The 134,959-nt window shown below is 40.4% G+C and overlaps 1 protein-coding gene across 1 annotated transcript; it reads left to right on the forward strand.

The window, feature by feature from the left end:
* Positions 1 to 9,533: 9,533 nt before the first annotated feature.
* spsb4.L (splA/ryanodine receptor domain and SOCS box containing 4 L homeolog) lies at positions 9,534 to 100,363 on the forward strand (the record flags this gene model as incomplete). The annotated part of the gene is given in 3 exon segments (NM_001095770.1): positions 9,534 to 9,913; positions 44,906 to 45,765; positions 99,736 to 100,363. Coding segments are annotated over 2 exon segments (822 nt in total). The 3' UTR covers positions 99,864 to 100,363.
* Positions 100,364 to 134,959: the final 34,596 nt, after the last annotated feature.

The following is a 134,959-nucleotide window of genomic DNA, read 5'->3' on the forward strand; positions in this document are numbered from 1 at the left end:
TTGTCCCCTTTCTCATAGAGGGCAAATTTGTAGTGCAGATGTTTTTTATGGGCGGTCTTCCACTGAATTTGAGTGTACAGCCTCTGGGCCACAACATATTGGTCTTTTGAATGTTCAGTAGGGGTTCGAGTGTATCTCGCCTCCGCCTCCCGCAACTCCCGCTCCGCTTCAGTCAAAGCATAAGCCAATTTCTTCCTCGTAAAAGCTATAGCTGAAATATACTCACCTCTAATAAAGGCTTTCATTGCATCCCAAACCAAAGGCAAGGAGGTTGTATTAATATTGTCACGAAAATAGTTAGTGAGCGAGTTTTGTATTGTTTTTTGGATATCTGGATGGGTTATCCAGTGCGGGCTAAGTCTCCACACCCTATTTCTAGGACCCGGAGACAGAGCCCATGTAATCAGCAGCGGAGCATGATCAGAGATTCCCCTAGGAAGGAATTCCGCCTTGATAATTTTGGGAGATAAGTCAGGAGAGGCGAAAGCGAGATCAATCCTCGACATTGCACCCCTAGAGTAACAAGAGAACATTTTCGTGGTGGGATTGCACTCCCTCCACACATCAATAAGCCCTGAGGTCAATGCCCATCCTCTCAGACCACCAGGATCGGCCCTACCTAAAGTAGACAGAGATAAGCGATCCTGCTCCCCATTCATGACTGCATTAAAATCCCCAAGGATCAAAGTTGGACCAAGAGGCAGGTCCGCAATATGTTGAAGTAACTCATATAACAGCACATCTTGGAATGGAGGAGGGACATATATACTAACCAGAATATATGGTGTACCAGCTAAGGAGGCTCGAATAAGGGTAAACCTTCCCTCCGGGTCGTTCTTTAAGTGAAGGAGTTGAAAGGGGAGTGACCGATTTATCAATATGGCGGTACCTCTAGAATAGTTTGAGTAGGCAGTGTGGTAGGACTGTGCAAGCCAGGGTTTCCTGAGGATGTTGGAATTAGTAGTTTGAGATAAGTGAGTCTCCTGGAGACATACTATATGGGGGTTACGTTTACGTAAGAAGCTGAATACCAAGGACCTCTTCAGTGGAGAACTTAGCCCCCTAACATTCCCCAATTTGTTTTTAACTTATAAGGGGGCCCCTGCCACCAATGTTTGTTTATTTTTTAGTTTTTTTTACATTTTTTTTTGTTGGGGCCCCAAGTTTTTTTTAACAGGGGGCCCCTGCCACCAATGTTTTTAAAAAAAAAAAATTTAAATTTTTTTTTTTTTGGGGCCCCAATTTTTTTTATAAGGGGGCCCTGACCATCAATAGCTTTTTACAACTTGTGTGGGGGGGGGTTACTTTTTTAGCGCTGATGTCTGTGTGGTCTTTTAACTGCGATGTGGGCGGGATATGGGGCGGAGCTTGGTCGTCAGTGTGGGCGGGGCCCAGGGGGCCCCAAAAATTTTGTTGTACGGGGCCCCGTGATTTCTAATGGCGGCCCTGGATGTAAAGGTGAGCCAACTGGGCAACTAAGAGGATAAATGCCACTTTCAAAACATTCCAGAGTCTCCCACTAAAATGTTACATGGTAGCACACTGGAATGAATAATAAAGAGAAGATATAAGTAGTCACATTCTGAGACCCAAAGTAGAGTCCTGCAGTGGGTCAGGTACCCGCGGGTTACCCTGTGGGTTGCAGGTAGAAGTTCCAGGTGCGGGTATAGACATGGGTCGGCGGCTCTTCTTGTTTACGGGTCAGGCAGCGGGTCTTCTCAATAGCTTTTTTTACTTTTTTTTCTGATTATGCCTATTTCCGATGATGTCACTTCTGGTTTACAATGACAGCACTTCCTGATTCTTGGTGGTCAGCGGGTCGCGGGTCCGGGTTGCGGATAAGGTACTTGCGGGTCGGTTAGCAGGTCCAAGTGGGTAAGAATGCGGGTTGCAGATTGTGGGTACGAGCCGAGTACGGGTTCCAAAAAATGGACCCACGCAGGACTCTAACCCAAAGTGCAAGAGCACTAAGGCTAGGGCCAGACAGGGCTGATTTTAGTCCCCAACCATTAGGACTTGGACACACATGCGGATCTTCACCGCGGTTTTTAAAATAGCTGACCGCCGCGTAAATACGCTAGCATATGTTACCATTGCCTAAGCTTAAACTGCTAAGCGTATCTATGTGGCTGTTGCAAACTGCGGCGAAGATCAACATGTTTGTCCAAGTAGTTAGCCGAAGCATGTCTATAGCCAGCTTAAGGGGAACCAAATACCTTGCTTTTGAGGTATGGCAGCTCTGTGTACATTGCAATGGATTAAGAAATTCATCTGAATACATGTAAAAGCAAGTAAAGGTCCCCATAGACGCAAAGATTCTTGCCGAATGGCCGATTTTAGCGAAGTCCGACCAATCCTTCGAAATTATCGTGCGGTTAGTGGGATTCAAATGATCGTACATCTTACGATTTTTCAGCCGACATCTGTTAGAAAATTGATCAGCCAGGTTAAAAAATCTTTATCAGTCCCAGTACAATCTATCTATGTTTGCAGGGACAAGCAGGCAGCTCCCCTTTGTTTTCCTGGCAATATTGCCTGAAATGGTCTTTTTAGTTGATGAACAATTCGTACGATCGTACAATCATTTCGAGATAATCGTGGTCTCACGATGACAATCGGATCTTTTTAAAATCTTCACATCTATGGCCAGCTTAAGGGGATTTAAAGGGTACATGCCTCACCCTTTATTGTATAGACCCCCAAAACATCTTTTATTTCAGTGCAGCTGATAACTATATACTGTAGACTTGTAGGAAATCTGCCAGCTACCTAAATATTAGAAGATAACAGGATCCCTTTTTTTCTCGGATAACATGGTTATCTTATCTCACCATAATGAGACACTATTATCGCTCTCTTTTGTCAGCTAAACTGTGGGAAGGGTGTAGTACCTCCCTGCCCAAAGCTATTTTATCTAACAAATCTGCTTTTCAGTCCCAAAGCTCATTTAACCAATGGGGCTGACACTCATCCATGTGACTAGCCCTGTGGTGGCTGTTTGACTCATTTTGCGCAACTATCTCTATAATATTCTAGACGCCCATTTAATAGCAGTGGCAGATTTTTACTAGTCATTATAAAACAGCTGAATCAATAAATGCACATGCTCATCTTGCTTTATAGAAACTAGTTTTTGCATTTAGAGCATGGCCACAATATGTTCTGTTTTTTTAAATTGCAATGTATTTTTTTTAATTGCTTTCAATTATATATTTTTTTTTGTTCATGGGGAAGCAAGATGAGATGAAAAAACTCATTACTTCAAAAGGCGGAATCTCAATGGAAAATAGTAGGAGTCACTGAAGGTAAGGCATTGAAGAGCTTTGCTATTGTACGGAGATTAGAGCAGCTGCATTTCAGTTGTCTGTCTGAGCGCTGGTGATCTTCAGGGGGGGCAAGGGGAGGATGTGAGGACAGAACAAAGCTCACAAGGACATTAACCCCTGCCATGACAGAATGCTAGTGAATTGGAAGTGATTCTGGGTGAATAGTAGCAATTTAAAGCTGAGGCAATTAGTGTTGATCAATACTCTGCATGAGCCACAGCTCTAAAGGGGACATTCACATCAATTAAATTCTTTAATATTGTTACAATGTATTTCTTTTGGGATTTAAATTATTAACTGGTTGGTAAGGTGGCAGCTTATCTGCCTGTATATGGGGTGTTCCGACAGGCCTTGATATCAATAAGATATCAATCGGGCTGTTTTGATTTTCCCCTCCGATCAAGGACTGCATTAGCTAGTTGATGCGGTCTTTGTCCGAATGATCAGGGCCGGATTTACATAGTGGGCACCCCTAGGCCCACTACCGGTCGTCACCCCTGTCCCCTCTAGGGGGACAGGAGCAATGGGGATTGGCACACGGGAAATGTATTAAATTATTGTATCTCCAGTGCATCCCCAGTGTTTTTGAACAAATGTGGGTGTGGTTGGGCAGCATGCGGCCCCCCTAAAATCCTGCCGCCCTAGGCCGGGCCTAGGTGGCCTTTCCACAAATCCGGGCCTGCGAACGATCAGATTAGCCCAATATCGCCCTGCCTTTGGTGGGCATATCGGGGAAAGACCTTGATAAACGAGTGGATCTGAAGTGCATGGCCACCTTTAGGCTCCATTCAACCTAGAAACCATACAGCGGTCTGGTGGACAATTTGCAAGATAAAGAAGAGAGAGACTGGATTGCAAGAGAAATAAATCACAAAAAGTAATCACAGTAAAACTACACTTAAGGGCAGAGACGCAAGGTCAGATTCGGGGAGATTAGTTGCCCGGTGGCAAATCTCTTCTTCGGGGCGACTAATATCCCCAAATGCAAACTGGAGAGCAGCTGAATAAAAAGTGAAATACTCAAAAAACACAAATAATAAATAATAATAATAAAACCAATTGCAATTTGTCATAGAATATCACTCTCTACACCATACTCAAATTTAAATGAAAAGGTGAATGAAAGGAAATTAATGAATCCTGCTTTCTGGGTGAAAATTTGCAGCTCAAAAAATCCATTCAACGCCTGCATTTACCCACTGCAGAAGTGGTGTAACCAGATGTTAGGGGGCCCCAGAGCAAATTTGATTTAGGGCCCCATAACATTGCTACATTTACCAAATCTACCAAGATATATTGAAACTGTTAATTAATTAGGGCCTTACCTTGATCTCTACACGCCTGCTTCCTCTGTAGTTACGCCCCTGCCCTGAAGCATCTAATGTTAATATAATAACACCTAGCTTATTACCTTGACACATATTAATTTTGACTTGGGTTTAAGACAAAGCAAGTGATGCTATGGGCACAAGGGAATCCTGTTTTTACCAATGGTTAAATAAAGAGGTCCCTTTTGAACTAACTGAATCATGTGCAAGTGGAGGGCATATAAAAGAACAACCTAAGGGTCTGGCCAAATTTGTACCTTTCCCTTCTCTTCTTGTTTTCTGGGGGGATTTCTTTATCCTTTAATATATACATCATGAGAGGATAAACTAATTGACACAAAAATGCAATAATGTGATAATAGCAAAATAAAAGCATTTTTCTGTTGATAAGGACTTTGACGCGTTAAAACCCACATTAAAGGATGAAGAAAGTTATGCATGAAAGCTTCTGCTACTGCACCCTCGCCTAATGAATATTCAGCCACCAGAGTGATACTGAGATGTCTGCTGTAGAGATAAGCTCCTGGCTCTGCATCTGCACATTGGGAAAACAAAGAAGTGCAGTTTCTACTTGTATTTTCGGCTGAATTATTTTTCCTTAGTAAAAATGTGTATCCATACAGGTGCACACACCACTATTACCTGCACATGTCTCCATGCCACGGACATTGGCTTGGCCTAAAATAAAGAGAGGCTGCAGATCTATGGATAAAATTCTGGGGTATTTGTGTCTTCCCACACAATCCTCTTGGGTACATTCATCCCAAACCTTCTTCACGTTCAGGCTACACCCGACAATACAATGGTTGGGCACCAGACAGGGTTATTCTGAGAAGGACCAGAGCCTAGTGAAAAATCACAAATGTCTGGGCCCTGGAATACAGTCCTACACCGAGTCGCAGCTCCGGTCTGAGAATTAAAATAGGCCCTGGCATTTCAGGTACACAGAGGCCCAATCAGTCCACACAGAGGCCCAAACAGCCCCCACCAGCCCAGTAAATACTGACTTTCTATGGGATCTTATAGCAGCCCCTCTGGCATTTGCCAGAACCCACAGATTGCTAGTCTGGGCCTGCCGGGTCGAGTACCCTCGGAATACCCGCAAAGTTTTTGGGTGTCAGGTAAAGGTCCCTGATACCCTGGCTGTGCGGGCAGTCCTCGGGTACTCGACCCAGTGGGGTACCCGTCGAAAGTGCAGGCTTGATCCCTCCCATATGGTTCAAGCAGTTTTATTCACTTTTTGTGCAGTTTCTTCAAAGAGGTGACATCACTTCCAGTCCAAAGTGACATCACTTCTGGTTCTGCATGTCCCCCGGGTCAGAGGGTAAGTTGGGCTATTGCAGGTCGGGCTGGGTAGCAGATTAGTGGGGGATAATTGCAGATTTCAGGTCAGAGGTCGTTCGTATGGGTCGGGTATGGGTCTAAGAAAATGGACCGCGCACATCTCTACCCTGGAAGGATGCTGTGGAGGTTATGTAATAAAAGGCACTAAGTTTGCCCAGGAGCAGTAATCCATAGCAACCAATCAGCAAGTAGAATTTACAAGTTACCTGTTTAAAAGAAAACATTATATTGGTTGCTATGGATTACTGCCCCTGGGCAAACTTAGTGCCTTTTATTACATATGGGGAATGAGTTTTAGTTCAACAACTAAAAGGCTGCAGTGTGGGCAACTATGTATTAACTTGCTGCTACTGCCTTGTCACTCTTCTAGACCTGTTATTGCAGCCATACTCCCAAAAATGATAATCCTCAATACTATTACTATTTACCGACCTTCAAGCGCAACGTGCAGTCAAAGCCATTACTATTCCGACTTATGGAGAGGCAATTGCAAGTGTTTTACCGTTACACTTGCAAAGCTGGAAATCGCACAAGAAGCAGAACACTTAAAATCCCCCATCTGCCCTTCCTCGTGAGGCAACTTCTGGCGACTTCGGAAAATCGATTTTTCATCCTAGCCAGCGGGAAGGCAATATGGGGAGATTGTCGCCCCGAAGAAGGGGAGATTTGTCACCGGGGCAACTAATCTCCCCCGAATCTGCCCATGTGCCCTTACCTTTAGGAAGCAAGAGAAAACCCTGTGACTTTCAATAGCATTGTTGATTAAATTCTTTGTATTTCTCTGAAATACAGATTTCAAGCAAATAAAAGTCAATGAGACAGCGAGTGCTGCTGCACCATCTGTTTGAAGACAAAAGGGGTTGCTGAAAGTGTATCCCCGGATATGTTGCACTAGTAATTATAAAAGCTCTTATTCAAAGGTGTCAATGCATATATTCAGAAAATGATTGCCGTGTGCAGACAATAAGCCCGTCTCTTACACTTTACTGTCTAAATGAGCAGAAATAAATGGAAGATCAATATTGTTTTTGAATGGGATATACTTTGCCGTTGCAAAATACAGCTGCATGTTTGCCATCAAGAGTCTTTTATTTACAGTTTATTAATGACATTCACTTTCAATAGCATGTGCTTGTCACGTGATTACGGCTCGGAAGTGCGTCAGTCAGCGGGTTCTGCCAGGGTTCAGGCTGCTTGCCATTCAGGTCTGTGGAGAAGTAAATAGCTGTAAGCTAGCTGATCTGGCTGGCAATGATCCTGTGTGATGGTTTTGCCCCTTGACTGAAAACTATTCATTTTATATGGCTTGTAAAGGTACAGAATCCATTATCCAGAAACTCATTATCCAGATAGCTCCGAATTACTGGATGACCATCTGCCATAGACATTTTAAGCAAATAATTTTGTGGGATATTTTAGGGCATTTGATTTAGTCACACGTAATTAGTGCAATCTATAGCCATAAGGTGGCCATACACGTGCAGATTAAAGCTGCCGATATTGGACCTTTAGCAAGCTTATCTGCCCGTGTGTGGGGGCTCCCGACGGGTCCTCCCGATCGATAGGTCAAAAATCAGCCAGATATTGATACGATGCAGGACCGCATCGGCTAGTTGATGTGGCCCTGCGTACCGTCGCGCCCATTAGTAGTATTGTAATACTCATGGCTGTACGTTCGGATTCACCCGATATCGCCCAACCGTTAATGGGCATATCGTGTTAAGATCTGCTCATTTGGCAACCTTGCCAAACGAGCGGATCTTATAGTGCAGGGGTCCCCAACCTTTTTAACCTGTGAGCCACATTCAAATGTAAAAACAAGTTGGAGAGCAACATAATCATGCAAAAAGTTCCTGGGGGTGCGAAATATGGGCTGTAATTGACTGATGGTAGCCCCTATGTGGACTGGCAGACTACAGGAGGAGCTGTGTTGGCAGTACAGCTGGTTTTTATGCAACTAAAACTTCCTTCCAAGCCTGGAATTCAAAAATAAGCTCCTGCTTTGAGGCCCCTGGGAGCAACATCCAAGGGGTTGGAGAGCAACATGTTGCTCACAAGCCACTGGTTGGGGATCACTGTTATAGTGTATGGCAACCTTAAGACATTCGGGGTGCCACTGGCAGAGTAGAAGTCTCTTTTTACAGTATTCTAGTCATTCCTTTCCCTGGGAAACTTATTATAATTCCATGACACAGAACGTAGTGAATTCTGGACCTGCCCAAGGTATCATGAAAATGTGATAGTGGCTGTAGGTAAGGCTCCAGTTCCTCATAAAGGCCTTCAATTGCTGCCCTACAGCTCCTCACTACATCTTCCTCTATGAATCCATCTGATGTTGTTTAGTAACGCCTACTCCTGGGAGAAGTTAAATTTCATAGTGATTATCGCACTATTTTATGCTTTTATCGCTTAAAAGATGTTAGTGAATACTGCGTTAGGATTAATTCTATTCTATAAGTATCGCAATGCGATTAGAATGGTGCTGTCCAGTAATGTAGAATTAACGCTTGTGATATGTCTATTAACGCATGCAAAAATACTTTGATGAATCCTTCCTTAAATAACGTTCCTTAAATAACGCACAAAACTGTACGTTAAGGAATATCGACCTTTAGTGAATCGGCCCCTAAAGCTCCCCATAGACGCGACGATTCTTCTTGCCGAACGACCGATTTTAGGGAAGCGCAACCAATCCTTCGAAATTATCATGCGGTTAGTGGGATTCGAACGATCGTATATTTTACGATTTTTTGGCCGACATCTGTCAGGAAATTGATCGGCCAGGTCAAAAAATCTTTGTCGGTCCCAGTGCAATCTATCTATGTTTGCAGGGCCAAGCAGTCAGCTCCCCTTTGTTTTCCTGGCAAATTGGTCTTTTTAGTTGATGGTAAATTCGTACGATCGTTCTGAGAAGATTGTGGTCTCACAATCAGGATCTGATCTTTTAAAAATCTCAACATCTATGGCCAGCTCTAGACTGCCATTGAGTCAAGTGACATCACTAAGCACCTAATATGACTGATGACATCACTAAGCACTTAATATGACTGATGACATCACTAAGAGCAATCTTTGAGTTACTGGTTATTTCTGGGATTAGCATAGCATTAAAACTCCAATGATTGGGATTATTTCATTATACAGTGTGACAGCAGCTCCTCACACAATCATTGAGTACAAAAGGACAGGCCTATTGAGCCCGCAAACAAGTTCCAGTTTGCCATTGACATCGCCGCAGCTGGGCAGGAATTTGACTTCCAAAAGGAAAATTAGTAAGAAAGAGATTCAGGCCCCAGAGGCTCGTCGCATGACAATGGCAGATCAGCAGCCCCAGTGCCACCAGCAGCGCAAGGATCTCGCTCTCAGTTTCGGCAGCAGCAGCTGGTGGGCTCGTTCCATTGTGTGCGCCGGGAGAGGAGGCAGAGAGGGGCGTGTCCGCGTGTTCAGGATTCCCCGGCCATTGGACTAGTTGGTTGTGACTGATGAGGTCAGCAGGGATCAGCTTGCAGGATGGGGCACTGGCTCGGAAGCAGCAGCACAAGGCTCTTCCCATCTGGGCTGTGTCTCCCGCACGGTGGAGCTGAGGGGCGCAATCTCTGAACACAAAGCGGGAAGGAGAAGGGATGAAGGGACGGGGATTCGTTGCTGAATGGCTGATCGCTTTCCTTTACATTCGGAGCTCATAGAAGGAGGAGGTTGTTGTAGCGGTGCTCGGGCGAGCAGTGTGTGTGTTGTACTCACTACTGGAGTAACTTATAGAGAGCTGGTGCTAATGAAAGACCCTCGCGTCCCTTCTGCCCCCTCGCTACATCTGGGACGTATATTGGCCCTTGTTCCCTTTGCTTTGGATTAGACCGGACATTGTGGCTCTATAATATCATCCCGGCAGCAGCTGCATGGATCTCTCGCTCTGAGGTACGTACCGACCCCCTATGAAACAATGGGATGCGCCGGCGGCTCCTCTCGCTCAGATGAAACCGCTCAGTTCTCAAGCTGCGGTACAGACGGACTCCATGAACTTATTATTGCTCGGGGGGAGCTAGGCTGCCCTTCAACCATGTAGGGGGGGGGGGGGGGCACTTGTTTGCAGCTATATCTACTTTTCTTGAACAATGATAAATACTAAAGTGTAGTGTGTATAGATATATATATATATATATATATATATATATATATATATATATATAAAGAATCCCACTGTATTATAGTAATCAGTCACAGGGGGATAATACATTGCACACATTGATGTTTGTGTAAAGACTAGGACTCTAAGCTCACACTCCTTCATTCATATTTATATCATGGATTTGCAACAACCTTCAGAAATACACAAGTTTTGTATTCAGCCGCCTGGATGTGATGAAGTCAAACTAGAGGAGGTGCAGGGGTGCAGTCTAATGATTGCTTTCATGCTGGGTGCATAATAACATATGTCTCTGTCATAAAGGGGGAGAACCAGCTGTGTATCTAAATCCATGTGACCGTCAATACGTTTATTGCACTACAACTCACATCTTCCGTAAACAGTGTACTAGTGTAACAACAACAGCAGGAGGGAAGGATGTTGAACAGCCACGTTCTAAACACACATTTTTTTTTTATGTACTGTAAGAGCTTATAAAGAATTGGCCTATTGATTGTAGGGAATAGACCACTGTAGAGAGCCATCTACTGGACCTATATGGCATAACATGGGATGTTCTCAATATATGAAAGCCCTTAGGTTGATCCTGACGGGGGCACCCGTAGACACCCCCTTCCCAAATCATTGCTCAGCATGCTAGTCTAATCTAAACACCCAGATCCTTTGTGTATGTGAGTGCAAGCAGTGCGGTGAGCCTTTGTCTTTAGCTTAACATCTCAGGATGAGATTGTCAGCAGATTCACCCAATTTATTTACCATCTCGGCCTCTTGTTGTGCTTTCTATTTGTGTGTTTCATTCATGCATACTTCCCATTCTCATATTATATATACATATATATAGAATCCGTGAAGAGCCTGCACAACTTGTAATCTGCTGTATTAATTATTTGCCTGGGTGCTATCAGCAAAAAAGCCCTTTTTTTGGACTAATAAGACCTGAGAGTGCTCGCTTTGGTTCTGGATATAAATATATATATATATATATATATATATATATATATATATATATATATATATATATATATATATATATATCTATATCTGTGTTAATTGGCTTGCCCCGCATTACTGCAACAGGGTGGATAGTGAAGATAACATTTCTTTGGGAGAATGTTTATGATCTCTGCAGTGGTTCTTCCCAGATAATTGCTGCACATAACACGTCTGAGTCTCCACGAAGGTGGAAACTGTCTGCAAAGTTGCTTGATGTGGTTTGTTTACTGTTGCAATTTCAGTTGGATACTTGTATATGGTGCAAATTCCCTGTACATAATGCAGATAGACTGGGGCAGCAGTGACCATTCCGGAACGTGGCTCTTTTTTGTTTATCCTTCAGATTTCCAGAGTGTCGTAAATTTGCCTGGAGCAAATAAGCAACTAAGCCTGAGGCATGAGGCGCCCAGCACATTGCTGAGCCAGCTGTTTGGCCCTTGAAGGTAATACAACACTATAGTCCCGCCAGCATGCATCATTTATGTATCTTTATGTACCCAGGGGAAAAGTGATGCCATTAGGTTGGATAAATACAAGTTTTTGTAACAGCAATATTGTGTGTGTATGTATTATGTGTGTGTGTGTTTGTGGCACATGCTTATCCAGCTGGGTACCAAAAACTGCAGAAAAGGGATTTGAAGGGTAAGAAAGTATAAAAGCTTTCATCAGAGAGTGAGTGGAAGTGCAAGATCTGGAAACAGTATTGATCATCAACAAGGTGTTACCGAAATACAGGTATGTTATCCAAAATGTTAGGGAACTGGAGTTTTCCGGATAATGGATCTTTCTGTAATTTGGATCTTCATACCTTAAGTCTACTAGAAAATCATGTAAACATTAAAAAAGCCCATTAGGCTGGTTTTGCTTCCAATAAGGATTAATTATATCTTAGTTGGGATCAAGTACAAGGTACTGTTTTATTATAACAGAGAAAAAGGAAACTGTTTTTAAAAATGTTGAAATATTTGGATAAAATGGAATCTATGGGAGACGGCCTTTCTGTAATTCGGAGCATTCTTGATAACGGGTTTCCGGATAACGGATCCCATACCTGTAGTTGGATCATCGGAGACATGTTTGGAAAGTTGCATCTGCTTATACTGTAGACGACACTGCTTATTACAGGTATGGGACCCTTTATCCAGAAGGTGCGGGACCTGGGGTTTTGCCGGATAAGGGATCTTTCCATAATTTGATCTCCATACCTTAAAGGAGACATTTACTCAATTAGATATAGAAGAATAGTGCTTAAAAAAGTAGTGTTTCCGGCTGATTTGTTGAATATTTCTGCATAAACACTAATAATCCCTCCCTTCTGTTCCACTTCCTGCTCCCTAAAATCCCAGGCTGTGCAGGGATGCTGGCAGCACTCGGCTTACTGCACTATAGCCTAGGAACCAATCAGCAGCAAGCAGGACCTGATAGGGAACTGAAGCATGTATTGGTGTCCTGTCTCCCTCCTACATTGCTTCTGGCAGGGACCATTAGGATACGCCCACACCTCATATGAAACAGGGACCTGAGCTCATCTATAGGAAGCTCTAATAAAGGGGCTATTTTTAAACATAATATTACTTTTTAACACCATGTAAAAGCAACACCATATATTACTCATAATTGCCTACAATGTTAGGGTTTTTTCATTTATCCTATTTCAGGTGTCCTTTGAATCTTCTAAGAAAATTGTTTGAATATTAAATAAACCCAATAGGATGGTTTTGCCACCAATAAGGATTAATAATATCTTAGTTGTGATCAGTTACAAAGGTACAACTTTATTATTATTGTTATAGAGGAAAAGAAAATCATTTTTAAAAATCAGAATTCTTGCAACTCCAGAATCCTTTGCGAAAGATTTGGCAGAATACCGAACTGAATCTGAATCCTAATTTGCATATGGGGGGGAAAGGGGAAAACATTTTTTACTTCCTTGACAAAAACTCACGCGATTTCCCTCCCCTTATTTGCATATGCAAATCCTGGATTCGGTGCATCCCTACTATTCTTCAAGTTTGGGGTCCAGAACAAATTCTCCATCATGCAGAGGTCGGTGGAGCTTTTAAACAGTCTGAGGGCCAAATAAATCTCATGGAGGGCCCCATCTGGACTGCGGGCCTCTAGTTGGACAGCAATAAACACTAATCACTGAACACATTTAAGGCTTAGGTCATGCATGTGAGTTCTACTGGTACTGCCAGGTACCCACACTGACTGCCAGCAACTGGCAAGGGCCCAGCTGGTTTGGATTAAGGAAATAAAGAGATGAGAGGAGATTAGACTGACTGCACAAAGAGTGGTCCTACAGCCAGTGAATTGTGCTGCTATTTGTGTATATGAAGGATACGCATACAGATGGTGTATATAAATATTAATATGGAGTTGCCTGATCTACGCACACATACATTCATCAACATGACGGATAAACATAACACATTTATGGGGGTATCGACTGGCTTCTCCGCCAACACGCAATATTTATTGTGACAATACATTTTCCTGACAGTCGTAAATCTGGGCGGAATCGTTTTGGCAGAAATGTGTCATTTATGGTTGCAATTTCATCTGGAAATGTAGCGTGCATAATTCTCCATCGCTGCGGGTGTGGGATGCTTTGCTGGGTGAATGAAACGGAAGGGATTTTAATTATTGTATTAGAAAATTATTATTTGATTACTGTAATTAGTGACCGTGTTCGCTCTGCTCACCTGTTCTACAGAACCAATGCAGAAGGCGGGATGCCCAGAAGTTTAAGATATCACTGTGTTTTTGTTGGCAAATTCTGCCCGTATCTAAACTGTCAGTTCTTTTCTACTTGGCAACAGGGTCAGTGGATTTCAGCCAGGCAGGACCCATTGTGATATAATACATGGATTCCAATGGAAGAGCTAGAAGATTTTTATTCCATGACAGTGCTTTTAGATTGTAAGCTTTGTTGCGTAGTACCCCTTTGCCTCCACTATCAATCAGTATTAGTAGGAAATTGTGTTGATGTAGCCACCCGTTCTATTGTGCAGCGCTGCAGAGTTTGTTGGCACTTTATAAATATGCTTTAATGATAGTAGTAAATTGTCATGTAGACAGTGTTTCACATGACTCTACGTGAAAAAGGGTTCTTAGTGGGGATCCGTATTGGGTCCACTCTTATTCAATTTGGTCTTTAATGACTTGGAAGAGGGTATTGAAAGTAGTATATCTGAAAAACTATAAAGGCCATTCAGGATTCTGCATCCTTGCAGGGGGATCTTGACAGTCAAGGAGGTAAGTGGCAGATAAATGAATGTTGATAAATGCTACAACACTAACTATTTGAGAACAAAAGGGGATGCTGTAAGTGTATGCTAGGATATGCTGCACAGGTAATTATGAGAGCACTTCTTCATAGGTGGCAATGCAAATAGTCTGAAAATAATGGATTGTGCAGACAATACGCTTGCCTCTTATCATTTACTGTCTAATTGCACAAATGAAATGGGAGATTAAGAATATACTTTGCCTTTAGAAAATACAGCTGAATGTTTATCTAGAGTCTCTTATTTGTGATTTGTTAATCACATTCAGTATCAGCAGTCTTTAGAAAAATCTATGATTTGCTTTCAATTATGGGGAGGTAGAGGTATGAGATCCGTTATCCGGAAACCCGTTATTAACAAAGCTCAGAATTATGGAAAGGCGGTCTCCCGTAGACTCCCTTTTATCCAATTTTTTTTTAAAATTATGTAGTTTTTCTCTGTAATAATAAAACATTATCTTGTACTTGATCCAAACAAAGGTATAATTATCCTTATTGGAAGCAAAACCAGCCTATTGGGTTTATTTAAAGGGGTGGTTCAACTTTAAGTTAACTTTTGGTATTTTATGGAATGGCTAATTCTAAGCAACTTTTCAATTGGCCTTCATTTTTTCTTTTTATTATAGTTTTTGAATTATTTGCCTTCTTCTTCTGACTCTTTCCAGCTTTCAAATGTGTGTCACTGACCCCATCTAAAAAACAAATGCTTTGTAAGGCTACAAATGTAATATTATTGCTACTTTTTATTACTCATCTTTCTATTCAGGCCTCTCCTATTCATATTCCAGTATCTTTTTCACATCCTTGTATGGTTGCTAGGGTAATTTGCACCCTAGCAACCAGATGGCTGAAATTGCAAACTAGAGAGCTGCTGAATAAAAAGCTAAATAACTCAAAAACCACAAATAATAAAAATTGAAAACCAATTCCAAATTGTCTCAGAATATCACTCTCTACATCATACTAACAGTTAATTTAAAGGTGAACAACCATTTTAATGTTCAGATGCATTTCTACTAGATTTAATAAAAGATCCAAATTACAGAAAGGTCCGTTATCTGTAAAACTCCAGGATCCGAGAATTCTAGATAACAGGTAACAACCAGTACTTTGTTTTTAGTCACCTGAAATTTGTCAATATATTATCTCTACTAGCCAGTGCAAATAATAAAAGATTCATTAGAAAGCAAGTGGTCTATCCCTGCACAGTGTAGTTATGTCTTCCTGTTTTTATGAAAGCAATTTGTATTTTCTTTGCCCAGGAGAGTTCTGCTTTCTATAAAAGGACCAGTGTTCCAGCAACATATTGCTAACGGCTAGTACTTCCAGGGAAAAACAAACCGTGACTTTGCAATGCGCTCTAGACTCTTACTGGCACTCTGGGTGCTTGTGCCTTAAAGGAACAGTAACACCAAAAAAATGGAAGTATTGTAAAGGAATGACAATTTAGTGTACTGCTGCCCTCCACTAGTAAAATTGGTGTGTATGCTATAGAAACACAACTACAGCTTATATTAACAAGCTGCTGTGTAGCTATGGGGCAGCCATTCAAGCACAAGATACTCAGTAGATAGAAGATAAACTCTGTAGTATGCAATATGATTCTTCTGAACTTATCTGTTATCTACTGTGTGTCCTGTGCCTTTTCTCCTTTTTCAGCTGCCCCCATGGCTACACAGCAGCTTGTACAGGTATGGGATCTGTTATCCAGAAAGCTCAGAATTACGGAAAGGCCATCTCCCATAGACTCCATTTTATCCAAATAATCCAAATTTTTAAAAAATAATTTCCTTTTTCTTGGTAATAATAAAACCGTAGCTTATACTTGATCTTGAACTAAGCTATAATTAATCCTTATTGGAAGCAACCCCAGCCTATTGTTGTTCACCTTCCAAACACTTTTTTCCAAAAAAAAAAAAAAAAAAAGGTTCCGAGCATTCTGGATAACAGGTCCCATACCTGTATTATAAACTATAGTAGAGTTTTTGAAGCGAACACACTTGGTGTACCAGTGCAGGGCAACACTACATTATATTTTCATTACTTTAGAACCTTTATTTAAAACCTCCCTAGAAGAGCAACAGTGCATTCTACACAGTTTTATACAGTGCTGAACTATTACAGTACTAGAACTATTTAGTCTAGTTGTTGCAGGGAACAGCTGTCCTAGCCATGTTTATTGGCTAAAAACAAAATAATTTTTTTAGGGAAATGCTGTTTTCATATGAGACTTGGGCTTTCTGATTGGGTTGGAGTGCATCAGCTGATTATTAGGGTCCATGGGAATGATCAAAGTCCATGCTGCAACTGAATTTTTCCATCTGCCAATGTCAGTGTGAGTTGCAGCATAATGAAACTTGGGTCCAGCCTGAGCTGACTCAACCATTCACATTCTGATCCATTAGCTCTTTAGTATGTAAGCCCTTGAGGGTGGAAAGGATAAAATACATGGGGCATTAACATGTTTGATGTGCTGTAAGCCTAAGGGCAATTTTACTGGGGTTGGCATTAGCTGGAAGCTCAGTAGGTCTCTCCTGATTCCTGTATGGTGACTTGTCATTTATGTAACTGGCAGGGGCATTTCTGCCATAAGGCAAGGTGAGAACTCAGGCGGCAGCTCCCCAGAAGTTACCAGGGGTGGCAAAAAGCAGATTTACCAAGGGTCGAATTTCGAATTCAAAAAAATTTGAATTCAAAAAGACCAACCGAAATTAAATTCAAGGTTTTTTTTGGCCCAATAGGTCAGTTTTTGACTGAATAGGTCCCTATTTGATCTAATTTGAATTGTATGAATCGAAGTAATAATCATACGATTCAAAGTTTTTCCCAAAAAAATACTTAGATTTGACTCCAAATAGGTTCTAGGAGGTCCCGATAGGCTAAAACAGCAATTCGGCAGGTTTTAGATGGCGAATAGTCGGTCAAAGAGACCGTACATTTTTTTCAAATTCAAATCAAATTTGGACTATTCCCTAGCCGAAGTACACAAAAATTAGCTCGAAATTAGATTTTTTCAAATTTTCACTTTGACCTTTGATAAATCTGCCCATAAGAGCCAATTTTTTTGGTATTAAACCGGAAATTCAGCTTTTCTAACACTGAGAATGCAATTTTGCTCTCTGTGCTAGAGATGCAGCCCCCACCGACCCTCGTCGGCGATCTGAAGGTAAGAGCGACGGGGGAGGCGGCATTAATACCTGAAATGGGCCTAGTAAATGGGAAGATACCAATGACAAACAGCACCACACAATCAGTGTAGAATTTGCATTAAAAAAGATTATATTTGGGATAATAGTTATGGATTTTATTGTGTGAACTATCCCTTCATAACATGCACTGGATTATGGTGTTGGCAGTTTCAGCCAAAGAAACAGATTAAATGAAGTTCAGTGGCTGAAACATCTCTCTTTGATATTGCTTTGACATAAATGGAATGCCAATTTCTCATGCCAGCTCTAGCTGAGTGAGAATGATACATAGTAATGGTTCTGGTTCTAGGAGAAGCCAATAAAGGAACCTTGACGTGTGCTCATTGAGGCAAAAAACAGCTCAGCCTTTCTGGAAGGCAAAACTGATTCTCCCGAGTCCCGACGGAGTCCTTTTTCCTGGGCCTTCAGATCTGAGTTATTGGAAAGCGGGATTAGCAAATTGGAAATGGTGTGAATTTCACAGAGCATGGCTGCATGGGGAGATAGTGTTAGTGTACATTTGTGGGTGTTATTGCAGAGAGGGAAGGTTAATTTGCTTCTCTGTACAGTGAATGTCTGCAGTCTGAGTGAAGGAAGGGAAGTATTGTTAGCAAAGGAGGCTCTTCTTACCATTCACATTTAGTTGTAAAGTGCTATGAAAGAGGAAACCCTTGCAACCCTTACACACATAAATAACATGACTTTGAAGAATGTTTTCAAACAATCTTATTATAACCTGCCCCAGAGGGGTTTTCTCAGACAGTTTACGTTACACCCGAAAAAGAATATCTGGCCCCTCACCTTTATGTATTACTGAATATCTGATCTCCATCCTTATTTCCTGCTGTGACTTTAATGTAACAAAACTGATGTAATACTTTGTGTGGTGTCACCTTTCTGTCCATTTCTTGACATGTATCCCTTATGGCCAAACATGGGAATCCTCAGGTTATATTCTTGATTTATTATTTTATTAGGTGGGCAACTCCCAGAGTCCTACCGACAGCTGTAAACGGTAGGTTATTTCATAAGACTCTGGAAAGCTTTGGGTTGGCACATTTGAGATGAGGCTTTTAAGATACTGCTGGTTCTTTAATAATTCATCAGAATCGGTCATGTCATGGCTACTTGTGTTCAAGCAGAATACATGTTAATAAGTTCATTAAATTGTTTGTATAGGGACGTGATTGCTGCACATCCTCACATCACATATGGCTGGGGGTATACTGGCATTCTATAAAATAATATCTGCAGGATCTCGGTTCAGCTAAGTTGAATCAATCCAAGGTATGCACATGACCATTCCCTGTTTTATTTGATCATTTATATCGAAACTCTTTTTCTATTCGAGTTCATTATCTGCCATACCCAGACATGTGTAAGCAGCACCCTTTTTAAAGGAATGGTTCACCTTAAGTTACATTTAAAGGGGACCCGTCACCCAAAGAAAATTATTCAAAATCCCATTTTATCACAATAGTCAAGCAAAATGAACCTTAATTACACTATATAAATTATTTGAATCTTGTTTCCTACAGACTGGGAATTCATAATTATAGCAAACAGGCAGGAGCCATTTTGTGGACACTGTTATTAAGACAAGTCTTGCATCATCTTAGAATCTTGTTTGTGCACCAGAATGGGGGACCCTATGTCCATGCCCTGGCTACACAATTAAATGGTTAAAAGAACGGGGAAATATTGGGAGAGCAGTGACATCTAGGAAGTGCTGAATGGAAAGTGAAAGTAATTGTCTGCCCCGCCTCTATGCCCATGGCATAGAGGAGTGCCAAACAATATTTGATTGACAGCTGAGATTTTTAAATGATCTCACAACAGCTATGAATGCTTTAATAAAAAATAGAAATTGGATTTCATGTTTAATTTGAAAAGGACTTTTATTATACAGATTTTTGTGTCTGGGTGACAGGTCCACTATGTTATATAATTGCTAATTCTAAATAACCGTTAAATTGTCCTTCATTTTTTTCTTAGTTTTTTTTTATAATTATTTGACTTTTTTCCAGCTTTCACTGACCCTATCTAAAAAAAATAAATGCTCTGTAAGGCTACAGATTTATTGTTATTGCTACATTTTATTACTCATATTTATATTCAGGCCCTCTCTTAAAGGAACAGTTACACCAAAAAAATTAAAGTAATGAACATATAATGTACTGTTGCCCTACACTGGTACAACTGGTGTTTTTGCTTCAGAAAGTATACTATAGTTTATATAAACAAGTTGCTGTGTAGCCATGGGGCAGCCATTCAAAGCTGAAAAAGGAGAAAAGGCAGAGCACATAAGATAAGCTCTGTGGTATACAATGGGATTCTTCAGAACTTATCTGTTATCTACTGTGTATCCTGTTCTTGAATGGCTGCTCCCATGGCTACACAGCAGCTTGTTTATATAAAGTAAAGTAGTGTTTCTGTAGCAAAAACACCAGTTGTACCAGTGCAGGGCAACAGTACTGTACATTATATTGACACTCCTTTAAACACTTTAATTTTTTGGTGTTACTGTTCCTTCATATTCTGGTCTCTTATTCAAGTCAATGCATGGTTGCTAGGATGATTTGGACCCTTGCAACCAGATTGCTGAAAATTTAACCTGGAGAGCTGCTGAATAAAAAGCTAAATTACTCAGAAGCCACAAATAATAAACAGTGAAAACCAGTTGCAAAGTGTCTGAGAATATCATTCTGTACATCATACTAAATGTTAATTTAAAGGTGTTATGCCCCCAAAAAAGCCTGTTGTGTTTGTGTAGAATCTGTACCTAGTGCATCCTATTCTACAAATGCAATTCTTTAAATTGATGCTGGTCAAGTACCCTTAAGGTGGCCATACACGGGCCGATAAAAGCTGCCGACAGACCGAGTTGGCAGCTTAGTGGCCCCTGTATGGGCCCCCCCCCGACGGACTTCCCCGATCGAGATCTGTCCGAAAGTTGGCCAGATCTCAGATCTCGATCGGATGGGACTAAAAATCCTGTCGGATCGTGGCCGCATCTGTTCCTTGATGTGGCGCGATCCGACCGCCCATTACCATTCGTTATTTCTACGATATCAGCCCGATATTGCCCACCTCAAGCTGGGCATATCGGGGAGAGATCCCCTTGTTTGGCGACATCGCCAAACGAGCGGAAATCCATGTATGGCCGCCTTTAGTTCTCTTGTGCTATCATGGATTTCTCATGTTTCTAAATCTGTTGGAAGTCATTTATAGAATTTGAGAAGTTCAGGAGCCAGTGCCATACAGCATGATGGTTGGTTTTTACCCTTGGCTACCTTACACAGAGAAAGATTAGGTGATGAAGATTGACAGGGTAGATGAAGGAGCTCAGCTGCAGAACATTCCATTGACAGAGGGCTGCCTTGTAGATAAGGCATAAGAACTGCAGGTTGTACATCACTCTGTCATGAAAGATCCATGTATCTGCAAGTTCTGTGTCATATGAGGATCAATGTTGCACCAGAAACCATTTACTATAGACTTCATTTTCTTCGCATCGGCAAACTGCATATTTGTTTTCAGTCTCTCGTCATCTGTCAGTTGTTCATAACCACAAATTTGTTTCGCTGCTTCAATGGTGCCGCATTCGTTTCATAGTCATGTTACATTCTCACATATTGCTACTGTTTGCTCGCTGCTCACAGAAATGGAAGGAAAGCGACAAAGGCCTATTTATTATGCTGTGTAAACTGAAATTCGCCCAAAAAAATGGCATAAAAAGCTGTGTAAAATAATCAGCAAATTTTTCAAGGTGTGTTTTACTTTACGCCATGCAAACGCCTGATTTGCTGCCGTTTTGTTTACACTGCTTTAGACCTTTGAAAGTATAATAATTATGAGTTCCCAGACCCAATGGGACTCGGATCGCTTCCTCCTTTGGACGACTTCGGAAAACGAAGCGTTCCGAGTGCCATCCCGTCGGCGATTTACATTCTAGGTGGCAGGAAGGCAGTTCGGGGAGATTAGTTGCACAAAGAAGAAGCGATTTGTCGCTGGGCAACTTATCTCCCGAAATAGCAGCGTGTGTCTCTGCCTTTAGAAGTGACAGAGTAGTTCCTTGACTATTTAAAGTCACAAGATCACAGATCTAATGCCTAATACAGGTATGGGATCTGTTATCCAGAATGCTCTGGACCTGGGGTTTTCCAGATAAGGGATCTTAATTTGGATCTCCATACATTGTCAACCAAAAAAATCATTTAAACATTGACTAAACCAAATAGGATTGTTTTGGTAAGAATTAATTATTATCTTATTAGTTGGGATTATGTTAACGGTACTGTTTTATTATTACGGAGAAAAGGGAAATAATTTTTAAAAAATGTGAATTATTTGATTAAAATTGAATCTGTGGGAGAAGTCCTTCCCATACATATTCCAGAGCTTTCTGGATAATGGGTTTCTGGATAACAAATCCCATACATGCATTATGTTGCTTCTGGGTGATCTTGCAGTGTTGATATAGTAGATAATATAGTAATTTGCAACACACATATCTTTGCTATTATAGCCTATTGCTTTATTATTGTTTTTTTAAAAACGTTGCTAAAATGCTTACTGACGTCTAATTTAATCTCCGTTCCTCCTCCATAGCATACTGTATGGTAGGAGTAGTGAACAATGTTTCGTGTGGCAGCTGTTGCCCATTTCAGTCTGTTAGACGTAGCTGGCATTGCCAACTGTTTGATCAGAAACATTATTTTAAAATTCCAGTTGTGAGACAGAAGACCAAGTGGAATCAGGGCTGTAAGGATACAGTTAAGCTGATCTGTTGCTTCATAACTCCTTTCCTCAGGCTCCTTTAGCTAATTATGTGGTTTTTTGGGATATATAAATGCATGACTATAATGGTTACCCTCCAGGGATATCCAAAATTATCCATTCACCCTGAATGACCCTTAATCCTGGCCCCTCTAGGCAGTTTGGGAATCAGGTTTTTTTTTTTTAAAGGGGTTTGTTCACCTTAACACTTTTTTCAGTTCAGTTGGTTTCAGATTGTTCACCAGATTGTTTCCACTGGAAAGTGTGAAGTTTATTTTTCACCTTCTATAGCAGCTCTGGGGGGGGTCACCAACTCTTCAATTGTTCTAAATTGATACATTTAATTGATTCATTTGTTACTCAGGATCCCTGAGTTTCATTAAAGGCAACTGTTATTAGATAGAATTGATACAATAGTTACTAATACTCCAGAGATGCTGCTCAGAAATGTATCAACTAAATGTTTCAAAATTGTAACCGTTCAGATGCTCCTGGACCACTGAGCTGCCAGACTGAAACACTAGCGGCAGGAACATTAAACTTTAATCTTCAATTTTGGGAAAACGGTAAAAAATAAAAGATGGAAAGCGATTGAGAAAAGTGTTAGTTTATGGCGAACAATCTAAAAACAACTGAACTGCAAAAAAGTGTTTGGAAGGTGAACAACCCCTTTAAGAAAGAGTACTCATTCCAAGGGACCCCTTTGCTAAAAATACAAACAGGTTTGGAATCTGTTATCTGGAAACCAGTTCCGAATTACAAGACAACCATTTCCCATAGACTCCATTTTAAATAAATCGTATTTCAAAAAAGTATTTCCTTTTTCTTTGTAATAATATGACAGTACCTTGTACTTGATCCAAACTAAGATATAATTAATCCTTATTGGAACAAGAACAAGCCTATCGGGATTATTTACTGTTTAAATAATTTTTTGTAGATTTAAGGTATGAAGATTCAAATTACAGAAAGCTTCCTTATCTGGAAAACCCCAGGCCTCGATAACAGGTCTCATATCAGTACTATGTTGTAATAGTTTATCAGGGGTTTCTTCTATTTATCCTTAAAGTAATGTTAAACTATAACCCTTGTATCTGAATTCTAGTGAAGAAGGTTGCAGGTCGGGAGGTTAGACTGTAGAAAAGAGAGTATTCCCTCTTCTGTTTAGAGTTGTGGTACATGCTGAATGGAGATACATTTTGTTTGATGTATGCTTATAGCTTTTGTGTATAACAATATTAACATGTCCAGTAAGTGGAGCCAGTTCATTAGCACAACAGGGTGTGAGAGCTGAAAATACAGCGAGAGCTGTGCAAGCAGTTGCCAGGTCACTGTGAATACAAATTAAACACAAGTATGATTGTTTAAATTGCATTTAATAAACCAACATCCTGGCCAATGTTATCTTAGGCTTTGATGAATGATAATACGAGTGAGACATAACAACTGGCGACATGTAGAAAATGGAAATGCGGCAGTCCTTCTTTTCTGGTGCGCTGTTATTTCATAGCAATTGCACTATTTTGGATCTGCTGGCAGGGCTGGTTTTAGATTCTCGTGCCACAAAACAGACTCTGCATAATCCTTGTGTATAGGCTTTTTTAACATTACCTCAATGAAGTATCTCCCAGTGGCCTGAAGACGACTCTGTCTGGAATTTTACTTTTACCTCTTCTGTACAGACCCCCCTCCACAGCCACACCAAGGAACCCCCACCCAGAACTGCCCTGCTCCCCCGTACCTGTGCTTGATACCTGTGCCCAACAAGGTTGGCAGCCTCCATTTCTAGTTTCTAGACCTGAAGCAAGGAACATAATAAGCAAGTGTGCATGGTGTTGGTTGGAAATATCTGAGAGCAGTTGCCAGTTAGAAGAGTGACCAGACATGCAAGCTGCTAACCCTGCATTACCATTCTGCATTTTAAGCACATGTACAGTGAAGCATGGCTGTTCTGGGGTGTTCTTGGTGCATTTGGTGAAGAGTGTAAATACAGAGGAAGCAGACCCTGTGGCTGCAGAGGGACCCAGTAGGTATAGTGGGACCCATCAGGCCCAAACGATGTGTAATTTCAACATATATTGGTAAAATAGGACAACCTCTGGATATGTTGGGGGCCCTAAAATTTATTTGCTGTGCGGCCCAGTAACATCTATGTACATCATTGGTGAGAAGGAAGGGAGTTTTTTGCAGGAGACCAATGGTTGATTGTTGGTTTACATATGATAATATTTTATGGAGTTGTGAGGGATTATGTAAAATTAAATGCATTTACAGATTTCTCAGTTTGCCTCTGGATGATCAGTATAATTGGTAGACCTTCCCAAATCTGATGTCTCTTTAGGTAAAAGGCCCACACAGCAATTTTAGTGTTTTAGTCTCCATTTATTGTGCAGTCAATGGAGGTAGGGAGATTCGGGGCATCTTAACACATCATCTTGATGGTAAAACACTGTGTGACAATAAGAATATACTGTTAAATAATAAATGGACTGAATGAAAGTGGCCCCCTTTTTTATCGAAATGTCCGTATTAAAATTTTATTTTTGACCTCTAGTTGTTGGTGAACTAAACTTTTTGACACCTGGGAATTCTACAATTCAGCAAATCCTACAGGACATTGGGTAAGACAACTCAGCTCATTGGTATCCCCAGCCTCCCACAGAAGACAAGAGACCCTCTCTGTTACTGACCCCCCCAATTCTCATATCTGGGAGACAATTCTCTCCACCATCTCTAATCCTGCTCCCATTACACGTTGGTTATTGTGCTTACTACTCCTAAACAAGGCATCATTTTTAGTTCGTCGCATTCCTCAGACAGATTTCTATTGCCTCAAAGACATTGTGTGTTATTGTTCATAACTGACTTGAAATATGCTTAAGCCTCCCATGAGCCTAGCTATATTTATCTTGAAACTTTCTCTTGGCCCTATTCAACCTTTTGTTTTAACTAAACCCTCAGTAGTGAGGCCAACATCTCCTTGCCAAGGGTTCCTGGGGGGTGGCGTGTACTAGGGGCTGCTAGGTTACGTGAGGTTTTAGGGGGTGCAATTAAAAAGTAGTTGTTGCAAGTCCTAGTCCTTTTCTGGAAAGACTGAATAGAGGACTCCTGAATAGAGGAGTTACTTTATTCTCTCTCTACATACTACTGTTACTCTGCAAAGAGCAGCCTAAAGTAAAACTTTCAGGAAGGAGATATTGTATCTTCAGACTCTTCTAAAAGGGCAATGAATATTCAGACTGATGTCTTTGCTCTGTGGGGCCTGGCCAACAAGTATTCCCAAACGGAAGCTGTGTAGGAGAGGGCATGGTACTCTTTCATCTCAGATATCTACCTCATCTCCTCGGCAGCTTGTCAGGACTGGAAACGTTATTTAAACACGCTGATGAATTCTGTATCACTATTATGAAAAGGGGGGAATGAAGGAAACATGGTGGCAGGTAAGCGTAACTGGCATCCCTTGCATTTGAGGGAGACGACAAAACGTAGGTTACAGGACTGGCCGGAAGACAAAAAAAAATGAAAACTGGTGGAATTGTTTCATAATTTAAAGTGAAAACTCTAACTATAGCTTGCATGCATTCATTATAGAATCTATTTCGATCATGTTTTTTGTGTGAGTGGGACTTGTGTGTTAGTTAGCCCTTAAAAATAATATAGAGAGTATACATGTATATTTATTATGCCATAGCATTCATACCCAGTTAGAAAGCTGACATGGGAGAGAATATTGTTTTTCACTTGGTTCATTTCAGTTTAGGATTCTAAAGACACTGCCACATCTAAGCGCAACTGCCTCACCGGCCTATAGTTATCACAGAAAAATTTCCTAAAGGGGTTTTTCACCTTCAAAACACTTTTTTCGATTCAGATGTTTTTAGATTGTTCCCCAGAAATAAAGACCTTTTTTTTTTTTTTACTTTCCATTATTTATTTTTTACTGTTTTTACAAAATCTAAGTTTAAAGTTGAATGTTCGTGTCTCTGGTGTTTGAGTCTGACGGCTCAGTAATTCAGGTGCTGACTCTAAACTGTTACAATTTTGCAACATTGAGTTGATACATTTCTCAGCAGCATCTCTGGAAAATTAGCAACTATTGTATCAAGTCTAACAGCTGCCTGTAATGAAACCCAGAGATTCTGCTCAGCAGGGACAAAGATAAGAAATGTTTCAACTAAATGTATTCATTTAGAACAGTTACAGGGTCAGCGACCCCACCCCCCAGAGCTGCTTCAGAAAGTGAAAATTTACACTTTAAACTTCTATTATTAGAAAAACAGTTACACATAGAAAATAGAAAGTCATTGGAAAAAGTCGTTATTTCTGGTGAAAACAGCTAGTTGTTTGAAGGTGAACCACCCCTTTAAGTATAGAGACAAATATAGATACATTCTTCTAACATTCTTGGCAGAAGTAAATCCCATAAACCATGGTTCCCTTTTGCAACCAACCTGGCACACATAAATGAGTTAAGTGCAGTTGTTTGGCTTTGATCTGAATAATAGCTGGCAGAGCCGTAGTGAGAGTTATAGCAAAGCTTAGGGAAAGGGACTATTTAATGTTAAAAGGAGGAAGTAGCCAGGAGTCACGTGGTTTCCTGAAATAAACACCACTAGGCAATTGTAAAATTACCAAAACTTCTAGGCCTCTTGCTGCACTACATTTTCCAACATGGGGAGGCCCAGTTATCAAAGTCCGAATTTAAATTTAAATATTTTCTGAAAACAACTCCGACCAAATTTGCACAGGTTTTTTCTCCTTATTTATTAATACACTAAAATTTTATTTGCAAGAAAATCATGAAAAAAAACTAATCGTACAAAATTGCACTAAACCCAGCACAGATCTAGATATCTTTGGGACTTATCTATATGCAAACTCGGCAGGACTGAGATGCCGGATTTTCGGATTCAAACTTTTCCATCCTCTGGGTATAATAAATCCTGAAAAATGTGTGTTTTATACTTTTATACACATTTTTTGGCATTCGGAGTTTAGTAAATAACCCCCTTAGATATGAGATTAACCTTATGGTATTAATAAAAGAGTGAAAGCATTAGCTAAGTTCATGTAAGAGAATTATTTTTTATTAAAGATGTTGTAATGTCAACTGGTAAATAGGGGTTTCCTCTACATCACAGTGTTCGCATGTATAGGGAATACAGTAGCCCCTGATATAAGATATTATAAGTTGTTGAGGAGTTCCATGATTATGTTTTTAAGAAAAATCTCAAATTTAAATTTTGATGGAAAAAAACTCAACTGTGGTGGTGGGGGGGGAACAATTGATTGTCAGTTTGTTTAAAAACTGTTGTTAACATTTCCCGTTGACTTCAGTGGTATCTCAGCAGGTGTTAGACGCAAAATATATGGTACACTTGTTACATTCCTTAAATATTTATGATTTCCTTCCTTTTCCCTAGTGTCTAAAAACTAGAATATACATACTCAGTATACTGTATACACAGAGTCCATGTCCTCCTTTAAGTCTGAATGCTAGGCAGTAGGAAGAAACCATGAAGTACTCCTCTAATCTCCGTCTATCTTAGTTCTCAAACTGTGGTGCTGATGATGGTGGCACTGGCCTTCTGTTACCCAAGCAGATCACAATGCCTTGGGGGTACCACAATAAAACATAAATCTTGAACCACCAAGGCTTGAACTCACAAGGTCTGTAAATATTTGCCTTACCAGATTTTGGTAGTATATGGTGTTACATATATAACCATAACAACTATTGAACCGTTGCTTAATTTAGATCATGCCCAAGTAAGAAACGAAACTCCAGCTTTTTGAATCTTCCTACTATACCTGCTATCCCACAGCCATTCCCAGAGACTATTATCTCGCTGTTACTATAGGCACCATCTCTCCTACTATACCTGCTATCCCACAGTCAAACTCCCTTCCCAGAGACTATTATCCCACTGTTACTATAAACACCATCTCTCCTACTATATCTGCTATCCCACAGTCACACTCCCTTCCCAGAGACTATTATACCACTGTTACTATAGGCACCATCTCTCCCTACTATACCTGCTATCCCGCAGTCACACTCCCTTCCCAGAGACTATTATCCCACTGTTACTATAGGCACCATCTCTCCCTACTATACCTGCTATCCCACAGTCACACTCCCTTCCCAGAGACTATTATCCACTGTTACTATAGACATCATCTCTCCCTACTATATCTGCTATACCTCAGCCACACTCCCTTCCCAGAGACAATTATCCCCACTGATAAATGTGCTTGCTCCATTATGCCTTCAGCTTGTGTGACGTTTATGCACCTCCCTGGCCTCTTCTCCAGTCTGTTTGCACCCTGTGTGGTTTCTTATCTGTTTAACCAAAGGATAACAAATACTCCAGGTTCAAGTGAGCCCTTTATTATCTGGCCAATAGTAAATATTAACTTTTATCTGATTTGCACTTGTGTACAGTTATATATTATGTCCAGATCTGCAGTGCTGCTCTTGTTGTTGTCTGCTGGTTTCCCACAATTCTTTCTCAGCTAATACTTGTGTGTATCTGAGGTACCCTCTTGCTGGTTTAGAAGAGCACATGAATCATTTTGCTGCGGCTGTTGCCTCAAGATAATGCTTTTTCCTTTAGTGGTAGTAGCAACACAGCCTCCCCCCATTGCCTCCTTCACCGGCTAATGTAGTGCACTCATTTCTTTAAAATAATCAATTGCTGTTGCATGGAATTGCCACACACACTTAAGGTGGCCATAGACACACAGATCCTATCGTATGAATCGAGGATTGGTACGATTTTCGGATCGTGTGTGGCATGTGCCGACATCTTTCGTCCGGTGGAGATTGGTCGTTTGGTCGATCGGTCAGGTTTGATTTTGACCCGACCGATCCCGCCGGAGCCCACGGCACATCGTAATTGGATCGTTCGGCCATACAGCCGAACAATCAGATCACACCCGATATAGCCATGCCTGTTAATGGCATATCGGGGAAAGATCCGCTTGTTTGTCGATGTTGCCAAACGAGCAGATCTTTGCGTCTATGGCCACCTTAACATTCAAGTAAGTGATTAGGACATAAGAGGATACTGTACCTCTTGAGGGAAAGATAGCCCCTTTAGTAATGTGTCTGATCTCTGTATTAAAGGGACATTATACCCCCCCTTGTTCAACACAAGTTGAATAGGGTTTGTGCTGAAAATACTTTTTGCCTATTGTTTAAATCATAAACTGTCTTTTGATGGTCTGTTATATTTTTGAGCTAAATGGGCCAAACAGGAAAAAAGAGGGAATCCATCTTTGATTCTTGCAAGTTGATAATTATATTCACAGTATACTATCCCCTCTGTTTACCCTTTATTGTGAAACAAATTATCTACATTACGTGGAAGGCACTAGTCCAGTGTTATTTGTAAATATTATATAAAATACAGTAAATAAATCTTCTGCTGTAGGATATGTGAGCACAGTACATTAAAGGAAAACTATACCCCCAAAATGAATACTTGAGCATATTAAAGAATCTTACCAAATATATACTTAAGTAAATCTTGCTATTTTACATCTCTTGCCTTGAACCACCATTTGTGATGTCTGTGTGTTGCCTCAGAGATCACCTGACCAGAAATACTACAACTCTAACTGTAACAGGAAGAAGTGTGGAAGCAAAAGACAGAACTCTGTCTGTTAATTGGCTCATGTGACCAAACATGTATGATTTCTTTGGTGTGTTTGTGTGCACCATGAATCCTACGATCCCAGGGGACGGCCCTTATTTTTAAAAATGGCAATTTTCTACTTAGGATTACCCAATGGCACATTCCACTAAAAAAATATATTATTATGAAAATGGTGTATTTACATGAAGCAGGGTTTTACATATGAGCTGTTTTATGTGATATCTTTTTATAGAGCACAAACCCCCCCATATCTTTTTATAGAGACCTACATTGTTCGGGGGGGGTATAGTTTTCCTTTAAAGGGGCACATACAGATATACACCCTTTGTCGTGTGAGCAAAATAAATAGAACTTTTGCTGAAAGCATATTCGACCTATTCTTTTAATTAAAAAAGCTATCTATACAGTGCTATCAGGCCAATATGACAAAATGAGAAAATATAACCCCTGCATTGCCAAGTTCAAGCACCCATGTCTATATAATTGAATTTATAAGATGCTTCCAAAAAGAGTGAATATATTGTATACACACTGATGTATTTATTCCAAGCCAACTTAAGGTATGTTTTGCTAAAAAGGGATCCTGTCATCAGAAAACATGTTTTTTTCAAAACGCATCAGTTAATAGTGCTACTCCAGCAGAATTCTGCACTGAAATCCATTTTTTAAAAGAGCAAACAGATCTTTTTTATATTCGATTTTGAAATCTGAAATAAGGTTAGACATTTTGTCAATTTCCCAGCTGCCCCTGGTCATGTGACTTCTGCCTGCACTTTAGGAGAGAAATGCTTTTTGGCAGGCTGTTATTTTTCCTTCTCAATGTAACTGAATTTTGAAAAAAATTTCCCATGACGGTATCCCTTTAATTAGCAAATCTGAATTGACTTGCCATTCTGTTGGGACAAGCATATATCATCCTGTTTTCTTTTTTACAATTCAGCATAGACATGTGAGTCCTGTGGTAGTGGCATCATGACTTCTTCTTCATTCCACCTGCTGGCCTCATACGTGTTTATTTCATATTCTTTAAATAATTCAGAAGCCTGCAATCCATAACAATTGTGACCTTTTTAGATGCCTGTCCTTAAGCGAACTTGGAGCCCAGTACCTTTGTTCAGTGAAATAATTTTAAATGAGCCCTTCCTTCCATGACTGCAAAGTATTTTGGGAAAACGTAATCATTTCCATGAGTCCATTTTAACATTGGGACAAAACGTGCAGCCACTTGTGGAGCTCCATTCTGCATCACATTTCCTGAGTTCCAAGTGTTTTGTGATGTAAGGGGAAACTCCTCATTATACGCTGATTTATTTCTAGGAATTCTGCCTGAACAGTACATTCCAGCACACTTTTATTTCCCAAGGCTGTACTCATCTCATAGTAGTATAAACCCGAGGATTGTCCTTAGTGCTGATGGTTGAGCTGGCATTTGCTTGCCCTGCAGCAAGATTTGATGGCACAATTTCTTGCCTCAGGCCCCCCAATAGTCATATGCAACATCACTTCAGTTTACTGTAGGCCTCTCAATCATGATTTTTATGCCTTAAAAGGGTGGTTAAAGGAACAGTAACACCAAAAAATGAAAGTGTCTTAAAGTAATGAAAATATAATGTACTGTTCCCTGCACTGGTAAAACTAGTGTGTTTGCTTTAGAAATGCACACGCGGCAATGCGTTTTCAATAGTCGCCCAGAGTTGCCTCATTGAAAACGCATCGCCGCTTGTGCATTAGCGCAGGCGATGTTGCGCTGTAGTCTATGGGGAAAAAACGCTGAGGCAGTTCGGGGAGATAGTCGCGCAAAAGATGTGGCGATTAGTCGCCAGGCGACAAAACCTCCCTGAATCTCCTCGTCTGGCCTTACCCTTAAGGTCACTGACGGGGAGAGCAGGCAGAAGAGCTCAACCCGAACCCACCCACAAAAGGAACAGCGAGGTTAGCCTGACCCGCGGGTATTGGGCCCGGCCCACACATCACTAGTATCTTGTGCTCGAATGGCTATCCCACCCCTACACAGTAGCTTTTTTTTATATAAACTATAGTAGTCTTTTTGAAGCAAACACACCAGTTGTACCAGTGCAGGGCAACAGTACATTACTGTTCCTTTAACTTTTAGTATGCTATATAATAGGGATGCACCAAATCTACATTTTGGATTCGGCCGAACCCCCTAATCCTTAGTGAAAGATTTGGCCGAATACCAATCCGAATCCTAATTTGCATATACAAATTAGGGGTGGGAAGGGGAACATTTTATTACTTCCTTGTTTTGTGACAAAAAGTCACTTGATTTACCTCCCCACCCCTAATTTGCATATGCAAATTAGGATTCGGTTTGGCCAGGAAGAAAGATTCGGCCAAATCCATCTGAAAAAGGCCGAATCCTGGATTTGTTGCATCCCTACTATATAATGGCTTATTCCTAGCCATTTTGCAATTGGTTTTCATTGTTTATTTTTCCAGTTTTCTAATATGGGTCACTGACCCCGGCAGCCAAGAACTATTGCTCTGTAACACTACAAGTTGTTACTGTTACTTTTTATGACATCTTCCAAATCAGCCCCCCTCCTTTATTTATTACAGTCTCTCACGCAGACTACTGTCTGGTTGCTAGAGAAAATAAGATCATAGCAACCAGATAGCTGCTGAAATGCCAAACAGGAGAGCTGTTGAACAAAAAACTAAATAACTCAAAGCCATAAAAAAATAAAATATGAAGACCAATTGCAAATTGTCTTAGAATATCTATGCACCATGCTGATGAACTCCTCTTTTCAGAGCTACAGGAACGAGAAAACCCAACCATATCACATAAAACTGGATGCAAGGAGTAAAATACTAAAAGATGCAAAGATTTCACCAAGTCTAGTAACCCTGATAAAAACCAAGAAAAGCTAAATCTGATTTTTTTTACCCTAGACCTGGGTAAAACGTTGCCCATATTTCTAATCCATGGGCAAAATGCATACAAAATGTCTCATAGCTACATCAGATAATATTTTTGCTGATGGCTCCAATATTCTGTACCCCCACTGATTGCTGCCCTGCTTTGATGTGCTTCATTCAGGCTGAAAGTCTAGCTCACCAGACCTGCTGTAAATTGTTGATGATAACATGAAAGAGATTGATTTCTTTTCCAATCAAAACACGGCATCAGCTACTTTATCTCGCTTACGCCAGATGCTTCACTTAGACTTGTACAGGGATGTCCATTTATACTGTAAAAATGTCAACATTTTCTGCAGTTCTGCTTGATCCGAAGAAGAGAGTAGCATCTCTTAAATGCTTGTCTTTAAGGTCTTGTAATAAAGCTTTTCATCAAAACTAGATTTTTGCATTCTCAGTAAGTATTGTCTCTTGTGTTATGCCCAAGGCCAGACTTCATCCTGCCTACACTACCTGCCTCCTGTCAGTTATATGGACAATTTTAGCAATTCGTGGGAAAGCCTTCCATTTATATCCCCGTTAACGGCACAGTAACAGCAAAAAATTTACATTTATCAAAGTAATTACAATATAATATACTGCTGCCCTGCTCTAGTAAAATGTCTGCATTTGCTTCAGAAAGACTACTATAGTATATATAATGAAGCTGCTGTCTAGTTATGGGGGCAGCCATTCAAGCTGGAAAAAAAGGAGAAAAGGCACAGGTTGGAAAGCAGATAAAAGATAAGCTCTGTAGAATAGAATGTGTTTTTTACCAGGCTTATCTGTTATCTTCTATGTAACCTGTGCCCTTTCTCCTTTTTTTCCAGCTAGAATGGCTGCCCCATTACTATATAAATTATAGTAGTCTTTCTGAAGCAAAGACAAAATGTTTACCAGTGCAGGGCAGCAGTACATTATATTGTAATTATTTTGATACACTTTCGTTTTTTGTGTTACTGTTCCTTTAATAGACATATACATGATTAGGAGGTATTACTTTGTTTTTTTGAAGTACTGCAGTCCATTCAGGGGCACTGACCCTATCTGTATGTGTAATGTCTGTGTTCAGACCAGCCATAGGGATCCTCCAATACATGTATCAGTTTTACAATACACAGGAGCCATTAATATCCTGTAAATGATATCCTTATAAACAGTGCCCATGTCATCAGTTATAATTGGCGCTTAGTGATGACATTTCTGACACATGACTCACTGAAACTTGTGTATTATAATAATAATAATATTAGGACTGTAAAAGTCACAGAGAAGTTCCATGGCCTTTATATGATCAGGGAAATCCTTGATGGCTTATATCTTTAAATTCTAAAAAAGGGGGTATATTTTTCCATCAGATAGTCACCCTGTGAAAAATAAATGGGAAATAAAATGTATGGGATATCAATAAATGTAACATAGTTTGACAGAAGTATAGACACCTATAGCAACCAATCAAATGCTTTCTATCTAAGAGATGGCCGATGAATGCTACTTGATCATAGGTTGCCATGGGTTGTAGGTCTGGTGCAAATTTTGCAGCGTTATTAATTAACCTCCCAGATATGTAGGCGATCGCATACTAGTATGTTGTAAATTCTTATGTATATATCAAGATTGAGTTCAGGTTTCCCTTATTTTTATTGCAGCAGGAATACGCATTAATAAAGGAAGAGTATTCAATACTGATAATAATGGCCCGTGTTGTGTGGCTTAGAGACAATGGGCATATTTGCACTGGTGCAATAACCCACTGCAAACAATCAATCATTATTCTTCCTGCCACAGACTGAATATTGCTGTTTGGTTGCTATCGGTTACTTCCCACGTGCAAATTGACCCCATGTTATTAAATGAGCCACTAATTATGTATTACATGGGCAGTTCACCTTTAAATTAACTTTTGGTATGTTATAGAATGGCAAATTCTAAACAACTTCTCAATTGGTCTTTATTTTTTTATGGTTTTTTAATTATTTGCCTTCATCTTCCGATTTTTTTCCAGTTTTCCAATGGGGGTCACTGACCCCATCTAAAAAATAAATGCTTTGTAAGGCTACACATTTATTGTTATTGCTACTTTTTTTTTTTTTACTCATGTTTCTATTCAGACCCTCTTCTATTCATATACCGGTCTCTTCTTCAAATCAATGCATGGATTGCTAGGGTGATTTGGACGCTAGCAACCGGATTGATGAAATTGCAAACTAGAGAGCTGTTATAGAGCAGTATATCGCTTTTTTTATACAACCAAAGCCTGAAATTCAAAAATAAGAACCTGCTTTGAGGCCACTGAGAGCAAAATCCAAGGTGTTGGGGAGCAACAAGTTGCTCACAAGCTACTTTTTGGGGTCACTGCTCTACATTATACCAAAAGTTAATTTAAACAACCCCGCTAATACAGTACTGTGTATGTTTATATTCAGGTACTCAACACATGCAACAAAAGCAGTTTAAACGCTATACAGAACATGCTGGGTAATAATGCGGAGTACCTTTGTACCGCTAATGAGCCTGACATACTAAGCAGTGGTGCTTTTTATCTCCATACTGATAATGAACACAACAAGCTGTGTAATGATGCTGAGAATTTCTCCAGTGATAATGAAGCAAGCGCACGGCACACTGAGTATTTATAGATAACTGCTGAAAATCATATGTTGTTCAGTAATTGTTCCTCGTAATGGAATCCGGACAAACTGCTGTGCAGCTGTTAGAGGCCGATCTGTTAGCTGGATGAAAATTTGAGAGCCTTCATAAAACCCACCTATCCCCTATTGCTGCCAACTTCTTTCTGCATCGGTTAAACTACAACTCCCAGCATCCCTTAGCACACAAAGGTGTCGTGTTACAGCTTATCGGCTAAACTGCAACTCTCAGTTACCACTGGCAGAGCTTAGACCTGTGATATCATATAAAGAAGTCAGACAGTGAAGCCTTTGGTTAGACATGAGGCCATATAGGAAAACACACAATTAAATAGTCTCATTCAGTCCATGCATTTAGTATTTAGTGTGTAGTAGGTGTGTCTCGCTGTGTGCTCTGTGTTAGAACACGTCTCGCTGGTAATTACATGGCAACTATGATCTAAGAACACCTTCTGTTTAGTGTTACTGTGGGTTTGGTTATTTCTGGTCAGTGGGGGGGCATGTAAGGCCACGTCTGTCTAAAAACTAAATCTGGGACAGTGTTGTGTCTGTTTTTTCTACAGGAAGTACCTTTTTTGGCAGTGTCCTTATGTATGCATGTTTAATTCTATTTATGTAGCGCTACTTGTGTACGCAGCACTGTATGGCAGAACAATAAATTAACAGAACAAACGGGTCAATACAATAATAAATACAAAGTACAGTTAAATTAAATATTAAGAGTTAAGTTTTAAAAACACAAGAGGAAGGAGATCCCTGCCCTGTCAATATATTAATTGTTCAGCACTCTATATGGAGCTGTACAGGCGGATTTAGACTGGAGTGGGTCTGTTGGGCAGGAATAATCCTTATGCCAGTATCATTACAGAACAATAAAAATAAATGAGCCCTTGGGAAGGATTGTGGGTTGCATAAGCTTGTGTTTGAAATAATGAGCCCCACACAGGGTACTTTTCCTTTGGAAACAAAGGAAAGTTGTGCTCACCACTATTTTTTAAAACCATTAGGCGGGAGTGCAATGAGGGTGTGACTACAAAATACATATAGTCAACTACAAGAGTCCTCTGCACTCAACCCATTATCAATATATTTAAGACAGAGACATTTTGTGCATACTGCTACTAAAAAATGCCTTACCCTTTAAACAACACAGGGATTGTTTGTCCATATATTGCAATATATTTAAGCTGGCCAACTACGTCAAAGTCATCCCATATCTGGCCAGTCCTGAGCACAACTTTCCCTTGTTTGTTATAGTTATACAGGAGCAGTGACCAGCTCCATGTTGTAGCTCCCACCCTTCCCAGCTATAGTCAGGTGATCCCACTGGTGTCTAATAAAAGGGCAGCCAAGTTTGGGAGTTTTACTTTGAAAGCAGCAAGTAAGTTGCAGGTAAAACTTAGTCCCTTTGTAAAATGTATAATTAAGCAATTGAATTCTTAATGAATCAGATGAAAATTGAGCGTAGGACTGGCCAGATATGGGATGACTTTGACGTAGTTGGCCAGCTTAAATATATTGCAATATATGGACAAACAATCCCTGTGTTGTTTAAAGGGTAAGGCATTTTTTAGTAGCAATATGCTCAAAATGTCTGTCTTAAATATATTGATAATGGGTTGAGTGCAGAGGACTCTTGTAGTTTACTTTTCCTTTGGACCCATTACCACTAGGGAAAGCCCTGCATGGTACACCTACCAAAATGTACTTGGGCTAGTGCCACCTGTTGGCTGAAATCACCTGCTGAAATACAGTCTCTATATGGACATTAGCCTCCTCTTCTGCCTGGACCACTGTATCAGCTTAGGTGTAGGCACATGCGGTTGATTTTGTGGAAGAAACAAAAGTTTGAATTCTTACACTGAAATCAGCCACGTGTGCCTGCAGCTTGCCCTTGAGCCAACACAATAGTTCCGGGTGAAGGCAGGAGAGGAGGCTTATGCCCGCGATGGGGCTGATTCTCGCCTGCATATTTCAGCAGGCCGATTTCAGTCCTGTGTGGCATTAGCCTTAGAATTATGGGTTGATGCAGAAAAGTTATATATATATATATATATATATATATATCTGTGTCAAATAACATACAACTTTAAAGAAAAGCTGATTTACATGATTTTTCCACAAGCATTTGTAAAGGATTTTTCATTACTGCTATAAATACCCCCATACTATAACTGCTTTCCCACAGCAACGGTCCCAGAGCTTGTTATGCCCATTGCTACAATAGGAACCATCTCTCCCTACTATACCTGCTATCCCACAGTCACACTCCCTTCCCAGAGACTATTATCCCACTGCTACTATAGACACCATCTCTCCCTACTATACCTGCTAAGCCACAGCTCCTTCCCAGAGACTATTATCCCACTGTTACTATAGGCACCCTCTCTCCCTACTATACCTGCTATCCCACAGTCACGATCCCTTCCCAGAGACTATTATCCCACTGCTACTATAAGCACCATCTCTCCCTACTATACCTGCAATCCCACAGTCACACTCCCTTCCCAGAGACTATTATCCCACTGCTACTATAGGCACCATCTCTCCCTACTATACCTGCTATCCCACAGTCACACTCCCTTCCCAGAGACTATTATCCCACTGCTACTATAGGCACCATCTCTCCCTACTATACCTGCTATCCCACAGTCACGATCCCTTCCCAGAGACTATTATCCCACTGCTACTATAAGCACCATCTCTCCCTACTATACCTGCAATCCCACAGTCACACTCCCTTCCCAGAGACTATTATCCCACTGCTATTATAGGCACCGTCTCTCCCTACTATACCTGCTAACCCACAGCTCCTTCCCAGAGACTATTATCCCACTGTTACTATAGGCACCGTCTCTCCCTACTATACCTGCTATCACACTACTAGTAGTTAATGATGAGTCAGCACTACTGAGGGAACTGGCAGTTCTATAATGGTGTTACACGCTGTTTTTGCGTCCCGGGCATGTCTTTGGAACACGTTGCAATTCCTTTTTACCCAGATGAGCAGTGAATCAGTTAATATCTATTATAGTCCCTCCCAAGTCCCTGCATAGCTAAGATGTGAGCAGACTGCTGGTCAGACTCACAGGCAGTGGATTTTTTCTAGCATACTTATGTCATCCTGCAGCTAAAATTAGTCTGCTGCAATTGTCAGGAAACTAAGGAATTTGATATCTAGGCATGGATGGAATATCACGCGGGTTTCACTGATGTACGTGTCTGCTCGGAACACTGCTCATGGGCCAGGGATTTCCGTCTCTCAGCCCTCCTAGTGTCCTCGTCCAAGGCCACCAACCAGCTATTTTGACAAATCATTTGTTGCTTATGCAGGCTATAAGCTTTCTGTATGGACTTTTTTTTAAATGTTAGGGAGGGTCATCTGTGCTGACCAGTTATATCTTTTAAGAAGATATGTAGGCGTTTTTTTAGTTTAGTTAAAAGGTTGTTGCAAAGAGTAGGAAATATGGGGGCTCCTGCACATAAACCATGAAGATAAGATGCACCATAATCCTGTTATTTCTGGTCCCTCTTAGTCAGGGGCTTTATGGAAGCTTTGACTTTATTAAAGTAGAACAAAGTGAAGACAGCATGAAACCACTGTACCAGGACCTCATATAATTATTTCTATTCCAGATATATGGCGTGTTACGGTACCACTGTCTGAGAAAGGAAATGGCCTTGTAAACATGAACAATAGGCACATTATCTATTAAGATGTCATAACAAATTACCTGGTTTCATAATGGAGTGTTTCTGAGTTCCACCAGACAGTATTTAAATTGCTTTCAAATATCAACAACAAAATATTTATTCATTTACAAAGATGATTCAAATAACTATTTATAAGTAATCCTTCTTTTCTCCTTCCGTTACTAGATGTGCCATTTCACCTTATAATCTCGTTGGCATATAGAGAGTAGGACATTTCATGGAAGAATAGGCATGCGCAGTCAGATTGTAGCTTGCTCTCCATCCCTGTTTTTCTTTTTCTATATAGGTTTCTGGTAAGTTTCCAATGGAAGCAATTGCACAGCCAGAGCTTGGCGTAAGCACTCTTACAAACATGCCACATTTTTAGAATGGAAATACCCTCAATCGACGCTTCCATTGCTGCCTGTTGCATAAAAATTGATTGTGATTGTGTTTTCCCACAATCCTACAGGCAGAAAAGGGGTTGATTTTGAGCACTTTGACTTGTAGCACAGACAAAACAAGGCAAAATGATATGTAAAATTTAATCCAAAGCTATTTTCCGATATACGTTTATTAAAAATGGCAAGGATTTTAAAATGACCAATGGGCCTGTTATCCAACATGCTCTTGTCTGCTAAAAATCCTTTAAACATTGATTAAACCCAATAGGATTTTTTGCCTCCTATTAGGATTAATTCAGTAACGGAACTAGGTCACATGGGGTCTGGGTGCAGGCTATACAGCCAGGCCCACCCTTTGCACCCCTGGTAGTTCCTCCTCTGGAATAATTATATTTGGATCAAGTACAAGGAACAGTCTTCTTGTTCCAGGGATAAAATAAATAATTTTTTAAAATTTGGATTATTTGATTAAAATGAAGTCTATGGAAGATGGACTTCCTGTAATTCGGAGCATTCTGGATAACGGATCCCATACCTGTATATGTAAAATATAATTGCTAATGAAAGCAGGATCTGTCCTTCTTTGTGTCGCTGGCCCTGACTACATGTGCCATTGAAACAGTAGCTGTAATCAGCTCTCCTCTAGCCATGACGCTGATACCTGCATAATTCTCCTTCTTTATAGGTCTTTTAGTCACAGGACTTAATACAAGGTATTGGCAATTAATGACTATCACTATACTTCAATGGCATATGCAGTCAGGATAAGCAGCAAAGTTAACAGTAAAGGACAGACAATAATACTTTTTACAACAATTCCTTTACATGACTGAAATCATTGAAAAATCTTTTTTACATTTCAAAATGTAAACTTAAAATAAATATATATTTATAGTTTTATACTTTGGAGTTGTTATATTTGGGTTAACAGTGTCCCTAAGTTATTTATTATGTTGACCCAGCAGTACAGAAGTACAGTACATCCCAACCCTATATTTTTTGGCCCTCGATTGTGCTAAAAACATGATCACTTGTGATGCAAACGTCTGTCGATGATGTGCATCATTACTAATGCATTTTTCTCTTGTCCTTGCCCATAACACTTTGTTAGTGCTTACAGCATGACACAGGCTCCTCCAAGATACTGTAAACCAGAGGGATAGGGAATTCTTCCTGATATGCTGTCTGCATACTGTACATAACCTAGAGAGATAATTCTGGGCACTGTGTCAGTGAAGAACGTCTTACTGGCTCGTCAGCACTGTGTCACTGTTTCTATTGCAGATTTAAAAGGATACATCTAAAAATGAATGTACTGTATGTTATTTATATAACAGTGTAGCTAGCAGTGTAAAGTAGGAAAACCTGTTTGTGAAATAGAAACTAATATACTGTAGTTGGAATTAAAAGAAGGTCACATGAAGATGGTGAGGGGCATAACAGCTTGGAAGAACCAAAGTGGAGCATCTGTGTTATTCCCCCTCTCACTCATATCACTGCTGCAAAAATTGGGCTTGAGCTCCAGATCCAAAATATTATAACAAATACAGGAGAGAGAGATCGAGTTTATTATTAGTGGTCTATTCAGAAGTAAGTTGACCGCTAATGGGAATAGAAGAATTGGGTGAAGGCTGCGCTGTTGCACAAGTAATTTTTTCAGGGAAAGCGGCACCAAAAATTAGTGGATCCACACTTCCACTGTCGGTAATGTCAGTCAGCAAGAAAGGTGCGCTATTATCCTTATAACTTTAAACACAAACACCTAAAAAGAAAAGAAACTACACATGGAGTAGTACGTTCAACTCTTCTTTGAATTATCTCTGATGTTAGAACTACTCACAATCAGGATCGTCAAACAAGAGCGTGCAGAATATTCTTTTATAGCAGGGTATATGCAGTGTTGGAACGTGCGATATTTCTAAAAGAAAAAGAGGCTGCAGATGGTGAAGGATCGTCGGAAATCCGGCTTAGACCCTGCGGGTCCTAAAAACTTACCAAACTGTAGCAAGACAAAGGCATTGGAAGGCTCGCAGAGAGACCGCTCGATGCCGGCGTGTTTCCCAGGCGCTGTTAGACACCGGTCCCTTGAGTTCAAACAGCCTCGCTTACACAATGCGCGTCCTTAAACAATGCCGTATCTTCCCTCACAGTCAGTCAGCTCGCCTCCGGTGCCGTGCAAAGGTTAAATAAGTGATTCGGAGGGGGTTAAATCTATAACAAACTTTTATTTCATTAACACAAAAGGCCCGCTAATGGGATCTGTTATTCAGAATGCTAAGGACCTAGTGTTTTCTGGATAACCGATCTCTCCATAATTTGAATCTTCAATCCTTAAGTGCACTAAAAAAATAATTTAAAGGGATACTGTCATCGGAAAACATGTTTTTTTCAAAACGCATCAGTTAACAGTGCTACTCCAGCAGAATTCTGCACTGAAATCCATTTCTCAAAAGAGAAAACAGATTTTTTTTATATTCAGTTTTGAAATCTGACATGGGGCTAGACATTTTGTCAATTTCCCAGCTGCCCCAAGTCATGTGACTTGTGCCTGCACTTTAGGAGAGAAATGCTTTCTGGCAGGCTGCTGTTTTTCATTCTCAATGTAACTGAATGTCTCAGTGAGACATGGGTTTTTACTATTGAGTGTTGTTCTTAGATCTACCAGGCAGCTGTTATCTTGTGTTAGGGAGCTGCTATCTGGTTACCTTCCCATTGTTCTTTTGTTTGGCTGCTGGGGGGGGGGGATGGGAGGGGGTGATATCACTCCAACTTGCAGTACAGCAGTAAAGAGTGATTGAAGTTTATCAGAGCACAAGTCACATGACTTGGGGCAGCTGGGAAATTGACAATATGTCTAGCCCCATGTCAGATTTCAAAATTGAATATAAAAAAATCAGTTTGCTCTTTTGAGAAATGGATTTCAGTGCAAAATTCTGCTGGAGCAGTACTATTAATCAATTCATTTTGAAAAAAATGTTTTTTCCCATGACAGTATCCCTTTAAACCAGGGATCCCCAACCTTTTGAACCGGTGAGCAACATTCAGAAGTAAAAGGAGTTGGGGAGCAACACTAGCATGAAAATGTTCCTGGGGTGCCAAATAAGTGCTGTGATTGGCCATTTAGTAGCCCCTATGTGGATTGTCAACCTACATTGAGGCTCTGTTTGGCAGTGCAACTGGTTTTTATACAACCAAAACTTGACTCCAAGCCTGGAATTCAAAAATAAGCTCCTGCTTTGAGACCACTGGGAGCAACATCCAAGGGGTTGGAGAGCAACATGTTGCTCACGAGCTACTGGTTTGGGATCACTGCTTTAAACATTAAATAATCCCAATAGGATTGTTTGGGGAAAAAGTAAGTAATGTATTTATATTTTTTTTATTATTTTGATAAAAAGGATTCCGGCCTTCCCATTATTCAGAGCTTTTTGGATCACCGATCCCATACCTGTATTTATAATTCCAGCAGGGTACTGCAGGTGTGCTAGCTGGCATAGACAGTCTTGTATGTAGGGTTTCTGATGCCCTGGACAAGGTTGCCATACTGCCCCATATCTTGTCCAATCTGGGGCCGTTAAAGGAACAGTAATACCAAAAAATGTAATTTAAAGTAATGAAAATATAAGGTACTGTGTGTGTGTGTGTGTGTGTGTTTGCTTCAGAAAGACTACAATAATTTATGTAAGAAAGCTGCTGTGTAGCCATTCAAAACTGAAAAATTAGAAAAGGCACAGGATTCACAGCAGATAACAGATAAGCTCTGTAGTACAGTGGGATTCTTCAGAGTAAATCTGTTATCTACTGTGTATCCTGTGCTTCAATGGCTGCCCCCGTAGCTACATAGCAGCTTGTTTATATGAACTATAGTAGTGTTTTTTGAAGCAAACACACCAGTTTTACCAGTGCAGGGAAACAGTACATTATATTGTCATTCCTGTAATACAATTTAATATTTTGGTGTTAATGTTCCTTTAACGTATAATAGCCTTACAGTAATATACACTTTGTGGTCCCCTCTGTTAGTTAAGGACAACTGTGGGTATTCAAATAGGTAAAAAAAGAAAAGCCAGAAATGTTTTGGGGAAAATCCTAAGAGCTACAGTTCCTTGGTTTCCTGGGACTTTCCCAGCTGTGTTTAACCATTTCTAAAACAACACCAGCCCAGAGCACAGGTCTCAGGCAGAAGGTGTATGGAGAACATGTACCTGATAAAGAGTTAAATTTCCCACTGATGTGCTAGCTGCCATGCAGGACCGTTACCTAAAAGAATGTAAGTAATGTTCTTATATCCAAAGGCGAGGCTTTGGCTAGACTGCTGCGGAGGGTGGAGAGAAGGAAAGCAGTCTGTATCCCATTATGAATCAGAGGAAGTTATTGTCTGTGCTGCACACTGTGAGCTCTGTACATTGTCAGGCACATTTTGTTTTCCGCTCGCTGCTTCAGTTTGTCAGCGTCAGAACAGGGCGCATAAAATTATCAGCGGCGTCTCATCACGGGGACATGTATGGAGTTGCCTTGGGAGTCGGACGATGAAGAGATTCTTTGTGAAACATTCACCCGAAGAACTTGTTAGTCTGATCAGTTTACATTAGTAGGTACCAGAACAGTGGTGCTCTCACCAGTCAGGACATCTCCGTTTGGGGGTAGGCTATGTGTTGGTCAATGGACAAATATTCATATATACTTTTACATAAGGCACCTCCATGCTGCAAGTCAAAGTGCTGTAAAGCATTCTGCGGGTTATAGTGATAGGTAGCAATTTCCTTAATGGTTATTATTGCTTGACATAATACTGTGCCTAATATCATCGTCATCACTTATTTATATAACTAAATCTCTTGTACAATGCTTTTAGTATTGGCTGAGAATGCTGGGTAGTCTAGCATGATCCCTCTTTCTCTGTGACGTGAGCCCTCAATGGCATTTTAAACATCATCATATGCTTTTCCTATTACGCAGGAAAATGTGGAAACATTACAAAAAAAAAAAAAGCAACGGTTATCTAGTCCTTATTAATGGGAAGCTAATCTTTTTGCAAATGAATAATTTGTAACAAAATACACCATTATCAGATAACTGATGTTTAGCAACGCAAGTCTCATGAAACTCTGAGTCCCCGGTTCAAGGCTAAGAATCTGGAATTACTTTAAACTCTTGTGATAATGCGTTCTCTTATTCTTTTGCAGGAGCATTTTCTCTGAAGACCTGGGCTGAGTGACTTCTGCGCTAAAAGGGTCTTTCAAGACAACATCTCCTGTATCTTAATGAGGTAACAGCAGAAAACCAAGGAACACTTTCCTCCCCCCCCCATCCCTCTATCCCCTTAACATTGTAACAACCCAAAGCTGAGAAATGGGTCAGAAGATCTCAGGGAGTATAAAGTCTGTGGATGTTCGTGACCCCCCTTATAGGCCAGTCAAGCGGGAGTTGAGAGGTCCTGACTTTTGCAAACCCGCCCGGTTGGATATGCTGTTGGATATGCCCACTGTCTCCTTAGAGGTCCAGCAGAAGCATGCTTGGAATAATGAGGACCGGTCCTTGAATATTTTTGTGAAAGAAGATGACCGGATGACGTTCCACAGGCATCCAGTCGCACAAAGCACAGACTGCATCAGAGGGAAAGTCGGCTACACAAGGGGCCTTCACGTTTGGCAGATCCATTGGCCTACCAGGCAAAGAGGAACACATGCTGTTGTTGGGGTATCCACGGCAGATGCTCCATTACATTCTGTTGGGTATACTTCACTAGTGGGAAGCAGTAGTGAGTCTTGGGGCTGGGACCTGGGACGGAACAAACTATATCACAACAGTAAAAACCAACCAGGTGTAACGTATCCAGCCTTTTTAGAACCTGACGAATCATTTGTACTCCCAGAATCTTTGCTCGTAGTTTTAGATATGGACGAGGGAACACTTAGCTTCATAGTAGATGGACAATACTTAGGAGTTGCCTTCAGAGGACTTAAAGGGAAAAAACTTTATCCTATTGTCAGTGCTGTATGGGGTCACTGTGAAATTACAATGCGATACATCAACGGACTGGATCGTAAGTACTACAATTATCTTCTTTTTTTATTAATAAAATATTTATGTTTTAGAATGCTGTTTTTGAAGGTTTGAGGATAATGCCATGTGGTTATCTGAAATGAGGGAGCCAGTTGTTGAGATTACATGTCTGTTGTCATGCCATATGTGAGCTAGTAGTACATGAAAGCCCTGTTTTAGCCTAAACTAGCAGCTGTTGGTACTCATATCCCTGCAATCCACAGCTGGCTGCCTTGTCTTGTTGGAAGTAAGCATTGGACTGTGCCTTTTGTGCCGAGGGTTTGGGGATAAAGGGGCTCCCCTTCGCCTCAGTGAAGGGGAGTCCGAAGACTGCTGGATATTTTTGTGCCTTTTGGCCAGGGACCCGGGAGATTTAATGGACTTAGACTTTTTAAGACAAGTCATTGCACCCTTTGCAATTTTGTTTGCACTTTTTTGCACTGGGTGAGAAGCACATTGGGCTTCAGTTATAAAAAAAAATTGGATGTAGGTCAGTGTTATGGCATAAGTAAAGCAGGACTCTCCATTCTATGGCCCTTCAGCTGTACTACTCCCAAACTTTACTGTCACATTGCATCTAAATTTTTCATTGGCGTCCATTAATGAAATGGCAGTCATTAGTGATACAGAAATGCATGCAAAACAATGTATATAATACAGGGAAAAATAGAAGGAATAACCTATAAAGCTATTTTAGGGCAAGTCTTAACGCAGCCGACATTCATCCATATATTTAACCAGCATGTGAACTAAAACACTGAGAAAGGTGAAAGCACCAGCATATAAATACATTTGCCATGTTAGCACATCACATGCTCCCTCTATGTAAAACATTCTGTTAGCAACATAGAGCCAGTCAGCAGGATGAAATCTGTAGCACTTACTCCTAACAACTCCTACCGGACGCTGGTTGCAAAATATCACGGAGGCAGAAACCAGTAAGATACTCGGCTTGCGTGGCTTTCTCCACAGTCTGGCCTCTTTGGGGTTTTGCTTTGCCAGTAAACACATTTCTTGAATGCTTCAGTACAAAGAGTCCAGGTTTTGTGCGATGACTCCTGCATGGAGGATTGTAATGGCGCATGCCAAGTCTGTGTATCTTTTCTGTCCCCTCTTATATTTATTAACCTTTTCATACTGCTACGCACAGAAGTTAGCCCTAAACTGAACTACGTAGCATGATGGACTCTTTGGCTTTGTCAAATAGGGGAAGGGGAAATTCCAAATGTAGAAACACGTTTAATTAAAGGAGAAGGAAAGGCTTGCAGCACTTGTGGGTTTAAATGTTAGGCACCCCCAAGTGATTATTTACTTAACTAAAACCCCGGGTCGGTGCTCCTGTCAGCAGAAAACTGCACTGGCTCGGGGTTATACCAGTGAGCACCATGGAGCGATCGACTTTTGTCTTCTTCTGTCTTCAAATATCCCGGGGCAAACGCATGCGCAGTTGAACGAAATAGCCGACTTTTTAGTTAAAGTTCGGCTTTTCGTTCTACTGCGCATGCGCAACCACCCGAAGAAGGAGGAAGATGGAAGAAGATCGATCCGGGGTGCTCACTGGTATAACCCCTGGCCGGTGCAGTTTTCTGTGGATAGGAGCACCGGCCCGGGGTTTTAGGTAAGTAACTACAATCACTTGGGGGTGCCTAACATTTGAACCCCCAAGTGCTGCAAGCCTTTCCTTCTCCTTTAAGTTGCCAGATGTCGACATTGGGCAATTTAGGCAAGTAGTTGTGTAGTGAAAGTATAGTTTGCCCCAGTTCAGTGGCCTGTGACCTTCAGTTTCAGTACGTGAAAGGTTCAATCAACCTTTCATGTACCAGTTCAGTGACCCACAACAACCAACCTTTCATGTATTGTTCCTTCCTTATTAATAACATTGGCATAAAGTATCTTGTTTAACAGATGAACAAGTAAAGTAATAGAGAGGGAGCCACCATAGTCACAAGTAATTTTGGTTTATAGAAAGTAGGCCCAGGTGTGGAGGAGGAAAGGGACACTGACACTGGGATGGCCTCCATGATCCACACCAGAGGTAGACCCACCACTGGATTTGTCTGCCATTGGCATCTCGGTGACTGCCATTATTCTGCTGTGACGTTTTATTCTCTTCATTCGTTCATCATAATTTCAAGAGTTTAATCCCATTACAATCCTATTGGCTAGTCAGTCTGCCAGGCCTTTAGACCAATAGAGATTAATGTCTAACCAATAGAAATTCAACAAAAGTAAATGATCCTTGTTACAGAGCACAACCCAACTGGCCAAGTATTTTTATAATGAATAAACTGTCCAAGTAGGCTGCTGTTGGGAGGTAGAACTTTATGCAAGTTATTTTGCTTGTTAATATTAAGCTTTTCTGTGCTGTGAATGGGAAATATGTAGAGTATGTATTGACTTCTAGTTGCAGCTGTTCCTGGATCATACTAAGAGTAGCAGAATTCAGTCATTTCTATTTTCAAATCTGCTGTTGTTCTGACTCATATATAAATATTCCAAGTCTAAAAGAAGAAATGACGGACTTGGGCAAGTCTTGACCACTTCCTAAGGCCACAATAATGATAATTTAGTTTCTCCTCATCTGACCTTTTTAAATGTGTTGTGTCACCAGATTATAGCACACTTAACATACATAGCTCGGAATATAATTATATGGGGAAATACCCCAAGATCAAGAGATCTGTTACCTGTAATTTAACAAAATGTAGGGGCCAAGCAAAGTATTAGTGTAGCCCCGTCTTTCTTTGGCAGCTTTACCTGCATTCACCCCCAGGGTCCACATACCTGACTTATGTACTGTTAATAGGGATCCCTTATGGCTTCCCTCACGAGACACAGTCAAGACTATAGGTATTTATATAGAGTGGGAAAATCAAACATATAGGCCTTTACCTTTTGTTGGAGTATACTGTAACTCCTGGCACCCACCTACAACAGAAAGCTGAAAGGATTCATGATGGGGAAACACCTAGTGCTACTCTTGCCATCTTATTTTGTATACCTGCTTACTCATATCCACAGTTCTTTATCCACAAAGCTACAAACACAGCTGTAGCCTGCTGTGTTACCTGAAATTACTATGTGGTGTATTACAGGTATGGGACCTGTTATCCAGAATGCTTGGGACCTGGGGTTTTCAGGATAACGGATCTTTCAATAATTTGGATCTTCATACCTTAAGTCTACTAGAAAATCATGTAAACATTAAATAAACCCAATAGGCTGGTTTTGCTTCCAATAAGGATTAATTATATCTTAGTCTGGATCAAGTACAAGGTACTGTTACATTATTACAGAGAAAAAGGAAATCATTTTCAAAAATTTGGATTTGGATAAAATGGAGTCTATGACAGATGGCCTTTCCGTAATTCTGAACGTTCTGGTTAACAGGTTTCCGGTTAACGGATCCCGTAAATGCACTAAGCTAGCCGTACACACTTTTCAACTACTACTGCTATGTGGGACTCCAATGAGGCGAGGCAGTAGCCATGGTTTGCACCCATGTAAGGACAGCTCTGGACTAGTGATGTGCGGGCCAGCCTGAAACCACGGAACTTGCGGGTTTTGCGGGTCGGGGTTGAGCTCTTCTCCTGCTCTCCCTGCCCGTGACCCAGCACTGCCGGCTTCTGGGGCCTAAATTTATAGACTTGCAACCGCCCTGCCCCTTTTGTGACGTCACTGCAGGGTGGGGCTTAAGGGGAATGGCGGGCCGGCTGGATGCGGGTTGGGAGGGGTTGGGTATTTTTCAGCTATGAAATGTAACATAAGTAAGATAAGCAAGCTCCTTTGAGGCCCTGTCAAAGTGTGTATGGTATTGATAGATATGAACATACCATGAGCTCGTAATGTGGCAGAGATTTGTTCTTCTTCATTATGTTGTCCGTAATTTTATAAACACATTAAGGCAGGCTAATGATATTCCTGGGTGCTGTTAATAGCAGAAAATTGCCTGGAAGGCCCAGACCTACTACAAATTAATTGCATGTCCTGTGATCATGTTAGCCCAGTGCTCGGTAAAGATTTACAGAACTAATGAATGGAGGGCACCAGAGCATTCCTTTTGGAATCCCTAAAATGCCTATTGCTGATTCATTTGCACATCAAACTAGCAACCATCTGCTGTTCAAAGTGCTCATGGGCCCTTACAGCTCCTCATTATGAAAATGGTATTGCGAGTGTTTTAAATGATTTTTCTCTGCCAAACAGATGGGGTGAGGTGTCAAACTGTCAACCCTCCAGCCTGATCTCTCTCATGAGCCTTAGTTGAGGTTGGAACACAGAAAATCGGGAGGGCTTTGATGTCCATGCTTTTAAGATTTCTCTCTTATAAAAATATTGGGGTTTATTTATAAAATTTGCGCAGGGCAGATTGGTTCACACAGTGAATATATTTGCCCTCCGCATGGTTACTTTTATTAAGCTGAAAAAGTGCAAACAGAATTGCAAATTTTTTTCTCAATGCGAATATCTATATGAGCTTTTTAAATGTGTAAAAAAATCACACACTCTACGAGCAGAGCAATATATTAGCGGTCAGGAAGAAAACATGGGCAATACAATCATTCGCGAAAAAAATATGCACTCTACGTACTTTATTAATGACCCCCATTGTATTTTAAGGCTGTTAAAAAGGACATAAACCATCATTACCTAGCTTACATCATTCAGGAGAGCATGAACTATACTTATCAGCTTGCTGGGGATGCTGGGAGATGTAGCTGAAGGCTAGAGGGGTGTAATTCTCAATAGTTACTGTTATTTCTTTACCATTGGGTGAAATAGGCTTGATAACTGATGGCTGTCACTGTTACTTTGCATCCTTCAAATACATTAAATCTCAGATGACCCAAAAAAGCTTTGTACTAATGATCAGATATGTCAGTGAACATGTTTAATAGGATAGTACCAGCAAATTCCAATCATTAGCATAGCGTTATTCATTCAGGCCCACCTTACAGTCACTGATTTGGCCAAAGGGCTTCGAAAAACGAATCGCCGCGTGTGCTTTAACGCAGTTGACTTTTCATTATGGCGGACGGGAAGACGCAAACTGCAAAGGCAGTTCGAGGAGATTGTCGCCCAGAAGAAGAGGTGATTAGTCGACAGGCAACTAAATCTCCCCGAATCTGCTCATGTGGACTGACCCTTAAAGAGAGCACATATATAATCTTTGCAGAAAGTGCCCTGGTCAGTCTCAAACTCAGGACCCCAACTCAGCAATGCTAAATACACTGAGTGCTGCCCATGTTCTATAGTTCTTCCTTCACAGGGTTCATTTTCGAGCTTTAATTCAGGACGCATTCTGTATGTTATTTACTATATAGAACAGTTAATCAATTGTGGAAGGTATTGTACCGTTTTACATTTGTGGGTGATTGTTTCCCTTTAATAGAAAATTATTCTAATCTTTACAGCTAAACCAACCTTAAAAAAATACATTTTATTTCATTATGAAACCACTTTTTTTTTTTTAAACTAAGGGACAAAAGGTGGGATATTTTGTTTGCAAATACGGTGTCAAAACAGGCAATTGAGTTGTTCTGCTCCTTCCTCGGAGGCCTATTCAAGCTGCAGTAGTGGGTGGCAGGGCTTTGTATACACACACCGGGAAGGTTAATCGTATTCCATGCTTCGTGGCCCTGCTAATCACGTAAGGTTCAGTTGGTTTTAAAGGCTATTATCCCTCCTTTTCTGCCTTTCTAAAAGCGTGGCTCAAATATCTGGAACGTTTCTATGTTTAGCAGATGCCCTGATTGGAGAGTAGCTTCCTGTCTTACAATAGAATGTTTATGGCAAATTGTGTGTTTGATAATCCCTTTGCTCATTCAGAATGCAGCAGCCTTTAACATTGTCAATTACTTGGCAGTTCTAGGGGCAACGTTAAAATGAGCTTAATATGTATCGATCCTTGTTTGAGCCAGGAACAAATGAAACTTGTGGGCAGATAAAAAATGCACTGTAAATGGGAAGATTTCTTTGTGTTAATAAGAATGACTTCACTATTCTCTACAGACAAGGCCCGGTGTTAATTTAGAGACAGCTGAAGGCAAGGCAGGATGAGAATGGAAAGCCTTTGATACCCCTTGGCAGAGCGAGGGAGAGGCGTAAAGGGCAGATGAAAAAGCTGCTGGATGTGGACTTTTATGTTTCAGACAATAGCTGTGCAATGAAGCAGGACCAGGCTTAGTGATCAGGGGCCCAAGAAAATATGGGAGCTGGAAGCTAAAATCAGGGGTGGTCAACCCTCCAGCCATTCTTGCTCTTCAGCTTGATACTGGATATTAAGACTAAATATCAAACTATATTTGTATGTGATTTGCATTTTTACCAAAGGCGTTTTCTGGCCGAGTGTCACCTTCTAATATTGGTGCCCCCCAGGCTAATGCCCTCTCTGTCCTTTCCTATAAATAGACTTACAGGGGAGAAATAAAGCACCCAGGTCTTTGAAGTGGATGATTTGGCCACCCACGGGTTAGTCTACTTACAGAACATGCTGGTCTGAAAGCAATTAGAGTAAATAGAGGTTCCCCTGTAAAGCTGGAGATTGACGTTCCAAGGCCATGTTATTCTAATGCTAGTAATAGAAACCAAGGCGGGTGGTATGCCCTGCAGCACTGGTTGGAGAAGGATTGTCCCTGTATGTGGACTCTCCTATTGATTTCTATGAGCTGGGAAATATGAGTGCAAAACTTACGTGCGGGTGTGGATCTTGTTTAAAAGCTTTTCACTTTGCAGACATCCAACTTTGATGGGTCAGGGCTAACGGCAGACTGTAGAAGGCTTTCTTATTTGAGATGTTGGAGTGAAGTGTGATTGTGAAAGCTACTCTGTATGCAGTTCATATATCCAACTTGTTAAACCTGCTTTCAGCATGTTAGTTTGCCAGCAGGTATAATCCATATGCTTTGTTACTAGTGGTTCCTTGTCTCTTGTCCACAAGCTCTGGTAACTATTGGCACTGCATCTGCACAACATTACAGAATGTGTCTCTGCAGTGGTATACTTGCCATCAGGTGGTGTAGCGGTGGGAGATGGGGTATGTGGAATATCCTGTCACTACTGGTTATTCCATCTTAGTCAATCGCAAATGTTACTTCTGGATGACCTTAGCCTCTCTGGTTGGGTCACCTTAGCCAGTCAGAGACTACATGTCTGATTGGGTGACCTTAGTCAGTTGGAGACTGCACCTCTGGTTGGGTGACCTTAGCTAGTCTGAGACGGCATCTCTGGTTGGGTAACCTTAGCTAAACGTAGACTGCATATCTAGTTGGGTGACCTTAGCCAGTCGGAGACTGCACGTCTGGTTGGGTGACCGTAGCTAGTCGTAGCCTGCATCTTTAGTTGGGTCACCTTAGCTGGTCGGAGACTGCATCTCTGGTTGGGTCACCTTAGCTAGTCAGAGACTTCATCTCTGGTTGGGTGACCTTAGCCAGTTGGAGACTGCACGTCTGGTTGGGTGACCTTAGCCAGTCGGAAACTGCACCTCTGGTTGGGTGACCGTAGCCAGTTGGAGACTGTACCCCAGGGTGGAGGACCTTAACTCAGGGACAATACCTCTGGTTTGGAGGACCTTAGCCAGCCAGAGATGGCACCTCTGGCTGAAATGCTGACTGCAGAAAAAAAAGAAAAAGTAAAATTGTTACTTTCAAGTCCACTTCCATAAGGAAACATTTGAAAGTGAAATGTGTTGGGATAGTTAAAGGCTTTGTCACTGTTAAGTGTTGATTGCCACCAAGCCCGACTACAGAAACTTCTGGACAGTGGTGTTTAGTAGCAAATACATTAGCTGGTTGATTTTCAGATGTGATTTATGTTGTCCACCGTCGGCTTACACTGAGTATCTCCAGCCCTTCCTGCACTTCAGCTCCTAAACCTGGATTCACTTCAACATCCCTTCTTTACCCAAAGGAGCTTCTTAGTCCGTTCCCACAATTTATTTTCTTTGGCAGAAAGTTTGGATTTGGATGTCTTCTAAACACAGGCTCTTTGGACTAAGGGTGACCTTTTTAATGCACAGTCATTACATTTCCAGCATGCCTATTGGTTACCATTAGTGATGATGTTGGACTTTGTTTTGACCTTTGCCTGTTGTCTTATTAAACACAGTGAAGCAGAAAGTTCACAAGATGTCAGGGGAGAGTAAATGAAACCAGACGCAGCTCCCAGCCAGTTGGATAGACTGGTGTTTGGTTACGAACAAGGGTTCTTATGCATTCTGCATTGCTCCCTCTGTTAGAACATCTGCTGGCTGGGCTTTTTCACATGTCTGTGTGTGTGCATGCATCAGGGATGCTAACCTATGGGTCAAGCCCCAAATACAGGTCCCCATGCTGTTCAGGCTTGCTTTCCATAATCCCTTTACTAATATGTGATTTTTTTTTTCCTACAATAGAAAATAGCAATACGATTGAGACGCATACTATGTTCTCAACTTGGGTCGTGAGGCTGATTTCCTGACATAATGACGGTCCCCTGAGAAGAGGGTTAAGAAACAATATAAATCCTTCTGAGTGCATGTTTATTTTCATTACTTGCAGACGGAAGAGATTGGCTGGAAGTTCTGGGGGTTACACATGTGCTGAAATGGGGGTTACAAACACAGTGACTGGAGGGCGTCTCAAAGGGAAAAGATATTTTTTTATATACAGATTTTCACTCTTAAAGTGACACTGGCATGTTGCTATCACTAGAAAAGGAGGGCCGTACAGTTATTGTGCTTCCCCTAGTCCAGTGTTAGAGAAAGTTATAGCAATGTATCATTTTAAAGGAGAACTAAAGTGTAACGAAATAAGTAGCTAGAAATGTTGTACATTATGTTTTGGGTTTCTGTAACAACCCAAGGCAACCATAACCCTTTAGCAGTAAAGATCTGTGTCTCCAAAGATGCCCCAGTAGCTCCTCATCTTTTCTGCTGATTCACTGCACATGCTCTGTGCTGCTGTCACTTACTGAGCTTAGGGACCCACTCACAATATACAGTACACATAGAATAGAAATGTTACAATATAAGGCTGATTAGTAATTAATACAAATAATTAGTACAGAAACCAGTGCAACTAGCATCAGAATTTAACAATTCGCCCTGTAGCATCAGCTTATATTATAGACAAGCCTCATTTTCTGCTTGATAATTTGCGATAACCCCTAAGCGTAGCGTCTCAGCAGCTGCTCAGAGCCCACTGAGCATGTGAGTGTCACAGACACTTTCCAAGATGGTGACCCCCTGTGACAAGTTTGAAGTCCTGGATCTATTGAGAAGTTGAAACTTTAGGCTAGTGCAATACATTCATTATATAAAATATGTCATTTGTAGCCACATTCATTTTTAAGCTTTAGTTCTCCTTTAAATATATCAACAAGAAAACATACCAGTTGCCCCTGGTTAGAAAAGGCAGATATGTGGACTAGAAAGGAGGGTGGGTCTTACTTGAAAGAGGGTGTGGCCTGGATTATTAAAGGGGTAAGATGATTTACCAATTTTTTCCCCAAATGGTTTTCTGGAAGAACAGTGGCAATACAGGTAGAAATTGACAGTGGCAATACATTCCAACAGTCACAGTGAATACGATAGCCTGATTGGCTGATACTAGTGGTGATGAGGACTCTGCTCATTAGAGTTTACATAATATATCGAATATATAAATTATGGAAACTCTAATGAGCAGAGTCTAACTTATAAATGTATTTATATGTATAATTTATATGTTAAAGACCATGGACCAAGCAGTATTATTATTTTTTTTTTTTTAAGTCTATGAAGTGCACCCAATTTTGTGTATTTTATAATGGCTTGCTCTGTTATAGCACATGCTTTACTCCGACATATAATCATTTTCCATAGTGTCATGGAACTTTATATTTTCCGTAACATGTGTAGGTTTTTTTTTTTTTTTAGCAGGTTGAGAAAAGCAATCTCCTCTCTTCCCAGGCTGTGATCTGCCGTATAATGGGGAGTGCAACCTGCTGAGCAGATAATTAGCATTGCTGCTAAAGTCTGAATAACACATTCCTACTGTCATGGTGCAGCATTGGAGCAGCTTGTTGTGGGCAAGCAGTACCATATAGATTAGTGCTATGGGCTTCATATTTATTGGATTGCTCATCATTTCATCCATTAGAACACAGTGGGGCTCATTTATCAATGCTGGGCAAATTTGCCCATGGGCAGTTACCTATAGCAACCAATCAGTGATTAGCTTTTTAAAGCCAGCTGCAAGAAGAACAATAAATGCAACAATCTGATTGGTTGTCAAGGGTTACTGCCCATGGGCAAGTTTGCCCAGTATTGATAAATGACCCCGAGTTAGTCTGCCATGGCTAAAAAGTCAGTTTCCTGATGAGCCCACCTATTAGTATATAGTCTGAACCTACTGTATATATTGGCATTTCCCAGCCCTGATGCCTGCACAGTAGTTTTGCATGCCGATTGGCCCTTGTATAGCTCAATGGACATTTTCAGTAGGCATTCACTGAATCCAGAATTTGGTTCGGAATTCGGCCAGGATTCAGCCTTTTTCAGCAGGATTCGGATTTGGCCGAACCGAATCCTAATTTGCATATGCAAATTATGGATGGGGTGGAAAATTGCGTGACTTTTTTTCACAAAACAAGGAAGTAAAAAATGTTTTCCCCTTCCCACCCCTAATTTGAATATGCAAATTAGGATTCAGGTTCGGTATTCAGCCAAATCTTTAGCGAAGGATTTGGGGGTTCGGCTAAATCCAAAATAGTGGATTCGGTGCATCCCTAATTTTGAGCTAAGCATTCTGCAGCTTACTGATGGCACATACTGAGAAATGCATTCTTGCAACAGGACATTGAAATTTCATAAACCTGTTTCTGGTAAATTTTGAAAATCTTTTTCATGGTCAGAAATTCCTTAGCATAAAACTTCTTAGAATGGGCCTCTGCCTCGATTTCTTTAATTCTCTACTTTCATTTGAAGTTGTAGGTTTGTGTTGTGGAAGAACCAGTCCTGTTTTGGATAAAAATGTTGAATTTCTAACATACTGTATTATATACAGTTATGAGACCTGTTATCTACAACCCTCGGGACTTAGGGTTTTCCGAATACGATATTTCTATAATTTGGATCTCCATAATACCGTAAGTCTATTAGAAAATAATTTAAACATTATAGGCTGGTTTTGCTTCCAATGAGGATTAATTATATCTTAGTTAAGTACAAGCTACTGTTTTATTATTACAGATAGGGATGCACCGAATCCACTATTTTGGATTCGGCCGAACCCCTGAATCCATCACAGAGGATTCTGCCGAATACCGAACCAAATCCGAATCCTAATTTGGGTGGGGAAACATTTTTTACTTCCTTGTTTTCTGACAAAAAGTCACGTAATTTCCCTCCCTGCCCTTAATTTGCATATGCAAATTATGATTGGGTTCGGCTGGGCAGAAGGATTCCGCCAAATCCAATTCCTGCTGAAAAAGTCTGAATCCTGGCCGAATCCCAAACTGAATCCTGGATTCAGTGCATCCCTAATTACAGAGAAGAAGGAAATCATTTTAAAATATATGGATTATTTGAATAAAATAGAGTCTATGGGAGATAGCCTTTCTGTAATTCCATTTTCTCTGGATAACGGATTTCCGGATAACTAATCCCATCCTGTACTTAGACCTATATCTGTGACTTGGTAACTTCGAGTCAAATAACTGAGTCTGAGCAGAACATTTACTTCTGCTCCCAACACCCGTCGGGTTGTAGGGCTCATTTGAAAGCTTATAACAAGGCTGCTTATGCTCCTGGCAGCATCTGGTATGACACAAAGCTCTAGAGACGTTATTAAAGCAAGGGAAAAGCGCTCGCAGTTACTGCAGTAAAACGTATTACTTAAAAGTGAATTCTGCTCCTCGGCTTCCAGAGCCTCATTACAGTCACAGTTTAACATTTTACAGATTGTGCTGTAACACTCTGAATTTAGAAAATGTGTCTCTCTTAATATATATCTATATACATATATATATATATATATATATAGCTTTCAGTTAATTATTCAGATTTGCCATAGATTTTTCTTGCATGAACAGTTTGCATGGTATCCCCCCCGAGGCACAAGGCCTGTAAATATGGGTTTTGTTCCTTTAAAACAGAACACTTGGCAGCATTTACTAATATGTACCTAAACAATTTGGAACATTCACAGGAATAATATTTTGAATAATAAATGTATTAAATCAGGCTCAATCCAATACAGGATGCAAGGGTGACAATTCAACTCCCTGCATCCCCAGATGTCTTCATCTGGAAGGCTGACATTCCGGACATCCATAGTTTAGCAGTTTACTGTTTTGGAATGGAAATGATTTATCCTTATAGTTCTAATTTCTCCAGGTTTCTGTAGCAATTTATATTAGGGATGCACCGAATCCACTATTTTGGGTTCAACCGAATCCCCAGATCCTTAGCAAAAGATTCGGCCAAATAACGAACTGATTCCTAATATGCAAATTAGGGGTGGGAAGGGGGAACACATTTTTTACTTCCTTGTTTTGTGACAAAAAGTCATGCAATTTCCCTCCCACCCCTAATTTGCATATGCAAATTTGGATTTGGTTCGACCAGGCAGAAGGATTCGGTCGAATCCGAATCCTGCTGAAAAAGGTTGAATCCTGGTCGAACCCCGAACCGAATTTATATACGATACAGTGCTAAAAGGGTCCCCTTATTTTGCTCATTTAAAAGCAAACCCGAAACAGAGTAGCTGATTTACCACCATAGGTGTTACGTCTCACCAGTGCAGTTGCTAAAAGAAACCAAATAGCGATTAGTATTGAACAATAGAAGATGAAAACAACTGCCTGACTGGTTGTTATTGGCAACTGCGCTGGTTCCATTTATCACCTATGGTAGCAAATCAGCCACAGAGACAGTGGGAGTAATTTACAAAGAGAGGTGCTGAATTGTACAAGTGTGGTTTCCCATATTAGAGCATGTGTAACGCTAAAATCTCCAAAAATCCCTTTTTAATAAGCATCGCTGCATGTAAAACAGTTTAAATGTGGCAATTCTGTTAAACTGCAGAAAAATGCACAAGACTGCATTTTTTACCATGATTAAACCAGATTGCCACATGTAAAATGATTTTACCTGCTGGAGACAAAGCACAACGCGTGCCATTGCCCTTAACCAATCAGATGTATGCTTTCACTTTCTAGCTGGTCGAGACTGATCAAAAGAATTGTTGATTGGTTGCTATGGCCAACTGCACTTCCACAGTTCAGTACTGAGCCCTTATATTGGATGCATGAGTAAGTGCCTGACAAGAATACCTGCTCTCTTGTTCCTACAGTTCCTCAGTAGTAATAGAATTTCCCCTGTAAATTGTAACATGATTGGAATACTTTTGCTGTAAACTTTTTGGTTCCGGTATGCCTTTAAAATTTTATGTGAATTATTCCAGGTATTTTTAGTAGAGCGGTTTAAGGAAATCTCCCTGTTATATTATCTGATATAAACATATTGTTGGAGTACAAAGAAACTGTAATCAAAGTGTCAGCCAGCGGCTTCTCCTTCCTCAGTTTCCCAAACGTTGATCAAAGTGCCCGTTGCTCTCTCCTCATACATTTCATCTCCAATTTATTTCATGCCCTGTGCGAGACATATGAAACGGCAGCAGCTCGCCTGCATTATTTACTTGCGCACTCACATATGTCTAAAATTTCAGCTCGGCCCTTTGTTCTGCTGAAGTATGAACCATTCCTATGGCTTTCCCCTATTTAGACTGCTTTCATCATTCCCTCCTAGGAGTGGCAGCAGCTGTGCAGGGAACTGCATTCTAATGTTGAAAATATTAGAACAAGCTGAGAATTATCTACTCCACTTTAAGCCAGTTTTACAGCAATGCCAGATTGCTGGGGTCAGGACCGCCATCAGAAATCGCAGGGCCCCATACGACAACATTTCCTGGGCCCCCTGGGCTGCACCCACCACAAGCCCCACCTACAGGTCTGCCCTCCCCACCCCACAGGTCCACCCCCCACCTCACAGTAAAAAAAACAAAAAAAAAATATTGGTGGCTAGGGTTCCCACATGTTAATAAAAAGATATTGGTGGTCAGGGCCCCCCATAAAAAAACATTTGTCGCCAGGGCCCCCCCCATTAAAAAATATTGGTGGCTAGGACCCCACATGAGAAAAAAAAATTGCGGCCAACCCCCCCCCCCCACATTATCAGAAAATCGGTGGCCAGGGCCCCTTAAACGTCCATGCCTTCCTGAAGTCAGCAGCTCTCAGAAATATGGGGGGCCAGGCTAATCAAGTAAGTGTGGCGTGGCCGGGCCCCCCTTACCCTCAGGGCCCCCTTACATTTCTCCCCCCTGTCCCCCCCTGATGGCTGCCCTGGCTGGGGCCCTAGTTCAAGCGTGACAAAATGATTAGGCAATGGCTTAACTACCAGGGGTGCCAGGCCCACACCCCTTTGGGGCCCCTCGGAGCCACAATAAGTTTTATTATGGGCGGCAGGAGGAGGTTTTAGTCACACATGCTGGCAATACGCTGGCACCCAATTCGTATGGTGTGGGGCAGGGTACTGCACCCAGGCTGCTATTGCCTGGTTACGCATCTGATTTTAGGGATATCTAACTTGTGCCCATGAGCTATGCTTAAAGGGGATATAAGCCAAACAAATTAAGTGATAAAAACTTAACCAGGGTGCATCTCTAAAAACTTTGCAATTTACATTCATTTTCAACGGGAAGGCATTTTGGGGAGATTTGTTGCCCGAGTTTTTGACTGGGTGACTAATCTCCCTGTCTGCTACCACCCTAAAATGGAGTCTATGGGAAATGGCCCTCTTGTAAATTGGAGCTTTCTGGATAACTGGTTTTTAGATATCGGGCTAATCCAATCATTCAGCCCAGATTACAACGTTAGCAATGAACGCTGACGGCACAAGGACCTTATCAACTAGACAATGCGCTACTTGATCGCAAAGGTAAATCAAACCTGCCCGATATTTGGTTGATTTTTGGTAAGATATCAATCGGAGAGGCCCTTCGAAACGCCGAACATCCAGGCAGACAAACTGCCAAATCAGTCTAAACTTTAGACAGATTCTGCATCTTATCTGCCCGTGTATGGCCAACTTTAGAGTCCAGCTCCTGTCTTATATCAAAGTCCCATGGCAGTCTATGCTCCCTAAAACAGCAGCACATATCACTGTCCAACTCCATAGTGTAAATTCTGGGTACCCATGGCTGAGGAAGCGGGCTGTATTTTATTATACATTTAGAAATCTCTTAAAAATAGAAGCACCGGTGGAGAATCAAATGTCTGTCTCAGAAGTGGAGATAGTTGAGCATTAGTCTCTGGCTTTTCCCCCTATGAATGTGTCTGTGTGCCTAATCAGCAAGTCAGGCAGACACACACATTATTTACCTTGGGAAGGTCTGGGCAGACTTCAGAGCATAAATCCTGCAGGCAGACCTGAGCTTCCCTTTCATACAGGGCTCTGGAGGGGGACTTTGTCTTCACTTGGCATATTCTGCTAAACTCTATTATTGCTGCAGATGTGCCATAATCCTTTAAAATCAAAAGGGGGATTTGCCTTCTTCCCTTGGACAGAGTAGTAAATAGAAATGGAATTGTATCAGGTTTTTTTTCCTGCAAATTAAATTTTTTTTGGAAACGAGGGAGGGACAGGACATTGCAGGCACCCACAACCATGGTTGATCTCTGTGGTGAGTTGTACTTCAACAACAACTGGCACGCTGAGTAATATATAACATTAATAATGTACCATTGGCACTTTTACCAGGGACAGTTTCTACTGACGAAATCCCTTTAAAAAAAAAAAACAGATTTCCCCTTTCTCAGAAATATGCTCGATTCCAGTCACGCGGGGGGCATTGGCAGGACGAGTATCCGAATGTGCAACATCCTTTATTATGTAATGGGGTGTTTTATTAGCTTTTCCTCAGTATGTGCTAGATGTGCTGCACCAGCGGCAAGTGCTCTGTATTTTGGGAAAGATTGGGGAGTATAATGCACTAATACTTTGACCAAAATGCTCCACTTCTAACCACAATTTACCTTTGTGCCCATCCTCTTATGACCAGAGCAACCGTGCCAATTTGGTGTACTTTGTCTCCGCAGTAGTTAGTAACTCCATGGGTGTGGGACATAGGGGGCACCCCTCACTTGTATAGCATCTGCAAGTGGGGGTGCAGTCTTGTTACTCTCATTTGCGAATGACAATAGCCTGATGAGAAAGTGCAGCCACGTTTGCAGTTCGCTCGGCGACAAATCTCCTCTTCTTCGGAGCGACTAATCTCCCGAACTGCCTCCCGCCAGCTAGAATGTAAATCAGATCGCTTCATTTTCACTTTCCTCACGAGGAAACTTCGGGTGACTTTAGAATCTAGTCGACAGGAAGATTAGTCACCCTGAAGAAGAGGAGATTTGTCGCCGGACGACTAATCTCCCCGAATCTGAGCGTGTGCCCTGACCCTTAATTACATACATACTACCCATGATGCACCATGTTGTGGTTGGCAACTACATGAAAAGACCCAATCACATAAAGGCCCCTGAAGACAAGGGAGTGTGGATGTGGGCTTGGTAACAGGTGAACAGCTAAGAGAGATAGACCCAAGGAGATCGTTCCTCTCACCTTACACTAACCACAAGCCGTATATAAAATCCATGATCTGAGCGATAGCTTGTGATATTAATGTATATTGATTTGAGTGGAGCCCTACAGGGGGGAAAAACTGACTCCTCTATTTTATTTTCTTAATGGGGCCTAAGTGGCATACCATCGCCTCCTCCCCCCAACAATACCGTTGCTTTCCTGGCCCTTATTCATTAAGCAAATATGTCAATATTGACTTGGCTTTTCTAAAGTGGTTATATTTTTAGGTGTTTTAAAAGCCAGCCCTCTGTACCTGCTTACATCCCATGGCTAAATGTGTGCTTTTTTGAATGTGACATGAGTTGTCTCCTCTTGTCCTGCTGTGTTGTGTGTTCCACAAATAGAAGCTAGTGAAGATGGGCACATACCCACAGTGCTAGTGACAGATTACTGACCTCTGCCCAGTGACTGACAAGCAATGGGCATTAGAGACATTGCATGCTGGACAGTTATCCTGATGGAAAGAAGCCTCTATACAGGTGACATACAGCAAAGCAGTCAATGTCGATGGGATGTTGGGAGTTGTACTCCAACAATAGTCAGAGGGCTGCTGGTGGACATTCCGTAAATTCCCCTTGTTTTGTTTTCCCCATCTTTTTCATCTCTGACCATAGTAGGGATGCTACCTCACCCCTTAAACCCGGTCAAAAATTAGAGACACATCCTAAAGGCCCCCATACACAGCCGATAAATCTGCCGGCAGACCGAGTCAGCAGCTTATTGGCCATGTGTGGTGCCATCCGATGAGATTCCCTGATCGTTATCTTCTCGATCAGGCAGGATTGCGACTGGATCTGTGCATTTATGCGGTCCTGTGATCAGACCGCCCGATTTGGATGCATTATAATTCAATAGTTGGGCTTAGGGCCCACGATTGGATCAGCTCGATATCGCCCACGTCAAACAAGCAAATCTCCCTGTGTATGGCCACCTTAAGGCAAGTCTTGATAAGAAATGAATGGTCATTTGCTCCTAGATACACTTGAAAGGCCCTTGTCCTTTAGGATGATTTGGGGTGAATATGTATTTGTTGTCCCTTGAAACTGCAGCTGTGTATAACTGATACACCAATATTTTCCTAATTATCTGGTATGGGATCTTTTATCGGGAAACCCATTATCCAGAAAGCTCCAAATTAAGGAAAGGCGGTCTAAAATTGATTTCCTTTGTCTCTGTAATAATAAAACAGTACCTTGTACTTGATCCAAACTAAGATATAATTAATCCTTATTGGAAGCAAAAGCCGTTTGAATTTATTTAATGTTTACATGATTTTCTATCAGACTTAAGGTATGAGGATACAAAATAGGGAAAGATCCATTATCCAGAAAACCTCAAGTCCTGAGCATTCTGGATAACAGGTCCCATACCTATACTCATTTCATGAGCTAATGGGGGTCCTAAACAAATGTTGGACCTTCAACAGGGGCTTGAACTGGGTTAGGGTGAAATGACACATTGGCCTTGGCCATTGGATCTCAAAATCACATAGACTAACAGTGGCTCTTCCACACTTATTTTGTCATTCTCTTTAAATATATCAATTGCACACCTCCCAAATGTCTCGTCTTTCATAACGCATACAAACCACAGAAATGTGTTTAAACTTTCATAACCTGCCAAGTTTTGCAAAAATGGACCTGGTAATTAGGGGGTGTGGCCACACATATGGGTGTGGTCAAAATATTTCTATTTTCAAAATGTTGGGAGGTGTGTAATTGTGATGAGAAAATTTGGGAGGACCACATGTGCCCATGCTCCTAACTTATATGGACTGGTTATTTCTTTTGATGCCCTAGTTTTAAAATCTATTTTTAAAAAAGCTTTTTCTGATTGTTCCCTTCCGTCATAGACAGGGCAGGACATAAGTGCACGGTGTGAGTAATTGAATTCTATGTTCAGATCTCCTTTGGTATTGTAAGAAAGCAATAAATAGAGGCAGACATTAGTGCATGTAATTGACGACAAGTGCTATTGATATAAAAGGGGACATTCATTTGTTCCTGCATCAGTCTCATGTCCCCCCTGTGACCATTAACCCCTTTAGCACGACGCAAATCCAATTTAATTCAAAGCTGGCACTCTCGCAGGGCGCTCCATATGGAGGCGAAGGCTTTACTGTAACATATGCTTCCCAGTGACCTGACGAGAGAGAGAGAGAGAGAGAGACAGCCATGCAGGGGAAGAGTAGCACAAAGGAGCCGCTGGCGTTTGCTCTCTGAATAATAGATGACCGGCTGAGTTACGGCTGTTCTACTCGTGGCTTTTTGTCAGGGAGATGTCTGCTCACGCTGTGCTCTGGGGCAGGAACCGAAATTTTGTCTTGTCCTTTTTTGTGGCTCTTTAATCCTCTCTGGCACTTCAGGGGTTAAAAAAAGACAGCCCAAATTGCCAGCATTCCTCTTAGAGGTCAACTAATGGGATTATAGATATTGTGTGCCATATCCGCATCAATAATGCAAAATGAGCGATTGATTTTCTTATTTTTGTGCGTCTGCGGGAGGAAACCAGCAAAGCAAACTATATATGCGTCTTGTCTCCTGAGATCAAGCAGTTTTTGCTATTCTAAATCCTTCCTCTAACCTTGTAACTCACACACTAAATACAATGTTTAAGGGGGGGAGTCTGTTTTTATATTTTATGTCACCTTTGATTAAGCCTCATAGCCATCAATGTTATTTGCTGTTGATTCACTGTTATATTGAATGTGTGGGTGTTATGCTTTTTGTGTATTGCATTGATTTACTCTCATCTGTGTTCTATTGTGGCACTGGCAGTGTTATAACATACCTCCCAACTGTCCCTTTTTTGGAGGGACAGTCCCTCTTTTGACAGCTCAACCCGCAGTCCCTCATTTGTACTGGAAAGTCCCTCTTTTCTCTGCACTGAACAGCCAGAAAAAGAAACAAAGTTTCTCACTTAATTGGCTTTTAGCAGAGAGCCCAGAACAGCTAACAGGTGCAAATAAGATACTTTGTAACAATTTTGAGACACAAAAACACAGTTTATATAAGGAGAAATATTTTCAAACTTTCATGCCAAATTTTGTAAAACAAACATGGTAATTAGGGGGGTGTGCTGCGCTACGTGCGGAAAAAAAATGTTTGTCCATATTTTTACTTCCAAAATGTTGGGAGGTATGTTATAACCAGGAGAAGACTTATGGGCCTCCCTGTAAAGTCAGTGCCACACGGCAGGTTGATGTCACAATGGTGTTCCCACCGCTACACTTCCCAGTTCCTGCCACCCACTTCTAGTTTTAGGGTAAGGTCACACTGGGAAATTCCTCACGAGGAAACTTCGGGTGACTTCGGGAAACAAATCGATTTACATTCTAGCCGGTGGGAAGGCAGTTCTGGGAGATTAGTCGCCCGAAGAAGAGGCGAATAATCATCGGGCGACTAAATCTCCCAGAATCTGAGCGTTTGTCTCTGCTCTAAAGGAGAACTAAAGCTTAAATAAAGAAGTAGCTAATATTTTGTACATTATGTTTTGGGCTTTTGTACCAGCCCAAGGCAACCACAGCCCTTTAGCAGTAAAGATGCCCCAGTAGCTCCCCATCTTCTTTTCTGCTGATTCACTGCACATGCTCAGTGCTGCTTTCACTTACTGAGCTTAGGGACCCACTCACAATATACAGTACACATAGAATAGAAATGTCACAATATAAAGCTGATTAATAATTAATACAGATAATTACTACATGGCAGCACAGAAACCAGTGCAAATAGCATCAGAATTCAATAATCAGCCCTGTAACATCAGCTTATATTACAGGCCAACCTCATTTTCTGCTTGATAATTTGTGACGACTTAGCTTCTCAACAGCTGCTCAGAGGCCACTGAGCATGTGGGTGTCGCAGACACTTTCCAAGATGGTGACCCCCTGTGACAAGTTTGAAGTCCTGGATCATTGCTGCTATGGGGAAGGTGAAACTTTAGGCTAGTGCAATAAGTTAAGTATTTAAAATATGGCATTTGTAGCCATATTAATTTTTAGGGTTTAGTTCTCCTTTAACTCAATATTCTTGCTGGAAGAAGGGCATGGGCTTTGGTTTCTTGCTACGAGTAGACCGTCACCAATTGCTGTTATTTTGCAGTGTTGGGCTTTTTCCCATTAAATGTGACCCTGTTTAATAATAAGCAACCCCCAGAGCATAAATCATTAAATGTTCAGACATTCAGGCAACCGGCTGCCTTGTATTTCCCACAAATTGATAAATGTTGGATGTTCTTGAGGCAGCTCAAGCTTTTTGGTTGTCCAGTTCCCAAATAAGTGATGAGTCAGGAGCACTCACATCCATAGACTTTCCTTGAAATTGCATGGGTACATTGCGCGTGGTTAACAGCAATTTCTTTAGTGCTGGTGCTTTGTCACATCCAATTTCATTCATGAGCAGTCAGATCAACTGCAATTGTGTGTAAATCCAAATATGTGTAAAGTCTTAATCCTCGCATCTTGTAACTGCACCTGCCTACTTTATTCCCATATGGTATACCAATAGTAATCTGAATAATTCCACTTCCCAGCTGCTAAAAGTAATGTGTGCCATGCTGGTATTCATCCCAGGCTCTCCTAGCACCATATGAGTCTTAAGTACAGGTATAGGACCTGTTATCCAGAATGCTCAGAACCTGTTTTTTTCCGGATGAAGGATCTTTCCATAGTTTGGATCTTCATACCTTAAATCTACTAGAAAATAATGGAGATTAAATATACCCAATAGGCTGGTTTGGTTTCCAATAAGGATTAATTATCTAATAATAATCTTAGTTTGGATCAAGTACAAAATGTGGATTATTTGTATAAAATGGAGTCTATGGGAGACGGCTTTTCCATATTTCGGAGCTTTCTGTATAACAGATTCCCATAACTGAACTAGTCCTAGTGTAGCTACGTTACATTTCTCTCCTTTGTGAATATCCATAGTCTGATATTTATGCATCGTTTAAAAATACCTTTTAAGAAATAAAGATATTTGAGTGGCAGGGGTAGCCATATTTTATTCTGGTACCTTTATAACCGCTCTTGTCTGCCCTATATCAGGAGGCCAGGAACACCATATTCTGTATTGCTGGATACAAATCGATAACAATACGAATGGACCTCGATCTCCTAGGAACAGAGCTAGGTTCTGCAGATCAGCAAATATAACATTTCTGTTCTATTATAAAACTATGTGCTTATATTAATATACATTCTATTATTATATTGTATTTTTATGGCCCTGGTTCTGCTCAAGGGCTTAGTAGACTTCTGTGTATGATATCATCATCATCATTATATAATCCGGCCCCTTGGCATTACTGCAAGGGAGATTATCAACCACTTAAAAGTTGTGCAGTACTTCTTTAGTGCTCAGCCTGAATAACATTGAATGGGGGGAAAGAACCTATGGGTTCTTCTAGATACACTTCTAGATAAAAACTAGTTTAGCTTTTTGGGCCGTGGCTGGCACAGCTGGTAATACTTGGGGTTGCAGCTCCATTGCTGCTGGTCTGCCAATAAATTATCACATGGATGAGGACATTTTCCACTTTACATTGTTATATCGGATTTCAATCAATCAGAACAATATAAATCTGTTAATTCTAATGGAGTAACATTTGTCAGCTTTTGCTAAAAAGAATCAAATTGGTTTACCACACGTGTAGCCATAGCCTAACCCAGGGGTCCCCAACCTTTTTTTACCCGTGAGCCACATTCAAATGTAAAAAGAGATGGAGAGCAACACAAGCATAAAATAGTCCCATGGGGTGCCAAATAAGGGCTGTGATTGGCCATTTGGTTGCCCCTATGTGGACAGGAAGCCTACAAGAGGCTCTACTTGGTACTATACTTAGTTTTTATGCAATTAAAACTTGCTTCCAATCCTGGAATTCAAAAATAAGCATCTGCTCTGAGGACACAGAGAGCAACATTCAAGGGGTTGGAGAGCAACATGTTGCTCGCGAGCTACTGGTTGGGGATCACTGCTAACCCTTAGTAAATGAATGGCCACTTGAGCCCTGTATGCCTGACCATAGGTCACCATGCTGTGAGCAGCAGAGTATTTATTAAAAGAAATGCCAATGCGCATTGCCCAGCGCCTGATGGGACTATACACCTATTGCGATATTACAGTCCTCTTAAAGGAGAAGGAAAGTTACAGAGGCGTTTATTGCCAATAGAGTAGCCACAATAGTGCAAGCTATAACACTACATTTATTCTGCCGAATGCTTTACCATACCTGAGTAAACATCTTTAGAAGCTCTCTTGTTTGTTTAGGATACAGCTGTCATATTAACTTGGGGTGACATCACTTCCTGCCTGAGTCTCTCCCTGCTCACTCATAGCTTTGAGCTCAGATTACTGCACGAATGGGAGAGTGAGAGAGGAGCAAACTGAGCATGCTCATGCCATGCCCGAGAGGTTTAAGCTGAAAACATGAAGTCTGATACAGAAGCCCATGTGTACACAATAGAAGGAAAGACACGCTGTGTATCTTTTGACAGAGGACTTAGAGCAGCATTACTTTGAGGAGTTACTGGTGTATTTATATCGACCTTTCTGATAAAGCTTACTTAATTTTAGCCTTTCCTTCTCCTTTAATATTAATGATAAAATAGTTGCTTTGGTTGAATAACTGGCAATGTTTGCCCAAATTTAACAACACGTCCGACATTCTCCTTCATTCTTCAAGCATATAAAACATAACTTCCCATTATGGGCAGTAGTTCAATATTGTGGCTTATCTTAAATAAACGTGATCATTAGGTTTCTAACTGCCCATTGAAAAGAGTCTGTTATTTACAATAAGGGAATAATAAGCGTGATTCAATATCCACAAATCGAAATAATTAGCAACCCACCCTGTTCTTCGTCCCTCAAGATGGGCTGAGCATTATTAATGCAGGGCCATGACAATCCATTATCCGCCTAAGGTCAAAGCGTTGACTTATGGAATCATTCTAATTATGAAATAAGTGACATGGTATTATTATTATGATGACTTAGAGGTGATATGAAATTACCAGCAAGGATACACTAGTGCCTCAGCCAGCAATATATCCCATAGGAGGCTCCAACTATGCAACACTCAGCCTCAGTTCTTCGCTCACTGCAGTATTACACGTCAGCATTAATCATCTAAAATAATGACCTGACCATTCCGGTGGTTCCGGATTGATCAAATATCAATAACATATAGAATGAGGCAAGATTTATTCCCCCCCAGCTTACAATATGCATCGAATATCTAATCAGCTCATTTATTGTCATTTGCATAATGACTTGTGAGACTGCCAATATTTGTATCACTCAACTGACTGCAGTGAATAGAAAATCCATCTGGTTGAGTAAACAGTGCTTGTGGCTATTGAGTCACCATTTATTTCCAGTGGAAGAGAACTCCCAGCATTCCAGCTGGTTTGACCTATGACTGCCAAGCTGGGTCGGATCCTCATCACAGTAGAGCTGCTCTCAGATGACATGAGTATTCTCAATGACTAATTAGTAGATAGGTTTGATGAATACTTCATTGCTGCACAGTAGCCAGTGCAGCTTGTGGAACGCGTATACATTCATTGATAATTATCCAATTTAGCAGCTTGATTTAATGTGTCTGGTTTTAAAAGTGCATGATAGCAAATCTACTAACAGAGGATAGTTTGTACTGGCACTGGACTGGAAATCTGCTGCTAGATGAGATGCAGAAGGCAACAGGCACAAGGGGCACAAGGCACAAGGTAGCCCTGTCCTTACCACCTACTATAGGGTAAGAGGTCTAGGTAAAGGGCTCTGTTGTGATCTGCACCCACTGGAGCTCCCTTATAGGCAAGTCTGATTGACACCCAGGTTAGAGGTGCACACATTGTACAGAGCAAGGCACAAGTATGCAAAAAGAATGCTGATTTGTGCCTTTTTCTGAAATGCACTTTGTAAACGACCACCCCTTGAATTGGGGTTGGAGACTTACGATTTGGGTGAATCTAAATCTTGTAAAATGTGCTAAGATTTAACCACATCCAGAATCAAACCCTGCATTTCCATGCATCCCTAAACTTGTAGTGGCAGGACCTGGAACAAGACAGACTGCGCACTCGCGCAGGTCCCTATTTTTTTGTTTAAAGTAGGACTTTCTACGTTCCACCAGTAGTTGAAGTCTAAGGGTGGTGGCACACAGGGAGTCGCCAAGCTGCACATCTTCTCTACTGCGGGCAACTAATTTCCCCAAATGCCTTCACAGCTAGAATGCGGATAGCCAGCGGGATGGCATACGTATCACTTTTCGTTTTCCGAAGTCACCTGAAGGACTTCTTGCTGGCGGGAAGGCATTTTCGTGTGCCACCACCCTAAATTGAACTGCTACCAACTCCCTTTGGCTGTTGGTGGGTGCTTAAGGTTCTTTGCCATTAACTATAAGGCCACAAGTTGTCCTATACCTATACTGCGACTTAAGGTGGCCATAGACGCACAGATAATATCGTACAAAACAAATTTTCATACGATATTCAGTGCGTGTATGGTCGGAAAAGAGCCGACCGATATCGACAGAAGACTTGGATATCGGTCGGCTCGTTGATCGGGGTGGATGGAAAATTTTGATTGGGTGGTTTTGAAGGCACCCAAACATCGGCCATTGTTAGTTCTGAATCGTCAGATACAGGTAGAATTCTATTGTTTGTACCTGTATATCTGACGGTTCAACTCTACACATGTGTATTGAAAAGAACGATCTTTCTTGGAAAGATCCTTTCCAAGGAAGACCATAATTGTTACGTCTATGGCCACCTTTATCCCATTCTCTTTCAAAAGCCACTGCTCAGTGGGCTCCGGATGAATCCCCATACAGACCAGAGAATGGTCCTGCTTACAGCAGCCGGAGGGTAGGTAATAACATTGCAGGTAATAACATTGCTGTTTTACAGCACAACCACACCCCAATTGAACCCCCCAATTGGGGGAATGAAGCATCATCTGACAGATGAAGAACCCTGACACCCTGCATTTCATGGAAGCACTCATTCCAAATAGAGTGTTTGGCATTGTTCCCATTCACTTAAAGAGGAATTTAGACGATGAAAGTCACTTAGTAAATGCTCTAAGCGTATCACTCCTCCCATGTTTCCAATTACATCGGCTCATGTTCCTGTTTAAGATCCATTTTAACAACCCGACTTCTTTTATAGTGTGAACTGCACTTGGAGCTCCTGGATTTATCTTAAGATGAAGCTGATGTCATTCAGTTCTATTAAATCCCCATCATTCACAAAAATTACATTGTGATCAGTAAGGCCTTCCTGATCCAGTCAGCGTGGCATAGAAAGTTCCAACTTACTGAAAGGCTGTCTCGCAATGACTCTATTTTACCTAAATAATCCAAATCTTTAAAAATTATTTCCTTTTTCTCTGTAATGAGAACAGTAGCTTGAACTTGATCCAAACTAAGCAATAATTGATCATTATTGGAAGCAAAAGCAGCCTATTTGGTTTATTTAATGTTTACATGATTTTCTAGTAGAGTAGAGTCTAGTAAGTTATGAAGTTCCAAATAAAAAAAAAGATACAATATCCGGAAAACCCCAGATCCCGAGCATTCTGGATAACAGGTCCCATACCTGTGTATGAACATGGTTTACTAATAAACCTGTATAGTGTGTTGATATATTAAAACGTGAAGGCATGCATGGCTCATGCACGGTTTTATAAAAGCAAAGCAAATAAACCAGCATTTCAATGCAGCCAATGAAATAAACCACATCAATAAAATGTATTGCATCTCAGAATGGCATCATTTATCCGTTGGACGTATTTTATATGACTATTCATTTTAAGCACACAGTGAATGTCAAATAAAGCCTATTATCTGTCCTTTACATTCAAAATCCAATACATTTCGTAAGGTATATACAGTATATAGGGAGTTCAGGGATCGATAATCTATGAATGCATTGCACTGTTGAGTAGATGTTGGAGAAGGCAGCTGAAGGAGATGTAATGTACTGTTGCCCTGCACTCGTAAGACTGGTGAGTTTGCTTCAGAAAGACTACTATAGTTTATATAAACAAGCCACTGTGCAGCCATGGGGGCAGCCATTCTAAGTAACCTGTGCCCTTTCTCCTTTTTCAGCTTGAATGGCTGCCCCCATGGCTACACAACAGCTTGTTTATATAAACTATAGTAGTCTTTCTGAAGCACGCACATAGCTTTTACCAGTGCAGAATAATGGTACATTACATTTGAATTACTTTGATACACTTTCATTTCTTAATGTCACTGCTCCTTTAATGTAAGCCTTTTGGTTCTCTGCTTATGAATGCCGAAAAAATGGCGTATTCCACTGAAAATATTCAATGTATGGTGGAAAGTTGCTTAGAATTATATTGGCTTTCATTAAACCCACTCTTCCTTAGATGAAGGAAAGGCAGGAAGTATTGAACTGCCCAGTATATTTGGTGAACTGGTAGAAAGATCTGAAGAAGTCTGATTTGTTCTGCATAGCTGTGAGGATGGAGAGGCGACAGGATGAATCATTTGTGAGCCGTGCAAGAGGACGACCGTGCGCATATCCTGTCTGGAGACTCGGCTTCCAGTAATCTGCGTGAAATAACTGTCAGCCACAGGAGAGGATGCAGAGCTTATAAGCACTTTCCAAAGAAACCAGATGTTCCTCTTTGTCCCCCACGACTCTATGCACTATGCAAATTCTAATAGAAAATAATGCTGTCTGCCATGCACTTCCTTCTCTATGGTCACTGAAACCCCTGTGGTTGGGCGTGTGGTTTTTGTGCAGTTGTAGGTTGGCCATGTCATTGGACACTCACTGTTTCCATATGTGGCTGCTGTAATAGTGACTTTGCATCAGGTGCCTCTTTTTTGGGGGGGAGGGGGGGTTGCTTTATTGCTCTTTACTATGATCTTATATTGTATAGTAGGGACAACTAAAAAAAAACAGCTGTTGGTTAATAAATGATGCAGTTTTTTTATTGTTCTCAAATTTGATGCAAAATAGCAGCAGGATTCAGTTCAGTATCTGGATATATATATTTTTATATATATATATATATATATATATATATATATATATATTTTTTTTTATATATATATATATATATATATATATATATATATATATATATATATATATATATATATATATATATATATATATATATATATATATATATATATATATATATATATATATATATATATATAGTTCAGAGCTGGTGCACCAATCAACCAACAAAATGCCTGGGTGCTGGTTATATACAGCATATAAATGAAAGAATGAAACCACACTCCTAGGGCTTTGATGAAAAAACACGTGGTAAGTTTTATTTCAACGTTTCGGCTGCTACACTCGAGCCGTCTTCACGAAAAACGTGAAATAAAACTTATCATTTATATTTATATATATATATATATATATATATATATATATATATATATATATATATATATATATATATATATATATATATATATATATATGAAAAAGACAGAAGTCCAATGGATACATAGGTTAAAAACCCTGAGCCCATTCGGTCTCAACAAGGATTTATTTATCAATTAGTTTTACCCCTTTGAGATGCCCATAATATTTGCCTATTGATGTATAAATTAGCTTTATTCATAATTATGCCATTATGATCAATGTATGTTTTTGCCATTCTTCCATTTATTGTGTATTGAAAGAACACTGTTATACAAATTGAGCCCACTTGTAAAATGCTGGGCACTGTTGAAACGTCCATGGGGAGGGAAATTGCGCCAGCGTGACACCTGCGTATTGATGCAGTGTTTTTACGCAGCGCCACTGCGCACAAGGGTGACGTCATCCCGACCACATGAGACGGCACAGGGTTTAAGCGAGCTTCTGGGAATTGTAGTCTCAGCATTACATGGAGATCAGCTTGAGAAAGGGAGCAGCAAGCACCCGTAACGTTGCATAGATCTTCACCTGGATGAGTATATTTAAGCTTACATTGGCTGTTTTAGTGCTTACAAAATAAACGCTATGTTTTAAACTTTTATACAATGGTGTGCGACCTCGTTGGACAATGTATGTGTATATATATATATATATATATATATATATATATATATATATATATATATATATATATATATATATATATATATATGCAACATTTACAATACAGGATTCATATTTCAGAACTAGTAAAACACCAGGGCAATATTTGGTGAACATGGCAATGTCACTTTCTCTCCTTTGCTTCTGACTGCTGAAAGAATGTAGCAGATCTCAGACTTTCTCTTAATCAGCTGGCTTCTGCTACATCGTTTCAGGAATCAGAACCGAAAGTGTAGAGAACATAAACAGCCAGACAAATACTGAATTCATTAGCAATTATGTTTACAAATTTACTTTTATTCCATTTGGACTGAATGTATAGTGGAAAGTTGCTGAGAATTACTTTCAGGTTTAGGATTCAGTATCTTTAATGGAGGAATTGGTGTGGCCGATTTGGTGTGTCCTTATTATATAGTATAAGTACAACATGGTAGTTACTTCTGAGTGGGGGCAACTCAGATATTGAGGCCTCTGTACTTTTAGTCTGCAAGCTCTTAGGGTCACTATATGTGTGTGTGTGTGTGTGTATATATATATATATATATATATATATATATATATATATATATTATTATTATTATTATTATTATTATTATTATTATTATTATTATTATTATTATTATTATTATTATTATTATTATTATTATTATTATTATTATTATTATTTTTTGTGTGTGTGTGCTTGCATGTGCATTATTCACAATATAGGATTCATATTTCAGATCTGGTAAAACATAGGGCAATATTCGGTAGACAGGGTAACAACTTAATTTTATAAAGGAGAAAAAACTAATTTTTTGACCATGACCTGTACCTCTACCCATATCTGCATTTATCTAACTACAACCTCCCCAAAACCCACCCCTTGCTGCCATACACATAAATGCATGTATATATAGACATGTTCTGTTGATACAGTGGCCACAATTCATATGAAAAATAATACAATGAGCTACAATCATTCAAGACTAGTCTAAGGCATGGACGTATTATTGTTGTGTTCTGCTAGAAATGCCATACACTGCTACTGGTGTTGTAATTAGTGCATGTCTCTGTAATGTACAATAACTGGCTAGTGGAAAGAATTTGCTCCCATGGAGGAAAGCATCACCGGTTATGATGCCCCTAGCAACCAATCAGGTTTTTGCTTTTGTTTTCTATCTTGTAGGTGACTGTTGAAATTGAATTATTGATTGGTTGCACTGGTGATTAGGGTAGCCATCCGGCCAATATTTGACAGGCCTAGCCGGAAAATCACTATCTAGGGCCGGCACCGGTATTAAAAATGACATTGCCGCTAAATATGACATACCCTATAATGCCAGTATGTCCTTCCTCTCTCCGCTGCGGAACACCTCTTCTAACTACAGGTCCGCCTATTTCCCGGCCCATTTCCCCTCACATTTTTAGAGCCCCATCCACCTTTCTTTCCTCCAACCCGCCTATCCCCCCCATATGTCATAGTCCCACCCCAAATGATGTCACGACCCCACCCACAAATGATGTCAAGGCCATCCCCGACCCAAAGGCCGGTAAAAAGGTGGCAGCCCTACTGGTGGTTTTCCTCCAATTTTTGCACAGCATGATAAATGTGCCAGATGCTGTATATATCTGTATGGAACAGAGCACAGGATAACGGAGAGCCAGGAAAGAACCCGTTGAGCAGTAATATGTCTCATTGGCACAACTATGATTTCTAAATGCTGCAGCTGAACAAAGGTCAGTTCTGGTTCCAGGTATGGCTGGCTGCAGGGGAAATAATGGCCTGTGTTTATGTCTGGCAAGTTGGTAGCGTTCCAAACAGCAATAAAGGGAATGGAATGTGTTCCAGATAAACACTTCTAGGTTCAGTACTTGCTTTTCTTATACTTTTGTCCCCAAAACACTGGTGCTTTTCTATTTCTGTACAGAAAAATATAAGCATGTATGTTTATTATATATAATATATTGATAGAATAGGTGACTATATGTATATACATGTATGGGACCTGTTATCCACAATGCCTGCAGTTTTCTGGAGTTTACCATAATTCTACTAAAAAATCGTGAAAACATTAAATAAACCCAATAGGTTTTTCTTCCAATAATATTTAATGGACCAGTAACATAAATTTTTTTTTTTTTTTTAATCCATTGTGCGGCGCTCGATTTCTCCTCCCTGGCTATTTCCTATAGAAGGCAGGGAGGCGAAATCGAGCGCCTCACGATGGATCGTTGCCTTTTCTGAAACGTATTTCTTAATAAAGACTTAGCAATTTTAAAGTTAAATATGTCTTGGTGGTTTTTGGTTTTTTTCGTTATATACAAACGAATTTTTTAAAAAAAAAGTTTTTGATGTTACCGATCCTTTAATTATATCTTAGTTAAGATCAAGTACGAGGTAATGTTTTAAAAATTTGGATAAAATGAGATGGGAGATGGCCATCATGTAATTTGGAACATATAATAGGTCAGATATATATATATATATATATATATATATATATATATATATATATATATATATATATATATATATATATATATAGGAACAGAAGGTAGCCAGCACATCACGTAACAAAGTAGACGGTGCCTGGGTGCTAACAGCAGGATATGTGATAAGTAGTCCGAAGATAGGCGAGCACACACAGGTCTTAAGAATCAAAAAATTGTGCTTTTATTGTGAAAAAAGTTCCTAACGTTTCGGCTAGCAATCTAGCCTTTCTCTTTGAGAAAGGCTAGATTGCTAGCCGAAACGTTAGGAACTTTTTTTCACAATAAAAGCACAATTTTTTGATTCTTAAGACCTGTGTGTGCTCGCCTATCTTCGGACTACTATATATATATATATATATATATATATATATATATATATATATATATATAGACACACACACACACACAATTGATTGAGCATTGTATGACAGGAAAGTGAGTCAGGCTAAAATAGTATTTCATGCTCTACTTATAGAGGAGCCAGACAAATGCGGATTCCTAAATATACATTGGCAGTGTTAGATTTCTGAAAAACGACTTTAACTTCCTGTGCCCAAACTGTGATTACATTAGCTGAACAGCACTGGCAAAGGAAGAAACGAGTGCCGGCAAATGTCCAACGCAGGACTGCAAAGATTTGTAATTGGAGCAGTGCACTGGCCCAGGTTCACTAAACAGGGCTGTTTCATTAGAAAGCTGGCCGGCGCCAGAAGACATCTTGCCGTATGATGAAGGGAACTGTCAACAAAGGTGTCTTGTGAATTAGAACTATTCAATACTGGTAACATTTGGAAATACATTTATTATATACAAACCTGCCCCCCTATACATTGAGAAACATTATAGGTTTGAGGCCATTATTTAGATTTTATAGTGATGCGCTAAGACTGCAGTGTTCCAATGTAATTTCCTCATGTTCACACCTGCTGTCTGTGCAGTGGAAGGTGCCAAAGGAATCCATATACACAGGATCGCAGTACAACACTTGATGGGGGGGAGGGGTGGTGTAGACCAGTAGTCACTAGGCAATGGACCGTGGCTACCATGGTTTTTCAAACCTTGTAATCTTTTTTTAGAATTCATAAGGGAAATAATGAAGGGGCGGCCTTATTGGTTTTTTCAATGTGCAGTAGAAAGTGCTATGATGGGGTAATGTATTAACAGGCACGCTCCAGATGTAGCAACCAATCACATGTTTGCATTAGGGATGCACCGAATCCGCTATTTTGGATCCGGCCGAACCCCCGAATCTTTCTCGAAAGATTGCATTTTCAATTTAAGGATGGGAAGGGGAAAACATTTTTTACTCCCTTGTTTTGTGACAAAAAGTTACGAGATTTCCTTCCCCGCCGCTAATTTGCAGATGCAAATTAAGATTCAGTTCGGCTGGGCAGAAGGATTTGGCCGAATCCGAATCCTGCTGAAAAAGGTCTAATTCTGGCCGAATCCCGAACCGGATCCTGGATTCGGTGCATCCCTAGTTTGCATTCAGCAAAACGACCATTAAATGCTTCCTTGCATATATAATCCAGTGTGCCTTACACAGTTGCAATGTAAGTATCCTTTTTTTATTTCATTAAATGGGTTAAAGGAGAAAGATTTAAAAATGTTTTTACATACTTACCTCACACCCCGTGCTGGTGCTCCTATCAGTACAAAACTGCACCGGTCCAGGTGTTATTCCAGTGAGCACCATGGAGCGATCGGCTTCCTTCTTCTTTTTTCAAATTGCCCGGGGCAGACACATGTACAGTAAAACAAAATAGTCGACTTCTTCGATAAAGTTTGGCTTTCACACTACTGTGCATGCACACCTACGTGAAGAAAGAAGAAGCCGGAAGCGATTGCTCCATGGTGCTCACTGGAAGAACCCCGGGTCAACATACCTCCCAACTGTCCACAATATAAGATAACAGGTCCCTTGGGAAAAGTAAGACTCCCAGCTTAAAGGGCAATTCACCTTCATTAGCAAAACTGTAATAATTGGAAAAGAAAACACAGAAACATGTTCAAACTTTCATAACCTGCCAAATTTTGTAAAATGAACATGGTAATTAGGGGGTGTGCCGACAAAAACGGGCGTGGTCAAATACATTTTGCCGCACTACACGCTGCAACTTTTTTGTCCCTCTTTTTATTTTAAAAATGTTGGGAGGTATGCGGGTCGGTGCAGTTTTCTGCTGATAGGAGCACCGGCTCAGGGTGTAAGTAAATACAATCACTTGGGGTGCCTAACTTTTGGCACCCCAAAGTAAATAGAGCCTTTTCTTCTCCTTTAAACCAAAGAAAAATGACCTATAATCTATGTTTTTTTAGCAATGAGCATGGGTGATCACGCCGGGTTTTTCCTTGTGCTGGAAGCTTAAATGAATTGCAACGACTAAACACATACAAACATGCAAGATTTATACCCTATTAGCTGCATATTTAGATACTGAGCCCAACACAATGTGCTAGATGCATCCTAACCATTGTGCAGCCTATTCCCAGTGTGAAGCCCAGTTGTACCAATCCAGTTGTTGCTTGTTACATATTAAAGACCTAAAAATGAAAGGCCTGGCGCGTTTTGTGCACACAGGATTGTAGTTCTAGGCTGAAGACCATTTTGCATGTAGAGTTCGGTTCTAGTCTGAAGACCTATTTGTCATGTTCTCCCCAATGTAAATTCCTGTAGTTGCATTTACAGAAAGCCGATAAATTCACATTTATTACGGTAGGAAATTGTCTCTTCCTGCCTCATAGACTTGTCTGTACTGGGGAAGCCTGAGACCAGAAACAGGTGTGTAGGAGTGAGTCAGGGACCACGTGGCTTCATTTCTTGCTAAGCAGTTGGTCTGAGACTGAAGGTTTCCTGCCTGAATGTTTCCCCCAGGGCCCCAGACATAACGATATAAAATCAATCACATAATAAAAAAAATGGTGCTGTATTTGGGACAGGGTGCTGTACAATGATACTATTGCTTTCTTATGCTCATCAGTCCATATCTGCAGTTGCTGACCTGTTTTCACCCAATCATAGATTTCATTATCAAAGGAGAGTATAATTTGTGTTGATCATACTAACCTGTATTACTAATTATTCATCTAGAAAGTGCCACTACTGAAAAGCTAATGATGGGCACAGAAGAGCTCTACAGCATATGGTCAACACTATGACCGTACCAAAAAAGCGGCATAAAACTGCTTGAGTTATTCATTATACCCCTGCATACTCTGCTCAAGATTTTTCCTCATCGTGCAGCTCAACAGGGAATAATGAGCAGCCATTAAAGTCCTTATGTAAAAGAGAACTCCCTATGTCTGTGCACAGAGAATCAGTAATGGTCTCACACTGGGGCAGAACACATCAAGCCACAGAACTGTTTTGTCATCATATGCAGCGGGAGGCAAATATAATCTAAAGGCATGCATCTGTTATGTTATATTACATGTCATTTTTGGATAGCTAACCATTTCCTGGTCTAACTCAGATGTACTTAGATCCATTATTATCCACTGTTACTATAGCCACCATCTCTCCGTACTATACCTGCTATCCCACAGCAACAGTTCACTCCCAGAGCTTGTTATGCCTATTGCTACAATAGGAACCATCTCTCCCTACTATACCTGCTATCTCACAGTCACACTCCCTTCCCAGAGACTATTATCCACTGTTACTATAGGCACCATCTCTCCCTACTATACCTGCTATCCCACAGTCACACTCCCTTCCCAGAGACTATTATCCACTGTTACTATAGACATCATCTCTCCCTACTATACCTGCTATCCCACAGTCACACTCCCTTCCCAGAGACTATTATCCCACTGTTACTATAGACATCATCTCTCCCTACTATACCTGCTATCCCACAGTCAAATTGCTGCCTTTGCACTGATCCATAGCATTTTGATTACCTATAGCTGTAACAACAATCAAATACTACATGTGCCATAGCCCTTGGGCATAGTTTTTTACAAGACTAAATGTTATTACAAATGGATAAAAGCCGTAGAGTCCATAATATCAGTACTGACAGCAGCCTATGAAGAAAACATTGTGATAAATGACTTGGCTGCTGTTGCTTTGTTGGCGCTGAAGGAGTTTTATAGAATTGTTCTGGGCACTAAGGCTGCCCAGATAGAGGAGTTACAGCACTAGTCATAGAAGAATAACAATTGTAGCCCATCTCAAAATGAACAAATTTAAGGCACACAGTAGCATTCTTTCAAATAGGGTCACACTTCTAGGGATGCCACACAGGATACAAAGAAATGATTTGTCCTCATGGACATTTTGATGTATTTATAGCCATTATTTTGTTTAAATGCAGCTGAGAAGTAAAGATTTAGTCTAATGAATAACACTCTTGTCTCTTGTCTTGAGGGATTTGATATGTCGCCATGATCACCAAAAAAATAAGCCCATTATGTTGTGCCCAGTGTATGAGCTATTCTGAACCATTCCTCCATGTACAGCAATATCATGTAATTCACCTTCTGTCACTCCCAGGCTCCCAGCTGGTGTCCACTTAGCATCTGCATTTGACGTGTGTTTAGCCACTGGGCAATTGCAGTTATCATTACTATGACTCAGGAAACAAGCACTAGAGCATTAAGGGTGTTGTGCCCAGTGCCCAGCAAAATCATGCCTATTTGTGCTTGTTTAAAAAAAAAAAAAAACACTTGCATCCAAGGTCTAACTGCCCAATGGAAATCCGGCACCAATTACAGAGTGCAGTGCCAGTGGGCACAAGGCAGCCCCATTAATTACAGGGGGATAGATAAAAAAAAGTTCTGTTTTGCAAAATGAAATGAATGAAAACTCATTTCCTTGCCTGGTTCCTACAGGAAAATTGCTAAATAACCTCACTTCTATCACATAAATGGAAAATACACTTTATGCCTGAGTGAGATGTATATTTATACCATCTGTGCACTTGAAATTAAACTGGCAAAGCGAATTATACAAATGCATTTTCCCATTATCATGCAACAATCTCTCTCTAAGACATAAGATTAGTAGTGAGATCGAATCCAAGAGCCTACTGTGCAGCACCAGAAAACAGCTTCACATCTCTGCAGAAGACATGCTTTATAATACAGTGGAGAGATCAAAAAGACTAATGAGAAATGGAATCTGAAGGTACAGTTATATTTGTCTCTATTAGCATTTATACAGTAGCTAGCGTTATGCCTGCCTAGGCTTTGCTGTTCCTTCTCAGTGGTACAGAGTATGCAAGTTGGGTGTATGAGCAGCTTCTCTTGGGTTTATACTAGGGATGCACCAAATCAAGGATTAGGCCTTTTTCAGCAGGATTTGGGCGAATCCTTCTGCCAGGCAGAAGCAAATCCGATTTTTCCATAAGCAAATTAGGGACGGGGAGGGAAATCACATGCCTTTTTGTCACAAAACAAGGAAGTAAAATATTTTTCCCCCTTCCCACCCCTAATTTGCATATGCAAATTAATGTTCGGTATTTGACTGAATCTTTCACGAAGGATTCTGGGGTTCGGTCGAATCCGAAATAATGGATTCGGTGCATCTCTAGTTTATACCAACAGGCAACAGGAGATTTACACACATACACTTGCATAAGTAGAGCTTCAGAACAAAAATAAGAATAGAAAAATACTTAAAAAGTAGACTAGTTACAACTAGCTTTAGTGAATTGCATATGCATATTATTGGCATTGTAGAAAGGAGAACATTTGTACTATAGTCATGATTAGGGTTGCCAGCTCACCACTGATACAGGCAAAAATGTCACATTCTGGATGACTGATCATTAAATAATGCAAATTATAGACTACATGGTTGAGTAGAAACCAGTGCAGCCTGCCCTGTGAAGCTTTAATTACTAATAGTCTTAGACTAACACAATGCACTGTAATTTCAGGAATTAGGCATCATCTGATCTCTGTATGCAGTGGAAGAGAAGATGTCAACTGACCCCATGTTATTAGGGTGATAATGTTTGAGGCTGCATCCAAGAGTGGATCTTTATCATTCTACTGGCATGGGTTGAGTTGACATCTGCAGAGGAGGGACAGACACTCATGACATTTTTAAAAATTTACAAAGTTGGAAAAAAGATTACAAAAACATAATTATTAACCCAACAGGTTTCGTCCATAAAGCTGTCTTCATCAGGGGCATTAAAGTGAAAAAGATAAGATGAGGTGTGACTGTATACACATTGGAGACTTTTTGGGCAGCCTCCCGCTGGATCAGCACCTGGTATTGATATAATTGTGAGCCTTCTTATATTTTATAGTCTATAGCATTGCCCACCATTTACCAAGGGTTGGCCATGTGCAGCAATGTCGTTAAAGGAGAAGTAAAGCTACCCAAGCAGTTTATTGCCAATGGATTAGCCACAACAGTCCAAGCTACAACACCATTTTTATTCTTTAGAATGCTTTTCCATAAACAGCTCTAGACACTGTCTCTGTTTGTTTAGGATATCAGCTGCCATATTTGATTTCTGTGACATCACTGAGAGCTCACATTACAACAGGGAGGGGAGAGGAGCTAACTGAGCATGCTCAAGTCCAAGTCCTGGAGGTTTAAGTTGGAATCAGGAAGTCTGATACAGAAGCCCATGTGTACACAATAGAAGGAAAGAAATGTGGTGTTTCTTTTGACAGAGGACACAGAGCAGCATTACTTTGATGGTTTACTAGTATATTTAAATAGATCTTTCTGACAAAGCTTACTTAATTTTAACCTTTCCTTCTCCTTTAAGTGCAAACAATGAAACCCAATGATACAAGACCAGCCATACAAACCATTGCAAATTTGGATATGCTCTTCCAGATGAGTACATCCAGCCTGAATGATAAAAGCCCCAGCTGAAAATGAAAAAGAATGACAAACAGGCACAATTGTTCTTTCCTCTCAAATAACTCTAGGGTAGCAGTTAATAATATATGCCTCTGCTTTGGCATGTATGAAAACCACTGGCCTTTCTTCAGCTGTAGAGGTTGCCGTGGGTACAGCTAATGAATTATTTAAGCAAACCTGAATCGAGAGGACTATTTTGCAAATGTTACTCAGAATTCATAATTGTATGAAGGACTTGCAAAATATCTGAAGCAGAACCTCCATAGAATACACTGGTTTCGTTCCTTGGTGGTCACATTTAAAGTGGTTAAGAGCCGGTGAACTGGGACTAACCAAAACTAAAGCTATTTCATATATGAGGGAGTGGAGAATTTCTCTGTCCAGATCTGCTGAAAGTAAATACTGCATAAGCAGTAACATTCTGGCTTTTCCCAAGGGAATCCATATTTGAATAATAAATGCTAAATGCCCTTGGACTTTGTCTTTTATACCTGCATTGATACATATCACAATGGCAGGACATAGATCCTTGTAAAGATGTTAAAAACTAGGGTTGCTCTCCTCTCTTCTCTCTCCTCCTCTTGGAACCTTTACAGTTCACTCACCTGCACACTACAGTGACATAAAATCATATATTCATCGAATTTTACCTGAAGCCAGGGCAAACTAAAGCCAAAATCGAATCAGTTAAAGTTCTATAATCGTCGTCTTCTACACAGTTGTAACCCATGTTTTAGAGTCCTGCAGCGGGTCGGGTAAAAACCTAAGGTATCCTGCGGGTTGCAAGTAGAAGTTCCGGGTGCGGGTATAGACGCGAGTCAGCGGTTCTGCGGGTTGGGCCGCGGGTCTTCTCAATAGCGATTTTTACTTCTTTTTTCTGATCATGCCTACTTCCGATGATGTCACTTCCGGTTTACAATGACAGCACTTCCTGATTCTTGATGGCCAGGGTTGCAGTAAAGGTACTTGCGGGTCGGGTTGGGTAACGGGTCCAAGCGGGTAAGAATGTGGGTTGCGGGTCTGGATTGCAGGATGCGGGTACGGGTTCCAAAAAATGTACCCGCGCAGGACTCTACCTTGTTTTTTTCCCTTTGAACCAAACCCTTTATGCCAACACGGATCCACTGCCCTGCGACACCTCTTCTCCTATGCTTCCTGCACCCGGAATCATACACAAGATTTTGCATATAGCTTTACGTCCTCTTTAAGGGTGGTGGCACACGTAGCATTCAGGGGAGATTAGTTGCCCAGCAGCAATCTCCTCTTCTTTGGGCGACTAATCTTCCCGAAATGCCTTCCCCCATGCTTCCCCGCCAACGATTCACATTCTAGCCAGCAGGAAGGCATCCCGGGAGATTAGTTGTCCAAAGAAGAGGAGATTTGTCGATGGGTGACTAATTCCCCCGAACGCTATGTGTGCCACCACCCTAATATTGCAATTTTGGAACCTTTAATATTCCCATATTCATCTGTCAGATACAATTAACATTTACCATCTGTTCCAGTCTTTTTAGAACCATCCACGATTGTTCTTTTTGTCTGTCTATGGACATAAAATAGAATGCTTCCTATGGTTCTTAGGCAATGTAATATACTGTATGGGGGCAAATTTTGCACGCATTTTGGTAGCCAATCAGCATGCAACACTTGGTCATCTGTCTCTAAGGAAAAAACCTGATTAGTTGCTGTATGTTACTAGATTGCCAAATGAGTGCCTTATATTACATAGCTGGCAATTTAAGCACAAAACAAAAGGCTTTTTTTTTTTCACTTAAATTCATCTGTCTTTCTCCCTAAGGTAGATTTATTTTTTTAACTTAATTTTTTAATCTCCAAGCCTGAAGGCAGCATGGTATCCATGGACACAAAATGCTCTTGGGATAGAACCGCTGTAATTGCTTGTGTAACTGCTAATATTATGTAGGGCATGCTTTATTTTTCCTGTTGCGTATACACCTCAAAGAGAAGTGACCTTTGAATTGGTAGGGTGGGCATGTGTCTTAAAGAGAGATGAACGCGAGTGAAAGATAATAAGTAGACAAGGCAACAATAAAAACAATATCCTGGGAAATGTGTTGGTTTTCAGACAAAGCTAAATACATTTCTATAAGTGTGAATAGAGGAAAAGGGAATTCCTGTCTTATTGGTTTGATCAGGACAGGATTTACATAGAGGGCGCCCCCTAGGCCCACTGCTGTTCGTTGCCTCTGTCCCCTCTCCTTAATAGGGATTGGCGCATGGGAAATTTTAAATCTCCAAGCATCCCCAGTGTTTTTGAACCAATGTGGATGTGGTTGGGCAGCATGCCGCCCCCTAAAATCCTGCTGCCCTAAGCTTGAGCCTTGGTGGCCTTTCCACAATTCCAGGCCTGGGTTTGATACTGATTTACTTAATGGGCTTGTGCAGGTTTCTTAAAGGGCAACAAAAGCAGTGATAGTAGCACCCCTCTAAAGCGGTTCTTGCCAGAGTACAGTCTATGCAACTATCCCCCCTACAGTAAAGGGCATGTAAAACTTTGACTGAAAATCCTGCCCATGGCATATAACTGACAGTTGGTAAACTGTATTAGGCAAATGCTCTGGGACAGACCTTCAAAAACAAGACTGTCCCAAGAAATTTGAAATAGTTGGCTGCCATGGTTACTAAGTGAATAAAACAGCTAAATAAATAGTTTTAAGGTTTGACAGGTTTCATACACGGCTTCATAACGCTTCAAAACTTCGTTTTTCTGGAGCTTGGTTGGCATCTGGGATGCTGGAGAATTTTACGATCAGCTCTTTGAAAGGAATCACTGTCCCTTACAATGAAAGGCCTAGCAAATAAAAAGCCATTGATATCATGGAGCTCAAATGGAGAGGAAAAAATGTTCAGAAGATCCATACCCTTCCCTCAGCAAAAGTCCTTTAAAAATAGATGCTGCTGTTTTCAAGAACCTCGCACAGATCAATAAGCAATTACATCTTCATTTCCTTTTATGCCGGTGCGTAAACTATAAATGACGGGAGATTGGGCATGCTTACCAGCCAAAGCTGTGTTCAGGAAAATAAAGTTTTAAATACTCAAAGCTTGCTTTTTTTTTTAATTACGCATGGGGCAACATTTGATGTAATGCGCTTAAGGCAAAGTTCATTTTATGTGACAGTTTATTTAGTTGTCCATTCTCCCTTCCTCTCCTTCATTAGTCTCATCCTGTCTAGACTGACACACCATGTGCCCAGATACCCTCATCTCTTCCCTCACTTGTACTCCAGGTGCCTGTCAGCAGGAACTTCACTTTCAGATAAGAACTTTATGTGAAACACTAATGTACCGGAAAGTTGGTCTGCCAATTGTGAGCAAGTTTTTGGACGTATTTTTAGCCTGTGCTGTGCTGAGTCACAATTTCAACATATAAAGTTGTGTATTTCAGAGTGCCTGAACATGCTAAATACTGGCAGGATCTGTAGTTTAGCAGAACTAGCTATTGGCACAGGTTCACTGTAATCCCAAGTGTTCTTTTTTTTGCTGGAGCACTGTGTGATGTCACTGCATCGCTTCTTCTCATGGCCACAACTGTAACCGTTATCCAGTCTTCTCATAGTATATACATAGTATATACAATAAAGTTATTTAAATTTAATCTTTATTAGGACTTATGGCAAGCCTAACATGTTTTAACATGTTCTGTATCAGACTTCCTGCCTTCAGCGTAAACCTCATTGCCCTGGGCAAGAGCATGCTCAGTTTGTTCCTCTTCCCCCCCCCCTCCCTTCTCTACTGTAATCTGAGCCCAGAGCAGGGAGAGACTCAGGCAGGAAGTGATGTCACACCGCATTAATACTGCAGCTCCTATCCTAAACAAACAGAGAGTTTCTAGAGTTTTTTACTCAGGTATGGTAAAACATTCTACAGAATAAATATAGCATTTTAGCTTGCACTATTGCAGCCAATATATTGGCAATAAAATGCCTCCGTAGCTTCCCTTCTCCTTTAAAGGGCAACTCACCTTCATTAGCAAAACTGTAATAATACATACAACCCTACCCTAAAACCCCCAGAAATGTGTTCAAACTTTCAATAACCTGCCAAATTTTGTAAAATGGATGTGGTAATTGGGGTGTGTGGCCATAAATTGGGCATGGTCAAAAAATTCTATTTTCAAAATGTTGGAAGGCATGTTAATGAGAGCTACTCTGTAACATAAGAACACCAATGAAATGTAATAATAATAATTTTTATCAAAGGTTCCAACCAATGGGAATTCTGAAGAGCCTGTCTTTCTCAAGTCCTTGTTTCCCACAACTTTTTTTTGGACACCCATGTCTTTCGGCAGTCACTAGACTATAAAATCAAACTACCCCTTAACACAGCGACCCCCAACCAGTGGCACATGTTGCTCACCAACCCCTTGGATGTTGCTCCCAGTGGCCTCAAAGAAGGTGATTATTTTTGAATTCCAGGCTTGGAGGCAAGTTATGGTTGTATAAAAACCAAATGTACTGCCAAAGAGAGTCTCCTGTAGGCTGCCAGTCCACATAGGGGCTATCAAATACCCAATCACAGCCCTTATTTAGCACCCCCTAGGAACATTTTTCATGCTTGTGTTGCTCCCCAACTCTCTTTACATTTGAATGTGGGTCACAGGTTAAAAAGGTTGGGGACCCCCCGCCATAACATACGCCATTACATACCACAAACTGTTCTTGTTTAAAACTCTTTAAAATACCTCCAATTCATTGGAGTCATAGAGCAGGCACATTTTAATTTAATCACTGGATTTTTGCATGGGAACAGCAATAGCCCATTCATGTTAAAGAATCCATTTCAACATCTGGAATGTGGAATTCTCAACTGCATAATCCTTATTTTTTTTTTTTTTTTTTTTGAGCAGAATGTCTGGTATAATGAGGCCAGAAACAGAACTGATGGATCTGCTTCATGGAGAAACTGTTGCATGTGGTTAACATAAAAAACATTGGGGTCAGGCAGTGGCCAGATAGCTGCTCATAAAAAGCTATTGAAACCTCCAAAAAGCTCTGGAATACTAAATAAGGTAACATAGTAACATACATAGTAAGTAAGGTTGGAAAAAGACACATGTCCACCGAGTTCAACCTTTTTTTTATTTTTTTTTTATTTTTTTATTAACTACCTATCTGCCAGTTGATCCAGAGGAAGGCAAAAAACCCATCTGAAGCCTCTCCAATTTGCCTCAGAGGGGGAAAATTCCTTCCTGACTCCAAAATGGCAATCGGACTAGTCCCTGGATCAACTTGGACTATGAGCTATTTCCCATAACCCTGTATTCCCTTACTTGCTAAAAAGCCATCCAATCCCTTCTTAAAGCTATCTAATGTATCAGCCTGTACAACTGATTCAGGGAGAGAATTCCACATCTTCACAGCTCTCACTGTAAAAAACCCCTTCCGAATATTTAGGCGGAACCTCTTTTCTTCTAATCGGAATGGGTGACCTCGTGTCAGCTGGAAAGACCTACTGGTAAATAAAGCATTAGAGAGATTATTATATGATCCCCTTATATATTTATACATAGTCATCATATCACCCCTTAAGCGCCTCTTCTCCAGCGTGAACATCCCCAATTTGGCCAGTCTTTCCTCATAGCTAAGATTTTCAATACCTTTTACCAGCTTAGTTGTCCTTCTCTGTACCCTCTCTAATACAATAATGTCCTGTTTGAGTGATGGAGACCAAAACTGTACGGCATATTCTAGATGTGGCCTTACAAGTGCTCTATACAGTGGAAGAATGATCCCCTCCTCCCTTGACTCTATGCCCCTTTTAATACAGCTCAAGACCTTATTTGCCCTTGATGCTGCTGACTGGCATTGCTTGCTACAGCCAAGTTTATCATCTACAAGGACTCCAAGGTCCTTTTCCATAATGGATTTGCCTAGTGCAGTCCCATTAAGGGTATAAGTGGCTTGGATATTTTTACATCCCAGGTGCATGACTTTACATTTATCAACATTGAATCTCATTTGCCACTTAGCTGCCCAGATTGCCAGTTTGTCAAGATCCTGTTGCAAGGATGCCACATCCTGGATGGAATTAATTGGGCTGGATAATTTTGTGTCATCTGCAAAAACTGATATATTACTTACAACACCCTCCCCTAAGTCATTAATGAACAAGTTAAATAAAAGTGGACCCAATACTGAGCCCTGGGGGACCCCACTAAGAACCTTACTCCAAGTAGAGAATGTCCCATTAAGGTATAAAGTAATGGAGCATTGCAGACACAATGAGGTCTCTTATCATATATATCATATAATATTGAGTTTAGGTGCTTATGGATAAGGAAGGCTTTGCTTTTCTTGATTATTTTATGATGTAGAATAAGTAGGTTGGTGCAGTGCAAGGGGCCTGGTTGGAGTTTTAATGTCTGGACATCTAAACCTTGGGGTCAACAACAGGAAAACTACCAGTCAAAAAGGGCCATATTTCAGAGAGAAAATGTCATTTAGTGACATGAGCTTTTCTTGGTGATCAGAGACCCAGGGATTATTTGGTCTCTTGCTGAATCAGAGTGGGAAAATACTTACTTTTTCTCTTATGACTGAACATGCTGAAAACTGCCAAAAAACAGAGCGGCAGCAGAGAAAGCGGAACGTTTTCTTACCCAACTATAAAATACAACTGAGCTATTAAGCACAAGAGCGGCACTCGCATTCTGAAGCATTGAGCCATTTCCAATGAACACATTGTTATTTTGAAGCTATGTGGAAAGAAGCCAAATGAACTGTACAGTGATCTTCTTCCACTGCTAATGTCTTGAACCATAAAAGGATCACCGTCTTCTCAAATTGTCATGTAGAATTGTGTTAATGCAGCAATATTTTTATGCTAACCTATCAATATGTAACTGTAAAAACACAGGGAGTTGTCCGTGCTTTGGAGAGGGTCATTCGTAACTCTGTTTGACCAACCACAACCTCTTTAAAGGCATACTGTCATGGGAAAACATGTTTTTTTCCAAAACACTTCAGTTAATAGTGCTGCTTCAGCAGAATTCTGCGCTGAAATCCAATATTCAAAAGAGCAAACAGATTTTTTATATTCAATTTTGAAATCTGACATGGGGCTAGAGATATTGTGAGTTTTCCCAGCAGCACTATTAACTGATGCGCTTTGAAAAAAAACATGTTTTCCCATGACAGTATCCCTTTAATGTCCCCTTCATCATCAGGCCACATACCCTCCAGGATGCGGCCGCACCGCTTAAAGGAGAACTAAATCCTAACCAATACAGCAGTGAAAAGCACGGTGAGCACTGTATTTGTAGGGGCTGCAGCAATACATGCCTTTTTATGCACTTTGTACCCTGCCCTTAGTTAAGTAAATGATCCCTGTAATGGATCACACACACAATTACAATCATACTGCACCAGAAAAACTATATCCAACAAGGGCAAGATTGCGAAAGAATACATACACCTATGGTTTGGGCAAAATAAAATGTTTTTCAATTATACATCTATATATTTGGATACTTGATCTGTTGAACTTTTCCAACCATCAGTATGGGCAATTGGGACTCTCCTGTGTGCCATACAATATACAGTATGGAGGTGCAGGACAGATATCTTTATGGGCAGTATCTTTGGATAAAGTAAGGTCTGTTCCATGTTTGGGCACACTGGCATACATTGCCAAGTAACAGAGCAGCTAGCAGTATTTAAGAATGCATGTGAACCATGATTAGTCTACTGTAGATCTTCATGATAGTCTACTGTACACCTTCATGATTAGTCTACTGTACACCTTCATGATTAGTCTACTGTACACCTTCATGATTAGTCTACTGTACACCTTCAATTCATGATTAGTCTACTGTATACCTTCATGATTAGTCTACTGTACACTTTCATGATTAGTCTACTGTACACCTTCATGATAGTCTACTGTACACCTTCATGATTAGTCTACTGTACACCTTCATGATTAGTCTACTGTACACCTTCATGATTAGTCTACTGTACACCTTCATGATTAGTCTACTGTACACCTTCATGATTAGTCTACTGTACACCTTCATGATTAGTCTACTGTACACCTTCATGATTAGTCTACTGTACACCTTCATGATTAGTCTACTGTACATCTTCATGATAGTCTACTGTACACCTTCATGATTAGTCTACTGTACACCTTCATGATAGTCTACTGTACACCTTCATGATTAGTCTACTGTACACCTTCATGATTAGTCTACTGTACACCTTCATGATTAGTCTACTGTACATCTTCATGATTAGTCTACTGTACATCTTCATGATAGTCTACTGTACACCTTCATGATTAGTCTACTGTACACCTTCATGATTAGTCTACTGTACACCTTCATGATTAGTCTACTGTACACCTTCATGATAGTCTACTGTACACCTTCATGATAGTCTACTGTACATCTTCATGATTAGTCTACTGTACATCTTCATGATTAGTCTACTGTACACCTTCATGATAGTCTACTGTACACCTTCATGATTAGTCTACTGTACACCTTCATGATTAGTCTACTGTACACCTTCATGATTAGTCTACTGTACACCTTCATGATTAGTCTACTGTACACCTTCATGATTAGTCTACTGTACACCTTCATGATTAGTCTACTGTACACCTTCATGATTAGTCTACTGTACACCTTCATGATTAGTCTACTGTACACCTTCATGATTAGTCTACTGTACACCTTCATGATAGTCTACTGTACACCTTCATGATTGGTCTACTGTACACCTTCATGATGGTCTACTGTACACCTTCATGATTAGTCTACTGTACACCTTCATGATTAGTCTACTGTACACCTTCATGATAGTCTACTGTACACCTTCATGATAGTCTACTGTACACCTTCATGAATAGTCTACTGTACACCTTCATGATTAGTCTACTGTACACCTTCATGATTAGTCTACTGTACACCTTCATGATTAGTCTACTGTACACCTTCATGATTAGTCTACTGTACACCTTCATGATTAGTCTACTGTACACCTTCATGATTAGTCTACTTTACACCTTCATGATTAGTCTACTTTACACCTTCATGATTAGTCTACTGTACACCTTCATGATTAGTCTACTGTACACCTTCATGATTAGTCTACTGTACATCTTGAGGCTCAGGGATGTCTAGTCAATGACCTTCCAGTTGCTGTTATTCTACACCTTATTGTTTCCTTATTGATAGCTGGAGGCCCCCCCCCCGTGAGGTTCTGAGAGTTGTAGCAGTTTTGTGTATTTTGTAAATTTACCACTGTAGAATGTGTAGCCTTTATTGTGTCTCTTCTTACTTTTCATTAAATGGGACCTGTCACCCTAAGAAATAATTCCAAATTATTTTTCATCATGTTAGTTGAGCAAAATAAAACTTACTTACACTACATGTATTATTTACATTTTGTTTCCTTCAGTCTTGGTATTACACAATCACAGCAGGCAGGCAGGAGCCATTTTGTGGACACGACAAGTTGTGTATCACCCCTAAATCTTGTGTATGCACCTGAATGGGGGACCTAACGCCCGTACACATTGCCCTACACAATTATAGAGTGTGAGGAGGGAAGGGGTGATGTAGGGAGAGCAGTGACCTCTAGGAAGTGCTGAATGGAAAGTTAAAGTAATTTTGGCAGCTAATATTTGATTGACAGCTGAGATATTTAAACGCCTTTATAACAGTATGGGAGCTTTAATGAAAAAAACTATTTGGGTTCCATGTTTAATTTGCAAACGACTTTTGTTATACAGCTCTTTATGTGTAGGTGACAGGTCCACTTTAACTATACAAATTCCCCCCTATAATACTCTTTCATGGATTTCAGCGCTCATTGTAACCTCATCCTGCAGCCATTGAAATGTTTAATGGTCCCCAGTCTTTTAAACCCGCATTGTTTTTCTAAATGCTCAGGCTGTTGGTGCAGAACCTGTTTATCTCAGTCTGCGTGCAGAATACTCCTTCTTTTATGTGCATTAAGTGTCCACGCTCATCTGCTTTTAAAACACGTTAATTGGATTAACCCAGAAGTAATGGTAGTAGTTCCCAAAGGCTGCCAGCAAATCAAATTTAAAGGAATTCCCTCTGTCTGAGAGGCCGTTTGTCAGACGAAATGACTGCACCACTCATTAATTTACGTGCGTTTGAGCCAAGATGTTGCGTGGCCTGTTAGTAACTCATTCTTAATTCATGCTGTTGCCAAGAGACCTGAAATCAATTGCAGTGCATGCAAGTAAAATGGCACCACTTCCCCTGATGCATAACATCACCCTAAAGCCAAGGGCACAATGTAATAGATGGGCAGCACCTTGAATGCAAACACCTGTCCCTGTTCCCAGCATCCTTTATCCATTAAAGTGTTAGCAGTAGGCAATGCCTCGCCCTCGCCCACCAGGACCCAGGGAATCTTTCACTCGTTGAGGATCAAAGCTGTCGGCAGGGAACTGGGAAGATGAATGAGCAGAGCAGATATCTGCAGTGCAGTCAGCCTCTTATATCCATTTTCAAACTATAGGCTGGGATAAAAAGCCTGTGCAATTACTGCAGGGAATGTTTCCAGAAAATCTAGTTTTCTGCACAGAAAATGACTGTAGCATAATTAGAAATACCATGCGAGCACAGAAGAGAAGGCAGCTAAATTATACACATTTCTTATACCGATAGACACTGCTCCCCTAGGAGTTTCAAGCTGATATAGGGATCTGCTTGTTTGGCAGTGAAGCCAAATGAGATTTTTTTTCTCAATATGCGCTCCTTGAGTTGGTCAATACCAGGCTAATCCTATTGCTTGGCCCTCCACCAATAATCAGTAAGGCCACCTTAAAGGGATTCGGTCATGATTTTTAGGATGTATTTTTAATTTCTAAATTACACTGTTTACACTGCAAATAATTCACTCTACAAAATAACATTTCATTCCTGAACCAGCAAGTGTATTTTTTTTAGTTGTAATATTGGTGTGTAGTAGTGATCTTAGGGTCGGGGTTTTCCCGACCCTTATCCCTGCCCTCCTTCAGCCGTGTTCCTTTTATAGACCCGCGCTGCCGATGACATCACAAAAGGGGTGGGGCGAGCAGGCGCATGGCTATAAAGGCGGAAGCCGGCATTTGAAGGTGTCAGGCAGGGAAAGCAGGAGAAGAGCTCAACCCACACCCGCCACCCGCGAAGAGCAGTGTGATGTCAACCTGAACCCGCCCGACCCGCGGGTATCGTGTCGGCCCGCACATCACTAGTGTGTAGGCAGCCATCTCAGGTCATTTTGCCTGGTCATGTGCTTTCAGAAAGAGCCAGCACTTTAGGAGGAACTGCTTTCTGGCAGGCTGTTGTTTCTCCTACTCAATGTAAGTGAATGTGTCACAGTGGGACCTGGATTTTACTATTGAGTGCTGTTCTTAGATCTACCAGGCAGCTGTTATCTTGTGTTAGGGAGCTGCTATCTGTTTACCTTCCCATTGTTCTTTTGTTAGGCTGCTGGGGGGGAGTGAAGTCACTCCAACTTGCAGTAAAGAGTGACTGAAGTTTATCAGAGCACAAGTCACATGACTGGGGGCAGCTGGGAAACTGACAATATGTCTAGCCCCATGTCAGATCTCAAAATAAAATATAAAAAAATCTGTTTGCTCATAGAGAAATGGATTTCAGTGCTGAAGTCTCCTGGAGCAGCACTATTAACTGATGCGTTTTGCAAAAAAATATTTTTTCTCATGACCGGATCCCTTTAAGGGTAATGTCACATAGGTGGATTCAACAACTGGTGGAGAACCTCCAACAACTGCGTTGTTGAATGTTTTTGGGCAAATAAGTGTTTACCCAATTAAAGTCAAAGCCTTGGGGTAATGACATTACTAATTTCCGGTATTTTCTGAGCTGGTGGAACAATCGCCTATACCAACTATGCCTCAATGGCACCACTTTTACTGGGAACACAAGTAAAAATGCATGGCTGTTTTGGGCCAAAATGTGATGCTATTGAACTCAACTCCTCATATTTGTATTCTAAATGTCCCAAAAATTAGGGTTTAGCAGGATTGCTAATAAAAATAGGCCCAGTATCTGCTGGGGGTTGGGAGGGCACAGAGGAGGCCCTGGCTGGTGTTCGTCCCACAGATACAGTATATACAAAAACCCCTCTGTTATTTGAAGGTAGGGAGGGTACTCTCAGAACTCCAGTTAAAGGAGTGTAGCAATCTAATCAAAGTTATGCTCACAAGCTTCTCTGTGAAAAGAAATAATGATGAGTCTCTAAAGCTTCACCTTTGCACAGGTCCATCTTTGCACAGGTCCATTTGGACATCTGCTAATGGTAGTGTTGCCCAGGTAGAACAGGCTTTGCATAGATACATTCTCAGTATAGTTCATGAATAGCTTGTGTATGTGATCCTGGGTCTGTTTAACCCTAATAATCCAAATCCATGGCAATCCGCTCCTAGTGCTCTTATCACTACACACTTAATGTAGATTAATACATTCCCAGAGACTGCTCCATCTGTCACCGACGCTTCCATTTTGAATGTGGCCCTTGAAGCTGTACGTTGCATAACTGGAGGGGGAGACACTGGCTCCTGTGCACCAGCAGAAATTTAAAGCTTGAACTCAAGGGCCGTATAACAGAGTATCTGACTCATCAAGTTAGCTGGATCCAGTTGATAATATGATACCATTCATGTATGTGACTCTATCCTAAGAATATAAGATGATATGGTATTACTGATAGATCACCTTAAATCACCCATAGATTTCCTTTATCCAGAGCTCTAGTGCATCTGTGCTAACCCCGCAGCTCTTTTTTTGGCACATGGTGGCTTTGTTTTTAAGCTGAGCTGCTTTGAAGATTCGCTGTAGCATTAAGTGAGTTTAATACGATTATTTCTGGCACAGATGATAATGAATTTTTGGATAAATTTGGTCTTAGTGTACAGAGAGAATTCACTGACCAAGGGAAAAGAAAAAATACCATCAAGGAAGATTTAAGAAGTTCTGCTAACTAGCCATGTCCCTGTGGTATAAATATCATGTTAAAGCTATTAAGGAATGTTTGTTGTAATGAACACCAGTTTGGATTAGTGAAGCAGTGTTCTGCTAGTGTGAAATTGTGATAAGTTGCTTAATATTTGGAAAAAGGCACATTGAAAAGCATTGTGCAGCAAGAGTATTTCAGCCAACTTGTCTATAGTATGGCTTATTTATCTCAGTAAATACACAAGCATACAGTTAACACACTGGGTTATATTTGCTAAAGGCAGCCATATACACACAGATATTATAGTGTAATTGGAATATGGTCCTAGTCAAGGAGTTCCCAACCGGTGAGCCACATTCAAATTTAGAGTCGGGGAGCAACACAAGCATGAAAAAGGTGCCAAGAGGGCTGTGATTGGCTATTTGGTAGCCCATATGTGGACTGGCAACCTACAGTAGGTTCTGTTTGGCAGTACACCTGTTTTTTTTGTTTTTTTTCTCAAACAAAACTTGCCTCCAAGCCAGGAATTCAAAAATAATCACCTGCTTTGAGACTATGGTTGCCACCTGTCCGTTTTTAACTAGAAAAAAACCCGCACTGTCAAAACCGGGGAAAATGTCACGAATGGTGCGGGTGTGACATCATAGGCACACCCCCAACGTCACTAGGCATGTCCTGACATTGCTCCGCCCTCTATCACAGGGCCACCCCTTTAAAGTCTGCCCCTTTTTCCAGATTTCTATACTGGCAAAGGTTGTGACCTTATTTGAGACTACTGGGCAATGGGTTGGTCACCATTATTTTGCTCACAAGCCACTGGTTGGGGATCACTGTCCTAGGCTGATCAATTTTTATATAATTAAAATGAAGACTGCTATGTTGCAAATATTTGTAGGAAAGATTGGTTGCCAGATGGACTCGCTATATAAAGGCACCAATTGGGAACAAACGGTTTCCATTTAAGAAAATGAGGGAGCAATCGGAGCATTTTCTTCCTTTATCATCGTAGATGGCGGCCCATGAGCTCCGATGCGCTTGCTTTGCACTGATACGTGAGCGATGTATTCGGACACTTTCAGGGGTAATTAACTATGCGGGGGGGAAGCAGGGTTGGGGGGACTATCTAGGGTATTATGTAGGGGCTTATTAGGGAGGGTTTAGTTCTCCTTTAAATAACTAACCCTCCTACACATTTTTCCTCACCAACCCATGAACGTTTTATTTTTGCAGTCAGGTTAATGTATTTGGGAAAGGACTGGTATTTTAAAAGTTATGGGGGGAATAGTTCCCCTTTAAAAAAAAACCCATGAACTAGACTAAGTTAACCTCCCAGTGGGTATGAACAAGCCTGTCCCGGTCTGTGTATGTTCCAGAGGATCCCAGGGCAGGCAGAATCCCACTGCAACTAAAGGGTTAGTGTGGACAAAATGCTTTTTTCATAGACAGGGCCGATACAGGAAAATGCTTCGGTTTTTATACAGAACGTTACTGTACAAATCCGCATGACTAGTATTTTCATAGCCTATAAGGAAACCTATGGTTTCCTGTGGAAAGAAACTCCCCAGCAGCCTGCAGTGTCTGCGGCATGTACAGTCCAACTCACGAGAGCTTCAAGGAGCTGGTTTTCAAATACTTTAATGCTTTTTGCCACATTTATTTGGCAATTCCTTGCAAAACATGAGATTTGACCTTAAAGCAGAATTTGCTGCTGGCACGTCGCTCTCTGCAATAGAAACTTGCTGAAATCAAGCCGAGCAGAGGAAAGGAATCACATGCCGAATTCTATGAAGATTCTTTTCCCCCCCAAGTTTTAAGCACCCTGTTATAGTGGGGGGGTAGAGTTCAGGGGGGCAAGGAATGTCTGAAAGGAACAAGCACCAAATAACTAAAATAAAAATGAAACCACATATACAACCCGTTATATCAAGTATGGATGCACAGGATTCAGGTTCAGGATTCGGCATTTTTCAGCAGGATCTGGATTCGGCCGAATCCTTCTACCAGACTGAACTGAATCCTAATTTGCATATGCAAATTAGGGACGGAAGGGAAATCGCATGATTTTCGTCACAAAACAAGGAAATAAAAAAAGTTTTTCCCTTCCCACCCCTACTTTGCATATGCAAATTAAGATTAGGGTTCGGTATTCGCCCAAATCTTTTGCGAAGGATTCGGGGGTTCGGCCAAATCCAAAATAGTGGATTCGGTGCATCCCTATTGGGTTATGTGTCACCCGCTTTATGCCAGATTTGTCATGGATGTACAGCAGGTGTCAGTGCAGTATGGGACCTATTATCCAGACCTGGGGTTTTCTGAATAAAGGGTCTTATTTGATCTCCATACTTTAATTATATCTTAGTTGGGATGAAGCACAAGGTACTGTCTTATTATTACAGGAAATATATTTTTTTTAAAATTTAATTATTTTGAATAAAATGGAGTCAATGGAAACGGTCTTCCCGTAATTCTGTACTTTCCGGATAATGTTGGCGTTCTCAGAAGGACCCGATATTTACCATGGTACAGCCATTTGTCAGACCACAGCGCTCATAATCAACTGTATACGTCAGACTGCCCACTAATCATAACCGAATCGCTAATAAGCATATTTAAAAGAAAATAATGCAAGGATATCAGGTCCTAGATAGGAAACTAATATGTGAGTATCCCTTTATTTCAGCTGTAGAAAAACACAAAAGGTGAATCTTAAGCATTTTGCTTCCTGCAGACATTGCTGAAAATGGGCCAGAGAATATTCTATCGTTTGCCTCATTCTGTAGCCAAGAGTAACCATGCTAGAAACTATAGTCGGCTATAGCTGTTATGTACTGTAACCCCCCAAATCTCCTACACGGGGGGGCTGTAGTTCACAGCAGCCTCCCCAATATAAACTTTCTACAGAATTGCAACCTAAACGTACAACTTCCACTCATTTCTAATATTTTATATCTGTTTCTTTCTTACAGCGGAGCCACTGCCTTTAATGGACCTGTGCCGAAGATCAGTCCGCTTTGCTATTGGCAGAGACCGTTTGCACCAAATCGAGTCTTTACCTTTGCCTCAGGCGCTGAAGAACTATTTACAGTATCAGTGAGATGTTGCGGATGTTCTTCACCTCAGCCGGACATCAACACATAAAAAAAACACGGAATAATGCAAAATGGCAGATATTGTTTACATGGAAACAAAACACCGTTGTGGTGGACACTTAAGGCGTTATTTAATTTTTAAAATATATATATTATAAATATAGTTTTGCTTTCTTCTCGGAAGTCGTGCCACAGAACCCAGCTTGCGTTAGTGGGAAAAATCCTGATTCTCCTTAAAGTATTAGAATTTTATTTCCGAACATAAACAAGAGGATGTCGGATTACTCGTTGGCCTGTCACTTTGGATCCTTTGAAATCTAGAAATGCTAGAGCTAGAAAATATATGTAACATCTGATTTGGGTAAAAATATACTAAACTCACGTGTTAATCTACAAAAGAAAAGGTGCAATGCTGTTTTATGTTGCTCGCTCCGAAACCCTTCTTGTTTTATTCCCTACTTTCATATACTGACTGTACCCTTGCAATAAAGTCTAATTAGAGTTATCTATGGGGGGTTTCCAGTAGGGACATCTTTTCTGGAAGGTGATTGTTCAAGTTACAGTTGGAATAAGAGTCTTTGATAATAGACTGTGGATAAGGTATAACATGTTTAGTAGGGTGAGCTGGTGCCTATAGAAGAAGTACAATTATCTCTGGGGCAGTGGGTACTGGGTGTAGTAGTCCAAACTGACAGCAATAACACTGTATCTGTATAAGCCAATAATTGTCTTTTTTTATTGTTCTTGAAGTACATACAATTCATAAAAACCTTCACAAATGAAGGGAACAGGGCTGGGCCGGGCGGTGTTGCTACACTATATATATATATATATATATATATATATATATAGGACCCCATATTGGCCTAGGCCCCAACACTACTAAAGATCATTATCATTAGATGAACCATTCCATGAAATGTTATGTTAATTCTTCTTGTGTTCTAATCTGGTACCAATCATTTAGGAAGTTTAACCAACAATACTTTTTAGGGCAGTGACATACGCTCAGATTCGGGGAGATTAGTCGCCCAAAGACAAATCTTCTCTTCTTCGGGGCGACTAATCTCCCCGAACTGCCTCCTACAGACTAGAATGTAAATCGTCGGCGGGGTGGCAATCAGTGCGCTTCGTTTTCTGAAGTTGCCTCACAAGGAAACTTCAGGCGACTTCGGAAAACAAAGCACTCCGAGTGCCATCCCGCCGGCGATTTAGATTCTAGCCTACGGAGGCAGTTTGGGGAGATTAGTTGCTCCGAAGAAGAGGCAATTTATCGCCTGGTGACTTACTCCCCAGATCTGAGCGTGTGTTTCTGGCCTTATTCATGCACAGGGTTTGACTAAACTCATAAAGCCTCTTGTTTTTTCAGAATCTCCTTGTAGGAGAACTAAAACTTGACAAAGAATTGATGTAGAAACAGATAAACAATTTAAGTTTTGCACCAATCCAAAGTCACCACAGCCCTTTAACAGTGAAGATCTTTTTCCTACAAAGATGTCCGTAGCATCAGCAGCCCAGAGCACACTGAGCATGTGCAAAGTCAGGGACCCCTCAAAATATAATATCCCAGCAGGATTAAAGATGTGTGGATAACTTTGAAGTTGTTGCCCATTACCATTCTTCATCAGGCTTTAGTTCCCCTTTACACATATATACTATACTAGAAAAAGATAATTTTTTACTGGTTACTGAACAAACTTTTATCCACTTTTACCACATAAACCCCAAAGTCCCAAAAATAATCAAGGCTGATTTTGACAAATGACCAGCTACGTGTATCTGAAGTCGTACTCCGGCCCGGATTTGTGGAAAGGCCACCTAGGCCCGGGCCTAGGGCGGAAGGATTTTAGGGGGCGGCACGCTGTCCAACTACACCCGCATTGGTTCAGAAACACTGGGGATGTGCTGGAGGTACAATCGTTTTTAAATTTCCCATGCGCCAATCCCCATTGATGATGAAAATTTGCACGAATAAAGGGGCAGGGCAGGGATGACGAACGGCAATGGGCCTAGGGGCACCGACTATGTAAATCCGGCCCTGGTCATACTTTGCTAGTAATTGGTTACCCTTATTCCTTGCTGTAAATAGTGCAGATATAAAGTCGTTTCAGCACTCGTAATATAATGCTTTAAAGCAATAAGAAAACATGTCCCCAAATGCTGGTCCATTAGAACGTAAGGATATGTTAAGACTAGTAGTTGACTAAACTGCATATGCTTTGCAATCCCTGATGAATTGATCATTCCAATTAAGATTTAACTAGAAGATGAATAAATCTTTACCAGCAACCCATAAAGGAAATCAAGATATAAGAGCTTGGTGATTGGCTCATTGGTAACTGCTTCTCTTTCTGACAGGCGCATTTCACTTGTTTTTCCCATAATCATTTAAAAAAATAATGTCCAGTCTACGTGAATTACAAACCAAAGCAAACATTTTTGTGCAATTTGTGTTTTTCAAAGAGTTGATTTGAGCGTGAGTTTTATGGTTTCTGATCCTTTCAACGTCTCTCTTTTTTTCCCCTTAATACAAACATGAAATACTTACCTGAAACGAAATATTTTTATTTTATGTAAAAGGTAAATAGTTTTTCTCTTTTTCAATGTATATATATTTGATCATTTGTTTATTTATCTTGTAGATTCAATTAGGTTCTATTTTCAAATCCATTTTTCTTCTGCCATAGAAATACTGCCCTCTGCCGTATTCATGTTTGGCCCCTTTTCGTGGCCAGGAAGGAAGTTTTAGGCTTGTAAAGTGATAGTTGCCAGTATGTTCCATATGACACTTGGCCAGATTATCTCTGCCTGTGGTTTTTATTCTGTAAGGCATTTTTTTGTAAAGAAAGAAACGTCCGACCTGTTTAAGATTCCTGTTTGAGGTTCTTCACTGCTCAGTTTGTTGGCAACCTCTATACCCGTGCCCTAAAAATGATGTGTGGGAGCCACAAGACTTACTTAAAGTTGCTTTAATATTGTATCCCTGTAGTAAAATATCAGGATATTAGAAACCAACTCACAGTAGAAGTCACCTTGGAGTCCTATAAAAGCCTTCAGTCTTGTGCTTTTACATGGTGAAGGAACACCTCTGTGACCTATCATTTCTTTTAGAAGGTGTGTTTTTCCATATATAATATATTATTCTAGTAGTCACCAACACAGGATCTGCTTGGGAGGCCATTATCTACCTTTTGGGCATGACTAATCTGAAGAGAAGGGCACAACAAAACTCCAGACAAAACCGGATTACATAGCATTATATACCTCCTGCCCAACTGCGGGACAGTGGAAAAACCATGTCTAAATACTGGAACGAATTATTGTAGAAAAATAAGGCCTTAAAAATATACGCCACAGACATATAAGGGCAGGTTTATCAAGGGTCGAATAGTAAATTAGAATTTTCGAGTGTCAAAATTCACGCATCCAGATTTTAATCCCCCTATTCAAAAGTAAATTTGAATGTGAGATTTATCACACCTTGACCATGGGAACAGTCCTAATTCAAATATTCGCCACCTAAAACCTGCCGAGTTCATTGACTAGTCAATGGCAGTGGTCCGTTGAATGCAAGAAAGATTACTAACATCTCCAAATGGCTCAAGTTTTTTTTTTTTTCAGGAGAAAAACTCGATTCATACGAATCGTATACTAACTGAATGTGATGAATTTTCGGGTAGGAACCATTCAATTTAATATTAGACATTCAAATGTTTTCTTAAAGGGGAAGGAAACCTAGTCGGCGCAAACTCCCCACCCCCCTCCCGTGTGTTGCCCACCCTCCCTCCTCCCCCCTGGCCTACCCGTCCCGCTGGGCAAATGCCCCTAACTTGTTACTTACCTTTCTGCGCAGGTCCAGTCCAGGGAGTTCACAGACGACATCTTCTTCCACACGATCTTCTTCCTGCTTTGATCGGCGCATGCGCAGTAGGAGCATTTCACCGGTACGGATCTACTGCTCATGCGCCAAAAGTCACGCGCATGCGCAATAGATCGTACCGGCGAAATGCTCCTACTGCGCATGCGCCGATCAAAGCAGGAAGAAGATCGCGTGGAAGAAGATGTCGTCTGTGAACTCCCCGGACTGGACCTGCGCAGAAGGGTAAGTAACAAGTTAGGGGCATTTGCCCAGGGGGACGGGTAGGCCAGGGGGGAGGAGGGAGGGGAAGCAACACAGGGGAGGGGGGTGGGGGGGTTTGCGCCGACTAGGTTTCCTTCCCCTTTAAAGGGCACCTGTTGGGTAAAAATGTTATCCCCAACCAAAGGTGCGGGCTAATAGAGCCCGCATTCTGGTTGGGGATAACCGTAGTTTTTTTTTAAGAACAATGTTCCGCCAGCGATACGGTACCTGAACCGGGAGGGAGCTCCCAGTGGAAGCAGCCATGTTAGGTCACGACACATGCGCATTCCGAGTGACTGGACATGGCTGCTCACACAGGGAGCTTAAAAAAAAAAAATACTGTTCTCCCCAACCGGAATGCGAGCTCTATTAGCCCACACCTTTGGTTGGGGATAAAATTTTTACCCAACAGGTGCCCTTTAAGTAACCTCCCAGTCGAAATGTGAGTATATCCAAATTTAAAAAAAATTCGCATAAATTAGAAATTCCACCTCTGATAAATGGGCCTAATGGGCTACTGACTGTAACTACATATTATGGATATTCTGGAGTCACTTTAAATATGCTGCTTACATATGTAACTGCTTAAAAAAGCTCTATCTCTGTTTAGTTTCCTTCCCAAGAGCCACCACTTCTTATATCTGGGGCATTCCATGAAACCATCCCACATTATATTTAAGAACTCCATGTATGACAACTATATTTATTTTCTGTGCAACACACACGTATGATTAATGGTGGCCAGTCACTTTACACAGCCTCCTGAAGATATATAGAAGACATTGTAGGATATTCATTGATCCTTCCTAGGCTACAGTCATAATATATTCCACCTTCCCCAAGAACTGGGAAACATTGACAGAGATACTAAAGGTAAAATTCACAGCTTGTCGGGTTTGTTGCTTCACTCGTCTGAGCTCCCGAGAAGAAAACCAGGTGTCCATAGTGCATGGTGGGAAGCCATGACCTGGCTTAGTTTATTTAAAATGATAATGGAGCTACCATTGCTGATGTTGACTGTAAGAAGGAATGTACGATGGGGAAAGTGTGAAAGTGAGTTAAAATGTCTGGTTGTATAAAAGCATGTTTGTTTCTAGTGGTTGAAATGACCCTAAGCCTAAGCTGAAACGCATTGTTACGATGAGAATTGCAGGGTGGGTTGAACATGTGACTAATCTGCCATCATTGTATTGTAAACCACTTTTTTTTCGGATGTCTGGGACAGAAGTCAAGTTGCCGGAAGGTCTATGGAGTGTGAGAGAAATCCTGATGGTAACCTGTTTCCTGCAGTGCCTTACTGCCAATCCAACCATGAGTGGCATCAACAGAGCTGACAAAAGCTCAGAGTTACATATAAGGGACACATCATTTGACCCATGAATGGGGTTCATGTGAAAATGAGTGAATGATATGACGCTTTCTAATAAAGTGTACTTCTTACAAACAATATCCGACAGTTGTGTCTTTGTTTTCTTATCATTAGGGCAGGAGACTGAGCTTTAGTAATAGACCATCGTCATAATCGGACACCTCCTTGGAATATAATGGCTGAACTCCATGGTGCGGCTTGTTCTGATCCGACACGATGAGAGGAAGCTGAAAATAATGTAAGTAACAGGAATGTCGGACCTACAAGCTGCGTGCATCCAACACGACTGTCGGATTCGAACGCCACACGTTGCGTCTTCATCCGACAGTAGCATCGTGACGTAGCATGTAGGTCTGACATTCCTATTACTTACATTATATTCGGCACGTTTGTCTTGTCGCATCCGCTTTCTCTCATTGCGTCGGATCTGAAGAAGGCGCACAGTGTGTTTCATACCCAAGCATTGGCTATTATGTGCTGCTACCCTAAAGGTGGCCACAGACGCACAGATAATATCGTACAAAACTAATTTCCGTACGATATTCGGTGCGTGTATGGTGGGAAAAGAGGTGACCGATATCGGCAGAAGACTTGAATATCAGTCAGCTCGTTGATCGGGCTGGATGGAAAATTTTGATTGGGTGTCTTTGGCGGCACCAGAACATTGGCCATTGTTAGTGCTGAAAAGTCAGATACAGGTAGAATTCTGTTGTTTCTACCTGTATATCAGATTCAGCTCTACACGTGTGTATTGAAACGAACAATCTTTCTTAGAAAGATCTTTTCCAAGAAAGATAGTAATTGTTACGTCTATGGCCACATTTTGTTCCTTTAGTGCTTGCAGATCCATCTTCTATACTAGTGCTGTCAAACTTTTTTAGTTATCCCGATAGAAATTGGGTTGTGATAAAACAATTGTCTCAAAAAAGTGCAGTGGAATAAAATGCAGAAAGAATTCTGGGGGAAAAAGGCTGAGGATCACACAGACTAAAAAAATTGAAAAAACACTTGGGGGGGGGAAACTAAGCCGTAAAAAATTTCTATTTTTTCAGTTTCAGTGTATTCACTGACTTCATATCTCAGTTGTGACCTTTCAAGTCTCTGCGACATGACCATTTAATGTCTTTATTTCCAATAACAATACAAGAAATTGCAATACTATAAGAAGGTCAGATATTGGCGGCTTTGCTTAGCTCAACATTAGTCAACAAACTCTCTAATTTGTAAAAAATGATCATTCCCTACCTTCTGAAATGGGTTTCATTTAACCGGCCCGTGAGTCACTGTTTTATCTCTGAACTCTGCCATTAGAAATGTAGCATTGCTTTTGGAATTTATATTTCTCGCCCTATGATGAGGGTATCTATGTTATTTATTCCATTGGGTTTTCCCGTGAGAAAGGTTTTAAACTTTTGTCGCGTCACACAAGCTGGAGAAACCCCGGAAACTGCCAGACACCATTAGTACAGGTGAGTTTCAGTGAAAACACTCTAATGTTCTTACTCTAAGGAAGGAGTGCCCATACTTTACTAATGTGAGGTCTACTTTTAATCATATTGTCCCATTATGATCTACATCCATAGCATTCTGTTCCACGGAAAATATTACTTAAATATTATACTGATTTATGGAAAAATGTATATTGCTAGATTTAACAAACAACTATTTCTTATGTAACCTTAACATCAATATATGAATGAAAAGAAACGGGAGGGTAATTTAGTTGAGCTGTTTGTTGACAGTTTCTTGAGATCTACTGATCACCAGCTAAAGGTCTACTGGTAGATCCCGATCTACCTTATGGCCACCCCTGCTCTAAGGGGTAGGTCAACTTTAAATAAACCTCAAAATGTTAAAGATAGATCTATTCTAAGCAACTTTTCATTTTGTCATGTTTATTGCTTCGGGCAAAGATACATGGTCAGATTCGGGGAGATTAGTCGCGTGGCGACAATTCTCCTCTTCTTCGGGGCGACTAATTTCCCCTGTAGTTAGAATGTAAATCGCCGGGGGATGGCACTTGGAGCCCTTCGTTTTCCAAAGTCGTCTGAACTTTCCTCACGAGGCAACTTCAGGCGACTAATCTCCCCAAATCTGACCGTGTGTCTCTGCCCTTAGGGCATCAGATACCCTAATCCGATACTGATTCTAATAGCAATCACAAGTTTATTTTAAAACTATGGAAAATAGGAGAATTTCACAAATACTCAATAATGCTGCTTCTGCAAGAAGAAACATGAGTGCAGCAATAGTTCCCAAACTGAGATGCAGCAGAAGCCACAAAACACATCAAGCAAACTACTCTTTCCTATGTTCCAATGTTGACTAAGGGGGTTATTTATCAAAAATTTGAATTCTAGAGTTTTTTTATACCTTGCATGAACTCACAACTGCAATGGAAATAACTTGAATCAGTGAGTTCGGGGTAAACAACCGAAAACTTGAATTAAAAAACCTCAAATTGATTGCGTTTTCAGCCAAACCCCTCCCAAACAAATTTGAGCATCATGAAGGCTATTAACATCTTCAAATGGTTCAAAGGACCTCTGCCATTGACTCCTTACATGGCTCCTACAGGTTTTAGATGGTGTATTTTTGGATTTGAGCTATTTCCAGGGTAAGGGGTATAATAAATAAAAAAAAATTTTGTTGACCATAAAAACCCTTGAGAACTCAAATTTACGTGGAAAACACAGCTCGAACCTTAATAAATCTGGCCCTACATGTATTTGATAATTTTTTGGGTTTTTTTTTAATGTTGGAAGATTCCTTTCGTTGAGGTGGAGGGCCCAGCTGAAGTTAGGGTACAATTTGGCATTAATGCTTACTTGTTGATCCTGATATTCCTGGAGGCTCAGTCTGAAGGATAATTAGGGTAAGATTTGGGGTGAACATATGTTTAGCTGTATTCTTGGATATATTGCAGGACAGTATTTTATATATCCAGTAGCGTAAATGCTGGGGGTGCAACTCTAATAGGCCCATCAGGGATATTGCAGTGTGATCTTGGCTTTACAGGTAAGGAGGTGAGTGAGTATGGGTGTGGGGGAGGCCCCTAGGGTTATACATATAATACTGCACATATTCAGAACTTTATTTCAAGCTAAAAGGTCTTTAAATTGAAAAAGCACCAACCCCCACTGTAGAACAGTAGAAAGGCAAGCATATTTCTATCATATTTGTAAAAGCGCAAATAAGTTTTAATTATTTTAATAAAACTTACATTTAGATTGTGGTTCTCAAAGGCCCTTTCAGTTCTTTGTTTTTTCGCTCAAATGTTAGTAAATTGTCGCTCCAGTAAGAGCTCCAAACTGCCCGAGGTTTAATGAAATCAAATATGTGCGTTGGTTTGCTATTATATTCAAGATAATTGCACAAAACTGGCATTTCTCCATGTATTCAGTAAAAGGAAACAGGAATGCGGCGTCTCTTCCAAGTCCCCTGAAACAGAATATATACAGGCCTCATTAATTTCATCACTTCAATAAAGACAAAAGTTTTACAGTACAAAACAGGCTAGAAGTTACCAAAATGTGCACATATTAATGATACAGCTGCACAAGCCATGCACATGCAATACAAACACAATATTTCTGCAAGAAGACCCACAGTTTTGTATAAAGGAGATATTAAGGGGCAGATTTATCAAGGGTCCAATTTCGAGGTGATGAAAGTTGTTTTAAACTCCCATCAACTTGAAATTCGAAGAAAAAAAGACCAACGGAAATTTGTTTAAAAAAAAAAATTGATTTTTTTAAAGTCAAGTGAATGGGCTGTATTCGATCGTTGGTATCGAATTCAGATCGTATTCTATTTGAAGTATCTTTAAAAAAACCTTTTCAAAGTCCACTGAATGACTCCACATGAGATTTATTATCTCAAAAAAAGAAAGCCAGAATTCAAAAATCGGCCATATGAGACCTGTCCAGGTCATGTATACATCGCATGGGAGAGGCACCTATGTCAATATGAAGTTTTCATGGTTTGTGCTGGATTTAGCCCAAAAATCCAACTTTTTGGATTTCCCGAATTTGAGCAATTCGGGAAAAAGCCCAAAAAATTTGAGCCATTCGGGATAAAAGCCCAAAAAAATTGGAGCAATTCGGGGGAAAAGTCAGAAAATTAGTGCGATTCCGGGTTTCGTTTGATTTTTATCAAGTTTTTCTGTGATCCAATTAAATCAAGGGTTTCTTATTAATAAATGAGCTAAAATCGGGCATTGGAGTTTGGTCGTGGTTTTATTTTTAAATAAAATATGAGATAAATTCAGATTTTAGTAAATAACCCCCTTAATTTCTAGAGAAAATATCAGGAGGTGTGTTGGTTAGTATACTGTAGGTAATTGGTTAGTATACTGTAGGTAATTGGTTAGTATACTGTAGGTAAAAATTCAAGGAGACCTAGTTACATATGTGCCCCCAATGTTTTATCACCCGATGCAGAAGCCTCATCCAGCTGCCCCTAGTTCTGGCCCAGATTTCTCATCCAAGACCTACAATGAATATTGTGTGGCCATGGGTTGGTGCAGTTGCTCACAAGAGCAGTGTGATTCGGCACGGATACTGCTAATGGGATTTATTGATTTGCAGTAGCCAGGAGCTAAATATTGACTACTAGATCTGTACATAAGAGCAGGCTTCTAGGGGAAAATAGCAAAGTATATAATCAATTGAACTTCCATTTGAAAAGCAAGGTGCTATAGGTAAGAATCTGCATAAATACGTTGGTGCTTTGTGTATAATGGCTATTCATCAGATCCGTTTTGGCGGCTATTGCAGCATAAATAACGACTGTGTTCTATGAGTTCAAATTCCTATTTTCAGCGTCTGCTATAAAGCTCCAGGTTTTGGGTTTTTTTATTTCCAAAATCAGCACTCACACCTCCCTCTTTCTATTTATGTTGGAAAAAAAAAAAGAATCTTGTTTATGAAAACAACAAGAATGAAAACACCAGCAGGTTCTATTCTTATCCGTACCGACTTTTGCACATTAAGGTATTGATATGGGGAGCGGCGAACCTTTTCCTTGGATTCTAACGCTTCTGTTCAGGTTTCCTATTCACGCCATAAAAATAGATCAACGTCGAAGTACAAAACAGAGGCAGATGTTTGCATATACTTCAGACTGTAGCAATATCATTAGCAAGAGTGCAGTACAAATATCGGCAGGCTGACAAACACTCCAAAGAGAATGGAAAGGTACTGAGATCGGAGCACAGGAATAGTTTGATCTCACGTGTGTGTGTAAATCAGTACAGGAATTACACAAATATACCAGCAGATATTGCATAGTGTCTAATAAAATGGAATGAAACAGAGAGGAAGAGACCACTCACAAAGCTGATTCAGGGATGTTCACTATACAGTACATTTTTATTATGTTATAGAATGGTTAATTCTAAGTAGGGATGCACCAAATCCACTATTTGGGATTCGGCCAAACCCCCCAAATCCTTGGTGAAATATTCAGCTGAATACTGAACCGAATCCTAACTTGCATATGCAAATTAGGGGCAAGAAAGGAAAAAGTGGGAAAAAAATCTTCAAATTATGATTTGGTTTGGCCAGGCACAAGGCCGAATCCAGGATTTGGTGCATCCCTTATTCTAAGCAACTTTCTTTTTTTTTTCTTTTGAAAATATTTTTTATATTTGTATTATATATTTGATTTTCATGTTAAACAAATGATAACGGTATGACAGCAAATTTTATGCAGATGAAAGACAAGTTATAATCGATACAATGGCATAAAATTATTAAAAACTAAATACCATTTAATGAGACTGACAACAACTAACAAAAATTAACTAAGCCAGTGGATGTAAACATTTAAGCAACTTTCTAATTGGTCTTTATTCTTTATTTTTTTTATAGTTTTCAATTATTTTCTTCTGACTCTTTCCAGCTTTCAAATGGGGGTCACTGACCCCAGCTATAAACAAATGCTCTGTAAGGCTACAAATTGCTACTTTTTATTACTCATCTTTCTATTCAGGCCTCTCCTGTTCATATTCCAGTCTCTCATTCAAATCAGTGCATGGTTACTAGAGTAATATGGGCCCAGACTGAGGAAACTGCAAACTGGAGAGCCGCTAAATAAAAAGTTAAATACAACAAAAACAACTGAAAACCAATAGTAAATTGTCTCAGAATATCACTCTCTATAACCATACTAAATGTAACTGAAAGAAAGGGAAAGAAGTGAAGTTCTGCACACCGGTCCGTCTGTTTAAAAGCCGAAAATTTTATTCATCCAGTTAAAAAACACGCTGCATGGTTTTGCTTGACGCGTTTCGGGCACTGCTGCCCTTTATCATAAGCATCAGGTAACTGAAAGGTGAACAACCCCTTTAATGCAAGAGATTCATTCCCCAGTTTGGAGGCCACTGACTAAAAACGACACAATTGCTGATCGTGTATAAAAAGAATATTTTACCATGAATATGTTTCATAATGAATTCATACTTGTCATAGGAAATGCTTCTCAAGTACATGAATAGATGGTTGTGTCCTCAGTGTGCATGGCCTGCCTCATGTCTGAGCTCTATCAAGCAAGAATTTGCTCGACTTATATCGCTCTGATCGAGAGCAACATCATTTAAATCATCTCGTATATATCAAAGCATCTGAATTCAAATGTTAACTCTGTTTCGCTCCTTTGCTTTGGTGTGAACTAATCTCCAGTCGCACACGCTCAAGCATGCCCAGCCTATGGAATGAAGCTGAAGGTGTCATCATTGCCCACAATATCTCCATGTTTATAATGCAGAACCTTGGGTGGTGTTAAAATGTTCCGGTCATTTGCAAGATAAGTGCCAAGCCTGGTGCCATTTTAATCATACTAATACCCGGCATCTTTCGGGTACACTATCAGCTTTCCCAGGATTGAGGACGACCTCTATTATATATATATAAAAATATATTTCCAGTAAATACAAGCCTACAGCCGTCTAACTGACCTGGCCTTCCGACACTACCCCACATTGTGCCTAGCAGGTGGTATTGCCCAGGCAAGATATGGGCACATTTTGGAAGGCCAAGACACTGGTCTATAAGTGGACTGAGACGGTGGTTAGTAACAACACCCCAAAAAAAAGTACTTATTCTAGAATTGTTCACTTCTATTATGATTCCAACTGAAGCCCCCAAAAAGTATACAATACAGGTATAGGATCCATTATCCGGAAACCCGCCATCCAGAAAGCTCCGAATTACAGAAAGACCGCCTCCCATAGAATCCATTTTATCCAGATAATCCAAATTTCTAAAAATTATTTATATTTTCTCTGTAATAATAAAACAGTAGCTTGTAGTTGATCTAAACTAAGATATACAGTAATTAATCGTTGTTGGAAGCCAAACCAGCCTACTGGGTTTACTTCATGTTTACATGATTTTCTAGTAGACTTAAGGTATGAAGATCCAAATTACATAAAGATTCGTTATCCAGAAAACCCCAGGTCCCGAGCATTCTGACAGGTCCCATACCTGTACTATGTTTAATACTGAGGGGTTTATTTATCAAAATCTGAATATTGAAATCTAAAAAAAAAAATATTTTTTTTCGCTAGAAAACTCAAAAACTCGAGATTTATTATACCCCAATGCTGCAAAAAGCCTGAAACCAACAATCCGGCATCTCAGACTTGTCGAGGTCCTGTATAAGTCAATAATAGAGGCAACTATCTAAATTTGACGTTTTTGCGCCCTGGGTTTAGCCTGGAAATCCGACTTTTGCAGTGTTTTTGGGCAAAAAACTTGAAAAATTTGGGAGAAAAGCCAGAAATATTAGAGCAATTCTGGAAAAAGCCAGAAAAATGTGTGTGATTCTGGTTTTCGCTTGATTTTATCGAGTTCTTCCGTAATTTGATTAGATTTAGCTTTTTTTTAAATAAATTATCTAAAAATTGGGCATGGAAGATTGGTCATGGTTTTTTTTTAATAAAATTTGATATAAATTCGGATTTTAATATATAACGCCCTGAATCTCAACAAATGCAACGAAGCATGCAATGTCTGCCATTGTGGGGATTTTCTAATGCAATATTTATTGATGTTTGGTTCTAGCATGTTTGCTATTAGGAATATAGATGTCTCTATAAGTACATTAAGCTGTGGCCCCAAACAGTTCAAAACAGCAGCTTAAAAATCAATAAAAAGGGAAAAAAAAACCTATATAAAGGTATATAAACAGACGTGCAATAAAATGATCACGGTATCTAGTTTAGCTAATAAAAAGTCATCACTAGTATGTAGCAAACTGCAGTGCAGAAGGAGAGTAAACTCTTGATATACTGAAATAGGATGAAGGGAGGGCCTTGCCTACAGTGTATATATACTCTGTTCATTATTTAAGCCCTTTGCTCATATGCTCTAAAAGATGATTTTGCAGAATAAAAGCGAATGCCTGAATAAACTCTGCTGGGCTTTTATCCGGCTGGAGATGGGGACATTGGAATTCCCAAACTTGTCCCCTTCTTTAGGGCAGAGACACACGGGCAGATTCAGGGAGATTAGTTGCCCGGTGCCAAATCTCCTCTTCTTTGGGGGGCAACTAATCTCCCCGAACTGCCTCCCGCTGGCTAGAATGGAAATCGCCGGTGGGATGACACTCGGAGTACTTCGTTTTCCAAACTCGAACGAAGTTTCCTTGTGTGGCAACTTCGGGCGACTTCAGAAAACGATTGCCATCCCGCCAGTGATTTATATTGTAGCCGGCGGGAGGCAGTTCGGGGAGATGAGTCGCTCCGAAGAGATTTGTCGCTGGGCAACTAATCTCCCCGAATCTGCCTGTGTGTCTCTGCCCTTAGAGTGAAGTTAGAGATCGCCACAGTCTGCTAGCGTGACATACTGCCTCTCTCCATTTATTTCCAAGGGATTTTATGACAGGTTTTCAAATAGAAGGTCACTGACCCCTGCAGCCAAAAACTACAAGTTTATTGTTACTTTTTAATACTCATCTTCCTATTCAGCCCTCCCTCTTATACATTTAGGTGCAGATTCATTAACCAGCGAAAAGTCGCCAGCGACCTCTTCGAACCCACCGCTACACTTCACCAGACGAAAATTCGCTCAGACAATGGTAATTCACTAAAATGCGGAGTTTCATCTTGGGCACCGAACAATGGCGACTTTTCGCCTAGTGTAAATTCGCTAGAGGTCTTGCGCTCAGGTCAATTTGCATATGGCAGGAAATTTAAAGTTGAATAGACGTCTTTATGTTATATTTTGCAGCAAATACATTACATTTCCCCTGTTAATTACACATGTCCAGGGAACCTTAATAAAGTCAATAGAGTTGATATAATGCCCCACACATGAGCCCACTGTAAAATAATGTTCCACAATGTATGGGGGAACCCGTTTACCCAAAAAAGTAAGTCAGGAGTCAGGACTTTTGCAGCCAATCCCGCTTAAAAAAAAGGAAAAAACAGCAGCATTTTTTGAACTTTGATGCATTTTCCCCTCAGAATATAATGTAAGTAAAAGAAGATTGAGGAAGATCTATGCACTCCAATGCACTTTGCCTGGTCTGAGCTGGCGAATGCAAGTCTGGCGAAAGAGGTAACGTTCAGTAAAATCCGCATTTTAGTGAATTTGCGGAGTAATGAGAGAATTGTTGCCTGTCGATAGAGTGTGAATGAGCGATAGCGTCTGTCTTTTTCGCTAGTGAATTGGCGCCTGCACCCGTTAGTAAATTGCCCTGTGGGCGGTAGCGCTGGCGATTGTGGTCAGCATTTGCCACTTCGCCCTTTAGTACATCTGCCCCCTAGTCTCTCACTCAAACTACTACTTGGTTGCTAGAGAAAATAAGACCCTAGCAACCAGATGCTGAAATACCAAACAGGACAGCTGCTGAGAAAAACCTAAACAACTGGAAAAACATGAAAAAATAAAAAATGAAGATCAATTGCAAATTGTCTTAGCACAGCAATGTCTACATCAGAAACCCTTCAAATGACAAAATATTCCAAGCACCAACATTTCTACTCTAATGCACAGGCGGAATCAGAGTCTGCTGAGAGATACCTGGGCAGGATAAATAAAATGGCAACTCAGCACTGCACTACTTTTTTTCCGGGTCAGTGCAATTTTTTCCTTAAAGGAACACTGGCCCAGGGAAATTTGGTTTTGAGCTACGAGGGAACCAAATATTGAACCACAAAATCTTGAAACCTCTACCACAGGGGTATAATTACAGAAGGTTTAATAGTTAATGGGACCTGTTAGAAAATGCAATGCTGAAAGTGCAGCTAGAGTGAAAGAAGGAGAAACAAGATCCAGTAGGTATCACATGCTGCAGTAAGTTCTAGGAGTATGAGAGAGTTTCTCATTCCTTGCATGGTGAATGCCACAGGTGATATTGTGTAAAGTTGTCTCTATGGAGTGAAGTCACGGCTGTATTTAGCTCCGTTGCCTCCCTCAGACCTAAACTCGGCCCTATGTCGTGCGAGCTGACGTCACAAGACGTATTCAGAGGAAGTGATGTCAGCTCGATGTGCGTCACTTCTGAATTCTTCCTCGGACCCCCTAGCCCTCACCCCCTCATCTCCATCCCCAGCTCGGATGGTGGGGAGGGTTTAAAAAAAAATGGCACCCTGAGGGCGGCCGCCCAAAACTATACTGCCCTAGGCACAGGCCCTCAGGGGCTTATATATAAATACGGCCCTGAGTAAAGTTTAATTTCTATGGCCAAGTAGATAGCTGCCATTCAGAGTGTTCAGCAGTCTCATTTCAACAGAGAACCAAGAATAGCCTGATATACAGTGAGGATAAACCACTTTGAACATTTGCAAAACTGTCTTAGTCTTGTGTTTGCCTTCGAAAAATATATTGGGCTCTTAAAGGAACAGTTCAGTGTGCAAATAAAAACTGGGTAAATAATTAGGCTGTGCAAAATAAAAAATGTTTCTAATATAGTTAGTTAGCTAAAAATGTAATGTATAAAGGCTGGAGTGACTGGATGTCTAACATAATAGCCAGAACACTACTTCCTGCTTTGCAGCTCTGTAACTCTGAGTTAGTCAATAACTTTAAGGGGGGCCACATGGGACATAACAGTGAGTTTGCAATTGATCCTCTTCAGAAAGCGGTCGGGCGATCCATCGTGTAGCGCTCGATTTCTCCTCCCTGCCTTCCTTATAGGAGATAGCCAGGGAGGAGAAATTGAGTGCCGCACGATGGATCGTCGCTGTGTCGCCTTTTCTGAAGAGGAGCAGAAGCGGAGTTTCGGTAAGTTACTTCTTAACAAAGGCTTTGCGATTTTAAAGTTTCATTTGTCTTGGTGTTTCTTTTTCTATGTATACTAACAAATTTTTAAAAAAAATATTTTTGATGTTACTGTTCCTTCAAATAGCCTCATCTCTTAATTTAAATTGAATATGTAAATAAACCTGGGACTTAACATACCTCCCAACTGTCACATTTGTCGTGGGACAGTCCCGATTTTGACAGCTCAACCAGCAGTCCTGGATTGTTACTGAAATGTAATGTAATTTTTCTTACCGCACACCCAATCTCACTGATCCTGCAGAGGTGGTGCGTTCTTCCGTCGACCCGGCAAGGTCCCCTAGCAACGTGAATGTTGATAAAAGGATCCGCACACACTTCTTTCTTTTGCAGTGGGGGGTCACCCCTTCACTTTATTTGTTTAATCACCACACCATCAACGTTTCGGGGGGGAACACCCTCCCTTCATCAGGATAAAAAGAATTGTGCACATACAAATTTAAAGCTTCATCCCACGCCTCCATTGCCCATAGTGCCTTGTGTTTTACAACAATGTGTAACCCTTTAGTGTCAAACTAATTGTCCATAATAAAAAGACTTTTTTTGTCCATTTTCAAATGTCGCGTTGTGTCTTAATTCTTTCAATTTTAAAGTGACCAAGTGCAATAAATTACTGTGTCTAAAAAACAATTACACTCATGATAAAACATTGTTATCTTTCAGTTCATTATTGAACAATAAACATTTAAATACCTTACTCCCTTGTGATTTATTGCACCCAATAATATTCTATGTTGCCACTCGGCATTTCTTATCTGTGAAGAATAAAAGACAATAAAATGAAGATTAAAATATTTTCATAGGAAACATGAGTAACTAAAATTTTCATTAAGACCTTTTGGTGTTAAAGTTTTTAACAACCATATCCAATACGCCTCTCGTTTTAACAGTGCTTTTTTATCTATATTCCCATTATGTCTATGAATCACTTCCAGTATTTGCCATCTTAATTGTGAAACATTATGTTTTGATTCAAAAAAGTGTTTTGCCAGTAAGGTTTCATTTTTAAATTTCTCTTTTTCTTTCTCTATTTTAACCTCTTCCTTCCTCTCTTCTGGCTTATAGTTTCTTATTTTACTCTTATGTTCATTCATACGCACTTTAAAGGCCCTAGAAGTCTGTCCTACATACCCTAAGCCACACGGGCATTTTAGTAGATACACGACTCCCTCTGTGTCACATGTGGCGAAATGTTTCAATTTAATGTTATGGCCCAAAGAGGGGTGTTGACAGACTTCTCCTTTAATCACCCCATTACAATGGCCACAATGAAAACAGGGATAGGTACCTTTTCTGCAAGATATGGACCCATCTCTATCTTTTTTAAAATCAGTTCTTACTATTTCGTTCGCCACACTTTTGCCCTTTTTAAAGCTAAATAGAGGTTTACTCTCAAATAGCTTGCCAAAGGTTTTATCCCTTTGTAATATAGGCCAATGCTTCATTATGGTCTTTTTAATAAAGTTAGAATGCGGGCCATAAGTTGTAACACACACCACACTTGGTTTGTAACTAGTGACCTTCTGTTTTGTTCCTAGGAGTTCCTTCCTTTCGATTCCTAACACCTCTTCTTTTGTTCCCAACAAATTATTTTTCTCATAGCCCCTCTCTTGAAATTGTTCCACTAACTTACTCGCTCGATTGTTATATAATTCATTGGTAGAAGTAATTCTCCTTGCTCGGATAAACTGGCTTTTAGGTAACCCTTTAAAGGTTCCTGCTGGATGGTAACTGTCCTTCCGTAACATATTGTTTCGATCAGTATCTTTCTTATATACATCAGTAATAAAACCTCTTTCTGTAAGTGTCACCTGTACATCTAGGTAATTGACAGTATGGGGACCCTTAGTCATCGTGAATTTGATAGTTTCATGTATCTCATTGATGTATGTGAAAAATTCTGTCAACATTTCATCACTCCCTGTCCATATTAGAAACATATCATCCACGTAGCGTTGCCACATGGCGATATGTTGCTTGAATGTTGGGTGTTGTAATATATATGTATGCTCAAATTGATGCATATATATATTGGCGTAGGCAGGCGCCATGTTCGCCCCCCATACTGGTCCCTTGTATCTGTAGATAGAATTCTTTATCAAAACGAAAAAAATTCCGTTTAAGGATAAATTCTAAACATTCACATAAAAAATTAATTTCATGTATGGGCAATTTTTCTCTGGACAGGTATTCACGACAACACTCAATCCCCTCATTATGTTTGATGGATGTATACAGATCTTTCACATCAATTGTACATAAAATTGGTGTGTGGGCCTCTACTGTTACTTCATTCAGAATATTAAGAAAATGAGTTGTATCTCTTAGACAGGTATCTAACTTTGGTAAAATATCTTGTAGGTATGAATCAACATAAATAGCCAGTGGTTGTAATATTGAGTCTACACCGGAAACAATAGGTCTTCCTGGAGGATTAATTAAAGTTTTATGAATTTTGGGTAATATATAGAAAATGGGAACTCTTGGGTTCTCCTTTATTAGCAGGCCTTCTATTTCCGGTGTAATACTCCCTAACATGCATGCCTCATTTAGAAATATTTTTATATCAGTCCTTAACCTGGCAGTAGGATCAACCTCCAATTTACGATAATGACTTGTATTCGCCAATTGGCGATTAACCTCTGACAGATAGTCTGTTGTATTGAGGATCACTATTCCACCTCCCTTGTCCGCTTTCTTAATAGTGATACTTTCATCATTCTGTAAGTCAAACAATGCTTTTCTTTCCTTTATGGTAAGGTTATTGACTTTAGGCATTGTATGTGCCTGTAATTCCTTTTCTATGTCACTATACACCATATTTGAAAAAGTATCCATAGACGCATTGTTGACTACAGGGTTGAAAGTACTACGATTTTTTAATTTATTATACATTATATCTTTTTTACTTCTAGGCCAAATCCCCTTGCTCTTATCCATGTACAACATTTTGAGCTTAATGGATCTCATGAATTTGAACATTTCAATTTGTACAACAAACGGGTTACATTTGGTAGTGGGAACATACCCTAACCCTTTGTTTAAGATAGTCAATTCACGTGGGGTCAAAGTCTTAGCAGATAAATTTATGACCAAGTCTTTTACCTCCTCTTTTTTGGGTAGTGATTCTTGCCCCCTTTCTCCTTCGGTCCTGCCTCCATTGCGCCCTGCCGTGTATTGGGGCGTCCCATTGCCATTTTGTTTTTTTCTCCCCCTGGATCCTCTCCTTGTGCGTTTCTGTGGGGTAAAAAAGGCATAGGGGACGCTGCTCCTGGGCTATCTCCCTCCTGGATAGAACCGAAAGTGCGCTCCTGCGAATCACTAGATGATGCGCTTACTCCGCGACGCTCCCTCTGTTCCTCTGTCGACGTCATCAGTGTTGGCCGGCCACGTGGGCGCTGGCGTCCTCCTCGGCGTTCTCTATTATCTGCCCAGGTATATACCCGTCCTAATTCGTAATCGAGCGTATCTCTCTTAAACTTTTTAAGTTTTTTCTGAATGATGTTGTCCTGCATTTGTACCAGATCAGCTTTCACTCCGCTCAGTATTTCTGTCAATCTCTCTGCAGATAGCACCTGTCTGAGCTCTGTTGTCAATTTATGATTTCTTGTGCTGAATCTTGGATTTCCTTCTGTAAAGCTTGTATAGTAAGAGTCATGAGGTCCAGGCTGCAACGGTCCAGTATTTGGTGCCACTTATCTCTGAACTCTTTATTGTCTTTACATAATATTGGTTCCAAATGGATCCGTAGACCTCTTGGAATTCTGGAAGCTTTTACATATTCTGTTATAGTCGAAAGGTGTAGATTGAGGCTTAATTCCTTTTTAGTTACAAACTCATAACGTTTTACTATGTTTCTCTCCGGTACTGTGGGAGTTAACACTGGTATGCCTTGTACAGTGTCTAGGATTCTCTTCCTCTCCTCTTCAGTATACCCGAAGGGTTTTGCACATTTGGTAGTGGTTAGACTGATATCAGCGAAAGACATTTTGATCAGGGTGCTGGTTAGTATTTTGTGCCTAGTTGCAATGCAATGTAATTTTTCTTACCGCACACCCAATCTCACTGATCCTGCAGAGGTGGTGCGTTCTTCCGTCGACCCGGCAAGGTCCCCTAGCAACGTGAATGTTGATAAAAGGATCCGCACACACTTCTTTCTTTTGCAGTGGGGGGTCACCCCTTCACTTTATTTGTTTAATCACCACACCATCAACGTTTCGGGGGGGAACACCCTCCCTTCATCAGGATAAAAAGAATTGTGCACATACAAATTTAAAGCTTCATCCCACGCCTCCATTGCCCATAGTGCCTTGTGTTTTACAACAATGTGTAACCCTTTAGTGTCAAACTAATTGTCCATAATAAAAAGACTTTTTTTGTCCATTTTCAAATGTCGCGTTGTGTCTTAATTCTTTCAATTTTAAAGTGACCAAGTGCATGTTTCCTATGAAAATATTTTAATCTTCATTTTATTGTCTTTTATTCTTCACAGATAAGAAATGCCGAGTGGCAACATAGAATATTATTGGGTGCAATAAATCACAAGGGAGTAAGGTATTTAAATGTTTATTGTTCAATAATGAACTGAAAGATAACAATGTTTTATCATGAGTGTAATTGTTTTTTAGACACAGTAATTTATTGCACTTGGTCACTTTAAAATTGAAAGAATTAAGACACAACGCGACATTTGAAAATGGACAAAAAAAGTCTTCTTGTTACTGAAATGTCCCAACTTTCTCTTTCACCTACTGCACTGAACAGCCAGAAACAGATACAAAGTTTCTAACTTTATTGGCTTTTGGCCAGAGCCCAGAATATGTGGCAGGTGCTTAGATACATTTGTAACAATTAGAGATTAGCAAAGAAACAATTGTAACAATTTAAGATAAGCAGGTGTCTTGGAGAAACTGTGACTTGCAGCTTAAAGGGCAATTCACCGCCATTAGCAAAACTGTAATAACACATAAAAACCACAGAAATCTGTTCAAACTTTCATAACCTGCCAAATTTTGTAAAATGAACATGGCAATTAGGGGGGTGTGGCCACAAAAATGGGCATGGAGAAAAATTATTTCAGCACTCCACACAGTAAAATCTATTTGTCCCTTTTCTATTTCTTTTTGCAGCCCCATATGGACTGCTACCTTACAGGAGGCTCTTCTTGGCAGTACACTAGTGTCTCTATGGTTCCAAAACTCACCTTTAACCCAGGAATTAAAAAAAATGAGCATCAACTAGTGTATGAGATCACTGGCAGCAACATCAAAGATTGTGGAAACAGTAAGGGGCCGATTCACTAAATTCGAGTGAAGGATTCGAAGTAAAAAAACTTCGAATTTCGAAGTACATTTTGGGCTACTTCGACCATCGAATGGGCTACTTCGACCTTCGACTACGACTTCGAATCGAAGGAGTCGAACTAAAAATCGTTCGACTATTCGACCATTCGATAGTCGAAGTACTGTCTCTTAAAAAAAAACTTCGACCCCCTACTTCGGCAGCTAAAAGCTACCGAAGTCAATGTTAGCCTATGGGGAAGGTCCCCATAGGCTTGCCTAAGTTTTTTTGATCGAAGGATATTCCTTCGATCGTTGGATTAAAATCCTTCGAATCGTTCGATTCGAAGGATTTAATCGTTCGATCGAAGGAATAATCCTTCGATCGTACGATCGCAGTATTTGCGCTAAATCCTTCAACTTCGATATTCGAAGTCGAAGGATTTTAATTCCTAGTCGAATATCGAGGGTTAATTAACCCTCGATATTCGACCCATAGTGAATCAGCCCCTAAGTAACATGTTGCTCCAAAAACTCATATTGGAGATCAATGACCTCCCTGACAGTGTGTTGTGCTTGGCTGAAGAGAAGTGTCTCTACATCGCAATCAATATGCAAAAGGATTACATTTAATTTGTTTAATGTTGCAACAGCAACCGGAAGTAGAACCAAAAACATACATTGCAAAAGTGCTTATTAGAAAGATTTGAGCCAATTTCCTTTGATTTGTTGGGAGAGTTTATGTGCCCTTGCTTGCTGTGATTGAATCTAACAGAGAAACCAGACACAAGCCAACAATGAATCTCCTTGTTCGCTCAGAAAACCACTCTTACAAAGTATTTCAAAGCATCGGGAGCCAAAAGCCAGAGGGAAATGGTTTCCAAAGCTTTTCGAGACCTACAGCAGCCAGCGCTAAGTTATTTCGTTGCATTTACCAAGAGTTTTATTGTGAGTGGAATCAGTTTGTTTTCTGCCTGATGCCACAATTACATTGACTTCTTTATTTCACCTGCAGCCGATTCTCATCAAAGGGATGAAAGAAAGAGATGTTTCTCACAATGGAAATAAACCATATCTGCGGCCGTCGTTGTCACGTCAAAGGCTATCTATCATCAGGGAGAGGTCAGATACTGCTCATACAACCTCATATCCAATGGAAACTTTCTCACATTTCATGTTCCAGCTGCCAGGGTAAATCCGTGAATAGCTCATTGAAAGAAATCTTTCATAAAGCCGCTCAATCATTGTGTTCTTCCTGGCAGAGCCAACGGGAAACAAAAACACACATCTGTGCAAATGGCCTTCACTGAAACCAAAATCTAAAGTTCTCGCTTGGAAATGAACTTCGCTTTTCATCACGAATGCTGACAGGGCTTGACATGGAATCTGTAATAAGACTCTGATCAGGCCTCACGTTTCCAATGTATTTCTAGTCCTGTGGAAGAGGCAAAGAAATCCAATGCAAAGAGTTATTAAAATTCCAGCCTCACGCTGTGTGCTGTGTAAATATCAACATTTCCCAACTTTAATTATGTAATGCTGTCGCCTTGATTGATATAGTAAGAAACTAATATCCTCCTGTCCCTCATTATATCACATTATGAAAGTCAGAGTGTAGCCTGGCTCATTACAGAAAGGCTGGGGATCCCAACTAAACTTTGTAGGGCGAAGCTTACCCAAAATTTAGAGAGTGGCCCATGGATGGGAATGTAACTGAGCTTGGATGGATAGGAATATGGTCTAAAATATCCAATGGGTCATTAATGAATGTACATGTATGGGACCTGTTATTCAGAATGCTCAGGGCCTGGGGTATTGCAGATAATGTGTCTTTCCGTAATTTGGGGCACCATATTTTGTCTACTAAAGAATCATTAAAAAATGTATTAAACCCAATAGGATTGTTTTGCTTCCAATAAGGATTAATTATATCTTAGTTGGGATCAAGCACAAGCTACTGTTTTATTATTACAGACAAAAAAGTAATATGTTTTAAATGTTTTATACCTGTACCTGCAAGTGTGGATGCTCTCAAATGGATGCAATGGAGAACATATATTTACCCAATTTATAGGTAGCAAACAGGCTCCTGCACCCTTCTCATGAATGGTGCACCTATTGACTGGCTAAGCCTGAAGTTACAACCACCCTGGACATTGGCGTAAATGTTACTGGGCCACAAAGCAAATTAAATTTAGGGCCCCCAACATATCCAGAGGTTGTCCTGTTTTACCAATATATATTGAAATAAGTTAGGGCCTCATGGGTCATCCTACACCTCCAGGGCCCCCTGCAGCTGCAGTGTCTGCTTCCTCTGTAGTTACGCCCATGACCTACCTGGACCTACCTGGCTGTAGCTCCAGGGTGCTCATAGTTGGGTGTGCCACTAGATAAATAAGTTAATCAGATGCAAAGTCTGCAATGGCTGCAATTATACTGGACTTCTGGGGAAAAAAAGCTGCATTATAGTGTAGCGCTATAGTAAATTGAGTGCACCATTCTCTAACTATAAGCTCCACTCCCAATACTGAGCTCCAGATGAGACCTTAAATTTTAGGGAGTAAGCCCTTACAAACAGTGTGGAGGCAGGGTATAGTGTAACTGTAACTTTATGCAGGGTGCAATAATTGGGCGCCAGTGGTTCTTATAACATAACCAATGAACATATTGGTTAAGAGTGTACATAAGAGCAAAACAGGATCATACAGAACAGTGGATAGGCAAATACTCACAAGCACCTTTGGTCAGTATTAGTCCCCACAGGGAAGAGATCATACACTGCAGCAATGAAAGTACACCCAGCTTTCAGCCTTTTACCTAAGTAGAACCCAGGGGAATCATTACATCCCTAAGTCTGTCCACTACTAAGCAACGAAAATTAGTCAGCGACGGCTTCACAGGCAGCGCAACACTTCGCCAGGCGAAAATTCACTCAGACAACACTTATTCACTAACATGTAAAGTTGCGTCCAGAGCGCCGAACGCTGGCGAAGTTGCGCTAACGTTAATTCAGCAATTAATTCAGTTGCACTAGCGTGGGCCAATTTGCATACGGCGGGAAGTTAAAGTTGAATAGACGTATATGTTGCAGCAAATACATTACACTACACAAGGCCAGGGAACCTTAATAAAATAATATAGAGTTGTTATATTGCCCTACACATGAGCCCATTGTATAGTTTATGTGCCATATGAAATGTAGGGGGGAAGCCGGTTACCCCAAAAACATTTTACGCTCTTTTGCAGCCTATCACCCTGAAAAAAGGGTAAGACACCAGTTTTTTTTGGGACTTTTCAACAAAATTTTGAGGAATTCCTATCTCCTCTATTGCACTTCGTCTGGTCTGAGGTGGCGAAGGCAAGTCTGGCACAATAGGTAACGTTCAGTAAAATCCGCATCTTAGTGAATTTGCGCAGTTATGTCCTTTCGCCAGAGCGCAACCTCACCAATTGAGTGCGAATGAGCGCCAGCATCAGTCTCTTTCACTAGCGAAGTTACGGCTGCGCCTGTTAGTAGCGAGGTACCGAAATGACATCATGCTGGCGCTTTAGTAAATTTGCCCCTTAGTCACTACTTCTGGGCAATTAATACCCGGGACACTTAGTCCCTCTGACTGTCCTCGTCGGAGCCTTGAGCTGCTCAGCTAAATAACCTGTCTATCTGTCACTTCCTGAGTGACCTATTAAGGAGTGTCTATCCTTACTAGACCTGGCCTGTCTAGTTTCCACTTGAGCTCTGCCTGCTCAGAACAGAGGTAGCACAAGATGGACCCTGAGCACATGGCTACAAAGGGTTTTATACTTTAGTACAGTGCCATGAACTGGTCACTATTGTGAACACCAAGGGGCATAGTTTAAGGCAGAATAATGAAATAGGCCCCCTGTTAGGACCCATTAATGCATCTATACCACTGGGGATTTGCCTGCCAATATGATTAGGGATACCCCTACAATAGGTAAAAAATAAACATGGACATTTGCATCTGAAATTGCACACAGCACTTGCGTTGTGATGTGATTAGCTAAGCACTTCCTCAGTTAAATAGATGACTGGATTCATTTTTCTTTTTAAAAGCCCACACGCAAGAATAAGAACTTTGCATTATCACTGTCCCTGTAGCAGCATAAGTGCACCTATTTCCAGTTCCATTTACTGCATTAGATGAAAATAGATCTGCTGCTCTCCTTTCCAAGAGGCTAATAATATCCCTGCTTGTGATGAAACAAGTCTAAAGTCTAAACAGTGTAAAGCAAGTCACTGTGTACATTATAAGGGATCTGTCTCACGCAATACGCCTTTATAGGCGCAGACACAGATCATAAAACCAAGAGAAACTCAACCAGAGACCTTAGCAACTAAAGCTTTTATAATGAGAGCCTGTATAGATAGCTTGTTAGAAATTGGAGGAGGTGCTGATCCTCCAATGGAGCTCTACTGATCAATCCCCCAAAGCCTTGACTCTCGGCCTAGCTCATCTATTAATATAGCTAAAACTGACTCTGTCATATTTGCAGAATCATAATAGCCTATATTGTACCACCTCCAAGTCATGAGTGGTTATGCAGTGAATCAAGTCTTAACCAGGTTTAAAAGAACATAAACACTTACTCAACTTTACTTTACTCAAATTTAGCTTTATTAAACTATATTAACAAAGTTGGACACAGCTTCTAATTATTAGACTTGTCTTGTGTTAACCACAGTTGTCAATGACACATTTCATTACATTGTGCAATGTTATTCTTTACAATTGTGTGCTTCCTACTTTGCACCATTTGGAAAGGTCCTTTCCTAGTGCAGCAGAATTATATCCCCCCACATTAAGTAAAGTCCATACAGAATGGGTTTACAGAGATGGCAGTGGATGAACTTGAATGGCCTGAACTAAACACTGGGTGGACAAATTGGAACAAAATTAGTGCCATGCTTGGTCCTCAAAATTAGTGCTCAGTTTCATGTGGATCAATAAAAGCAAATCCCAGCCAAATTTTACAAAATCTAGTGGAATGCTTTCCTAGAAGAGTAGAGGATAAAGATTTTTTTTTAGCAGCAAAGAGAGGAGCAATCTTAAACAGGTATGGGACATGTTATGCAGAATGGTTGGGACCTGGGGTTTTACAGATAAGGAACCTTGCTGTAATTTGGATCTTCATACGTTAAATCTACTAGAAAATCATCTAAATGTTAAATAAACCCAACAGGCTGTTTTTGCTTCCAATAAGGATCAATTATATCTTAGTTTAGATCAAGTACAAGGTACTGTTTTATTAATACAGAGAAAAAGAAAATATTTTCTTAAAATTTGGATAAAATGAAATCTATGGGAGACGGCCTTCCTGTAATTCAGAGCTTTCTGGATTATGGATTTTCCGGATCCCATACCTGTATTAATTAATATCCTTGGTTTTGGAACAAGAAGGTATCTACATATTTTTGCCTATATAAGAATAACTGCAAGATTATTGACGTAGGATACTCACTGGTGAATATACTTGCATGTTTAATTAAGTTTGGTTCATCAACCTTGTAGAACTTTACAAAACGGTGGAATAGTTTTACCTCTTTAAAGGAACAGTTCAGTGTAAGGGGGGCCACATGGGACATAACTGTTCAGTGAGTTTGAAATTGATCCTCAGCATTCAGCTCAGATTCAAAAGCAACACTTATGACCCATGTGGCCCCCTCTCAAGTCACTGATTGGTTACTGCCTGGTAACCAATCAGTGGAAACCAAGAGAGCTGCAAAGCAGGAAGTAATGTTCTGGCTATTATGTTAGACATCCAGACACTCCTGCCTTTATACATTACATTTTTGGCTAACTAACTATATTGAAAATGTTTTTATTTTTATTTTACACAGCCTATCTATTTACCCAGTTTTTATTTTTATGCTGAACAATTCCTTTAAGCAATAAAAAGCGGTTTATATGCAAGAAAAAAGTAACTAAAACCACTTATTCAAATCATTTTCCTTTCCATTTCAATATTGATTTGTTCTGTTGTCATGTGGGAAGCCTTACCTTAAGTGCCCACCACAAAAACAGAACCCTATAATTTTTGCTCTCAATAAGTACAACGTAGGTTTAACAATTAAAAGCAAAAGATTTTAGAGCTCAATGGAATTCAAAGAGAGATGCATTGGAGCATCTCTCTTTGAATTCCATTGAGCTCTAAAATCTTTTGCTTTTAATTGTTAAACCTACGTTGTACTTATGTGAGGCCACAAGACATTTAAATGTATGATTCCAATTCCCATGTGTGGAAAAAAAAAACTTTAATGAGAACGTTAAGTATCTTTGCACCAAGGCTTCTCCTTTTGGATGTCATCCCACATACAAACCAGAGTTATTCAACCTTTAAATCAAAATGGGGGAGGGGGTACAATTTTCCATAATATTTATGGTTTCTTGAATTCTTAAGAATTTGTTGGAAACTTTTGGCTTTAACAGGGATCTAATCCATTTCTTTGAGTCTTCTCTATAATATGAAAATTAGAACTGTGCATTTTAAAGTAGTTTAGGTAATTTGTCAGAAGCAGATTGGAACTTTTCATTAGTGGAACCAATCCGTCCTGTACCTAAATACTCTCTCCTAGGCATTCCTTTAATTACACAAAGATGGTGATAACCTCATGACCATTATTCAGGGAGACAGCAACAAGCAAATCATTAGCAAGCTGAGAGAACCAATCTTAGCCCTTTTGTGAATGTTCACCATGAATATCAGAAAAGCCTTTCAGTTGTGCCTAAAATTAACAGCATCTTACCAACAGGGAGTTTTAGGTGAACATCTAGAATTCTAGAGAGACACTGGTTGCCTAGCCCTAGGGTATTTGCTGTAAATCCTGTAGCCTTGTAACTGCTTTATTGCTACTAAAACCATGAACATCCAAATAACATAGTTGCGTGTTTACTGACTCTAGATGAAAACAACCCCACTGGATGTATTTGGTAAGGAATTATGAGTGTAGGTTTTACCCAGTAGAATGATTCTAGAGTAGGGTTTCTCTAACCTCCTCAGTTCTCTTCCTGAGCACAAAGCAATGCCAGAGTTATAAGAGCTGTGAATTAGCTGAAGCTATAAAAAGAAGGACTTATAATAACTGTAGTGTGAAGGTGCTGTACAGGTAATTCTTAGTAAACTGCAAATAACCCCCAAATGTTTAAGCTTCCTCATAGTCTAAGCTGCTCAAAAGAATCAATAGTTCCAAGCCACCTTTTACCATAGATGTCCCCAAGATTTTCACATACCTTTCAGATTGTGATATTTATAAGCAGCAGGGCAGATTATATGTCAAGTGTGTGTGAACCCTTTACTTATAAACTCCCCAAACCAAAAAGGTGCTGGTAAACACACACTGCAAAACAGGCCAAGGGGCAACCCCAGACTGTAAAATCAATGGCACAACTGGTACATTATAACCACCATATTTTTATTCCTGTCACTTTATAAAAAACTTTCAGTTATTTTGCCACTTTATTTTAGAATAAAACAATAGGGATTGTTCAGAATTAGGCATTTTATATCATACTAAAAGTTAACTTAAAGCTGAACCAACCTTTAAGGTCTAAATCCTGCAGTGTGATTTACGGTGGTCTTATATGGCCAGACATGTAGCAATTTAGATTTAGGGGCACATTTACTTAGGGTCGAAAATCGAGGGTTAAGTAACCCTCGATATTCGACCGTCGAAGTAAAATCCTTCAACTTCGAATATCAAAGTCGAAGGATTTACCGCATTTTCTACGATCGTACGATCGAAGGAAAAATCATTTGATCGAATGATTAAATCCTTCGACTCAAACGATTCGAAGGATTTTAATCCATCGAACGAACGATCTTCGATCAGAAAATTGTTAGGAAGCCTATGGGGACCTTCCCCATAGGCTAACATTGATGTTCGTTACGTTTTAGGTGGCGAAGTACTTGGTCAAAGTTTTTTTAAAGAGACAGTACTTCGATTATCGAATGGTCAAATAGTCCAACGATTTTTAGTTTGAATCGTGCTATTCGAAGTCGTAGTCAAGGTCGAAGTAGCCAATTCGATGGTTGAAGTAGCCAAAAAAATACTTTGAAATTCTACGTTTTTTTTCTTCTATTCCTTCACTCGAGCTAAGTAAATGTGCCCCTTAGCCACTAGAGGTCTCACTGTAAGCATTAAATGAAAATACTTTTTGTTAGTTGCAGAAGGGGTGCAGCAGTTTTTGGTTTCTGTTGGAGTCCTATAATATCGTCTGTGCCGCCTGATCCTATGACTGTACCACTCTGGCATGTGAAACCCATTATATCAGGGCTGATCTGATTATTGGACCCAAGGCCATGATGGGATCATCCACTGAAGTCTACAGAGATTCAAAGGAAGACAGCCACAGCAATATCCTGATGTGCTAAACATATAATAGGATGGCAGCTTAAATCCGTTCATGTATGGCCACCGTTAGCCATATCTTGGGCCAATGTGGCCTGAAAGCTCCTTTTCAAGGATAATCTTAGCAATAAACTAGAATAGAACTGCTGCTTTGTGAGAGAAAAAAGGAAGAGAAGTTGGTGTCTGTTTACCAACATTCATTAAGATCTATAAAGTCTATAACTAACTGTCCAATTAAGGCTGCAACATTTTAAGCACCAAAATTAACTCAGCATGTGTTACACAAATGTAAAGCTGGCTATAGATGTGCTTATGTCTGACGAGTGTTGCAATCTCCCAACCTACCACTAAGAATTCAGATTAAATAAACGAGTAAAAAGAACAAATCAGACGATGTTCTGGAAATTAAATCAAAGAGAGCAATCGTATGAAAAGTTATATGCAACAAATAGTAGTGACAGTCACCCATTGATATCGTCAGATAGGCAATACATGCAGAGATAATATTGTTAGCCGACTGAAATCTTCTAACCTGTCCGATCAACGGAATGACGGAACAATCCACACGCGGTCTGAAAATTGTAGTATTTGCCGATTCGTATGACTATCATTGCGTCTATGGCCAACTTAAAAGCAGATCTCATCCCCAGTTTTTGCCTTTAATATTGGCAAAATTTTGGCCCCAAAATATAACTATTGTAAAAGATACCACTACTGAATAGCTGACAAGAACTATCAATAAATCCAATTACTAAAGTTATTATTATAGTAGCTGTCATGTTGTTATCTTTTTGCTGTTTAACGTGAAAAATCCAATAAAATATTTGAATTCAAATTCATAATAAAAAAAATATTCACTATATAATACATTTTAATTCATAAAAGCAAATAAGTGGGGTCATGCCACAGGTGTGTTTGTGCTAAAATGATACAAATGATACAATTATTGATGCAGTTGTATCCAAGGAATTGTATCCAAACATGCTCCGTGCACTTTATAGTTGCGCCCAGCACCATTGTGTCTATATTGAGTTTTCTGCTGAATCACATGCAATTCCCCAAGCACTTATCACAGCAAACTTGTGCCAATGGAAGCACCAGCTAACTTTATTTTATTTTCCCAGCAGCTTGCATCCACTTTGTGACCACATTCACTGTGTGGCTCTGTGGCCTTTGACCAATGGTATTTTCTAACCTGCCGAATTTGGAATTTCGTCCAGATATCTGACAGGCCTACAGTCCAGAATATGCTGTCTCACTCTTACCTGACAGTTTATATGGGCCTGAGTATGGCCAGCACTGTTGGTTGCAGATTTCTCTAACATATCTAACTGCAAGTGGGAGAGAAAAAAAGCTTGAGTACCCCACCTTCATCAATATGACATATAATAACTGATTTAATATTCATGTTAGTACACATGTAATGTAAATAGAAAACAAAATACAATGTTGTGATATTATAATGATAATTAGGGAAAAAATAAAGCATGGCAATTTAAACACTGACTGATCAAGGTCCGTCTCAACCTGTTATCACTCCACTGTCTGACAGCAGTTTATCATCTCCATAAAATACATATATATTTCTATTTTCCATAAAATGCATTTTTAGGTCACACGGCATTACAGGAAACCCAGCACGGCTTGTCAACGGTCTCTCCATAGTGTAGAGTTTACATGTCACACAACATTGTGTCAAGCAGAAACCTTAGCCGGCATTGAGCAAGTCACCGACTCAGCTTACATTAGATAAACAGAAAGTTAATATGGCCAGACAGGCTAACGACAGCCATGATGGGCTATTATTATGGGCTAGGTGAGCTTAGGTGTGAAATGTAATGATCATTAGATAAGATTACCCAGTCCATAATAATCACCAAAGATAATTCTCCTTTATTAATATTATGAATATCACCTTTATCAATGTTTCTTTCTCAAAATAGATCTGATTTGGACCCAATGATTTCAGAACTTCCAGCAAGTTAAACTTTACTGATTTTACATCCCCTTTAACCCTGTAAAGCTAATGGGCCAATCCGCTGCCTGGGAAATTGGGTGTTTCTGCTGGATGCTTGTGCCAGAACCCAGTGGATGCCTAAAACAAAGCCAAAAGTGACAGAAGTGACATTTGGCTCATAGTTTTACCTATTAAAGGGGTTGTTCGCCTTTGAATTATCTTTTTTGATGTAGAGATTGATGTAGAGATTCTGAGACAAATTGCAATTGGTTTTCATTTTTTATTATTCATGGTTTTTGAGTTATTTAGCTTTTCTTTCAGCAGCTCTCCAGTTTGCAGTTTTAACAATCTGGTTGCTAGGGTTCAAATTACCCTAGCAACCACACATTGATTGAATAAAACGCTGGAATGTGAATAGCAGAGTGCCTGAATAGAAAGATGAGTAATAAAAAATAGCAATAACAATTAATGTGTAGCCTTACAGAACATTTGTTTTTTAGATGGGGTCAGTGAACCCCAAAGCTGGAAACACTCAGAACAAGGCAAATATTTCAAAAACTATAAAAAAGAAATAATGATGACAATTGACAGGTTGCTTAGAATTAGCCATTCTATAACATACTTCGGGTCGAATATCAAGGGTTAATTATCCCTCATATTCGACCATCGAAGTAAAATCCTTTGACTTCGAATATCGAAGTCGAAGGATTTACCGCATTTTCTACGATCGAACGAACGAAGGAAAAATCGTTCGATCGAACGATTAAATCCTTTGAATCGTACGAACGATTTTTAGTTCGAATCGTTCGATTTGAAGTCGTAGCCGAAGGTCGAAGTAGCCAATTCGATGGTCGAGGTAGTCAAAAAAATCATTCGAAATTCAAAGTTTTTTTTATTCTCTCGAGCTAAGTAAATGTGCCCCTAAAAGTTGCCTTTAAGGTGAACCACTCCTTAAAGCTATACATGAGCTTATAAAAGCTGCTGGGGGTGCTTGGTGAATAGCCAGGATTGGGGGCATAATGGGGGAGCAGAAAAAGGGGATCGGAGGCGGAACAACTAGGCATTAGAAATGTATCTGCAAGTGATGGTAAATTTGTAATACTAGCCCTGACCTTACCGGCTAGGTCAGTGAAATACAGGAAAGGTGGCAACAATACTGCTGGACAAGTATAATGGGTCCCCAATGAAGCAAATTACTGTATGCATGCATGACATGCCCCTGACCCACATCAGCGATGCCCACCACACCCAAACCCCACCTACAAAAGCTTACAAACTGCACAAGATCACATCTATTTATGTTGCTAGCCTCTGTGTTTTAGAGGACGCTGGGAGTTGTAGTTTACGGCAAGTGAAAAGGTTTTACATGACATAGATAACAAGGCTGGGGATGTGTTTGGGCTTCATTACAAAACATGTTAGTTCAAATCAGAATTTGGCGGGCCCAAAAATGACTTTGCTGTAAGGCGTGATACTTGACTCCTGCTGGAACAATATGAAGCCTGTGCTCAAATCTGGGCAAGGTTGCCACCCAGTGGCACAGACATGAAAGAACCTTATTAGTGGAAACTGTAACACACACAATAAGAAAAACTTTGAAGTAGCAATACTGTGCTCCATAAAATACATTTATTTAGCCCATTAAAAACAGACAATCTCTAGACAACATCTTACATGTTTCAATCATTGCCACCCTTAATCATAGGCATGATTAATAATAAACAGTGATATATACAGTAATACAGTTCTTTAGCCGATAACTGGTTTTAGTTTGTACATTGTGTATCTATCCCTCCCTCCCGCAACACTGTGGTTATGTTTCACTTGTTAATATGGACGGCCGTAAATCATATGGGAGTTCTCCAACGGCTAGTGACCATGCTCATCATCCCTACTGAATCACTGGTACAGATAGTTAGTTGAAGCAGCAGCATTAGTGTAGGCAGTGCAAGTAAGGGAGCCTATTGCTGCAACAGAGTAAGAGAACCCAGGAAAAACCTCCTACTTAAGGCAGGTATTAAAGGAGAACTAAACCTCCCCAATTAGAAAAGCCCCTACCTACTAGGGTTGCCACCTTTTCTCGAAAAAAATACCGGCCTTCCTATATATTTATCTTTTTTTCCTATTAATAACATTGGGAACAGCCATCATTTTTACTGGCCAGGCCGGTAAAATAGATGCCAGGTGGCAACCCTCCCTACTACCCTAGATAGTCCCCCTCCCTGCATCACTCCCACATAGCTGATTACCCCTGAAAGTGCCCGTAACGCACTCACATATCAGTGCAGAGTAAACGCAGCAGAGTTCATTTTTGGGGGTAATCAACTATGCAGGAGGAAAGCAGGGAGGGGGGACTTTCTAGGGTAGTAGGTAGGGGCTTTTCTTATTGGGGGATTTATTTCTCCTTTAAGAGCAGGTCTCCCTTGTACCAAAATGCACTGCCTCTTGTGCCTCACTCCCCTAGTTCTGGCCCTGGGGAAAAGCAGGGAGGGGGACTTTCTAGGGTAGTAGGTAGGGGCTTTTCTTATTGGGGATTTATTTCTCCTTTAAGAGCAGGTCTCCCTTGTACCAAAATGCACTGCCTCTTGTGCCTCACTCCCCTAGTCCTGGCCCTGGGGATGCAAATACAGCCCATATATTGGGTCGAATTGCACAAATCTTAACATTCAAGGTCTCCCCAAAATGCTCCCTGTTTTTGACAGCTATAAGAATAGAGGGAA

This window comes from Xenopus laevis, chromosome 5L (genome assembly GCF_017654675.1).
Source record: "Xenopus laevis strain J_2021 chromosome 5L, Xenopus_laevis_v10.1, whole genome shotgun sequence".
Lineage (NCBI taxonomy): Eukaryota > Metazoa > Chordata > Amphibia > Anura > Pipidae > Xenopus > Xenopus laevis.